General features: G+C 36.1%; 2 protein-coding genes across 3 annotated transcripts; one reads left to right on the top strand and one right to left on the bottom strand.

Moving 5' to 3' along the window:
- The first annotated feature begins 20,146 nt into the window (after positions 1-20,146).
- Positions 20,147-47,024, top strand: UTS2B (urotensin 2B). The gene is made up of 7 exons (XM_008540769.2): positions 20,147-20,267; positions 21,234-21,349; positions 22,028-28,898; positions 32,922-33,020; positions 34,603-34,640; positions 36,389-36,482; positions 42,680-47,024. Exons 3-7 carry the CDS (start codon positions 28,796-28,798, stop codon positions 42,703-42,705), a joined length of 360 nt encoding a protein of 119 aa, XP_008538991.1. The 5' UTR covers positions 20,147-20,267; positions 21,234-21,349; positions 22,028-28,795; the 3' UTR covers positions 42,706-47,024.
- Positions 43,906-91,837, bottom strand: OSTN (osteocrin). Of its 2 annotated transcripts, XM_070582527.1 has the most exons (5): positions 91,680-91,837; positions 79,213-79,311; positions 76,323-76,537; positions 50,277-50,392; positions 43,906-46,603 (listed from the first exon to the last, which is right to left on the bottom strand). In XM_070582527.1, exons 2-4 carry the CDS (start codon positions 79,309-79,311, stop codon positions 50,308-50,310), a joined length of 399 nt encoding a protein of 132 aa, XP_070438628.1. In that variant the 5' UTR covers positions 91,680-91,837; the 3' UTR covers positions 43,906-46,603; positions 50,277-50,307. The 2 variants fall into 2 exon arrangements, with proteins under 2 accessions (XP_070438628.1, XP_008539001.1); XM_008540779.2 differs by lacking the exon at positions 43,906-46,603 and having other exon boundaries at positions 46,704-50,392; positions 91,680-91,833.
- Positions 91,838-128,479: the final 36,642 nt, after the last annotated feature.

The raw sequence follows: 128,479 nt of genomic DNA, 5'->3' as shown, positions 1-128,479 counted from the left end.
GGCCAGAAGGTGGCAAACTATGGCCCACAGGCGAAGTCTAGCCCACTGGATTTGAATGACTGCTTTTTATGTGTTTAAATGATTATATTTTAAGTGGTTATATAAATACAACATACTGTTTTCAATTTTGCCTCTTAGGTCTCACAGTGTAAAATATTTACTATTGGACTTTTTTCGGAAAAAGTTTGCTGATCCCCGTACTAGGCAGAAAGAACACCTAGTAAGTTAAATGTATGAATAGGAAGGAGGTGATATTAGGTACTTTTAAGGGGATTTTTCAGTTCCCTGCCTTCTAGTGACTTTTTTTTTTGACTTCCTGCAGTCGTAGAGAATATTTATAATAACAGTATTCTCTGTTTCCCTCCTCAAGTCCATTGTCTCTGTTTCTCTGTCATGCTCTGCCCTGGAAGGCTGACATGAATACATCACCAGGCTTCCTTGCCCTGTAGCTTCCTGTTGAGTTGGACCAGTACAAAGCATTGGCAGAAAATCAAAAGGAGGGAGAAAGGAAATATCAGGGTATGTATTACACTCTCCTCCCCCTCATATACTAGGCCAAAATTTTGGCCGTACTGTGCCCCTCTGACTACAATGCCTGTCTAGAGGCCTCTGTTCCATGCCTCTAGCTCTCATGGGTCTCCTACCTTTTCCCTCCTTTGCCCCTTCAGGCGTGGGATGGTAATGGCTTGCCATTGTTGCTCGTTCCCTTAACTGTCTCCACACCTCTGTAAATAGACCCTTCATTATATTCTTTTCAGTTAAGCCGTTTTGAGTATCTTCTGTTTCCTGCCTAGACTCTGACCAATATGGAAAGATATGCCAAAGGGTCATTGCTTTGTTTTCCTTAAAAATGTCCACATTTCTAATCTCTCCATAAGATCATAAGACATAGTCATCTATTCACATGATCTTCACTTCCTATTTTCCCAGCCTTTCTTGAACCCATTCCTATCGTACTTTTTAGCCCCCAACTCCAAAAAAGCTGTTTTTATTAGCATTAGCAATGACCTTCATGTTCTCAAATCCAGAGGTCAATTCTCAGCCCTCCTCTTACTGGCTAATTGTTACCATGAAATAGATATGATCCTACCCCCCGTCTTGAAACATACTTTTGGTTTGGTTTTGCTTTTTGTATTTGGGATTATCTCCTGTTTCCCAAGACAATTCTCCACCACTGGCCACATTGTTGAAAAGTGACTTAAGCCAATGAAAGCTCAGTTTTGGGGTTCTATCGGATAGTGGTATCTGCCAATTATTGGAGATAGTTATAGGCTAGCAACTCCACCCAAAATCTCCTTACCAGGTTACAAAGAAAGTAAGTCTGAAACCGAATTCATTCGTATATATATCAATATCCATATATATATGTATACATATATTTATTTATTACCAAGTAGGTACAAAGAAATCATAAAACTTGCTCTGAACACTTGGTAAAGCCCAATTTCTTATCCTTTTGTGGGCTCTGACTACGTGGTCCCTAAAAGACTTGTGCAAACACAGACATTATTTTGGAATCATGCTTGGGAACCGTTGCAAAAAGTAAAGGCCGAAAGTCTCCCTTGGTTCTTATACCCTGTTCAAACAAGAGTGAGGAGTTTCTTTAAAATGTTTCAGCCAATCCATATATTTCAAATACCCACAATTTTAAACACATTTCTAATATTCCTTAAATTATGCTATAAAATTTCTGGTATTAATCTAAAATTTTAAAAAGTAACTTAAGTCCTTATTATAATTTCTTTTAGAGAGTAGTTTTCTGGTAAAATTCTAGGTTACAATACCCTCAACTTGTAATCCTAGTTAGGCAACTGGACACCCTTATAAGGTATACCAAAACTGAACACACACACATATGTGCACTCACATGTACACATACTCACAATCCTATATCATATTCTTTAGGGGTTCCTCCCAATTTCCTAGACCTTTAAATGTTGGAGTGTTTCAGGCAGCACTTCAGTTCTCAAACTTCTCCTTCCTAACTGTTCTTATTCTTTTGGGTAATTCATTCAGTCTTTTTGCTTTAATGACTAACTCTTAAGGTAAATCAAATTGCCCATATGACACCTTTTTGACTGAAAAAATTTACAGCTCATATGGTTCAACCTAATATTCTGATGACTCCAAAATTTATATTTTCAACCCAACTCTCTCCTGAATTCCATACTATTGTATCCAGCTGCCTACTTTTCATAGTCCTTTGAATGTTAATTGGCTGTTATAGACTAAATGTTTGTGTCCCCCCACGATTCATATTTTGAAGTCCTAACCCCCAACTTGATGGTTTTTGAAGCTGGAGCCTTTGGGAGGTGATTAGGTTTTAATGAGGTCCTGAGTGTGGGGCTCCCCATGATGGGATTAGTGTCTCTATGAGAAGAGGGACAAAGACCAGAGCTCCCTCTCTCTCCATATCCGGGCACAGACAGAAGGTGGCCATCTGCCAACCAGGAAGAGACTTCTTACCTGGAACCAAATCTGCTGGCATCTTGATTTTGGACTCCCCAGCCTCCAGAACTGTGAGAAATAAAGCCACCCAAGCCGACTAATACATTGGCAATTAAGCATGAATGACTAAAACTGACCTCTTCAGTACCTCCTGCTCCTTCTGTATACTTCATCTCTTTAGAGAACACCTCCACTCACACAGCTGCTCAGGTCTAAAATGTTAGTCATCTATTGGCTCCTGTTTGTCTTTCACACCCCATGTTAGTAAATTTAGTCAACTAAAGGCTCAAAATATAACTGCAACTTGATTACATCTCATTACCTGACTACTACCTCCATAATCTAAACTCTCATTCTCTCTCTCTTGGATTTCTATCATACTCTTCTTTCAAGGTTTCTTATTGCTGACCTTGTTCCCCCACAGCAACTAGAGAGACTGCATTTTAAAATGTAAGTCAGAGCATGGCATTCCTTTGTACATAAACTTTCAATGACATGTCTTCTTCTGAATGCAATCTGAAGTGCTTACCATAATCTACTAGAGTCACCCCTCACTACTCTGACCTCATATCTTTTCTCTCATCCTCTCACTCACTGCCCTCCACTCACACTGACCTCCTTGGTGTTTCTTGAGTAAGCCATGCATATTGTTGCTTCAGAGCCTTTTCATTTAATTGGTCTCTCTTCCTGCAAAGTCTCCGTCCTCAAATGCCACCTTCTCAGAGAGACTTTCCCTGACCTTGTCTAAAATGGTTATCCAATCCCTGTTGTTCCATATTTTGCCCACTCTTTTTTTCTCCAAGTCACTTATCCCTGCAAATGTTGTATGTTTATAGGTTTACTTATTATGTCTGTCCAATCTACCAAGAGGATTGGAACATTGTCTATGGATTGATACTGTATCCTCAGTACATATAATAGCTGCGTACAAATATATTTTGAGTAAGTTGTTGGATAAAGCATTTGGTGAAGAATTATTAAAGGAGATCATGACTATGCCGACCAAATGATATTTTTTTAAAAAGAAAATTTTTAAGAAAAATGTGTTTTTCAGAAATGAATTTTAAGAAAAGAATCTAGACCTTAATAGACAGCAGACGTGATTTAAAAGAGTTAGAGAAACAACTACACAGCTAGTTTAAAAAGAGAGAAATCTCTCTTTGCAAGAGGAAACTTTAACTTATACCACCATGTCCTGAAGCCTATTTGTTAAGAGCCATTTATATATTATAGATAAATACATTGCTAGTGTGAAAAAGAAGGAAAAGAAAATGGGTAAATTATGAACACCAGTGTCATTTGGCAGATTTTTCCATGGTTTCCACGAGAGTTCAGGCAAGAGACAATGATGAAGAAGTTGAGTCTGTATGGAGCCAGGACAACGGAATCTCATCCAGGCGACTTGGCAGGGACTAGGGAGGGATGTCAACAGTTTTCACATTCAAGGATATTAAGCACACTGGCACAGGTACTGATGAGTGCAAGGAGCATAATGTAAGGAGGACCATGAACTAACACAGAGCTAAAGCAAGATTCAGCAATGTGAGCTGTGGTAAAAGTTCCTCATCTCTGGGCTGCAAACATCTTGTATACTGGTGTTATTATGATAAGTTCCACAAAGTCATATACACAACAATAATTATCTGCTGGCTGCATAATATATAAATATCTCATAAAGCATATTTCTATTTTTTAAATGAACACAAGTACAGTGATTAATAAACATAAATTTATTTACAAGTAGTATTAAGATTAGTGTAACATCTTGTGTTGTGTATTTTTTTCAACTAAAGACTACTAAAAACAATTGCGTATGGAGAGAGGTCTTAATTAAAAGGAGATCTTCAACCTGGAAGAGATTGGAATCCACTCTTAAAGGATGAGCCACACAGTCAGGTTTTCTGCATGAGACACATAATTTAGGAAACTTCTTTTCTACATGTTATTTTTCCTATGAAACCTGTAACTAGAAGGGCAGGGCTATAAATTCAAAGTGGGAGAAGGAAAAAGAATGAATTTTTGCAGCTCAAGCTGTCAGCAATGTGATAATCTTAGAAGAGTCTTGGGTAAACACATCTAGGGAATCCCTGTCCTATAACACATTTGTGAGATTTCTCAATATTTTGCTTGGCTCTCTGTGGAGAATGCTGGAAGTCTGAAAGGCATTCAGTGCTAGAGAGAGCTGTACTGAAAGTATAAAAGTATAAATGAGAAGTATACACATTGAGTACAGTGGCTGCCTCTGAGTGGGAGGGACAGTAAGACAGAATGTGGGAAAATGTGTCATAGATTACATTTGCAGAAATGACCACAACATCGGTTCCTATCACACATGGCCTCCTGCAATATGACATCGTAACCCTTCATCAAAATGGAGGCATTAAGAATGCTAGGCAACTTCTGTTTTTATGCTCTGAAAGAAGTCAGTTGCTTTGAAGGATATCTGACTATCCTAATATTTCTATGTTGTGAGAAGCTCAACTTGCCATGTGGAGAGGCTATGTGGAAGGGAACCAAGACCCCCAGGCAACATCCCCAGTGGAGCTCCCAGTTGACAACTAACACCAAGATGATTGCCAAGCATTTTGGAAATGGATCTTCAAAAGCCAGTTGAGACATTCCAAGTGAATCCATGTGGGAAAGAAATAAGCTGTCCTTGCCCAATTTGTGGAATAGTAAACAAATAAGTGAATGTTATTGTTTAAATCTAATAAGCTATAGAGTGGTATATTATGCAGCAATAGATAACCGAAAGAGTATGTTTTAACTAAATCTGTAAAGTTTCGATTCTTTGAGAAAAGATCACATAGTTGAGACAAATATGGGAAAATACTGACCACGAATCTGAATGTGATGCATTGGTGACTATTACATTTTCTAGTTTTTTTCTTTACATAGGAAATATTACATATTTCATAATTCAAAATTTAAAAACGTAATTAGACTTACTCTTCTGGCTAGGATAGAGTAAATAGTTCCAAAGGTGTCCTCCCTCCATAAACAATGATAAAGCTGGAGAAATAGGTGGCAATTGTTTTCAAGTACAGGGCATTAGGTAGAATGATCCCTGAGAGAAGATGACTGCATGAAGTGAGCCTCTCATGCCATTGCCAATGCTGGAGATTGGTACAATTGTCCAACTTTTATACGGGGAGTGGGGTCCAAGCAGAGTCTCTCTGGGGAGGTAGTGCTGCTGACACAATCGGAACTTGTAGGGTAGGGTACTGAAGAAGAGGGTGCTGCACACAGGAGTTCCCAAGTCCTTGGTCAAAGGCTGAGTTGCGTATACTCAAGATGAAACACTATGAGGCCTAACAGAGAGCAGCATCCACAAAGAAGATAAAGGAATAGTGATTCTAGAGGTCACTGGTTGTTGGGAAAAGTTAGATCAAAGACCTACTTAGAGTGAAGAGATCTCATCAGCACACCTGGCATTCAGATAAGATAGTGAAGAGGCCATAAATTATATGGATAGCCTACTTGCAAAGGCTGTTCTGGAGCTAACCTGTCAAAGCCTAAAACCAAGCTTTGACAGAAGGAAGAAGAGCTTCTAGGAAATAGCTATGTGCCAGCTCAAAACTCAGCAATCATTAAAAAAAAGGGCAATCTAATCCAGACTCTTTACAATGTATCTTTCACAACGTCCACTAAAAGTTACTAGATGTACAAAGTAGTAGGAAAATGTGGTGAATAATCAAGAAAAAAGCAATCGGTTAACACAGATGCCAAGATGACCCAGATGTTGGAAATAGCAGGCAAGGATATAAAGAGGCTATTACTATCAGTTATTATAAATATTTTTAAGGACTTAAAGCAAAATATATGGTTATAAAGAATGAACAGCTGGGGAATCTCATTAGAGAATAGAAACTATACAAAAATCAGTGAACAGATATAGAGTTTTAGCAGATAAAAAGTAAGAAACAAATGGAAATTCTAGAAGCAAAAAGGATAATATCTAAAGTGAAAAAAATCACTGGATGGGCTTGGTAGTAGTATGGAGATGGTAGAATAAAGACTGTGAATTTGAGAACAGATCAATAGAAGTTACTTAATCTGAAAAAACAGAAAATTGTTTTTTTAAAATAAGTCTCAGGTAACAGTGGTATAATATCATACTGTTTATAATTCAGTACTTAAAGATCCAGAGTGGAGAAAGAGAGAATGAGGCAGAAAAAATTATTGAGAGAATAACAGTTGAAAGTTTCCCAGATTTCATTTCAAAACATCAATCTACGGGTCCAAGAAGCTCAGGAAACCCCAAAAAAGAGAGATATAAAGAAAAAGCATCTGGGCCGTTCTAGCCCAAAAACTAACAACCACAGATGAAGAGAAAATCTTCAAAGCAGCCGAAGAAAAATGGCACATTACATACAAGGGAATGATTATGTAAATAATGACTGTCTTCTAATTATAAACAATACGGGCCAGAAAATAATAAAATTACAACTTTAAAGTGATAACAACAACAAATACCTGTCAAGTCAGTGTTCATGTGTAGCAAAATTATCCTTCAAAAATAAAGATAAAATAAAGATATTTTCTGATAAATGAAAACTAGGAAAATTTGTAACCACCGTATCTACACTACAAGAAATATAAAAAGAAGCTCAAGGCTAAAGTAAAGGATAACAAATGGAGTTTCAGATTTGAGGGAAGAAAGAAAATCTAAACATGAGGATAAGTTTTCAACAGGCTAGCTTCTTTTATTTTTTCTCTTTATTTCTCTAAAAGACAATTTATTGTTTAAAGCAAAAAAGAAAAAAATCATTGTAAGGTAGTGTTTATAAAGTATGTAGAAGTAAAATTTAGGACAATAAAAGCACAAAGTAATGGGTGGATAAATGAAATTAAATTCCTATGAGGTTAAAGTGTAAAAGATTCAGATAAGTTAGGAGGAGGGAACACTACTCAATTCATTTAATGTGTCCAGCATACACTGAGTACAAAACCTGATGGAGATATTATATGAAAAGAACAATATAGACCAATATCCCTTGTTAAGATAGACACAAAGTCCTAAACAAAATATTGGTAGATCAAATCTAGAAATATGTAAAAGAAATAATACATAAACAGCAATTGAGGTTACTCAGGAACCCAAAATTAGTTTAACATTCAAGAATCAGTCAATGTGATTCAATATCTTGATCATCTCTATAGATATTATCAAAAACAATTTTGACAAAATGCCACGCCAATTCATAATTTGAAAAAAAAGAAAGCAACTCTCAGCAGACTAGGAATAGAAGGAAGCTTCCTTAGTATCATAAAAGGTATGTGTGAAAAACATATAGCTTGGTGAAACATTGTACTGCTGCTATGATTGGAAGCAGTGAAAGTATATTAACTCTCCCTACCTTTATACAACATTTTACCGTGCAACATTCCACAGTGCAATAGGAAAGAAAGAGAATAAAATACACTCATTGGAAAAGAAGTAAACTTTATTTATATATGATATTGCTTAAATAGAAAACCTAAGAAATCTGCAAAGCAACTATTAGAAATAATAAATTTAGCAAAGGCACAGAGTATGAGGTCAATATATAAAAAACCAATTGTTTTTCTATATACTAGCAACCATTAGACAATACAATTTTTAAAAGTCTAATTACTGTAGCATCAAAACCTAAAATTCTTAGGAATAAGTTAACAAATAAATGCAAGACTTCTAGGCTGAACACTACAAAAAATTGCTCATGGGGGCTGGCCCTGTGGTGTAGTGGTTAAGTTCAGCATGATCTGCTTTGGTGGCCCAGGTTTGCGGGTTCAGATTCCGGGCACGGACCTACACTCATCAGCCATGCTGTGGCAATGACCCGCATACAAAATAGAGGAAGATTGGCCCAGACGTTAGCTCAGTTCTAATCTTCCTCAAGCACAAAAAGAGGAGGATTGGCCACAGACGTTAGCTCAGGGTGAATCTTCCTCAGTAAAAAACAAAAAATTCTCATAGAAATTGAAGATGAACTAAAGTAGGGAATCAATCTGTGTTCATGGATTGGAAAAATTAATTTTTTTTTTTTTATGCTGAGGATGATTCATCGTGAGCTAATATCCTGCCAATTTTCCTCTATTTTTTAGTATGCGGGCCACCAGCACAAGATGGCTGCTAACAAAGCAGTGTAGGTCCGTGCTTGGGAACCAAACCTGGGTGACCAAAACAGAGTGTGCTGAACTTAACCATTAGGCAACCAGAGCTGGCCCAAAGACTAATATTTTTAAGAGGTCAGTTCTCTCAAAACTGACCTATAGATGAAATGCAATTCTATTTAAAATTCCAACAGCCATTTTTTCCTTTGGTAGAAATTGGCAAGCTGATTTTAAGTTTAATACAGAAATGCAAATGATTAGAATGGTCAAAGTAATTTTGAAAAACAGCAAAGTTGATGGTGTGGGGGATCAGAATGGGCCACCTCAAAATGTGTCTGTTTGGCTTGATTATTTTTAGGGATAAAAGACTCTGAAAGAAACTTTGACCTTTCCCCTAACTGCCTAAAAGGATTTAAGACAGAAGGCCTGTCCCAGGACAGGCCATCACCATGGATAACTCTGGGTATGGGCAGAAAGGAGGGAAAACAAACACAAGGTGGTGTTTTCTTTGTAAGCCACATTTTTACAGCAATGGGGACTCCCCACTTTTAACTCTCTTCAGTCAGATTCCCATATTACAATTTAATTTGAATTACTCACTTATTGCAGTGATCTTGCCCTTTCCCCCATCTAACAAAGGTTTCACATTATCTTATACTTATGGTCTAAGAGTATTAGCCTGGGGGCCGGCTCTGTGGCCGAGCGGTTAAGTTCGTGCACTCCGCTGCAGCGGCCCAGGGTTCGGATCCTGGGCATGGACATGGCACTGCTCATCAGGCCATGTTGAGGCGGTGTCCCACATCCCACAACTAGAAGGACCCGCAACTAAGATATACAACTATGTACCAGGGGGGTTTGGGAAATAAAGCAGAAAAAAAAAAAAGATTGGCAACAGTTGTTAGCTCAGGTGCCAATCCTTAAAAAAAAAAAATTATAAAAAATAAAAAAAGTATTAGCCTGTCCGTCAAAGCCATTTGCAGACCTTTTTTTTTTTTCCTTTTTTTTGAGGAAGATTGGCCCTGAGCTAACATCTGTTGCCAATCCTCCTCCTTTGGCTTGAGGAAGACTGTCATCTGTGCCAATCTTCCTCTATGTTTTGTATGCGGGATGCCACCACAGCATGGCTTGAGGAGTGCTGTGTAGGTTGGCACCCGGAATCCAAACTGGCAAACTCCCAGCTGCCAAAGTGGAGCGTTCAAATTTAACCACCACATCACAGGGCTGGCCCCAAATCACCTTTATTTATTTATTTATTTTTTTGATGAGGAAGATTCGTCCTTAGCTAACATCCATGCCAATCTTCTCCTATTTGTATGTGGGTCGCCATCACAATGTGGCCACCAATAAGTAGTGTAGGTCCATCCATGCCCAGGAACTGAACCTGGGCAACCAAAGTGGAGTGTGCCAAAATTAGCCACTAGGCCATGGGGCCAGCCCCCAGTTTAATTCTTAGACCACCCAAAAGGACATAGAGGGAGAGGAATAGTTCTTCCCCCCTTTACACTTACTTACGCTTTACAGGCTTACGCTATGTGTTCTCAAGTTTTACCAAAAAACTAAAATAATCAAGACTATGTAGTATTGGCATAAGGAAATAATTCAGTAGAATGAAATGGAGAATCCACAAAGAAACTTACATATATATATTTAATTGATTTTTTTTTTCTTTGAGGAAGATTAGCCCTGAACTAACATCTGTGCCCACCTTCCTCTATTTTATGTGTGGGATGCCTGCCACAGCATGGCTTGCTAAGCAGTGCATAGATTCACGCCTGGGATCTGAATCTGTGAATCCCGGGCTACTGAAGCAGAGCATGCGAATTCAACCACTACACCACCGGACCAGCCTCACATTTAATTGATTTTTTTCATAAATATGCCAAGGTAATTAAATGGGAAAAGGATAGTCTTTTCAACCATTGAAGGAACTGGAACTCATACATTACTACTGTGAGTGTGAAATGTTACAACACTTTACAAAACTGTTTGATTATTAATGTTAAGTATACAGTTATCCTAGGACCCTTGACTTCCTGTAAAAATGTGGCTTGCAAAGAAAACACCACTTTGTATTTATTTTCCCTTCTTTCTGACTCATTTTCTTTTCCTCTTTACTCCTGTTGCTGTCACACCTCCCAAAAAGGTTAGCATATAGTAAGTTTTGACGTAAGTTCTGTTTCCTAATTGCCCCAGGCAAAGATAATTGATACAAAGAGTGACCCTCAAAAGCCAATCCTTGCGATAAGATTTTGTGGTTAGATCACTCATGTTCTGGAAGCCAAAGCAACTCACTCCAGTGCTATTGTTAAATGAAGTGGCAAAACTTCCTGGCCTGTAATGGAATCACAATTATTAAAGCTTTCACCTTTGGTTGAGTGGAATGAAGTATAGGTGGAAGGAAGGCATTAGGAGGTCAAGTGGCATTACACTTGATCGGTATAGAGGCATTCGTAATTACCAAGTTGCAAGACTTGCAAAAAAAGAAGTAAATGCAGACTTGATGGATCTCTGAAGATGAAGGAAAGGAACAGGTCTCTGATGCCTGGGATGAGGATATTTGGGTTTTGAACCTCCTAAATTCCCTGATCCCTCATGACCAGGAGAACCAGTCCTTGCCACCTTCTGGAGGAAAACAACCTAACCTAAAGTATGCAATAACCTTACTCAAAACAGATGAATTTTAATATGCCCATTGGTGTCGTCAGGATCCATGCCTTCCATTCCTCATTGCCTCCAGGGCTGATATCCAGAATCTGGTTTTGGTAAAACCTGAATAGGAAAGTACGAGCCTAAGAATTTGCTGGTATGGTTACTTGAAGCCTGGCAATAGTGATGGCCTGCAGTAAATGAAGTGGTGATACCAGAACATCCATGCTGTTGTACTGAGGAATTTGTCAGAAGAGGAAATGTTAGACTGGATTTATTGTGCAGCACCTGAGAACTATCACCTAAAGCCCAAAAGATACTACCTTTACTAAGGCAATAATGAATGCATGGGTAAGGAAGGCATTCACATGATTGAAAAGCTCAGTGGTAGCTGCCTCCATTACTTGGAGATGCTACTGTGGAACCAGGCTATCTAATAAATATGAAGAATATGGGATTCTGGAATGTCACAGTCAAATACAAAGTTAATGTGCAGAAATTCTGGAGTGACAATCAGAGTAGTTTGACCATCAGTAAACTATGGTGATGGTAAATGTCATGGTTTTCCTGGGCATAACAAAGATGGACAGTTGTAATATATACATAAATGGAGAGAGAGAGAGGGAGAGGTATATAACATCGAATCCACATTGGAAAATCACAACTCTTTCAGTTTCCACATCTAAGTCTATTCACAGAGCTAGGTCCTTTTCATTGAAGCGAGGCTGGATCCCTGCAAGCATGTGCAATACATTTTCTCCAACCTTCTCCATAGGGACCTGTAGACATTTGCCATTTGACCACATAACTTGCCCTGGGTGATTTTTAAAAGACTGTTAGATATGAGATCTGAATTAGGTAATATCAGGGGACCTGAAATGCTGTCTTAAACCCCTGATGAGAGAGAGACTTTAAAGAAGTATTAAGTGAAGTTGTGATCCAAGTCTGTCTCTCAGTGGGCCCTCTCTGTCTATAGACTAACTTATGGTTATTTCCGTAATCAACAAATGCATAATCAGGATGGATATACTTAGCAGTCAACAGAACCTTTACATTGATTCTCTGACCTTGGAATAAGAGCCAACTGGAGGTGCCAACTGGAAGCTTCTGCAGCTGCACTTCCCTACCCCAAAGATAGTAAAGAAAAAACAGTATCACATTCCAAAGAAACTGGAGATTTGAGTCACCATTAAAGACTTAATAGATGTAGCAAAGTTAGTCACCAGCATTTTCCTGATCAATTCGTCTGTCTGACTTCCATAAAAACATGTTGGATCATGGTGGGTAATGGGAGATGACTGTAACCTTAATCAGATTATAACTCCAATCATTGCTGTTCTGCTAGATGTCAAGAAGTGTGAAGGGTCTGAGATTTTATTCCACTTGCAACCTAATAATTTAGCCTGCCACAGTTTCATGGATGATGGCAGAAAACACAAGATTCCTGGGGTAGAGACAAAAGAAGTTTATTACTCACAGAAACAGCAGTAGACAGCAACAACATTTGCACCAGTTTCCCAAGTCTCAGTTCATGCAGGATGATGCGAAGAGAGCCGAATGACTCTTTCGCACTCAGTTGGGTGTGTCACAGGAGAGGAACCTCAAGTTGGGGATTCTAAATCTTTTATAATGGGCAGTAAGCCTGCTTGACCTTTGCCTTGATGGGTGATATCTGTCTTATACTCAGTTGTAAATAAATCTACCATTTGCTCTGAAGGAAGATGCTTTCTCTATCTTCCAAGGCTGTCATACAAATATCCTTTGGAAGATAGCCTAGGACAAAGGAAGTCAGTGCCTCTGTTCACAAGATGTGCAGGAATGTGGGATAACCATTGAGAGTTGACTTCCAATAGCAGATCTATTACCTTTATTGAAGCGTATTAACTCAGTCTCTGACACTTGGTATGCTATTATGGAATTAGTGATCCCTTTAGCATGGAGGATCAAATACAGTTTTCCTTTACATGACTATGTCAACTGTCCTACTCTGTTTTGTAATATAGTCCTCAGGTGCCTTGACCAGGATGATCCTTCTCACATTCTGCAGAATATCCTGGTGGTCCACTCTACAGATGACATCATTCTCATTGACCTGGTAAGCAAGTGGAGATAAGAATCCTCAACACTCCATAAGATACACATATGTCAGAAAGTGGAAATAAAGATTCAGGGGTAATGTTTTTAGGGTCTGATGATCTGGGGCATACTGAATCATTCTCTTTAAAGCAATGGTTATCAACCAGGGATTTTGCCCCCGAGAGACATTTGACAATGTCTGGAGACATATTTGATTTTCAAAAACTGGAGAGGGGGCTGCATCAAGTGGACAATAAACCAGGGGTAGAGGCCAGGGTAAGAACTAAGGTGGTAGAGTCCAGGGAAGCCACTAAGCATCCAACAGTGCATAGGAAATCCCCCTCGTAATGAAGAATTACCAACTCCAAATCTCACTAATACCAAGACTGAGAAACTCTGCTTTAAAGTAAATAAATATGATGTTGCCTCTTGCAACTTCTACATGACAAAAAGAGATAGAGAGCATATAGGCCCTTTGGAATTCTGGAGGTAACATTTACAGCAACTGGTAACACTACTGTGGCCTTTTAACTGTGTGACTTAGAGGCTGCACGTTTTGAATGTGACCTTGTACAAAAGAGGGTTCCCCAGGTGGTCCACGTTGCAGTGCAAGCTGCCCTACCACTTGGAACGTGTTCATGTGGCTCACCTCCACCCTTATCCCTGGGCCTAACACTTGCCTCGCTTCCAAACCACAGAGGTTTTAGCAATAGCTCTTGCCATTCCCATGATGATAAAGGCTCAACTGTTTCTGCTTGTCCCACCAACACAAAGGAAAGAGCCCCAACATAAGGTACTGACTGACAAGGAGAGACCACTGCAATGGCTTTATTGGTGGAATGAAGTTGAGGAGGGTCTAGCTTTCCTACTGGATTCCTTCGGGGCAGGGAGGGGAATAACACAGCCTGAAAGTGCAGGGAGTTAGCACTCCATGGGGTTGATCAAAGATACAAGAGATGAGAGGGAGGGAACAGAGAATCCCTTGCCCTTCCAATCCACCGTGGACCCATCTGAAGTACAGTGATTCCTTGAAGTCAGTCCAGATTTATTCTGCTGGACTCAGCAATTGAACATGTTTTTATGTGAGACTGTAGCTGGCACAGAAACACCTCACCCTGTATTTGCTTTCCCTCTTTCCATGTCTTTTCTTTTTTGTCTTGTGGTCCTTTGTACTATAGGAGAGGAAAAGTACCGTAATCCTCTTAGGTTTTTTTGGCTGGGCCTGAGAATTATATTGACATAAGATAGATTAATAGGAGAAAAGCAAAAAATGTATTTAATGTAAGTTTTACATGACAGAGAGCCCTCAAAGGGAAATGAAGACCCAAAGAAGCAGTTACATTTGAATGCTTATATATGAACTGAATTGGACGAAGAGTGGCAAATTGTGAAAATGCGACAAAGCAGAGAGGCTTGGGCTAGGGTAATTAATTGGGTAGAGAAGTAACTAGAAAGATAAGGGTGAGTGTAACAATGTTTATTTTTACAGATTTCTCTCAGTGATAGGAATGTTACTTTCCTCCTGGTACAGGAGACGTCTTCCATATGGGGGTTTTATCTTCTGCTTTCAGGAAGAAAAAGAGGAGGTCAGATCTCCCTTTTCGCACCTGCTGTTTTTCAAGTGCCTTTAGCTCAAAATAATCCTTATGTCAAAGTGACATATTTTGAAGTGGTATATTCTGCCACCTTTTCAGTACCCTCCAATAAAGCTTCAGCATGTAATTTTGCCTCAAATTTTCTTTTCTAAAGGACTCAGGCTAAAACACAGTACTAGAATATGGAGGGCATATAGAAACGTGGTCAGTGTGGAGACTGGAGAAATAGGTTGAGGCTAGATCATGGAGAACCTTCAATGTCAAGCTAAGGATTCAAAGCACACTCAAGTTCCAAGAATCTCTGATTTTGTATTCACATAGAGTGGTGGGAACAGGACTCCACATCAATAAAGTGACTCAGTGCCTGTCCAGGCATTCATTAGCTAATTAAGCTGGGTAGTGAAGATTGCTGATTCTTTCACTTCACATAATTCCTATGAATCTCTCTCATTTAATTATGTGGGTTGCACTCCGGTTACTGTCAGTAGCCCATCTCTCATGTGCTGGGGAGGCAGGTCTGCTAGAGGTGAACCAAGGCTTCTTTAGGGAATTAGTTAATGAGAAATCAGCAGCATCAAGCATGAAAATTTCCCCTCCTGACCGGCGGGGACTATTTAGTTCTCAAGCAGCTTACAAACCCCAAAGCAGGTCTTGTGTACTATTACCAACTTCTCCATGGTGCTTTAGGCAATTTCTGAAACTAATATGGAATCAGGTTGCTATTTTATGTTTCTGATTCAAATTTTTTGGGGGTTGAAGCAAAACTAGATATGAACTAACAAAATACATGGCAAATCAATTATTTGCAAATTGTAAAATGTGCTTGGGTTGAATCATCATTATGCCTAATTTACTGATGCCTATGCCTTATTTGCATTATGCCTAATTCACTGATGATGAAATCAGTGAGCAGGTTGAATATATCCCTGAAGTTAACTTGTGCTCTTTACATTTTTAAAACAATGTAGACTTTCTTTATCTTATAGGATACATGAGGGAAAAGATAAATAATGTAAACATATGATGTTTTTAGTGAGTTTCTGTACAATGGAGTTTTGAGGTTAAAAATGAGATGTGAATATTATATTCACATTGTATTAGAAGTGTCTTAATTTGCTTTCTGCAGAAGCACACCCTGAGACAAGTATTCAAGAGCAAGTAGTTTATTTGGGAGGAAATACCAGAAGAAATTGATGGGATGAGGAGAAGTGAGCCCAGGAAAGGAAGAAAATAATAGAGTATGCTTTCAAGCAAGTTACCACTGTGGCCAACTGGAGCATAATCCACTAGGGAACTTGGGGTCAAGGTGAAGAACACACTTCAGAGTTGTCTCAACCAAGGTTAAGAAGCTGGCATATTTATTTTCCAAATTCCTCTCTTTCATTGGATGAAGCCTGTTTCAGGGAGTTCTGCTAGATTTCCTTTTAAGGACATCAGCCAAGTATCTCTTCTGCAGTACATTCTTCCTCAGTGAAGGGTTTGGTGCCAAGTTGGACCTAAACAACTGTGCCGCATTCTATTCTATATCTGGCTACACAGAAAACTGTAACCCCAAATGGCTTGAGTGTCGGTCAAGACTGTGTATATTATACTTTACAGACAACTGCTCTTTGTGCATCAGCCTGAAATACTAGGAAGAACACTGGATAAGGAAGAAGAAGATAAAGAAATCAGGACTCAGCAATTGTTGTGACATTTGTAAGTAGTACATCACAGATTGAATTTAGGCATCCTGAATCTTAGTGATGGGCTTCTTCTATCATGGAACACAGCTTCTTGAATGATTTTGTCTCTCACATCGCTTAGCTCACTGATGGTCACGAGGTTGGAGATAAACAGGTACTTGTGAATTAACAGTGATATATTTTTTAGAAGGAATGTGTTCCTAGGTACTAACTGTCCAGATTCTTGTCTTAAATTCCCCTTTCCTAGAGGGAATATCTGTCCAAAGGATGTAAAGGGTGCCTGATGGAGGTGTCTCATACCAAAGCTATGTATGGAGCTGAATCTCAGCAGCCAACAAATTGATTGTTTCTACATCCTCCCCCTTCCAGGGACCCTTTTCCTCTCAACGCACACCACTTAGCAAAGCTCCCAGGAGTAGCAATAAATCTGAGTTCATCCTGTTATAGTAGTTAATGGACTTACGAACAGTTGAGCTGAAAAGTCATCTCCAGGCAGGAGTTACAAATTACACAAGTCAGGATAAAAGCTTCATAAATATTGACTCCACCTAATGGTTTCTGTCAGAGGAAGAAATCTCATTATGATAATGGCATCTTCTCCCTAAAGCACTGAGGTTCTCTAGATATATTGATATCACCAAGAATTTAGTTAATAAAACTGAATTGTTACTATCTATCTTCATCTATTACTTAATGTATTGATAATGTAGAAGGTTCCTCACAGTGAAATCCTCAAAAATATTGTGGCAAGAGATAAAGGGAAATTTGTGGAAGGCAAGGTAGCATCGTGAATCAACTAGGACTGATCAAAATGGATCCTGCGAAGCCAAGGATGTTTCAACTACTTGATGGTTTTCCATCCAAATCTTCAGGCCGTCAGCTAGAAGGAGACAAATTCTCCTGATGGTTTGACTAAGGCTTATGTAAATTCTTAAATCTAGTTGGCTACACAAAGACTTGCTGGAATCCACCTAAGGAGGAGGCGGCAGCTCAGTCAAGAGGAGGAAAGTGACACCACGTGAGTAAGCATCACGTCCTTCCTATACAGGTTTCCTCTGCTGTCCGATAGGAGAGCTTTCCTATGAAACCTTCAAAATGGCATAAAGCGAGGAAGAATTACCTCAAGGCACTTGTGTTAAAGGATGCACAAAATAAATGGAGACAATGCACAGATGCTCACAGACACAGTTCAAAGCTATGGCGGCTTGATGCTGAGATGCTGAGTGTAGTTCCCAGAGAAGGAACTTGGCAGTGGCGCTCTCCTTGCTGGGGGTGCGTTCTGCCTCTATAACAGCTGGCTGCAAAACAAAGGCAGAACGCTATTTTTGCTTTTTGCCTTTTTTTGTAACAGCGAAAATCCACTTTGGATTTCTTTCAGTTAGGAAAAACAGGTACTAATGTAGGTCTTTCATAAAAACCAAGTGGCTTAAAGCAAACTTTCAAAAAGCAGGAGATACCTATAAACGAAAGAAAAGGAAGTAATAAACTAGAATACACATGAAAAATAGATTTACCGAGGAAAAAGGGTAACCATTCTAAGTTAAACAAAGCAGTGACTTTTTCATAATTCAAGTCAATGAATTTTTTGTGAGGCTACTGTGGATCTGTTATTGTGCTAGGTATTATGTTGGGTGTGAAAATGTATGACAAGAGTCTGAAATTATCTTTTTTTGTAAAAAAAGATAATTATATGCTACAATGAGAGAAAAATAGGTTATAAGAAAGTGTTCAGCAGAATATTGCCACAAAATATTCAAGGGGAAAGAATCTCGGATATAATTAACCTCAACATCTGACACATTAGAGACCGAAGCCCAGAGCTAGGAAGTCCCAATGTTATAAGGCAGAGGCAGAAGGTGTTGGACGGATAACAATGTAAATATTTCTTTTAGTGCATTATATGATGAATAATGTTTTCTTAAAATTAATTTTCTTATTAAATAGGGATAGGTGAAATTAAGATAATCAATGTTGGAACGATTATTCATTTTAACCAACATTTATAATCATAAACTATGTGGCAGATGCTATGCTAAATTTTTTACATCTGTTTTCTAATTTAGTTCCCACCGCAGGTTGGAAGGTATATATGAGAATGAAAAAGGAGGAATTACTGTCCTCGTTCTCAAGCAACTCAGATTTAGGAGACCCAGACACTTACTTAATTAGTAACAAATATAATACAACAAATGCAATAAGACAAGTTATCTTATGCTATAAGTATATGGAAGAAGAAGCAGTTAATTCTGCCCTAAGGAGAAGATCAAGGAATTCTTAATTGGAAAATATAATCTTGGACCTACTATTTTTCTTAATGAGTTTTTCAGGTAGGCCAAATGGAGGATAAGGATCTTCTAGACAATGGGAGCTGTGTGAACAAAAGAACTGTCTCGAAAGTATTCTTCTGTCTTCACTGCACAGTAAGGCAAGGTCTAAACCAGCCCTCAGAGTAAGAGAAAGGAAAAAGCTGAAACCAAGGTCAGAGAAGAATAAATAGAGATTCATTCCTAACAAGAGTAAAGTCAGGAAAATGGCCAAACACAGAAGTATTACTCCATGAGTCAGACAGTTCTAAGGGACAAAACCTTGAGATTAATCTGCAGTCCAAATCCAAAAGTTACACCAAGGAGAAAAGGCACAGACATTATAGGGATGCTCTTCATTTGAAAAGAGCCTCATAGAAAAATGCTTTTTGCTTCTCAGCTCCCCTGGAAGGAGGCTTGGTTCAGACGTCAAGTGAATCTGCAGGATGCTTGCCAGTTTCCTTTTCTGGCTTTCTTGGCTTCAGCACTGTTCTTCCTCACTCTATTGACATTCTTTCTCAAGCACAGACAGCATCGTTACAGTTTATTGCCAGGTCTATATACACATTACGGTGTTCACATATTATGAATTAATTTGTGTGTTAAATCAAAGTCATGTTTGGTTCCCCTTCACCTCTCTTGCTCAATGACAGCTGTTTCCTCCACTTAGGAGAAAAGAAAAAAATATATACCAGCCTTTGCCTTCTCCTCCTCTTTCCCTCTGCACACTGCAGAAATTCCTCTAAATTTGGAAATCTCAGCCCTACTTAGTTTTGGAGACACTCATCCTTCCCCTTTCCTTGAGATAGCCCTATTCTGTGTCTAGAATAGTCAGGAAGCTGCTTCCCTCTAGCAGGTGGAGTTTGAATTGGTCATACTAATGAGAGGCACCCAAGCACAAACAGAACTACAAATGGAGTCTTATTCTACTTATTTACTCATTTGTTTAATCATTAGATATTTTGTGGGGGACCATGATGGACCAGGACCCCTTCTGGTGCTGAGAATATGGTTGTGAACAAGGCAAACATACACCATGGCGTATCGAATCTTATAGTGCAAGGGAGACAGACAACACACAAGAACATATATAAGGAATTGACTTAGAGTTGGGACATGAGTTATCCAGGAAATGCACAGTGCAGTGAGAGGCTATGACAGGAGGACCCACCTAGACTGGAAAAATCAGAGGACATCTGCTGAGGAAGTGAAAATTTTACTGAGGCTTACAATGGAATATGAGTGTGCGTGTGTGTGTGTGTGAGTAGGGAGAGGGGAGCGTGCCTCGCTGCAGATGCAAAGTTCTTGTGGCAGAAAGTAGTTTGACATTTTTGAAGAACTGAAAGAAGATTACTGTGGCTGAACTGTGGTAATGGAAAGATGAGTCTGGACAAGATTGAAGATGTAGATAGATGCAGGTAATGTGGGAACTTTCAATCTTTATACTAAATGTAATGGAAAAGAGTTGAAGGGTTTTAAGTAGGAGTATTACAGACTGGTATTTGCATTTCCCAAAGATTACTCTAAAAGCTTTGTGGAAAAGGGGTTGAAGGGGAGCAACAGTGAGAATGAGGAGACTTGGTAATACGGGTATTTTAGTAGTGCAGGTGTGAGATGACAGCTTGTTAGTCTAGGGAGGTGACAAGAAAGATAGAAGTGAGAAGATCTGAAAAATTCTTGAGAGGTTTAACTTACAGAACCTTGCAATTGGTTGGAAAAGATGGGAAGTAAGGGAGAAGAAGGGGTTTCTTGAATGAATTCCTGGGTAAATGACCAGGTTACTTAGGTGGTAAACATTGAAAGAGAAGTGAAACACTGGAGTGAAAGTGAATGGTTCACTCTTGGACATGGTTGAGAAGCTTGTAAGAAATCCAGGTATGGCACTCAGAAGAGAGGGGAGAAGATAGATATGAGTTTTGGAGTCATTGCCACGTAGATAGGATTAAAGTAATTTCCAGAAGAGATTGAAACATGATAAGAAAAAAGAATCTAGAATCAAACCTTGAGAAAGTTCAGAAGAGGAGGAAATGGTAAAAGAAACCAAAAGAAAAAAGACTAGCAAAGGAGGAGAAAACCAGGGAGTTTTTCAATGAGAATGGTATTGTCAACCAAGGAGATTCTGCAAAGATGTCCAAGAAAATGAGGACCCAAACGTGTTCATTGCATTTAGTGGCAATGAGATTATTGGAAAGCACTGCTTCAGTGGAGTTGGGCAGGGGAAGGTAAAAGCAAGATTGAAATGGGCTGATGTAAATATGTGGGAAAGAACTGGAGGGAGGAAATTATTTCAGAAAGTTTGGCCTTGTTGGGATGGAGAAACTAGAAACAGTTGGTGGAAGATTTTGTGAGTAGCCTAAAAAAGTTTATTTGTTGTTTGTTTTAAGAAGGAAGAGAAAAAGTTTTGTTTAAAGGATAGTGGGACATGGAGACCCTGCTCCTTGATGGAAGGATAAATCATCTTTACAACTACCATCGCCAAGATAGCTGAAGTTCGTAGAAGGTAAGCTTAGCGACGTTTATCATAACCCAGGGCCTCTCTCGGCCAAGGAGTCTACCCTTTAAACTGAGGCCCAAACCCTTTTTTTTGGCAAGTTCCTCCTCTAGTCTCAATTCTAAGAGTCTGGTTTCCTGCTGCTTACAAAATCTTTAGGCTTAGAGAATCTTTTTTAAAACAATTTTTTGCACTTGGGCCTGGCCCCGTGGCCGAGTGGTTAAGTTCGTGCGCTCTGCTGCAGGCAGCCCAGTGTTTCATTGGTTTGAATCCTGGGCATGGACGTGGCACTGCTCATCAAACCACCACGCTGAGGCAGCCTCCCACATGCCGCAACTAGAAGGACCCACAACCAAGAATATACAACTATGTACCGGGGGCCTTTGGGGAGAAAAAGGAAAAAATAAAATCTTTAAAAAAAAACCATTTTTTTTTTTGCACAGACACTGCTAATGTAATTTTGCATCTTCTTATAGATCCTGGATTTTTTATCCAGTTTTTCCCCTCTTCCTGTTACTGTAGACTATATTTCATATGATTTTTTGCTTAGTGGTTTCACCTCAGTTATGATCCTGAATGATGTTACGTTTTTTATCATGTGCTACAAGTGAAGAATCATATATTTGCTCCTTGATTAGAGGTCCCCAGTGTGGACCAGAACCTAAGCCTCTACTCACTTCTTCTCAGGCACCTTCCATGCTGTCAACCATTACCGAAAATGCTACTTGAAAACAGACTAAACTCTCACATGACAGTGTGTCTGTGCCTAGAAATTCCTGCTACCATGGCCCCTTCTGGATGTTAATTCTGGTTGGCATTCAATATTTGGTGTATATGTTATTATTAGTATCACTTGCCCGTGGGATCTGCCAGAGAGGTCTTTGTATCTCATGGCTCTTCTTAATAAAGAAGTGACAAAATATCTCAGTGTCTTTTTCTATATTTAAAATATATATCATCAAATTACAGAGGTTTGGGACATTACTACCACCTTACAGATAAAAAGGCTTATAAAGAAATACTATGAATAATTGTATGCCAAAAGTTAGGCAACCTAGATGAAATGGACAAATTCCTAGAAAGACACAAACTACTAAAATCAGATCAAGAAGAAGTAGAATAGACCTAAAAGAAGTAAGAAGATTCAATTAGCATTTCAAAAATCTTCCCACAAAGAAAAGTCCAGGACCTGACGACTTCGCTGTTGAATTCTACCAAACATTTAAAGAAAAATAAACATCAATCTTTCAGAAACTCTTAAAAAAATGAAAGAGGAGAGAATGCTTACCAATTCATTCTATGAGGCCAGTATTAGCTTGATATAAAAACTGGACAATGATATAACAAGTAAAGAAAACTACAGAACAATATCCCTTACAAATACGATGCAAAAATCCTCAATAAAATACTAGCAAATTGAATCTAGTTACATATACAAAGGATCATACACCATGACCAAATGGGGTTTATCCTAGGAATTCAAGGTTTGTTTAACATAAAAAAACCAATCAGTGTAATACACCATGTTAATAGAATAAAGGTCAAAACCACGTAATCATCTCAATAGAGGACAAAAAGCATTTGACAAAATCCAACACTCATTTTAATAAAAACACTCAACAAACTTGGAATTGAAGGGAATTTCCTCTGCTTGGTAAAGGTCATCTACAAAAAGTCCAGAACTAATATCATACTTAAAGGTGAAAGATTGGAAGCTTTCCCCGCTAAGATGAGGAACAAGACAAGAAGGTTTTTTCTCACCATTTCTATTTAATATTGTACTGGAGGCTATAGCCAGAACAACTAGGCAGGAAAAAGAAATAGAAGGCACCCAGATTGGAAAAGAAAGAGTAAAACTACATCTATAGATGACATGATCTTCTATACAGAAAATCCTAAGGAATCTGTAAACAAAGAAACAAAAAATTTTGTTAAAGTTAACAAGTGAAGTCAGCGAGGTTGCAAGATGCAAGATCAATATATAAAAATCAATTGTATTTTCATACCCTAACGATGAACAATGCAAAAATTAAATTATGAAAATAATTCCATTTATTATAGCATCAGAAAAACAAAATATTTGGGAGTAAACTGAAAAATTAGTGTAAGACTTGTCCCCTGAGAACTATAAAACAGCTTTTAAAGAAATTAAAGACCTAAATAATTAGAAAGATACCCTGTGTTCATGGATGGGAAGATTTAATATTTTTAAGATGGCAATATTTCCCAAATTGATCTACAAATTCAATGCAGTTCCTATCAAAATCCCAGTTGCTCTTTTTAACAGAAACTGACTAGCTGATTCTAAAATTTATATGGAAATGCAAGAGATCCAGAAAAGCCAAAACAATCTTGAAAAAGAAGGACAAAGTTGGAAGTCTCATACCTCCTGATGTCAAAGCTTACTACAAAGCCACAATAATCAAGACAGCTTGGGACTGGCATAAGGTAGACAAATTGATCAATGGAATAGAATTGAGAGTCTGAAACAAAAGCATACATCTGTAGTCAGTTGGTTTAGACAAGATACTGAGACTATTCAATGGGGGAAAGAATAATCTTCTCAACAAATTGTTCTGGGACAACTAGATATCCACATGCGAAAGAATAAATTTGGACCCTTACCTCACATTACATATGAAACAATGCAAAATGTATCCAAGGCTTACATTTTAGAGCTAAAACTATAAAACTCTAAAAGAAAACACAAGCACACATCTTTGTGACTTTGGATTAGGCAATGGTTTCTTAGATACGACACTAAAAACAAAAACACAAAAGAAAAAAATAGATAAATTGGACTTTATCCAAATACAAACTTTTGTGCTTCAAAGGACACTATCAGGAAAGTGAAAAGACAACCCACAGAATGGGAAAATACATTTGCAAATTACGTATCTGATAAGAGACTAGCATCCAGAATATAAAGAATTACAATTTAATAAAAAGACAACCTAATTTGAAAAAATTGTCAAGGTATTTGACTAGACATTTCTACTTTATTTTGGCAAATAAAGGCCGTTCTGAATGCTCTTGAATGAAAAAAAATCCATGTACTGGCTTGTTAGAATGCCAGAGCCTCTATTTTTGCCTTCTTCCTCTGCCTGCTGTTTTCATTCACTCATTTAATTATATGTTAGGAATTCTACCAAGAATTAACAGGGTCAGAGAGAGGTCAAAATGAAATTGTTCTATTTTTCTACTCACTGGGAAAAAAAGCCCAAGTGTTTAATAAAGTCAAAAAGTAATTATTCAAATGTATTTGAGTTGTCATATGGACTCTTGTTATCTGTGCTTTTCCTGTGCTCATTATGAGAAATAGTTATGATGTAAGCGAATCTTATAGCTATGTGTAAATTATCATATAACTTGACAATGTCTTTACTGACAAAATGGAAATGATTTTTATATGCTATAATTGAAATACAGACTAAGTGATCAAAATGATTGCTTTTGAAAATGAGAGGTTAAAAATTGTAAGTGTCCTTTAAAATTGGGGTCTCTTATTGGAATAGTCCATCATTTTCCGTCTCTGTCTTTCCCCAATCATGGGCAAGAGACAACTTGGGTTAATAGTGTGGCTCTGCAGTTGGATAGATGTAGGTTTCACTTTTGACTTCATAACTTTCTTCTTTTGCTATAAAAGGTGAAAAATTAAAACAATTTTATAATTGCTGAGGGACTGCTATGGGAATGAAATAAGATAATATATGTGAAGTGTTTATAACAGGGCCTCACATGGGATAATTGCTCAGTAAATGGCAACAATAACATTGGTATGTATTATTACTGTGTGTACTAAGGGCTCCAGAAACAAATATTGAAAGTTTATCTGTTCAATACAATCTGTTTCAATACAGTTCTAACATTTATCTGTTTAATACAATCAATAGTGAAAATTTGTTTTTGTCTGGGCAATTAATTTCATTATACACTCATGAGAAGAACTTAATAAAATACTTTGATTAAGGAAAGAGAGAGATGAAAGACTTATTGAAAGGTCTTTGTAGGCTTTTCCCTATAGTAGATGGAAAGGGTCACAGATAAGGAAGTTATTTTTTATTGCTTTGCCAACATCAACTAAAATGTAACAGAAGAAAAGTTTCAAGCAACTGCATCAGATTTTCTGAAACAAATGTTTGTGGAATAAATGTCATACATATCATTTTGTTTAGAAATGAATCATCAGTATCCTATCTTATCAGAGAAGGCAGTTAAATTATTTTGCCTCTTCTAAGAACACACCCGTGAGAACTGGACTTGTACTGCTTACCATCAAAATTAAAAAAAAAGGAGAGAGAAAAATTTTATTAAAAAATTTTTTTTTCTTAATTATGGAACCATGAGCTGAACATGTCTTTAATACTGGCTCATATTTAACTTTCCCATTTCATTGGGTAATATATTCTGGTCTTCATTTTGAATTATTAGATTTATTATCAGTATTTTTAATAAGTGATTGATTAGATTTATTATCAGTGTATTTTATATCTTTTTACTTTAATATTTAACTTGTAATTATACTAATTTTCATCATATTTATATATTCTTTGTCCATCAAGTGATACTGATTTCCCATTTCCCATATTGATACAAATGCTTTAGAGTTTAAAAAGCCAATTTAAATAACTTACTAAATAAATTGACAGATGACATCAAAGTGTATTTGAATGACAGAAGGTTTTCAAACACTATGGGATGATAAACTTTTAGGATCAAGTTTCAAAGACATTGTTTATCCTTGAATTTTTAGGCTCAAGAAAAAAACAGACGCTTAAAGAAGTGTGATTATTCCTTCTACTCATTTAACTTTATAACTAGACATAAAATTTAAGAGCGCTATCCCATTTGCCTTTAAATTATCAGAAGTTTCAGTTATTACTTAAACGCATGTCAAATACATTTTCACTTCAAATCACTCTGATATTTGCAAATGGGGGCAGAAGTGGCTGTGACAATAACTGCTGTCAAAGTGTTTACAATTTAATAGTGGAGGTGGACACATAAACACATAACCATAATTAAAAGAGGAATGGATTTTGAGTTATGATAGATATATAAGCCAGGTATTGCGGCAGTCCAAAGGAGGTGAAAAAAGTTATGCTGGTAAGTTTCTTGACATGAGTCTTAGCAATGTCTTTGTGGATCTGGCTCCAAAGGCAAGGGAAACAAAAGCAAAAATATATAAATGGGACTACATCAAACTAAAAAGCTTCTGCCCAGTGAAGGAAACTGTCATCAAAATAAAAAGGCAACTTACTGAATAGGTAAGGATATTTGCAAACCATATATCCAATAAGGAGTTAATATCTAAAATATATAAAGAACTGATACAACTCAAGAAAAAAGAAAACCAAACAACCCTATTGAAAAAATGGGCTGAGGATCTGAATACACCTTTTACCAAAGAGGACATACAGATGGTCAGTATGTACATGAAAAGATGTTCGACATCACTAATTACTAGGGAAACGCAAATCCAAACCACAATGAGATATCATCTTACACCTGTTAGAATGGCTATTATCAAAAAGACAAGAAATAACATGTGTTGGAGAGGATGTAGAGAAAAGAGAACCCTTGTACACTGTTGGTGGGGTTGTAAATTGCCACTATGGAAAACAGTATGGAGATTCCTCAAAAAATTAATAATAGAACTACCATATGACTCAGCTATTCCACTTCTGGGTATTTATCTAAAGAATACAAAAACACTAATTAGAAAAGATATATGCACCCCTATGTTCATTGCAGCATTATTTACAGTAGCCAAGATATGGAAACAACCTGAGTGTACATCAATAGATGAATGGATAAAGAAGATGTCGTGTGTGTATATATGTACAATGGAATACTACTCAACCATAAAAAAGAATGAAATCTTGCCATTTGCGACAACTTTGATGGACCTTGAAGGCATTATGCTAAGTGAAATAAGTCAGATGAAGAAAGACAAATACCATATGATTTCACTCGTATGTGGAATCTAAAAAGACCAAAACAAGCAAACACAATAAAACAAAAACAAACTCATAGATACAGAAAACAGATTAGTGGTTACCAGAGGGGAAGGGGATTGGGGGGAATGGATGGAATGGGTGAAGGGGGTCAACTGTTTGGTGCCAGGTGGTAACTAGACTTGTGGTGGTGATCACTTTGTAATGTATATAGATGTCAAATTATAAAGCTGTACACCTGAAACTTATATATAAAAAAAGTTATGGCTGAAAGCTAAAAAAAAAAAAAAAAATAGAAATCTAAAAGACTAAATAGAGTTGGTGACATTTGATCAGAGGCTTGAGGAATTAATAGGTAAAATGGTGGTGGAATAAAGGAGTCCCAGATGTACAGAAATATGTCAGCAAAGCTCTGGAGTAAAGAAAGTATAGGATATGTTCAGGAAAGTGCACAAGGACATGTAGTGGAAAATGAGCCTTGAAGGAAAAACAAGACTAAATATCAAACTACATAGTTTAGACTTTATTCAGGGAATTTATTAAAACCATGGGTTAGTGAAAAGTTCAGTCATTGTCCTTCTTTAACATCATCATGTACTGCAGTGTATGCACTTGGAACTGAGTCAGTCTTACTGCTAATGCAACTAAAGTCTCTTAGGACAGGAAGTAAATGCCAAGGCCAGAGGTCATCATTGCATCTTTGGAGGCATAAAATTGGAATTGGAGATACACTGAAAGACTTTGACTTAGAAAGAAAACCATCACAATTAAAACAAGTATTAAACAGAGTAATTGACGGGACATTTGCCAACTTTGAATTAATTAGATTTCGCCTTAATTTTTTAAAGTGCTGCTTGCAGCAAAATGAAACCATCCTTCTTCCATGTAGTGAGACGTTAATGTTCCCATTATGATTCATTGCAAATTTGAGCTCTTCCCAACTCAAATCTATTTGGTTGGTTAAAAATGAAGTGATGGTTGCAAATAGCATCACTATCAGGAAGACCTCCATCTGGCTCTAAATTGGTCAAATGAAAGGCATTGTTCCCACTTTCATCTGCCTTCTACACACTCGTCCTCAGTATTAATAGGATTTGAGGTTAATTAATCCCAGAATCAGGAAGTTAAACAATAAATTATGAAAATCTAACCAACAGGTTCTACATTCTGAGTTTGTGCTTTATGCTTGTGCGTGTGTCTGAGTGTGTGGGCATGTATAGGAATGCCAGCTTTTAGTGAAATTGGCAGGTATGAGATAAATCGATTGGGTTCTTCCTGTCATTGACTGAGCAGCAAACCTGTCACTTCTCCAAGTAGTGAATCATATTGACAGGATGCATTACACTTTATACGTTTTTTTTCTTCGTCCAGATCATTTGTAGTTGAAGCACACTTACTGCCTTTTATAAGTGAGCTCTGCAGCCTTCCAGAGCCATTGAAATATTCGTCTTGACCTCAGTAGTCAGTTTTCCTGCTAGTGCGGAAGAAGATTTTTAAGATGCACAAGATACTCTCAACCACTCTTTGCTTTAGACTCTTAACTTTGTTATCTGTAATGATCACTTTAGAATCGGTACATGGACGGCCATATCTTATCCAAGGTATGTACATAGGAATTAAAAATCCTACAGGTGGGTAAATAATTCTTATCTTCCTGTTTGCATCACTTGATTTTTCTGTCATTATCACGATAACGTTTTAAGACATTAATATAATTATATCATCAAACATCCCTTCAAGTAGTTGCTGTTTTAAATTAAATGTAATCTGTAATGCTGTTCTTCTCAAGTAAATTAATCTTAACCAATATTACACTAATTTCAACTACACTTAATTTTTTTCTAATCATGGGGCATCTCTTTCTCATTGCTATCCCATCACCAAAAATAGGCAATGTGTAAATAGTAATACAGTCAATTTCACAATCTGTGCATATTTTAAAAGTATATCTTGTGGAAAGAAAAATGCAATTTTCATCCTGTGAGATTGTTAGTAAATCACTTATGAGAGGAGAGTGGCTCAGAGAAAAACACATCAAGACAGAAACTTGTGTTTGCAGAGATCTGAGGACAATAATGGATGGTGAAATCTACTTCATCCTTTGAGGATGCCACCAGCCGCATTGTGAATTGACTGTATTTATCAGATTTCTAACATATTTATGGTACTTACGTTAAACGATATAATTTAATTTATGATTTCTAAAAACACGTGCCATGATAAAGTTGGAGAAAACAAGCTTCTGCTCTTGTAATATTGTAATTTGTATAGATGTTTCTTTAAAATTTCAATGCACTCAGTGGATAGAGTTCTTAATCAGTGGGGCTAGATTTAGTGCTGATTTATCAGACAAATAATCTCATCGAAACTTTTGAATATTTCTTTAGTTTTTAAGAATAGTAACTTAAAATAGTGCTCTCTACTATCCCTTCCAGTTTGAAATTCTGAGGTTATCTATTTTCTAACTGATCTCCTTGTCAGGAAGAGGGAGATATCCTTTTACTTTTGTTTTACACAGAGGAACCAAGAGAGAATGTCACAAATTTTGTTTACATGACACTGGTTTGTGAAAAAGAATCAAGTTTCTCCCTTTTGGATCTAATTCAATTTTTCTAGACCATGTTGCCTGAAATGTGGTTTTAAAAGTCAATGAAAATTAGAGCAGTTCTTTTGGCAGTGGAAATAAAATTGCACAGACCTTTATTATTTATTCATAGGGATTTTCCCATTGAAAAACATATTGTCCCAGAAACCTAAATATAAGCTGGGGAATCAAAGTTTCTGGATTTTATCCATGGCACTCACATTTTGTTATTGGCCAGTCAAAATCATTGCCCTTGGTAGGCTTCTGTTCTCTTCCTGTGAAATAATGAAATTTTCAATGTTTTTATCACAGTGTAAATATGTAAGAAAAAATGTGGCCATTTATCGAGGACTTTGCAAAATTGGGATGTTACTAGTAACCTTAACTTCTGATTTCATGTGTATATGAAATACAGAAAAATCTAACATTTAGCATTTTGCTAGATTACAATTATATAACACTTCAGAGCCTAGAATACCACACATTGATATGCATATGTCACTGGCAGCATATTAGAAAGGTTTCTCTCTGGGACCCCCCCTTTGATCTCAGTTTCATATGTAAATGGTGAAGATTAAATTATTAGAAAGGTTATTTTCTAATCTAAATTATCCATGATTAGAGTACACATTTTTCAAAGCAACCAAATGTTTGATTTATCTTGACACATTTTTTCAAGTAATCATTTGTCTGCTGACAGACTACGATTTGGGGTCACCATCCTGCTCTCTCTCTGTTAGACAATATCCGAGACAAATGGCACAATCTGCCAGCTTTCATTTGCTTGAGACCATAGAAGAGCATACCTCAATGCACAAGCCTGAAACTGGGCAAATTGGCTGCTACAAAATGTGAAAGAGTGACTGTCATGACCAAGAAGACTATGAAAATTTAAATTTTTAGTTATATTATCATTTTGGGGGTTTCTGACTTTCTTTCCAGCAAAATTTCTGTCTATATGCAGTAAAATCATCACATTTGAATGATAAGCAAGAAGACAACTGTCTTTTAAGATTCAATATCTCAAGTAGTAATCAATCAGTATTTTCTGTGTATTTGCAAAAGTAGTCACTCTCTCATATCTGGGTAACTTTTCCATCCATTGTGCTAAAGGTGCATCTACATTTGGGTATTTTTTTATTCAATCATATCTTTTATCAATATTAACTTTTAGTTCAAAGATAGAACATATTAAAAGTACATGTGATTTTTTTTCTTTTGAAGCTGTATCTGTTTTAAAACTAAAAATGAAAACAAACAAAAAAAGACATTTTCTACAATTTTTCTTAGCCAGTATCTTAACTTTAGAAATAGAAAAGAGTTTTTTAAAAAAATTTCTTGAAAAAACTTTTTCTTCAGAGATTCCTATAAAAGATGGTTATCTTAAAAGGTAGTGACAAGAATTTCTGAGGGCAGTTATGCAGATGTAATCACTGGAGATAAAACTGGTAAAGAAAGGCAAATATATTAATTTTCCTTTTAGAAAAATGCTCCATTTAAATAGGCAGAGAAGTGGACTGTGAATTAAGCAAATAAAAGCTTCAGATCTGCACTTTCCTGGTTATCTTCCTCCCAGTCTTATAAATTCTCAAATTGAAGGCAATGGATCTGTTTCTGTTATTACAGTTCTCTTGTCAAACAAGTGATCATTATCATCTGGCTATAAAATGTACCTTATTTGTTTTTTAATTTAAATATCTTAAAGATTATAATTTAACATTTTAATGAACCACCATAATAAAAATTACGTTATTGCATAATCATGTCTTCTCTTAAACTAAACTGTCTCTGAGGGTCTTCATATAACTCATGTTAAGCAAACGGTCTATTGATATTCTATTAACATTTTAATCACTCACCAAAAATCCCCCAAAATTTCACAGATAATTTCTATGTCTATGAAGTAAAGGAAATTGAAGAATTGAGCAACAATTAAGTGTCTTTCGTCAATGTAGAAAACTCTGATGCTATCGCCTGCCCCAAGGCATCCATTTTCTTCCTCCGCAAGGCTTCTGTTGTTGCTTTAATCAGCCACTTAATTGTTTGAGTTCATCAACTGATATTTTGCAGACACAGGGAAAGACAGATGATTTAAAGGAAGAATCTAGTCAAATTATGAGCCATTTCTCTAACTGAGACCACAATATTCTCACTTCTAAACTTCAACCTTACTAATCTAGCTTCTGCCCACACTGTATCAGTCAGTATGAGGAGACAGAGAGAAAGAAGAGTGATCCTATAGAAATAATATGATAAAGCTTTGATTTTTCAAGCCACCTCACAGAAGTTCATTTTGTTTGTAATACGCTAATTATTATTTCAATTGCATTGTTTGTTAATAAATGTCTTGTTGAATCTTCATGATTTATAACTTGAATAAATTGTATTGCTCTGATTTCTACTCCAGATAAAATATTTAGAAAAATGTGGGTGATATTTCAGTTTTTAGAGTGCTGAGAGAGTTGAGCATCTGATAATGAATGGACTGTGAAGTAAAGAATTAAGATGGAAAGACGTCAATAGGGAAAAAGTAGACATCACACCACCTCTTCCACAAGGCTCCCTTGGATGGTTTACAGGTGATCCCCAGAACACAAAAGGGCTCATATTTAAGTGTTATATTAAATAAAATCTCAAAATTAAATGTTATTTATTTTTTCTTTTAAAAACAACTTTTAATTTATGTTTCTCATGTCAAACACAATAGCAGAAAATTCAAAAACACAGATAAAAAGAAGAAAGTAAAATTTATCTGCAATTCTACTACCCAAAAATAATTGCAGGAAAACGTTAAGGTGTAATCTTCCACGTGTATGCTCTGTCTCTGCTTACCTGTCTCTCACAATCTGTCTTTGACTGTTCTTATATATTCAATGATTTTTAAAACAGCCCATGCTTTTGGATTCACACCTCACTCTACACCCCTTTTGTCAGTGAGTATACGCATTGATAGTTACCTGTAAAACCTATGTAATTAGAAACACTTTCAGGGATACAGGTTGAAAATGGAGGTTTCATCACATTGAGGTTATCTTTGCAGGAAGTGAATTATTTCCAGACAAAGAAGATACAAATCAAGAGGAACTGTTGCTGACTCTACTGAAAAACAATGTTGATTTCCAAAGACCTTCCAACATTGGTGAGTTAAGAATAAAATCGAGCTTTATTTACTCTATCTTCTGACCTGCTCTTTCTAAATGTTAATTTATATTAAATAAAATAATAACTACTCCCTTTTTAAAATATTTTATTTTATTTTATTGAGGTCATATAGTTTATAACATTGTGAAATTTCAGTTGTACCTTATTATTTGTCAGTCAGCATATAAATGTGCCCTTTTACTCCTTATGTCCCTCCATCTCCCCTTCCCCTCTGATAACCACTAATCTGTTTTCTTTGTCCATGTGAATAACTAGTCCTTTTTATGTTGCACTGAAGGTTTAAGTGTTTTTTAGTTTCATATTCATGCTAAAAGCAATGGTATTATTATAAAGTATTAAAATCCTGTTTTGTTCAACTAGAGGGTCCTGATGGGATCAGTAACCATCTAGCTACAAAATAGTTATCTTTACTCATATTTCCTTCTCATCTTTGCAACTCCCCACTAGTACGGTTAATATTTTCTTTTATTAAATGCTTCAAGATTATTACTAAATGCTTCAAATCACAAATTAACCACAGTTTTGTGGCAGTTAAATTAGCACCTTTTGCAATCAAATTCTTTCAATTTGGGAAATGGTTGGAGTAGAGACCATTGGGAAATTTAAGCTACACAAATTGAGATTTTTTCTTTTTGAAGAACAAGGGATCAGACTGCTCTCCTAGAAATGACAAATATTTCAGAAACTTAGCAAGGCTAGCTTAAGAGAAAATGTGACAATGTGGGTATCCTCTCAGAAGACGCCTGGTCTTGGGGCTGGCCTGGTGGTGCAGTGGTTAAGTTCGCACATTCTGCTTCAGCGGCCTGGGCTTTGCCGGTTTGGATCCTGGGTGCGGATCAACACACCGCTTGTCAAGCCATGTTGTGGCAGGCATCCCACATATAAAGCAGAGGAAGATGGGCACGGATGTTAGCTCAGGGCCAGTCTTCCTCAGCAAAAAGAGGACGATTGGTGGCAGATGTTAGCTCAGGGCTAATTTTCCTCAAAAAGAAAACATCTGTTTTTTAAAAAATTGTTTACCCATGGGATAACGTATTAGTTAAAATAATACCTTTAAATATGTTAAAAATACAGTGTATTAAAATTAGAAGTAAGATATTCTCATTGAAGAAAATGAACAAAATTATAAAAAAGAAAAAATCATACTAAAATTGTAAAACTCAGAGGGAGATATTACTAATATTTGGGGGAATTTCCTTTTCGATTGAATTATATAGATAAGATCTGTGTCCTGCTTTTTTTCACTTAATATTGTTTCATGAGACTTTCCTGTCAGTAAAATCGTTTATTCCTAAATGACAATCCTTGTTAGTACTATGATCTACTTTAGAAAAACTTGTGCTTATTGTTAGAAATTAGGTGTTTTGTCATTACATAACTGATTACATTTCAATAGTACAGAAAAAATATTTGGGATTTTTATATTAGGGATGGGTGTGTCATCTCAAATCATGTGAAAAAGACCTTTGTCTTCCACATAAGATCCTGAATATACGTCTTAAAGTGAATTAAACATTACTTGCAATGTACATTTTTCATATGACAAAGGTGTCTTGCAGATATAGAACTGGCTGACAAGTTGGAAGAACTGAACCAGGTAAGAATGTGAAATAAAGTTTCAATTTCTTTTTTTAAGATTTTATTTTTTTCCTTTTTCTCCCCGAAGCCCCCCAGTGCATAGTTGTATATTCTTCGTTGTGGGTTCTTCTAGTTGTGGCATGTGGGATGCTGCCTCAGCATGGTTTGGTGAGCAGTGCCGTGTCCGAGCCTAGGATTCAAACCAATGAAACACTGGGCCGCCTGCAGCAGAGCGCGTGAACTTAACCACTCGGCCACGGGGCCAGCCTCTAAAGTTTCAATTTTGAGGCAATTTTTTGATGCAGTAATTTAAGCAATTCATACTTTTATATTGTGAAACTTTTATTTCCGCTAGAGAAAGAGTTAAGTAATTGACTAGGGAAAGAAAGTCAAATTATACTGAAAAAAATAATTTTAAAAAAAAGCAAAACAGGGGCCGGCCCGGTGGCGCAGCGGTTGGGTTCGCACGTTCCGCTTCTCGGCGGCCCGGGGTTCGCTGGTTGGGGTCCCGGGTGCGGACATGGCACTGCTTGGCAGCCATGCTGTGGTAGGCGTCCCACGTATGGACTAGAGGAAGATGGGCACGGATGTTAGCTCAGAGCCAGGCTTCCTCAGCAAAAAGAGGAGGACTGGTGGTAGTTAGCTGAGGGCTAATCTTCCTCCAAAAAAAAAAAAAAAAAGCAAAACAAGACTGTAGCTGAAGTGATCATGGGATAAAATATCTAGAAATGTGGATTCTGGTTCTGGCTCTCCAATTACCTAACCATGAGACCTTGGACAAATTAAAATTCTTTAGACCTAACTCTTCTCATCTGAAAATGCGAAGCTATAACTAGATTGGTGGTTTTCAAGAGTTATTGTTATTTTTAAAAGTGGAAATACTTTTTCCCAAACAAAATTGGATGTGGCCCCAGGAAATGAAACATACAAAAATGGAGCTGTTTTGCTTGGAGATGGTTTGGGAGGAGCCTGAAGCTGCCTTCTTAACCTGCATTTGGCCTCCTGACAGTGGCCTTTCAGCACACTTTTCCCCCAACTCCGTGATAAGCTATGGAGAAAATTTGCAAGTCGTTAGATGAGATAACTTTTAACTCTTTCAAATACAACTGCATGGAAGCCCTTATTATACAAACTGAGTGTCTGTTTGGGAGAGAAAATTACGCCCCATCATTCTGAGCAGCTAAGGCATGCACATGTGCAGTAGTTCAGGCTAACTCTACTTCAGCAGAGTTAGGTCTTTGGCACTTAGGCAATAATAGCGCTTGCTAAAAATTAACATGAGTTGAATTCTGGGAGGAAACCCTAGGGCCTCAAAATACTTCTCCCTTCCTGCTAGAAAGGGCAAATATTTTAGGAAATCCACACATTCACATAACTCTTTGGAGCTCCTTAAAAAGGACTGCTCATTATAGGTGACATAAAATCAAGTCCAGCTAAACAGGCTGTGTTTACAGGCTCCCCATTAATTAACACCCGGAGGTGACTTCCTTCACCATAAACTGTTTCTTCCTGGTCTACTGTTGAGTCATGTACCTTTCCCAGCCGGTCTTTAGATGCAAGTTTCCTTTTACTTTTCTATTTAATTCTTTTTGCTTATTTTCTTTCATTTCATTTCTTTCTTTTTCCGTTTCTTTTTTCTCCTTCTTTTCTTCCTTTCTTCCATCTTTCCTTCTCTTTTTCCTTTCTGCTCTATCTTTCCTCTTCCTCAATAGAAAACAGCATGGTTGTTGTTAAAGACTAATAATTTTCATATTTGATTTTTAACAGCTGGAAAAGCTAAAGGAACAACTCATGGAGGCAAATGATGCTGAGATATCCTACACTATAGATGGTCTAGCCTCTTCCTATCCTAATAAGCGAGGTAAATTTTCATTTCACACTTTTAAAATTGACTTCTAAAAGATCACTTTTGTGATGATTTCCGAGAGAGAAGAGATCTAGTTGACATTTCTTAATGCTATGGTGGTGATCAAGATCAAGGCTCATATTTTTAAAAAAAGATTCTAATGAACATGTTCCCACATGAATGTATCTGAGCTCTGTCATATTTACAACAGTGGGTAGCAAGGTCAATCACTCCCGGTTTAAGTTTAGCAGGCCCTTATTGTTTAAAATTGTGGCCTCCCTTTGCTATTTTGCTTAAACACTGGAAGTGGGAGGATCCCAAATAGAAATAATCAAGTTTTAAGTCAATTCAGTATGTTAGAGCATTTTCATTAAAGTAAGGAAAGCCCTCCTTGCTAAAACACTTGGTCCAAGGTTTGGTTCATAACCTTTAATTTTAGAAAGATTTGTCATTTGGATCCCTCTAACTTTTTATAACATTTCCTGTGAAATTCTTGTTTCTTGCTAAATTAGTTCTTATATTTGAAAAAAATCGTGTGTATGTGTCCCCATTCTTGTAGTGACATGAGATTCCCTAAGGCATGTTTTATTTATCTTTACTTATCCCCCTCCTCCCAGATTTGTCTTTAACTTCTGCAAAAACCTGTTCTTAAAATGCTACTAAGAGGGAAGAGGATGAACTTTTATTACTGAAACACTTATCACATACCAGATATTTTATATTTTAATACCTCAAAATGTTATGGTTGAGTACATGGACTCTAGAGATAGATTGCCTGGGTTCAAATCTTCACATTGACATTTCCTACCTGTGTGATCTTAGGCAATTATCTAACTTCTTGTGCCTCATTTTCTTTGCCTCTAAATGCAAATAATAGTAATTATCTTTATGAGATTGTAGGTAAGATTTGATGAGAATATATGAAAAGCATTTAGAATAATACCTGGCATATAGTAAGTTCTAGGTAAGCCTTTTTTTTTATCGCTTTGATCATTATTACTATAATTATTATTTTATTCTCATCATAAACATCATAAGATATCTATTACTCTGCCTATTTAAAAGATAGGAAAATTACATCTCAGAGGGGTTAAATTACATGCTGGAAATTACCCAACTGCTAAGAGACTTAGCTAGAGAGCCTGCAGGAGAGAGTGGTAGAAGGTGAATTGGAAGGTGAAAGGGAGGGAACCTTCAGGCTTTTTAAGGACTTTAGCTTTAGGAATTAAGTGGGAAATCATTGGAAAGTTTTGAGCAAATGAGTAATATGAAATAAGTTTTAACAAAACCACTCTTGATGTTTTGTGAAGAATACACTGCAAAAGAGGGGCAAAGATGGAAGCAGAGAGACAGATAATGAGGCTAACTTAATGGTCCAGATGATAAATGGTGGTAGCCTGGATTAAAGTGACAGTAGTGAATTGATAAGAAGGGGTCTGATTCTGGGTATATTTTGAACAAAACGTCAGCAAAATTTGCTGTAGGATTACATGTAGGTTTTACAAAAAAAAAAAGGAAGATGTCAAAAATGACTTCGAGGTGTTTGCTCTGAGTGACTAGGAAAAAATGGCAATTCCTATTTATTGAGCTGGAGATAGGTGGAGGAGGAGAAAGTCTGGTAGTGGAGAAGAGGTGGAATAGAGATTTATTGGACTTTTCCATAGTTAGTATAGCCTAGGCTATGATGTGTTACCAATTTTAATCAAAATCCCAGAGGCCTACTATAATAAAGCCCAAACATAAAGTTCAATGCATGTAGTACTACCCTCTTCTATTTTGTACCTATATCATCTAGAATAGTGCTATATCTTGACTGCCTCCAAGATTGCCAGGATGTAGGAGAGGAATGGAGGACACATCCCAGCTCTCTCCTGCCTCAGCTGAGAACTCAGTTGGATGACATGCATTATTTCTCCTGAAGTTCATTGGCTAGAATGAGCCACTTGGGCTGCCACCAAAATATTGGCAAGACATGCTGGTAAATGTTAGGAAGTACACATAATATTTGGGGAGCACCGCCTCTACCACAGTCAACCCTTTGATGTTTACTTGACTACATAAACTATACTCAACCTATTCACATTAGAGAGACGTATGCCCAAATCCCCTTCACTGACTGCACCCAGAACATAGAGCAGGCTCTCCAGCAGATACTTACTAGTCTTCATTGGGTACAATGTGGTTCCTCTTCATTCACAGATCTATTAGCTAAAAGGACAAATCCAGTAATAGGCAGAGAAACAAACAGGATAACCACAATCAATCCTGTTCACAAAGGAAAAGATCAAGAGACACAACATCAAGAATGCTGACCTTCTGGGGCCAGCCTGATGGCGTAGTGGTTAAGTGCGCACATTCTACTTCTGCGGCCCGGGGTTCGCCGGTTGGGATCCTGGGTGCAGACATGGCACCCCTTGGCAAGCCATGCTGTGGTAGGCATCCCACATATAAAGTAGAGGAAGATGGGCACAGATGTTAGCTCAGGGCCAGTCTTCCTCAAAAAAAAAAAAAAAAAAAACAATGCTGACCTTCAGCAATTCTGAAATCCAACTGTGCAAATATTATAAAGGTCTACCCTGGGGATGGAGGAAGGTTTCTTGATTAGGGCCTGCTGGTATCTATGGGGAGTCTTTTGTCCATTGTATTGTTATCACTGGCTCCACCCTTTCTGAGAATTTTGCTTTCTCACTTTCATCCCTGGACACATCTTATGTGCTGCTTGGGGAATAATCTCTTCTTGAGGATCACACAGTTTTCTCAGGTCTCATCCTACTCTTGCAAAGTTGGAGGCCCAAGGTTTATTTTGTCTTAAACTGTCAAAGATATTTTTTATGCTGGGGTCTATGGTTTCTTTGGTAATGATATTATTTAAAAAATTTAGGAAGCTTCTCAACTGTTTGCTACAAAACAAATATTTTTTCAACAAGCATTTTAAAAACTATTTTGCAATCTCACTGCCAATTTAGTGGCAGTTGCTTTGAAAGTGTCTGGAACATACCTTAAAGGCTACACACTTAATCTGAGTTTTGCTCTGAGTTCTTTATCTCAACTGATATTTACAGAGCCTCTGCCCCTGGGAGACATTTTAAATCCTTTTTTCGTGTTTGGGATCTAGAAGCAGTTCGTTCTTTCAATATTTCAAGACCCTGTATTTCTGAACTCTCTTTACTCCCTTTTATTTGTTTGCAAAGACACAATTTCCTTCTTAACCTCATCAATTTCTTGCAATATTTTGCTGAATATATCCAATAGCAACCTAAAAAGACTGCCAATATTCTGTTTTCCAAGGTTTTCCTCTAGAAGTTCAAGAGAAACACAACCTGAATCTGAACTGTTGCTGATGTCAGTTTTACCGCATGTTTTCCTACTTCATAAAAGGGCTCTTCGCTTTTCCATCCCATGATATCCATTTCCTTGTTGCCATTAACCAGTTGCTGAGACTGTGCAATGATTTATGTTCTTAGAGCAGCATGCTACTTCAAGTTATCAAATTGCATTTGGGGATAAATTAGGCAAACTACATTAACAAAATGACCTTACAATCCCAGTGATGTCACTTGCTTCAAGATTTATTTTGTGTTGACATGAAGCCTTATGTACGTGGGTCACTGTCCTTCACTTTGTGCCTTTACCATGTGTCCCTGTAGCAGGATAGGAGAGAAACGGAGGTAAACCCAATCTTAACCTCCAAAATTAGACACATGATCTCCATCTAACTTAACAGGGCTGAGGAAGCACCTGGGAAATGTAGAGAAGCACAAGGAATAGTTGGATAGTCCCATCCCTACCACAAACATTTTGGACTTGTTATACGATGTATAACAAAATCTTCCCAGTGGTGATTTGAGTGGACCATTGAATATGTGAATTTGGGGTTTAGAGAAGCAGCCCAGATTGGAGACATAAATTTGACAGTTATCAGCATATCATTATTGCTTGGTATTGTGATGAGACCATCTAGGGAATGACTCTGGATATAAAAGAGAAGACATCCAAGGACTGAGGTCCAGGTCACTCCAAGGTTAGAGATTAAGCAGATGAGAGAATCAGTGAAAGAGGCTGAGTAGGGGCAGCTACCAAGGAAGGAAGCAGCAAAGAAAGGAATGCCCTAGAAGTCAAGCAAAAAACTGTTTTCATGAAGAAATAGTTCAACTGGATCTAAAGGTATGATGGGTCCAGTTAGATAAGAACTAAGACTTTCTAGCTAAATAGCAACGGAAAGGTTGTTAGTGGCTCTGACAAGAATTTTTGGTGGACTTTTGGTTAAAGAGAACATAATAAAAGAATGGGAACCACTGAAAATAGACAACTCTTTTGAGGAATTTTGTTCTAAAGGGTAGACAAAATTGGGATATTAGCTAGGGTAGTTTGAAAGGGTCACGGAAGCTTTTTGTTTGTTTGTTTGTTCTTAAGCAAGGAGGTGTTAAAACATATTTCCATGTGATAGGAACAAAGTATTTGTGGTGATAAATGTATGAATTACAGACCCAGGTTAGGTCACAAAAATTTAACCCCCATATCTGAAGTGTGGTTCTGTTGGCAGGACTAGAAACTGTATGCCACAAATAACAATGTTGAAAGGTGAAATAGACCCAGAGATCTAGGCGAAGGCAATAGTAACTCAGACTTACTGTGCAATATTATAATTTGTCTTATCATTTAATACATAGTTGATAGGCACCTAATAAGTTATTCCATTCACTAAAAATACCGGTGTGCAACACCTAGCGTCATGCTAAAAACAGGGATTACAAGAGTGAAGCAGACAGACATCAAGGGACACTGGAATGCTGGCTAGGGTTTTCCTTCACATAAATGACAGGCGAAAGATAAACGTTGGGGAGTTGTCTCTACTGGTGATGCCATTCATGACTGTTCCCTTCAACCAAGCCCAAAAAAGTTTCAAACTCTATTCCATTGCCTGCTTAATTGACCTGCTCCTGTGGCGTATGTCTTGGATATGTGTCGATTTATATTTTCCGCCTAGACTGAGATATTCAAAGATATCTGAAGGGACAGGAAGGGTAGTGACGCTAATTTTCCAAAGCACACTATAAAAAGAAGGTTGGATTAGTGAGCCAAGCTTCTCAGTTTAACGTCTGAAAATAAACTTCTCCTTTCATAGGATTTGAATGTGGTTTTGTTTAAAGGAAGCTGTGGCTCTTGTAGAAATGAAAAGTAGACTCTGAGTGCTAGCATAACACTGCGTGTGTTTGTGGTATGAGAACCTGGGCTGCAGTTGACAGAGTGAGTAGAGTCAGGAAGGGAAACCGGGGCAGGCAGATAGACTTCTATCATTTACTTCACTGAGTGCCTTAACTGTGCTATGAGTTTTCAACTCTTTTCATTGTGCATCTCATCAATCAAGAGTGAATCAAAGACCCATCTCTCTGAGGTCTTAATTTGATAAACCATTTAAATGGAAGGAAATTAGAGAAATTTATGATTAGCTAAATGAAACTACTACAAGTCAGGCAATTGATTGGGAACAAACTACAGAAGATTTAAAGTGACTCATTCATGCGTTTGAAGATTAAAATGCTGTTAGATTTTTGATTTTAGAATTTGATTTTTCTGAAGAATTAGATTTAGGTTTAGAATTAGAATTAGATTTTAGAATTAGATTTAGATTTAGAATTAGAATTAGATTTTAGAATTTGATTTTTCTGAAGCATCGTTTTATGGGCAGGATGGGAAGACTCAGTGTGACAAATTTCTTAAATATCATTTGGTGGTTTGCAAAGTGAACTTTAAACTCTCTTCCTTTTTTCCCCAATAAATAGAAACACAGTTATCACGTGCTTTTACTTATGTGACCTCCTCTTTGCAATTTCAGTTACCCCAACTATAAAATAGAGGGGTGCATCTAATAGGACAACCTGCTATTCACCGAACTGTATGACATGTATTATAATGTAGAACAGTGCTAACAGATCTTTCTGTGATGATGTGACCATTCTCTAATTCGCACTGCCCATTATAGTAGTCACTGGCTACAAATAAGTATCGAGTGCTTGAAATGTGGCTAGTATGATGGAGAAGCTGAATTTTCAAATTTTAATTAAAGATTCTCATAAGCCTAATAACTATCATATAGAACATCCCTTTTACAAAACTCTCTCACACTCAGGCACACATAAACGATTTTTTTCAAATGTAATATTTTATCACATATCCTCCTAATAAAGAATTTGTTTTGTTTACTTTTTTAGCTTGCTTTTGGAAATACTGTGTCTAAAGTTTTTTCTCTGAATGCAAGAAAGAACATTAGAAAAAGATACACATCTACTCAATCTACTGCTTAAAGGTTGTAGTTATTTCAAGCATAAAGAACTGTGGCATTTATCCTGCATATTACACGTTTGAGGTTTATGTTGTAAATAATGACAAATCAGACGCACATTTGAATGGCATGGGACTGTCAAAATGGTTTTGTAGAGCTAAAGTTGAGAGTGCTGAATCTATTGTATACTTTCTATAAATTCATTGTCTGCATAGAGTTTTGTCCAGTGATGACTATGCTGTTGAGTTATCAATTAAAATATTTTAAGAAGCATCTTGGAAAATTAAAATAAATTATATTATCTTAACTTTTGTGGAAAATATGCACCATTGTCCTTTCTCGTTTTTATGATTGTGCTGGCTACTATCTCTTTTCTGTTAATTTGAACAATTGTCACTGAGACTACTACAACCAAATAAGTACATGACTAGGGAGCAGAAATACATCATTTATTGGACTCTAGGAGAAAGTGGTACTAGATGTCTCAAAGATAGATATTAAGAAAAATTTCTTACAGAACAATTTGCCTTTTGGTTTCTTAATTCTCATCTCTGCCTCCTCCACAACATCAGAAACTATTTGAGGCTCTCAGCATATCTATAAGAAACTAGACTCAGTGTGCTAAAAACAATAAACAAAACAAAACAAACTCATTGGCTTTTCCTTTATTCATTCTTTTTTCACATCTATACATCAAGCTGCTCTTGCTCACATCTGAGCAAGATTATTTAATCAGTTCAAAGCTGGGAATTCAACTGCCACTTGTGCCGGCACAGAAACATTGTCAAAGTAACTTTATAATTAAAGGATATTAATGACTAGAATAGCTGGCCAGATGAGCCTACCCACATTCCCTTACTTCATGATATGGGGGAAATGCAGTTTATCTACATAATATTAATTGTGTGGTGCTTAAAGATAAAACTATCTCATAAGACAGATTGAACAACATGGCTTGCACTAAAACAATTTTAAAAAATACATTAAACAGACGAAGTTGAGTTATATGCCCGTAGTGCTACATATGTGCTGGTTAGGAGCCACTCAAATGTACATACGTATTAGTTGCTCAATAATGCCTGAGTATTCCCATGTATTTATACCAGTTGTGAACACAAACACAATATTATCATAAAGAAAGACAAAAACTCCTGCTTTCATCATCTCGTATTTATTAACTTCGGAGCAGTTGGACAATATTCAAGCATTTTGAAGCTTTAGGGGTAACGTCATTCAAAAAAGCTTTTGATACTTCTTCCTTTCAGAAGAATCTATTAAGTTATCTTTTAATAATTTACTTTTAGAAATTTAATTCCCTAAAGCTATCTGTAGATTAAAGGTAGAATTTGCTAGACTTTTCCTAGTGTGAGTAAATTTCAAGACAATGTAGCTAGGAATTAATGTCCCCTCATGAAAAACTGGCTATGCAATTGGTGTCAGGACTTAGAAATCCACATTCACAGTTTGCTCTATGAAGCTTCACATAGGAACAAAGAAGAAAAAAAGATAATGTGTTTCTTAGAAACTAAATGAAAAGTCCCTTTAAGTTGGTGACTTCCCACTGAAATATAGCTGGATTTGGTAATATGCAACACATTGGAGAAATAAATGAGATGATTTGTCATGTTCTTAGAAATTATCTCTTAATTTCCTACTATGTTAAAAGAATGCCTATTTCAAACTATACTGCTGACTTATTTTCTACTCTGTATAAAATATTAGTAAAAATTAAAATGTGAAATAAAATAGTTGTAAGTAGATAAAACATTTTTCTTTTTTCTTCATGGAAGTCTTGTATGTATATATTATATTATGAGACAAATGCATTACATGTTAGAATAGAGTATAAATCAATATACTGTGATTCTTATTTTAATTAAATTGAATTCCATAAGCATAATTTTGAATTAAAAAAATAAGATAGGAAATCAATTTGTTTAATCTCACTTTAAATCTTCACTATGAGAAATTTTTAGGCTAAAGAAGGTTGTAATACCTTTGGTCAAAGCACGAAGCAGCAACACCCGGTTGGATTAGAAGCTTACGAATATCAAAATGGGAGCAAAAGGAAAGAAAGAGCTTCCAAGGAATAGGACACATTTTTATAATTCATCAGAAGGTTGGGGAAAGGTGAGCAATAGAGACCGTAACTTCTTCTTAAATAATTCTTTCAAACAGCAAGTCCTGCAGGGTATTAACTCATGTTCCACTGCTAACTTTCCAATGAAAGTTTATGAAAAGTGGAATTGGTTAGCTTTCTCAAAATTCATTTCTCTTTGCTACAGCCCCTCTATTGCAATGAAAAGAATCATTCATTTACTGTTTTTTCCTCAACTTAAGTTTAAAGATGTTCAGCAGTTGGAAAGTTTTCCCCAAAACTAAAAAGGTGTAAACAAAACCACTCTGTGTTTTAAGTACATGTGTTCATTTTCATATTTCTTTGCATTTATTTTATTCTTTGGATTGTAGTTTAATTCATTTTTAGTTAAGATTAATAACTACCTATTTCTCTCTTCTAATACAAATATACCTTCTCATAACACTCTTCCTTTCTATGCTAAAATGAACCTCTGCTCTACTGGCCAAACTTCCTTCCTCCCACATATCAGGTCTGTTTGATAGTGATTATTAGGGTTTAAAGAAGTGCCTTCCAGAGGTTTAATAAACTTCTGCTAAATCTCTGGTCCAAGGAATAAGTTATCTTTGTGTTTTGAAAGCATATCCAATGCACAATGGGCGTATGTGCCTAAATTACAGTAACGTCATAGTTATTGCTGAGAACTGGGCCTTCCAGAATATCAAATCTCATACTTTGATAGGTAAATTAAAAAGAATTTGAATCATTTTAAAGCAATCATTCTCGAACACATTATACTCTTCAATGCCTTATTAAACACAGTTTAAGAAACAGATTAAATGGTTTCTTAGGTGATTCAGTAACATCAAGAGATTGCTTATTGTGCCAGGCTAAAATTATGCACCCACCCCAGACTGCTCTGGTGGCTTCCTACTGCATGATTCTTTGACTTCCCCCATACTTTCCGTGTGTAGTTGTTCTCTTCATAATCACACACTGCTGCTCTTAATTAATTACCAGTTGTAATTAGAGAAACGGAGAGTTATTAGGGAACATGAGATATCCAGGCTCGACAAATGAGTAATATCCTTAACTTCTTAGTTCTAAATCAATATTCTCTGACATGCAGGTATTTTTTCAGTTCTTTGGGAGGATAAAGTTTTTTGGCTTAATTACTGCTTTTTCTCCTTGCTCAGAGATCTTTTTTCTCTTGTTTCTGGAACTGGGGCTGTGTTTTATTTGGTTGAGCCTGATTGAAATTTGGATATCATAAGAGATGCCTAATTTCATAACCATTACCCAAGAGGCTCACAGACAAAGGACAAGAGAGTAGTAAAAGTATTCAAGAGAAAATACATAGCATTGTCTTTCTTTGTTTCCCAATAACGAACAAACAGATTCTACCTAAATTTACCTAAATTTTAAATCAGCCTTCAGTTATCATTCTCCAACTGTATAAATGTACTTGGTAAATGCATATAGACAGCATTTCACTGTATTGTGTTTTTTAATTGTTTCTTAGAAAAGTAAGATTTGGGGCCAAGTAACCATCCCTGAATAACTACAATATGTATTTTAAAAACATCCATGCATTGAAATGACCTGTGTAATTTAATTGAAGCTGTAACAATACTGTGATGTGATGGACTGAAGTTCAAGCTTTGAAAAGGATTTGCAGAAGGTCAGTTCCTTAAAAGTTTAATTATTACAGAGTGTGAAGAACTTCACTGAAGCATCTTCCATGTTTCTGTGACATTTTACCCAAGGAAGTCGCGTCTGCAAAAATGAAAGTTGAAATCGTTAGAGCTAATGAGAACTCTGCAGATAAGGGGAAATCCATTAACTTCAGTTGAGAAGAGTGAAAACACTAATTACGTGATGTTTCATTATAGCTTTTATTTATGTTCCATATTTTTATTGTAAAGACAATGTGAAATGGTAATTTCAGATCAAAATGCATTAAAAAGAACATTTTCAACCTGTAAGCTAAGTGCTTGTGCTCAAGCCACACTTCCTTTCTTTGGGTACCTGCTATATTCTATTTCTTTTGAGTTTTCAATCTTCATTCAAAGGACATTGCTATGACAAAAAGAAACATAAAGAAAATCTGACTACTACTTTCTGTTTATTGTTATGATAACATGTTGATAACTGTGTATACGTTACTCTTTTTCAAGGGTCCAACCATATGCTGGCATTTAGACATGGTATTTCTGCTATTTGAGAGTCATGTTAATTTATTTGCATAATGGTGTGTCAAAATTGTTCTAAAATTGTCAGTATAATACAGCAATGTGTGCTTCACGTTATTAAAAGTCTTAATGTATGTGGCAGCAAGAGGTGGCACAATTAACGGTCTTATTTCTACTACATTTCATCAAGAATCATGTATCCTTATTTGAATGTCAGGGACCTAGAACTTGCTAATTGCATCGAGAGAAGCTTGAAACCTTAGATAAAATACCTGTCTGAATCTGAGTTGCTCACAGCTGAGGCCTATTAAAAACTCAAAACTTTGGTCCAATATTAATGATTTGAGGAGGACATTGTATAAGTATCAGATTATCCTCTTTTCCAAAACACATATCAGGGAAGAGGTTAGCATTTGTTCTGGAAACTAGGTAACACACAGCAGCTATATCTAGACTTGACCTCAAACCAAGCAAAATTTCCACGATTAGTACCAGTTTCACTTTTAGTGTGAAGACACATAGTGAAACCCAGAAGGTGAAAACCCACAAATAAACCTCCTCCAAAAGAGTATACATCAACTCCCACAGAAGTGAAAGAAAGATTTTCATAAATTCTGAGATATTGTTTGTTTTAGAAATGTATGACCAGTGAAGTTAGCATCCGGCAATGACAAATTAACACCCAGAAGACCTTATGGGTCATGAAGAAAATATTGGCCTAGAAGTCCAGAGACCTGGATCCTGGATCTTTCTCTGAGAATCTGTAAAATTCTGTGCAAATCAACTTCCTCTCACTGCTCCAGTGTCCTCATTTGTTAAAAAGAAAAAAAAAAGAATTAGATTAAATGAGACTTTATGTTCTTGAATCTCTGAACACTTAGCTGCATGACTGTATGAACATTATTTAATGACCCTTAAGTTATCTATTAAATGATGCAATATGACATCTCCTGTTTAATTCACAGGAATAGTATGATAATAAGAAATAATATACCAAAAACTAATTTTGAAAAGTTGAATGGAAATGAGAAATATATTTTTTATGGTTTTTATTTTTCATAAACTATAAAACACGAAACTTCACATGAGGAAGTCAAAAAATATCTGAGATATCTTGGTGACAGTGGCAGGAAGCAATGAATAGAACTAATGGTTGAGCAGGTGAACCCACAATGATTGCCAAAAGGCAAACAGAAAATATATGATGTTAAGTTCTTTTCTAAAACTATTCTTTTGTGATATTACTATCTTGAGATTTTAGTAATAAGGACAGTGATTGTCATGATACTCAACAAAGTCTATTAAGTGAAGGACATAATACACTAATTTAGATTTCACCCAATAGTGATTCAGGAAACATTATTTTAATTCAACTCCCTTTTCATAGTTTAGTAGCTACCTGTAGTTTTTATGGTCTAAAACTTTATATGAAAATTTACTTGAAAAATGACTTTCCTGTATGATTTTTTCATCATAACCTGTTTTGGCTGAATTCAGAAATACTAAAGTGGGTGATAATCAAGGGTGGCACAGGTGATAGGGTACATGTGGAAACCAATTGAAGTTATTTATTGAGTTCAGTGTCATCACGTTTTCAATACATTAAGAAACTGGATGATTGTGACCCTGATTTCAAGGTTACTTGGTTTTTAACAGCAATTAGTTAGTTCCCACTCAAGTATAATGTGGTGATTTTTAACATCCATGAAGAGTGACTGAATCTCTAGATATAAAGAAAGAAATATCTCTAGATACAAAGAATGAAAGGCCAATCTGAGTTTTGAAGATGGTGCTGCTCAAAAGGCAGTGTTCTTGGGCGTATTCAGCAAGTCCTTTTCTATTTGCGAACATTCAGTACTTCATAACTTCAGTGATTAAGGACTCCATGGGGAAAAAAATTTCTTTTAACTAAGTCATTCTGAGAATGAGAAAGTTGAGGTAAAATATTGACTTCTCGTTGTGGTTTAGAACATTTGATGAAGAGAAAAAAATGGTGTGATTTAAATTAAGAGATGTTCTGGGGCCCTGACGTCATTGGTCTGAGGACCATCTTGAGAGAAGCAGAAAGAAGAGTTCTCTCTTCTGTAGCCTGAAATTGTCAAAGCAGTTCCAGGTTCTTATCTGTTGGGAGGGAGAATGCACCCTTTGTAAGCCCTACTGGGAGAAAATATATTGCCTAGACTTTATATTTAACAAACATTTAGTGTTTAAAACATATCATATGTATGATTAAATACACTGTTTAAAATATAAGCTCAGGATTTAAGCTTTCTGGATTTGAATTCTACTTGTATCACTTACTAGCTATGTGGTATTGTGAGTTAATATATCTAAGCTTTCCATTTTTTTGTATTATAATAATATTAACTAGTGATTACTGGGTACTTAACACATCAGGCACTATTCAAAGTGCTTAATGTGTATAAATTCATATAGTCCTCAGGATTTGACCCACAAAGCCTGACTTCCCTAGCTGACGATTTTACCCCTTATACTGTACTACTTCTCAAGATACTGGTGATAAAAATAGTACCTACTTTATGGAACACAATGATGAAATGAAGCAATGCATGTATAATACTAAGAAGAGGACCCAGTACAGAGTAAATTTTTAGAACTGTAATATAAGCTGTTATCACTTGCATGTATGGTTTGTCCAGTGCATTCTGGGACTAGTACAAGCATCTAATTTAATCTTCATAATACCACTACATTATTATCTAAATGTACAAACTGTAAAGAAAGTATCTTGATGGGAACAAGATAATGAATGATAGAACCAGGATTTGGATTAGGTGTCCTGATTCCATGGCTAATATTCTGTCTGCTACACCATTCTCTCTCTTGTGTTCCACGTTATCATAATTCTGGCAATGTAGTTATGGGCAACAAAAAGGTGTGTGTCGCTGGAATATGTTTTCTTCATAATGGAGGGATTGCTACCCATTTGTGTATATTTATGAAGGTGCTTTATTTTGGTATCAGGATTTTACCTCTTGTTTGAATATTAACAGTCGATAATTATATAGGAGTTTGTGAGAATAACTAGATCATTTCTTTAGGGTAAAGCAGATCTAGTGCATTCCTTTCCTTCTTTAACGTCATTTAAGTTATTTAGCATCAATATACTAATTGAGCACAGAAATGTTTGAAAAAGTGAATTTATAACCTAGGAAATCAAAAAGGGGGTTTATAAACCAAGATGGGCCAATTAGCCCATTGTGAAATATGAATCAAAAGCCTGCATGTATTGTTACTTATTCAAGTTGTAGTCACGATTGGAATCCATTAGCCTCTTGAATTTGAAAGCCGGTTTCTACCAATCCGATCCATGGGGACACCAAATCGTCTTTTTGGATGATTTACTACTTTCCTGAAACAAAAACCAAGGAGAACAGTTTTAAGCTAAAGTCCAAGTTATCAGTCATTATCTTTGCTCTTTTATTTCATGCAGATCTGGGAGCTTTCTTCAGGAGTTGGAATAACTATGATCGTTATCATTCATCAGTACCCACTATGTACTAGACGTTATCTCTTATCCTTTCAACATCTATCAAAGTAGGTAGTACCATCTCCTTTTTACATCTGAGGAAACTGAGGTTTAGAGAAATTAAATAACTTACGCAAACTCAAATAGCCCAGATGAAAAGCTAGGTCTTATCAGTTTACCAATCTGCTAAGTATTCAGTTTGGGTAAGTTCCTCTGTCTTCAGATTTTGGTGTATTCTTCTGTTAATTGAGAGGTATTGCACTAGGTTAGTGGTTTTCCCCAAGCTCTGCCTCAGAATGGTCTTCTGGGGAAGGATGGTGGTGGGAGAGGAACAGGAGCTGATGCCAAGACTGAATGTGGAAGTCTGCCTCTCATCGCCTCACTCACATTTTACCTAGAGAAGCTTTATATGTGATGGCCTATGTTTGCTCTATGTTCTCTGAGTCTAATTACCTTACAAGACAACTCAATCAATTTTCTTTCTTTTTTTTTTTTTTGAGGAAGATTAGCCCTGAGCTAACTGCTGCCAATCCTCCTCTTTTTGCTGAGGAAGACTGGCCCTGAGCTAACATCCATGCCCATCTTCCTCTATTTATATGTGGGATGCCTACCACAGCGTGTCATGACAAGAGGTGCCATGTCCACACCCGGGATCCGAACTGGCGGACCCCGGGGTGCGGAGAATCGGAAAGTGTGCATTTAACTGCTGCACCACCGGGCTGGCCCCTAAGACAACTTAATCAATTTTCAACAGCTTAACGAGTTAAAAAAGATTTGTTTCAGAACATTTTCAATAGTTTATTTAGTTCTTTTCTGATTACTTGCATTATCTTGTCAATATATACTATATAATTTAAGCACTATAAATGAATGAAAACTGCAATATCTATGATTGTTTTCCTATTATCATTTCCTATGTACCCATTATGTATAAGGTTCTTTTTGTGGCTGCCTTGGCATGAATAAGTCAGAAGTAGTCTCTGCTTTCAAAAACTTATAATTAAGTACTGTCAGATTGGTAATGATTTAATGTGAATAGTGGAGAAAAAATTCTCTCATTTTTCTTCATGTCAAGTTTTTACCTAAACTATCAGGTTTTATCAATGTTCTTTATATTACTCTTAGATAAATAATTTATTTAAAAAGTTGTGAAAAGTATAGAGAAAAATGGAAACATGAGAGATCTGTATTACTGTATCTTACACATAGAAATTTCTGTAAACATTGTTTAATTCTAATTAAAGCAATTAATCGGAAGGTAATTAATATTTCCTTAATGCTTTCTGTATACCAGGCACTGTGCTTAGAGCTGTGTATATAAGGATGATAAAAATAGGCATTCAACCTGATGTCAAGCTGACCCTCGAATGATATTGTACGAATAGAGCCATGTTATGTTTTTTACCTAATTCAGTCTTCTTTTCTCCTGATTCACATCCCTTTTCCTCTCTAGATTAGCCCTTAGTTTTGTTAATCAATGCAGATAGCATTGTATGCATGATCTTATAAGACTGGCTCCTCAACAACAGTTTGATCGGTGGGGGAAATCTGGGAAAAAATATACAGTGCTTATCCTTAGCTGAGCCATACCTCTGCCTCCGTTCTTCAGATTTCTGAAAAAACCCACCCTCTTATGCGGTGCCTATTCATTGCACTTCTGCATTTCTTGACACTAAATTGAATACATATTTTTCAACTTCATAATCAAGTTGGAAATATGCTATCTGTCAAATTAGCAAAAAATTAATGGTCAATAGTCCTATGAAGCTATGCATATCCGTCGTGCTGTAGGTCTTCTGAGGTAATTATAAATAACGACTGGTGAAAAATGAAGAAAAAATGTCTTCTTTATATTTTTTGTTATTTTTACTCACATAAGAAAATACACAGACTCTTAACTTCAGCAGTTATTTCTTTGTGGTAGTCAGAATAATGCCCCTCTCTCAAGAATGTCCACCTCACAGAATCTGTAAATATGTCGCCTTACCTAACAGTAACAACTTTGCAGATAGGATTAATAAAGACCTTGAGTTGAGAATATTAGCCTGGATTATCTGGGTGGGCCCAAACTAGTTACAGGAGTCCTTAAAAGTAGAAGATAACTGAAGAAGAGTGGGTCAGAGAGCTGCAGTCCCAGAAGGATCTAACCCACCTTTGCTGGCCTGGAAGATGGAGGAAAGAGCCAGCCATGGATCAAGAGATGCTGCGGCCTTTAGAAGCTCTCAAAATAAAACGGGGACCTCAGTCCCACAACAGAAAGGAAATGAATTCTACCAACAACCTGAATGAGCAGGAAATGAATTCTCCCCTAGACCCTTTAAGAAGGAACACAGCCAAGGATGTCCTGACTTCCTCTGTATCCTCCTGGCAAACCAGGCAAAAGAGAAAGCACAGAGCAACGTGCAGGAGGAATTTGAGGGCCCACCCACTGGCTAGCAATCAATCATATGGCTGCACCTAATTGAAAAAGAGACTGAGAAAAGTTGTCTAGAGTGATATCTGGTGACTGGTGCGGATCTACTGGACTTCTGACCTACACAATTGCAAGATAATAAATTTGTGTTATGTCTGGAAGTTTGTGGTAATTTACTGCAAATACATTTGTCTGTAGGATTTAGGAATTAGGGCTGACGTCCAAGTTTAATGTAGTTAATACATAAAAAAATTTAACTGATGGGATTTTTATTCCTTTAACTCTTAAATTCCTTCACTGACTACCAGTATTATAGCTCCAGGGCAGGGGTAAGGTGGAAGCCACCTCAGGATGGAGGAGAGTGCTCACAGGAAGTCCCAGCCAAACAGGAAGAGGAAGTGAGAAATCAGCCCCTTCCAGGTGTTTAAAGGGCTGGTGAGAAGAGGAAGGAAATGGCAGCTGGGAAAATAGTAATGCCACACATGTGTACTGGCTTCCCCACGCTCCTGGGGTGTTGATGATGCCATGAAAAATAATCCTTTTTCTTCTTTAAAGAGAAGTGTGATGGTCTCATACATCATTATAAATTAGAACACTTATTGGTCCACACTACTAATGTATTTTTTTCAAAAATGAAGGTGAAAGAAACGAAAATAGCATTTTTCTTTCTTTACTGCAGTAAACGAGAGGTGGCTGTGGTATGGCAGGCAGCAAAATAAACTCTTTTCTTCCTTCCTTCGTCCCTGGTTCTCTTTCTTTCCTTCTCTTCTTTCCCCCAGAATTGATTCAAAAAGTGTTAGGAACCAGGAAACGGTAGAAGTGGATTCTATTTGACTCTTCCACTTACTGATAGTGAGAGTGTGTGTAAGTCTGCTGTCGTTCTGAGCTTCCCCTTCCTTTTTGATAAAATTCAGATAATACCTGCTTTGCCTATCTTCCGGAGCTGTTTATTCGCTTAACACACTTATTTTTTAAGTAATATGTGATTGTTTGTGCGTAACCATATGTATTTGCTCTCTGTACTGGGGAAACAGAGGTGAAGAAGACAGATATTAACTGCTGGAGCCCACATTTTACTTGGAAGAAGCTAACGAGGTAACACGCCTGAAAACAGTTTATACATTTGAACTGATTTTATTATTCTTTCCTGTCCCAGTCCAGTGGTTGTCAAGCTCTTTGTAGCTTACTATTTCTACAAATAGAAGCTCTCTAAAAGAGAGCATTATCTAAAGAGCCAAGTGAAGAGTTGTCTCAGTAAAGGAGCCCCTCACCTTCCCCGTATATAGTGGCCCCGTAAGAGCTTCCAGAAACACTTAAGGGTCCTTAGAGCAGAGTTTGGTAACCACCCAATAGAGACATAGGTCATGAATATTTTTGTTCTAGCAATAGAGCCATAATTACTTTGATTCATTTTATCAAATTTGGGATCGGTTGCAAATGTTCACAGGTATCTGGAAATCGAATAAGGAAAATAAATAAAACATATATATGAAAGAATCCATTCAGTGTTTAGAATTTTTAGCACTACTGGAAAAATTGAAACAGTTATTTCCGTAAAGCAGATAAACGAAAAGTGGATCGAGGCTTACTAAGTTAGATAATTCCTATCCAGTCTCTGTCCAGTCAAAAGTAAAATGGCAAACTAGTAGTTAACATTTTTGCTGCTATGAAATAGAAATAATAGACTACACTCAATAACACATACACTGACAGGAATACACGGTGTGTAAAATGTACACTTTAAGATACAGAAATATTCTTATGACCAAAAGGGAAAACTGTACTTTCTGACTATCTAGTCCCTCTTGTGACAAAATAATGGTATGACATGGCTTATATTATATATCCATTTGACTCAACTCACCTTTTCCATTCTAAAATATTCTGAAAGTAGTTTAAGGATATAGAATATCTAGCAGACCAATATAAAGAGAATGGGTTGTTTATTTTAAGTATAACTTTAAACTTCACACTAAAATATCCACTTCCGGTGCCAAATAGTATTTTCAACATTTATATTCTTCAATAATTCAATTTCTGAAAATGTTTTACATCCTAAAACAACAGTTAGAAAAACTGCATTTAAGCTTTTTATTGAGAATCACTTCACACACACGCATCTATAAATTTATGTTCAGTTTAAAGAAAAATAAAATGAACATTCCTATCAGTAGCACTAAATTAAGAAATAGAATATTACCAGTACTTTAAATGTCCCCAGTTTTCCCCCTCCAAACTGCATCCCTTTCATGGCTCAGTCCCAGAGGTAATCTGTAGATTGAATTTTGGTTTAATAATTCTCTTGATTTTCCTTATAATCTATATGTATTCTTTTTTTTTCCTTGAGGAAGATTAGCTCAGAGCTAACATCTACTGCCAATCCTTCTCTTTTTTGCTGAGGAAGATTGGCCCTGAGCTAACATCCGTGCCCATCTTCCTCTACTTTATACATGAGATGACTGCCACAGCATGGTTTGACAAGTGGTGTGTAGGTCCATGCCTGGGATCCGAACCGGCAAACCCCAGGCTGCAAAGTGGAGCATGTGAACTTAACCACTATGCCACCGGGCCCTCCCCTATATGTATTCTTTAAAATACTCCTGGGTAGTTTAGATGGTTCTAGAATTTTATTTAAAAGGAATCGCATACAAATTCTTCTTGATTCCTTTCAGCAAGTACTATGTGTTTTGAGACTTGTCCACGGTGACATGCAACTGCAGTTCCTTTAGTTTTGCTGTTGGATATTAATTCACTGTATGAATATACACTAACTTATTTATACATTTTACTGTGGATAGGAATTCAAGGTGTTTCCTTTTTTGTTATTATTGTTATGTACTGTTCAGCTGAAAATTTTCTTATATACGCTTCTAGTGTACAATCAAGGATTTCTCCATGGTATATTTTTAGAAGTAGAATTGCTAGCTCCGCCTATACTTAATTGTATTACACAGTGCTGTTTTCCAAAGCTGTACCAATTTACACATCCAAGAGCAGTGCATGACAATCTCTATTGTTTCAAATCTATGCCAACCCCTGTTATCATGGACTTGTATTATTTTTTTTGTGTGAGGAAGATTGGCCCTAAGCTAGCATCTGTTGCTAATCTTCCTCTTTTTGCTTGAGGAAGATTTTCGCTGAACTAACACCTGTGCCAGTCTTCCTCTATTTTATTTGGGATGCTGCCACAGAGATGCTGCCGCACTGTGGCCTGACGAGCAGTGCTAGGTCTGTGCCTGGGACCTGAACCTGTGAGTTCCAGGCCTCCAAAGTGGAATGCATGAACTTAACCACCATACTACGGGGCCGGCCCCTATCATGGGCTTTTAATTTTACCAGTCTAATGCATTTGTAATTGCTTCTCGTTGTGGTTTTAAATTGCTTATCCTGAATGCTAATGAAGTTGCTCACCTTTTTGTTTGTTTATTGGCCACTTGGATTTCTTCTTTTGGAAGTGCCTGTTGAAGACTGTTACCTGTTTTCCTATTGGTTTCTTTTTCTTTTAAATATTAATTTGTAGGAGGGTTTCATAGACGCTGAATATTAGACTTTGTCAGTTATGTGCATATATTCTTACTTGTGTTTAGTCTTCTTTATTGTCTTTTATGAAAATCTTTAATGCTGTTTTAAAATTTGCCAATATTTTTACATTTTGTTTATTACATCATTGCTCTCTAACATTAGGAAAATATTCTCCTATGTTATCCTAAGATCTTTTTGTATTTTGCCTTTCACATTTACATTTTTAATCCTTTTGAAATTATTTTTTATCTATGGGGTGCAATGGGGGCCATGTTTCTTTTTGTGTGTGTGTATCCATATCTAATTATTTATAAATTTTAGATCCAGCTTGTCAGGTTTCATGGGAAATCTTTTTGCAGTTTTCCCTGGAATTGTATTGAATCTAAGGTATAAACCAATTAAGAGAGAATTGAGATCTTAATGATATTGAATCTTACTTTCCAAGATCATTTATTTGGGTTATCTTTAAATCCTTTTCACACATTTTTGCTATTTTCTCCATGAAGACCTTCCATAGTTTATTGGATTTATTGTTGTTGTGAGTGATATCATTCAAGACTATATGTTATAGGTTTTAATAAGTGTCCCTTACTTGGTTAAAAAAATTTTCCTCCTATTGTTAGTTTACTGGTGATTTTGATCTTGAAAAGACGTTTAATTTTACTGGATGCTTTTTCTGCATCAGTTGAGATGATATGCCTTTATTTCTTCAATCTATTAACTCTATTAATTGACTTTCTAAAGCAAATCAACCTCATACTGTATTTTTGTAATAAACCCAACATGATAATGGTGTATTATCTTTTTGATACACTACTGAAATTGTTTTGCTAATTTTTTGGTAGGAGTTTGTATCTATAGTCATTAATGAAGTTTTTCTGTAATTTTCTTTTCTCGTTTTCTCTATATATGATTTTGGTGCCCAGATAATGCTATTCTCCTGAAATGAGTTGAGGACTGAAATTTCTTTTTTGGTAATCCTTTTGTTATTTATTTAATTACATCATGGTCTGAGAACATGTTCTGTATGATAACCAAGACTACAATTTTTAAGGCTTATTCTGTGGACAGGCATTTTATTAATTTTTAAGAGTTGTTTCATGTGAACTTAAACATTTTTCTCCCCAGTTGTTGGATACAAAACAACTTTTACTGATAGTGCGTATGGTTTTGAGTTCCAAGGAAAGAAACCTAGGAATTAGGGTGTGGAGAGTGTTCCCTAGAGACAATGGTCTGATTTGCTGCTACATCTTACGAGGCAATAAAATACTTGGCCCCTTTCAAGAAGGGCATGCAGCTTACCCAAAACTGAGCAATATGCAAGCCGGGAGGATACAGTGATAGCTAAGAGGATGCTCTTTTAAATAGTTCAGTAATTTAGATTAGCAAAACATGAAATTAAATTACTACACTATAAAGCTTAGATGAGTATAATAGCCAGGCTGCAAGCTGGACCACAATAACTCTACTGTAACACAGTCTCCTTCCACATTGAACAGGGCAGACCTCTCTAACCAACAGTAGATTGTGGAAATGACGTATGACTTCCAAGGCTAAATCATGAAAAATATTGCCACTTCCACCTTGCTTCATTGGATCACTCGTTCTAGGGGCAGTCAGCTGTTGTTTCCTAAGGACACTCTCGTAGCCCTATGGGGAAGTTTATGTGGCCATGAACTAAGGCCTCCTGCCCACAGCCAGTGAGGAAGTGAAACTTTCTGCTGTCAGCCTTGTGAGTGGGCCGTTTTGGAAATGGATATCCCCAGTCCTGATATAGCCTTCAGATGACTGCAACCCCGGGCAACTTCTTCGCTGTACCCTTGGGAGAGACCCTGAGCCAGAAGCACCCAGGCAAGCTTTCCCTGGATTTCTGATGCACAGAAACTGTGTGAGAACGTAAATGTTTATTATTGTCTTAAACTGCTAAATTTTGCATAACTTATTTGCATAACAGTAGATATCTAATCTAGTGAGATTCAAAGTGCTCTGGGATTCCACAAGAGAAGAGATCACAGCCACTGGGGGGAGGGGATTCCAGGAAGAACTTATGGAACAGGTGAAAACAGTGAAACAAATGGTGTCCCTGAATCCTGAAGTCTTGGTTATCACGATTTAAAATGAAAGTATAGAATTAAGAAATGACTTTAGGAAGACAGATACAATGATATGAGTTTGGAAGAACTGATGTGTGAGGATATACTCAAATGAGGGACTCAGCAAGGCCCTGGAAAGAAGGAAAAGGGAAATCATCAAAGTCCGCAAATCATGTTTAAATTGAAAAGAGACAATTAGGCTTTCAAATTCAAATTCCAGAATGTTAGGATGAAGGACCATATTAAGTCTGAGTGATGATGTAGTTTTTAGGAGCCAGCAGATAATGCCCTTTTTTCCAGAGTCCACACTCAGAAACAATAGAGAAATAAGAAGCGAATGATCAATGCATAAAAATCAAAATGTCATTTTGATCAAGCTGGATGTAGAATATGGCTTTAATCTACATTTAAAAGGACTTCCTTACATTTCTTTTTTGGATTAGACAGATTTATAAAGCTAGTCATAGTTATCTAATAAAAGCAGGAAGAAAGAGGATGAGCTGAACATGCTCAACTACTCCTGCCCAACTGACCTCTCAGATAAATGACTACTTCTCTGGATGGAGTGAATAAAGAGGTGAGCCAAAGGGCCAGTCTTTCCCTAACCAGACTTCCTCTATGTGGAAATATGAGGCTGGAAATCTAGGACTTAATAAATGGGGTACTTTCAGAATGATGAAAGAAAGTGCTACTTCATTAGCAGAAAGTTGACTTATGACTTTTGGAATTCTATCTCAAAAGTGGTAATTCCATTTTAAACAGATTCTACTAAATGTATGACGATGGTGCTGACTAGGCATAATGTCAGTTTCTAGAGTATTATCACAAGGAACGGGCCATACGAACAGGCATTTAGAAACAAACCATGAGCACTGGAATCAAATAATGAGATTTAAAGGGTTTACTGTAAAGTAACCCAGGCATGCTTGATTTGGAAACCGCTGCAGAGTTATAGGATAAGGAAGAGGGAATCTTCATTTACTTGGCTGATGAAACTTCTTGAGGGTCTAACAAAACTTCGGAAGCTCCTATCCGGCAAATGGAGTTACACAAAAATGTTTTCTAGAATTTTCTTTTGAGAAGAGTGGGTAATATACATTTCAAAGCATATATATCCCAGGCTTTTCAACAGGGAAGAAGGAAGCATGGAAGTAGGGCACCACTCTGAATCTTTGTGCCATGTTACTCCCTCTGAAATGGAGCCCATTTGGAACTACACCTGTGAGGGTACCAAATAAGAGCTAGAATGAAACAGCAAAAATCATGAGGTACCTCGTTTGGCCTCAGTCTGTGGCATTGCTTCACAATGAATAAGAAAGGAAGATGAAATATTAGGATTTTTACATTTAATCTTTGGGACTGTCATCAAGAAGGGCAATCATATCTGACAAATTGAAGCTGGAATTGCTATTCTCAACTTTAGTCTGAACTTTGTGTCTGGTTTAGGATAGAAATCCATATATCATTGTACAGTTGTTCCAAAACTATTTATTTAACGCATATATTCCAAGTGAACCTCTCTGTTCCTGGCCTTGGACAAATACCCTATTCACACAGAAATTTAATTTCTTTCTCAGAAGCAGCTTATTAAGTGGAAAGTCATGGACTTGGAGTTAAACAGCCTGACGTTCCAGCTAGGTAATCTTAGGGAAATCATTTTATCTCTCTGAAAATGTACCAACAAAATGGTGATAATATCTTCTTAGGGTGTTATAGGGATTAAAAAAAATGGTCCCAAAATGGAATTCTTTCTATCTCAGTTCTGGCTGTGGCCCAAAAAAGCTGGGGGGGGGGGGGAAGAGTAATATTTCCTCTCTCATTCCAAAGTGAGGTGCTAGACTTAAGCAGTATTTACAACGGAGGTTGCTACAAACTGATTTTTCCCACTTTAATCCAGTAAAAGGATTGATGTTGAACAGGTGAAGAAGGAGAATTTCTCTGGAGCAAGTTATTGGAGAATAGTGGCATTTCCCTCCTCTTTCATATAGAGGAAGGGCCTTAAGAAAACCACTCAGAGAGCTTCACGTATGCCCAGTGACGCCGGCTAGACCTGGTAGAACAGTGTCTATGAAATCTAAAGGGCAAGAAGCTGTGAGAATTGGCTCCATGTCGGAACGAAGAGCTGGTTACGTAAGGACCAGCTTCACTTTCAGTGACCAGAGTCGAGGATGTGGGTTTTCTGTGGAACAGATGTAGAGCGAGCACGTGGGTGGAGTTGGCCTGGGTTAATTATAAAGAGCACCTTCCTGGAAGGGCTTTTTGCCAGAGGTCATGGGTAAGGTGACCTCAGCAGGATGCTGGTGGTGGTGTCAAATGAAGAAAGTGAGAGAGTAAGAAGAGGATGAGGAACAAAACTAAAGAGAAGGGCAAGAAGGGAAGAAATCTTTCCTGCTGGAAGAGAAGCATTGCTGGAGGCAAGGATATTTGTATTGATATTTTCAACGGGGGTGATGAGATGACCCCACAAAAACACCCCATGATAAGGAGTCAGTTTTGAGCATTTACTGAGGCCAGAGAACACTAAAGCCAGGTCGTGATACTATCAGTCAAGTAAGACTTTTCTTTACCTCTCTGTACCCCTATCCCAGATACTGGAGGAGGCAGAAGGCAGCCCACCGTGGCAGGGGAAGGTGTGAGAATAAACCCAATGCATCCCCCTTCCCACTGCGGCTTTCCAGCTTGAGTGGTGCCTAAGCTGGGGAAAAGAGAAACATTAATAATATTCCTGTGGGGGGTAAGACATAAGAATGGTTATTTTAATTACTGAAATATGCTTTTTTCCTAATAAAAGTGGCCAGAGGGATTTTTATTATTTCAGTGTGACCAGTAGAGCCCATGTACCCACCTTTGTTTTTATCCAAGAGATAGGAAACAACTCCTACCGAATGAGTTTAAATGCATGTGGGTGGGGGATAAGATTGTTTTTCTGATTGTGTCCTGTGGAGTCATTCTCTTTCAGTTAAGTGGTTATAATGACAATGTTATGGAGTAAAGTGTTTATTGAATCTACAGAATGTGTATAATTCTGAATCTACAGAATGTGTATAATTGTGCTGGGTATCTTCCATCTGCTCTCTAGATCCTCTCACTACCTTTTCTCATCCTACTTTCAGTCCAGGATGCTAACCTGTCTGGATCACAGAAAAGTTCCTGTTCTGTGTGGCTTTGGTTTGAGGCAGGCAATGGGCAGCCTTGTCAGCAGAGACTGGAAGGAGAGGGGAAGTGAGGTTGGGACAATCTTCTCCTGGCTCCCTCCTTGCAAGATCACTTCCCTCTGACCAAATATCACTGCTTCTCTTAAGGCGTCTGACTCTTCAGACCAGGGCCCCCACCTATTGCGCCATATGCCATGATTTGCCTAGACCTGGTCTCTTGTAAATAATCTTCTTGTGAAAACTCTTCTCAAATCTTCCTATTTCAAATGCATTGCCTGTTTCCTGCAGGAACCCTGATTGACCAAATGACATTATTTACTTTGCTGATCTCAAAACATTAATGGGAGAATGAAAGCAATAACAGTTGTAAAAATGTTTATAGCAATTGAATTTAAATAGAGTGTATTATTATTATTATTGCTATTAGGTTTTTTTGGTGAGGAAGATTGGTCCTGAGCTAACATCTGTTGCTAATCTTCCTCCTTTTGCTTGAGGAAGATTGTCCCTGAACTAACATGTGCGCCAATCTTCCTCTATTTTGTAGGTGGGACGCCTCCACAGCATGGCTGATGAGCGGTGTGTAGGTCTGCACCTGGGATCTGAACCCATGAACCCCAGGCCACCTAAGTGGAGTATGTGAACTTAACCACTATGCCAGAGGGCTGGCCCCTTATTGTTATTGTTTTTGCAAGGTATTTTCAGTATTGTGTGAAGGAGTGAGGGAAACTATCCTTTAGAAAAATTTCAGGCAAATCATCAACATCCAATATTAAAAGGATCATTCAGATAGTAGATAATATTTTCCCAGAGATATCATCATAGCTGCTTCCTTTTATTTGCATAAATGGGATGCACATTCATTAACTTCAGGCTTTCAACAAGAGAACTGAATGAAGAAAATATTTTGGACTTCAAAGCACAGTTGAGTTAACTTTGTCCTGAGAATTGAATTAATTTGTACGTCCTTCTGAAAATGAAGCTAGTGTTACATTCAGGTGAAAAAGAATATCTTACATATAATATAACATAGGAAACAATAGATGGTTCTTTGCTACATTTTAATATGATCTGACACACACTGTGCCCTGTTTAACTTTTTATGTTTGTTTGTTTTCATTTTAACTTTTTCTCAGCTGTGTATTCATTTTGCCATTTCTCTCTCTTATGGACCTTTTTAAAAGCAAAGTTTAAAATTTTTCTTTTCTGAATATTTTATAGTAACTGGGGATAAAATAATATATTTAATATGCTTGAAACTCAGAATTTTAAAATCTGGGGTCATGTACCAACATAATTCAGGGATCCATAAACACAGATGGGAAAATGTTACATCTTTAGTTTCAATACCCTTTAACTGAAAAATAGCATTTGCTTCAATCATGAATGCAGGGAAAACATCACAATAGTATTAGTAGTACCTAGACCTTTGTCACAAATAGTAATCACAGATACATTTAGACCACATTTTAGTTGCTGTAGATACATTGAAATTATTTTTATGTTCAGCATTATTGAAATTACTGCTTGTTAGACCTGTCTCTTAGATCTTGTTATTTCATATGTTAATAAAGAAGCATATGTGTTGTCATATTACAAATTAATTTTTAAATATTTTGATAATTCTGTTTCTGTTAACTGGTAACCTTTGAACACTTACGAATTTTATTCACTTAAAAATAATATTCTGAGAAAGGGTCCATAGGTTTCACCAAGGTGCCAAAGTGGCCATGACACAAAAAAAGCTCAGGAATCTCTGGATTAAGTGATGGATGCGATCTTTAGTGCTACAGCATGAAAAATGAATCTCAGGTCTATCACCTCCACTTGGTGAGTAAGAGAAGATAGAGAGTGCATGCCTGAGAAGAGGAAGAAATGATGACATGTGCAGGAAAGCCAAAGGTGTTTATAAGCAACAAAGAATGTGTTCATGTGCCATCATGCATATTAGAGTAACAAGATAACTCCTGGCTTTGTGAAAAATTCAAAAATAAATTAGGAAGGAGTAATGTGATAAAAGAGCAACAAATAACCTTATATGCAGCTCTCCTAAGCGAAATTACTATGACTTTTATGAACCTTCTTTTTACAAAATAGTTGCAAAACTCTAAACTGTACATTCTTGCTACTAAATATGTGAAAATATTCATTTTAGCCTTGTGACTTTAATATAAAGATTTAAGTGATGCTGAAATATCTTCGTAACAGATGATAGAAAATTTTAACTTTTAATCTTGTTTGAGTTATCATAACACTTTTGAAAGAGATCTAAAATTAGTTTTCTATTAAAACTCAAGAACGTGTATAGATATATTTTATGCAATAGCTACTACTCATCTCTCACTGTTTTCCAACTCGCTAATACACAAAGCAAATTTAATGCTTGCTTTAAGACCAAGAACAGAAATTCCTGTATAAAAAAATGAATCTTGACAGAAAATCTCACAGGAAGTGCCCTTGGAATTTGATTTGAAAGAGTAAAACATCAACTATCAAAAATAATAATATAAAAGACATAAATAAATTACGTGTAAATAAGAAAATTATTAATGTATGTACATCATTCTAAATAAGTTAAAAAAAATTAAAATAAATAAATAAATGCATTCTAAATAAAACAGTCCTGACATTGGAGGTCACCTTCGTTGTTAAGCCATGGAATACAAAGGAGCAGAGTCTCTGTATTCTAATTGCGGGCATGAAGCAAGATAAAGAGTCCAGATTTGTATAATCCTAAATTTTTCAAGCTCATGGATAAACTTCTGCGCTCTCCTTAACACTTCCAACCTTCTGAAAGTAGTTGGAGGTGAAGGGAAAGGTTCAGAAAAAGAGAAAAGAAAATAATTATTTTTGACATCCTAAGATCATCAATTACTCTACTGAAATTCCTTCTTGCTTTATACAGCATTGGATGGGAACTTCACAGTCTGGCTCCAGAGATACTGACTAAGCTTATATAGGTTTCGCACTGCACGGTCCAGAGGGCAATGATATGAATGGTCTTTGACTACAGCATCCTTGTGGGGCCCTAACCCTCCCTCTCAATTTCATCTCTTATCCTACTTCTCAGCATCTGATATTGAGCCCACACCAAGCTATTTAGCCCCCCAAGAACATGCCCTGATTGTTCAAGCCTGCAAGTTGTCTCTTACACGATTTCCTCTTAACAAGTTGACTGTTCTTAATCTCTTTACTCTTTCAAAAGTAGTACTAATTATTTGGGTCAAAATTTTGTCATTATTCCTGAGTTTGAGAAATCATCTTTTTTCATCATTTCTGGGAAATTATTGAAAACATACCCGTAATCTCTTCATTCTCTTCTATTTGTTCCAACAAAACTCTCATTAATAATTTGTATGTTACAATTTCTCCTTCTGTTCTCCATCTCTGTGATATATTCTGAATCACTTCCTTAGCTTTATCCTGTGATGAATTTATTTAATCTTTTTCCAGGGCTAATCTGTCATTTATCTCATTTAGTTTTTTAAAAAATTTATTCTGGACTATTTCAGATACATGCCAAAATGGAATGGTATAATGAACTCCCATGTATCCCTCATTCTAGGTCAACAATTACCGATACATGGAAAATCTCATTTCATCTATTCCAGTCCGAATCCTGTATTATTTTGAAGTAAATCTGAGATAAATACTTTCAATTAAATATTTAAATGAAAATGTCTCTCATTTTTAATGTAACCACAGTACTATTTTCATATTTAAAGTACACAATAATTACTTAAAATCATCAAGTAGCCACCATTCACATTCACAATTTTCTCTTACATATGTGATTTTTTTTTTTTCGGTGAGGAAGATTGGCTCTGAACTAACATCTGTTGCCAATCTTCCTCTATTTTGCATGTGGGATGCTGCCACAGCATGGCTTGATGAGCAGTACGTAGGTCTAAGCCTAGGATCTGAACCTGCGAACCTTGGGATGTGGAAGTGGAGCGTGTGAACATAACCACTACACCACTGGGCTGGCACCCACATATGTGAATTTTTAAACAAATAATTGTTTGAATCAGGGTTCCCCAAAATTGTGACTAGTTAATAAGTGTCTTAGCCTACTTTAGTCTTTAGAATCCCCTTTCCCCATCATCTCTTCTTTTTTTCAAGTTCTTGTAATTTATTTATTGAAGAAACTGGATTATTTGTCCTATAGTTTCTATAGTCTGAGTTTTGCTCTTTGCCTCCCTGTGGTATGCATCCCTCTGAAGTCATTCCCTGTCTTCTATATTTCCTAAAAATTGGTACGTGATCTAGAGGCAAGACTAATTTTGGCAATTCTATTTTATAGAGAATGTTGGGTTCCTCCATCAGGAGACATATCATGCCTTGCTGGTTTTTCTTTGTGATGCTAGCAGTAAGTGATGATCATTGTCTAGATCCGTCATTTCATTAGAACCTGCAAAACAGAGATATTCTAATTCTATCATTCCATCTTCATTTATTAGCTGGAGTAATGCTATAAAGAGGAATTTCTACATCTAATTCTATCATTTCCTCATTGCTTTAGCTGTAAAAATTCTATAAAGAGAAGTTTCCACTTCATCCACTATTAGTTACTTAGTGGTGCAATTCACACAAGAAAAGTAGGTTTAATGTTCTCTATTTACAAATTTTCAAAGTGATGAATTTATAACTAGCATTCTCCAAAAAGGATCAATTCTTCTTTAAAATATAATTTTTAATTCAGAGATTTAAACCTTTACTGCATTACAGTTAATATTTTTATTGATGCTCAGATTGCCATACTTGGCCAGAGTGAATCTCTTTTAATGGCTCTTGAGTTTTTTGACCTGAACTTAATTATAGCAGGCTTCCTTGTTATCAGGTATGGCAAGATATTCAAGCTCAATTTGTACATTTTCTGCCCTAACTCTTTTTGGGAGGAGCTCAAATTTCTTGAAGTGAGAAATGATATTGAAAGATGACAATCTGGGCACTAAAGTTGCTCATTGTCCCTAGATCAGTGATTGTTCTGCAGCATTTCCAGTGTAGAGACTGAATCATAAGCTCAAGCCGACAGTAATTCATACATGTGAGTTCAGACTAATATGAATGTCTCAGGGACATCCCATTTTGAAATCATGGGATATTTAAGGACCAGGAGTTTTTATTTTATTTAACATGTTCAACTTACAGCTTGATCTCATTTTTATTCCATGCTGTGAATCTCAGTTCTTAACAGCACCCGGAATGACAGAATTAGAATATCAAATAAAGACTTATTTGCTTTTCCCACAATACACAATCAGGAATCTCAGAATAGCAGTAATAATAGTACTACCAACGATATAATTTCTGAAAATAATTTTGTTTTTCTTTTTTCTATCAGGGCTTTTTATCTTGTATATTTCAATAAGTCTATACAGTCAAATTTTTTTATTTCATCAATTAGAATGAATCTAGTTTGTGTAGTAATGCCATCAACTAATATATATATTTAATTAGTTTCAGTTATTTTTTAATATTTAGGTATAACAATTTATTATTTTTATAATTATGTAAAATACTGAAATGGTTCTGAAATCAAAACAAGGTATATTCAAATAAGTCTAGCTTTTATTTTTGATCCCTTTATTCTTTTTTCATCTTTCTTTTTAGATAAGCATTTAAAAATATTTTATATTTATCCTTTTATTATTTTTTTTTAGGAAGATTAGCTCTGAGCTAACATCTGCCACCAATCTTCCTCTTTTTGCCGAGGAAGACTGGCCCTGAGCTAACATCTGTGCCCATCTTCGTCTATTTTATATGTGGGGCGCCTGACACAGCATGGCTTGACAAGTAGTGCATAAGTCCATACCAGGATCTGAACAGGCAAACCCTGGGCTGCTGAAGTGGAGAGTGCGAACTTAGCTGCTGTACCACTGGGCTGGCCCCTATCCTTTTACTTTTTTAATCTCAGAATTTTTGTATTTGTATTGCCATTTTTAAAGTAGCATGCTGTAGTCAAGTTTATACATCTTGCTCTTACTAATTAACAATGTCATAAAACTCACCCTATGTAGACATAACTCAGAGATATTGTGGTTCATTTCCAGACCACTACAATAAAGTGAATATTGAAATAAGGTGAGTCACACAAATGTTTTGGTTTTAGTGGATATAAAAGTTACGTTTATACCATACTGTAGTCTATTAATTGTGCAATAGCACTATGTCTAAAAACCAAGGTACATTCCTTAATTAAAAAAACTTTATTGCTGAAAAATGCTAACCATCATGTGAGCCTCCAGCCAGTTATAATCTTTTTGCTGGTGGAGGGTCTTGCCTCCATCTTGAGGCTGCTGACGGATCAGAGTGGTGGTTACTGAGGATTAGGGTGGCTGTGGCAATTTCTTAAAATAAGACAACAATGAAGTTTGCTACATGGACTGACTCTTCCTTCCATGAACCATTTCTCTGTAGTGTGCCATGCTGATTGATAGCACCTTACCTACAGAACTTCTTTCAAAATTGGAGTCAATTCTCTCAACCCTGCTGCTGCTTTATCAACTAAGTTTACATACTGTTCTGAGTCTTTTCTTGTTATTTCAACAATCTTCACATTATCTTCACCAGGAATAGATTCTATCTCAAGAAACCACTTTCTTTGCTCGTCCATAAGAAGCAACTCCTCATCCATTAGTTTCATCATAAGATTGTAGCAATTCAGTGACATCTTCAGGCTCCACTTTTAATTCTAGTTCTATTGCTATTTTCACTGCATCTGCAGTTGCATCCTCCACTGGAGTCTTGAACCCCTCAAAGTCATCCATGAGGGTTGGAATCAACTTCGTCCAAACTCCTGTTAATGCTGATGTTTTCACCTCTTCCTATGAATCATGAATGTTCTTAATGGCATCTAGAATGGTGAATCCTTTCCAGAATGTTTTCAATTTGCTTTGCCCAGATCTATCAGAGGAATCACCGTCTATGGCAGCTATAGCTTTATGAAATGTATTTCATAAATAATGAGCCATGAAAGTCAAAATTACTTCTTGATTTGTGGGCTGCAGAATGGATGTTGTGCTAGCAGGCATGAAAACAACATTAATCTTATTGTACTTCTCCATCAGAGCTCTTGGGTGACCAGATGCATTGTCAGTGAGCAGCCATATTTTGAAAGCAATCTCTTTTTCTCAGCAGTAGGTCTCAACACTGGGCTTAAAATATTCAGTAAACCATGTTGTAAACAGATGTGCTGTCGTCCAGACTTTATTCTTCCATTTCTAGAGCATGGGCAGAGTAGATTTAGCATAATTCTTAAGGACCCTAGGATTTTCAGAATGGTAAATGAGCGTTGGTTTCAATTTAAAGTCACCAGCTGCATTTGCCTCTAACGAGAGAGTCTGCCTGTCCTTTGAAACTTTGCAGCCAGGCATTGACTCTTCCTCTCTAGCTCTGAAAGTCCCAGATGGCATCTTCTTGCAATAGAAGGCGATTTCATCTACACTGAAACTCTGTTGTTAGTGTAGCCACCATCATTAATCGCCTTAGCTAGACCTGGATAACTTCCTGCAGCTTCTCCATCAGCACTTGCTGCTTCACCTTGCACTTTCACGTTATGGACACGGCTTCCTCCCTTGAACCTCAGGAACCAACCTCTGCTAGCTTCAAACTTTTCTTCTGCAGCGTCCTCACCTCTCACAGCCTTCACAGAATCGAAGAGAGTTAGGGCCTTGCTCTGGATTAGGTTTTGGCTTAAGGGAATGTTGTGGCTGATTTGATCTTCTATTCAGATCATTCAAATTGTCTCCGTATCAGCAATAAGGCTGTTTTGCTTTCTTATCATTCCTGTGTTCACTGGAGTAGCACTTTTAATTTCCTTCAAGAACTTTTCCTTTGCATTCACAACTTGGCAAACTGGCACAAGAGTCCTAGCTTTCAGCCTATCTTGACTTTCGACATGCCTTCCTCACTAAGCTTAATCATTTCTAGCTTTTGATTTAAAGTGCAAGACATGCAAGTCTTCCTTTCACTTGAACACTTAGAGGCCATTTTGTATTATTAATTGGCCTAATTTCAATATTGTTGTGTCTCAGGGAATAGGAAGGCTCGAGGAGAGGGAACCAGGGAACGGCTGGTTGGTAGAGCAGTCAGAACACAGAACATTTATTGGTTAAGTTCTCCAACCATTTTCTTACCCCATTTTTCCATACCCTTGTTCTTTTTCTTTTCTATTCTTAAAAGTTCTTTCTTTATTAACCTTTGTCTTTGATATAAGTTACAAATATTTCTCCAATTTATTCTTTTTGATTTTACTTTGATTGATGGTTTCTTTTGCTATGGAAACTTTAAAAAAATAGATAATCAAATGTATCTGTTTTTTACTTATTTTTTCTGAATTTTTCTGGATTTTGCATCAGAATTTAGAAGACTTTACCTATTCCTTCTCTGCATAGAACTTCACCAAAGTTTTCCTTGAGTACCTATATGGGTTTATATGTTTTTTCATCCAAATTTATCATCCATTTAGAATTTATTGTACTGTATACTTTGAAAATGGATCAATTTTATCTTTTTGCCATATTCCAAAATCACTTATTCAAAATTTTTCCTTTTACTATCCTTTTACTAATATGAGATGCTGCTTTTTTAACATATTAAAGTTCCATATAATGATTGGCTTTGTTTCTTGAATTTCTGTTCTGTTTTATTTGCTTTTGGTTTATCCATGGCTTGATATTATGCTATTACAAAGAAAGGAAAATAAAATACCTAAAAATATTTGGTAGGGCTCTTCTTCCTTCTTTTTTTCATGGTTTTCCCGGTAGGCTAGTTCCAATTCTTTCAAATGATCCTTATGGTGAACTTCTTTAGCTCTAAAAAAACTGTTGGTATTTTTTGGGAATTGTGTTGTTTGCAATTTAACTTGGGAAGAGCTGACATTTTTCTGCTTTTGACTCTTTTGATGCAAGATTGTAGTATAGTATGTGTCTTCATTTGGTCGAATTTATTTTTTGTATTTTAGCTTTATTTTTGTAGTTTTTCTTACGTATTCTTTGGACAATCTTTGTTAGCTTTATGCCCATGTATTTTCCTATCTTTATGCTATTGTAAATGGGGCCTACCTGGTTTCTGTTTGTATATATCAAAAGAGTTTTATTGTACTTGGTCTTCATTGATTATCTTGGTTTTCTAACTTGTCATTTGTAAGCAAACATAGTTTTACTTCTTCCTTCCCAATTCTTATGCCTGTAAATGTTTTTTGTTGTCTAAACCATTTCCAAATTGCAGTGGAAATAATGGGCATGGCTTTCTTGTTCCTCATTTTAGTAAAGTCTCCTATATACCTCACCATTAAGTAAAATATTGACTTTTGGGCTGAGGTATACATAACACACACACACACACACACACACACACACACACATCATGTTAAAGAAGTATGTCAGTTCTTATTTTGTTGAATTTAAAAAATATGTGAATAAATGTTGAACTTTGTCTATACCCTTTCTTCTTTCTCTGGATATGATCACATACTCTTTCTTCATTGTTCTGTTAATATGATGGATTATATTAAAGAAATTCCTAATATTGAACCATACTTACTTTCCTGGAATAAACCCCACTGGTTAAGGCATGTTATATTTTTAAAGCATTGTTGGATTGCTTGCTAACATCTTATCTATTGTGTTTTGCATTGATATTCATATATAAGATAAGTCTAAAGGTTCCATTTTAAAATGTAATACTTGTGATTTGAGGGTCAATGTTATATTTGTTTCAGGAAATGAACTTGGAAAATTTACTTTCTTATCATGCTCTGAAAAGTTAAAATAACATTGGGTATCTGATAATTTAAGACTTGGTAAAATTCTCCTGTGAAAATATCTAGATCTGGTGCTGTCTCTTGGCAAGGTTTAAAGAAAAAAAAATTCTCCATGGTAATTGGACTGTTTTTGTCTTTTTGGGGGGGTCAATGTTTGTAGATTATATTTTTCTAAAATTTTATCCATTTTTTCTAGGTCTTCAATTTATTTAGGCAGAGTTGAGCAAAGTAGCTTCCTATGCTTTTCTTATATTCTTCTGTTTTGATGGTTATTTCTGTCTTGTCATTGCTAATTTTGTGAAGTTGCTTTCTACTTTTTTCTTAACTAGGTTAGCTAGTGGCTTGCCTTTTGTTGTTTTAAGAAAGACAGTTTTGCATGTATTTATTATATCCTGTGTTTGCTTTAAAAACTTACTGATTTCAGATTTTATCATTAATTTCTACCTTCTGCTTTTTCCCCCCTGCTTTTTCTGCCTAACTTTGCTATTCTTTCTAGATTTTTGTTGTGTAGTGTTTGCTTTATTTTTACTTTTATTACTATAATGCTGATTCTTATCTGGTGTTTGCTTTATCTGCCCATAATATTACATTTTCTATATTATTATTTTCAATAAAATATGTAAACTTATTTTGTATTCCTCTTTGACCCAATAACTAATGTAATGGCATGGTTTATACATTCCAGATTTATACCTTCTTGTTTTCTGGTTTTGTTATTAAGTTCTGGTTTCATTGTATTTTAGTTAGTGAATGCTTTTGCATTAGATCTGTTCTTTAGAATTTCTTGAGGGTTTGTTTGTCATCTCAGATGTCATAAATTTTGTGAATATTCCGTATGCACGTGAGAAGAAGTTATATTTTCTATCTGAAGTTCAGAGTTCAAAGCAGATTTATAAATTCTATAAATTTCAATATATAATCTGTCTTGGATTTTAAAAAATGAATTAACGTCTCCTATTAGTAATACTTCTTTTTTTCTATTTCTCAGCATTCCCTGTGGTTTTTCTTTGATAGATATTGTTGCATCTTTTTTTATTTTTAATTTATGATTTTTCTTGTATAATCCGTCCATTCTTTTGTTGTCAACCTTTATAAATCTCTTTATTTTTAGTTGTGTCTCCTAAACACAGAAAAGCGTTGAATTTTCCTTTATCAGCCAATCTGAAAATACTTGTATTTTAATAGGCAAGTTACATCTGTTTACATTTACTGATATGATCAATATTTTTTGAAATCCATCATATTTTGTTATATTTATATATATGAATCTTTTATACAAAGTTTTTCACTTCATCTTATTTTATTGTGTTTTCTTTTTTATAGGAAAGTTTTAGTTTTTATTCTTTCTTTTTCTTGCACCCGTCTCCACAATGGAGTTCGCGAACTTAACCACTTCTCCACGGGGCTGGCCCCTTAATTTTTATTCTGGTTATTTTTGTGCTAATATTTTTATATGAAAATCCTTGTTCCTCTCTCTTTTCAGTTTTTGTCTTTTATTAATTAGAAAAAGATTCATTACATTTAGTTGGTATTCCTTTTTGCTTCTTCTCCATGTCTCCAGGCAACTAATTGTTGTTATATCCTTTTATTCCCGGTTAATAGCCATGAAGGAATCAAAAAATCATTCTAAATTTATATGCTCTTACTATTGTCCCTCAGTTGTTTGATACTTTGATGTATCTATATTGTCAGACTGTATAACTGTAACACATGGCACTCTTTTCCTTGCAACCATCATTTCACTTTAATTTTAAAGTTATGCTCACACCAATTCTTATGATGATATCTCTCCAGTCATTTTGTTTGCCTGAAGAAACTCATCTAGTAGCTTCCTCAGAAAGCGCTCATGAGAACAATATTCTCTAATTTTTTGCACACTCATAATAGTTTATTTTTAACTCATATATAGAAATCTGTTTAAATGGATACTAAATGCTTGTCAATTTCCCTTTATTCTTTGTAAGCTATGTCAGATATATACATATCTCTAACATGTCTATAGATATATATCTATATATCTGTATATCTAACATATATAGATACATGTTAGAGATATATATCCTAATACAGTCTCTCTTTATGACACTTCCTGCAGAAATTATTGTGATGAAATCTCAATGTAGATTATATATATTGATAAAATTAATGCAATATATATTTGGTATATATTCTATGTATGCTATTATAAGTTTATATATAAATATTTACATATAACATTTATATATTGATTTTCAAATTATTTAATAGACTATGTTGCAAGATCCAGGAATCAAAGAAATAAGACTTCTTATAAGACACTTATTTTCTCCACTTATTTCTTGGATTTCCATGGCCTTCTTTATAAATTGCTCTTTAAACATATTTTTTTCTTGCTTTGTGTTACAACTCATTATAAATATTTCTATGTTTCTTATTAATATTTGATTTCTTTGAGGGGTAGGGACTATATTTTCCTCCTCTTTTCCACCATAGCCCAACACAGTGCCTAGAACATAAATGAAACTAATTTGTATTTGTTTAATTAAAATAGGTCTGAATTTCAACATGTAAGTGTGAGATTATTTTTCAGGTACAGGTAGGATAAATTATAGTCCCAAAGTGATGATTTTATTTCCTAGTGTAGCTTTGAGAATCTTTCAGAACAGAAGTCTAGCAAATTGCATCCTGCATGTTGAGAATCATTGAATATAGCAAAGTCATAGACCCAGGCACAAGCAGGACAAGTCCTAGAACTCCATGTAACCAGGTAAGACTGGAGCAAAGAATGTGGAGACAGGTGCAAGAAATAATGAGGTGCCAGATTATAAAATTCTTCATAGGATTTACATAAGGAGCTTGCTTTTATCTCATAAGCAATGGGGAACATTTCACAAAAAGATTCTTGTGTTAGATGATCCCCCTCATAGCAGAGTAAAGGACATATTGACGATAAAGGGGTGGTGATGGTGGTGGAAGTAGAGATGAAGAAAGAACAGAGAAAGAATAAAGATACATGCACCTCTATGTTCACTGCAGCATTATTCACAATAGCCAAGACTTGGAAGCAACCTAGATGTCCATGAAGGGACGAATGGATAAAGAAGATGTGGTAGACATACACAATGGAATACTACTCAGCCATAAGAAATGATGAAATCCGGCCATTTGTAACAACATGGATGGACTTTGAAGGTATTATGCTGAGTGAAATAAGTCAGAGGGAGAAAGTCAAATACTCTATGATCTCACTCATATGTAGAAGATAAAAACAATGACAAACAAATGCATAGCAACAGAGATTGGATTGGTGGTCACCAGAGGGGAAGGGTGGAGGGGGGAGGGCAAAATAGGTGATTAGGCTCACATGTGTGGTGATGAACTATAGTTAGTTTTTGGGTGGTGAACATGATGTAATCCACACAGAATTTGAAACATATTATGATGTACATCTGAAAGCTATATAATGTCATAATCCAATGCTACTGCAATAAAAAAAATAGAATATATGGTATATATGCACAATGGAATACTACTCAGCCATAAAAAATGATGAAATCTGGCCATTTGTGACAACATGGATAGACCTTGAGGGTATTATGCTAAGCAAAATAAGTCAGAGGGAGAAAGTCAAACACTGTATGATCTCACTCATAAATAGCAGGTAAAAATGATAACAAACAATCAATAGAAACAGAGATTGGATTGGTGGTTACCAGAGGGGAAGGGAGGAGGGAGGAGGGCACAGTTGTAATTAGGCACATGTGTGTGGTAATGGATTGTAATCAGTCTCTGGGTGGCGAACATGATGTAATCTACACAGAAATCAAAATATAATGATGTACATCTGAAATTTACATAATGTTATAAACCAATGTTACCGCAATAAAAAAATTATTCTAACCTAAAAAAAAAGAATAGAGAAAGAAAAAATATGAAAAAGGTAAGGCCAGAATTAGGGAAGCCTTAACAGGAAAGGATATTCTGGAGATATTTAACATATAAAACAAATAGGAGTTAGAGAATTTAGTGAAAAATGGAATGTTTAGAGTGAGCAAAAGGAATTCTGGTGAGTAAAAGGAATCCTAGTAAATTCCCCCAATTCCAGACATTGCTAATTGGGTGGTCTCTTGTGCCATTGCTAACACGAAATGTACAGCATGAGAAGCAGATATTTAGGGGGTAGAAAACGAATTGTTTGGAATGACTGCTTTGAAGTACTGAGTTACTCAGTGATGACAGGGAGACTTAATTACTCTAATTCTGTTATCATAATTAACAGCTTACACAGCACTCATTTGATTTTTATGGCGGTAAGTAATTATCCCCATTTTACAGATAAATAAGTTGAGCATCACACAGGGTAAGATTCTTTTAGAAGTCACATGGTTAGAAATGATCAGAAATTTGACTTAAACACACGTGTTTCAACTCCAAGTCCTGAGAGCTTTCCACTACATTTTGGTATAGGACGCACTCACAAAATTTGGAAAGCTTTGCATCATGGGTAATAATAAAAGTAGTATTCTGGTTACCTCTATTAAATAGAAAACCCAGTTCATCAGAACATTTATCCCATTGCACACTCATTTCCACTTACCTCTCAAATACTGTCATGTCTCCTAATAACTATTTTGTATCTATACACAACAGAATCTTCCTTGGGAAATAGCATGATAAAAATATTAATGCATACTGTAGCAATCATTTTTCTCCGTAAACGGTTATTTCCAAAATCATACTACTAAGCGCATGAGTTACCTAACACAATGTCAAATCTGCTAACCTACAAGGTTTTCATTGGATTTTTAACGTGGAATTCTCTCTGTTTCTGAACTCAGAGTGGAAGAATTAAAAAAATAAAAGCGTTTCTTCTCCAAGAGTTCCTTACCTCTGTTTACCTTTATGCTCTAGAGAGCCAGCTGAGAGTCGGTCCAGGGGGGAGCCAAACCCAGAGAAGCTTCTTTTCTTCTTTGTTTCAATCACGTCATTCTCCAGAGACACAAGTTCATCAAGAAGCAAGAGTTTTGCTGCCAGATCAGTGGCTGATTTCTCTTCCCTGACTGTGGGTGGTGACTGCACATGTATGACTCCAGAATCAAAGGCCTATAGGGCAGGAAGGTGATTCCACTCGTTAAGAAAAAGAAATCTCAAATATGTATAATCGTCTGCATTTGGCTTTTGCTGTCTTTAGCTGATGTGCCTGTCATGAAATTTGATTTCTTGTGGAGTTATGGTCCGGAGAGAAAGACTTTGGGGGCAAAACCCCACAGAGGTGAAGTATATCCAAAAGAAATTAAACACACACACACACACCCCCAAAGAAAAAAAAGGAAAAACTCCAGGCTTGCCTCTAAAATTTAGCATATTAACTGATCATTCTTTCAGATTCTTTCCCAGTATCAGCTGCGTCTTTCCTTATCATTCCCATAGCACTTTATACGACTTTCCTCATTACACTTATTACATTTTCCTTTGATTGATTCCAATATATTTGTGTTGCATATTAGATTGTGAGTAACTGGAAGGCAATGACTATGTCTAATCAGTCTTTCATTTCCTCTGTTCAATGCCTATCCCAGTATTTTGCTCACAGTTAGTACTCAATGAATTTATGATGAATATTTATTGAATGAATTCTGAAAAAACGAAACCTCATGCTGTTTTATTTTCACTATTCATTCATACTTTGTTGATTCAAGCCTCTAAGCATCCACTACGTACCAGGATCTGTATTAGTCCTGAGGGATAGAAAAATGAACAAAATCCAGTCTCTACCCTCAGGCAGCTTACCATCTCCATCCATGTGATTTATTAACAAATATTAATGAGTGTCAATAGTGAGTCAGAGCTAACCCAGTGACTTTACTATCTCTTGTAAGATTTCTTGTTTGTTTATTTGTCTCTTACACATATTGCCACTTTGCGCTTCATCCAAGTCATAAAAGTATGAGTGTCCAGTTTGTGAAGTCTGTCTTTTCCTTTCCAAACCCCACTCACAGCATTTTTTTAAATACTCCTATTAACAATCTCAAGACATTGTATAGTCCAGGGGATGTTATTTTTTCCCCAAGACGCATATAATATTCCCCTATAGCAAGAAACTTTAGCTCCAGGTATCTCTTCTTTTTCCCTTTTTAGACACATTATTCCATGTGCCATACTCTTGGTCTTGGCAAGACTCTTTTAGTTCACTTCCTATCTTTCTTCTTCTATTATTTTTTCTATTCTCTTTCTATTCTCTTCATTTTCTCCAATAAAATGAAAGAGCAGTACTTTCTTTTACTTTTTTTTCATTTTCCTTACATTTATTATTATAGGCTTCCTTAAATTCAGCAGTTTTTTAAAATTTTGTTTTCACAGATTCAGATTGTAATATAATCTTTTTTTAATAAGCTGAGTGTATTTTATTCTCTTTTTATTGCAGTAACATTGGTTTATAACATCATATAAATTTCAGGTATACATCATTGTATTTCAATTTCTGTGTAGATTACATCATGTTCACCACCCAAAGACTAATTGCAAGAATAGCATACCGTAAGAATAGCACTTTCTAAGCCTTTTCATCATTGACTCAAGCAACTCTTGAAACACTTATAGTCTGACACACAGACTCAAAGCTATTGAGCCTCCTCTTCGCTAAACCAATCAAATCTACGCTGAGTCTGGTCAGTTCTCTCTGGAAAACCCCTCTTGCCCTGCTGTTCCGATTTCCATCAGAGATGGCTTTCATCAGGCCCTCTTGACTGCTTAGTGTACACTCTTAATCCCCTTATAACTTGTTTATCCCCTATCTCCCTCTCTTTTCCATTCTATCCCAAATGATGCCATGAAGTTAATTATCCACAACACTACTTTCATCATACAAAAGGAAAATTAAAAATCTCTACAGCTCTTTGTTACTTACAATGCAAAGTCCACAATATGGTTCCAAACTCCTCTTAAAATCTCATGTTCTATCACTTCCCTATATAAGCTTGACAACATAGAAACTGGAGAAGGGAAGGTTGCTATAATCATGAGAAACACTAAGGAGCAGGAGATAAACCTTCGAAGGGCAAAGACAGGAGATATTTTATTATCTCTCAGAGCATCCTCCAAAAAAATGTTTTCATTCTTCCAACTGACACACATACAAAATACAGGGGTTTTCTTTGTTTCTTTTTCTTTCTTTCTTATTTCTTTTTAAACATATTCTTAATCCTCAGAGAAAAAATTATAGAACTTAATTAAAACTTGTCCTTCAGTAAAATCCATTTCAGATTCTCACTTTGTTATTTAAGAAGTACAAAGAATATGTTTCTAATAAGATCAAATAAGCCAAATTAACTTTTCTCTGTGTGGCGATGTCCTCAAATTTCTTTTCCTTTGTAGTTTAGTCACGGCCACAAGAAAACATTTGTTCAATAATAAAAAGTTTGGCCCAAACTACTCAAATTTTGACATGTAAACAACTTCAAATTTCACATAAAAGGACTTCATCTTTATGTAATTGATTTAATTATAAATATGGCTGAAATGATAATGAATTTTCTCTTATGCTTTTTTGTTCAAGGGATACAAACCTTTGTTATTTTTATTTATTTATTTATTTAGCATTTAGATATCTTGCTTTCTCTGAATCCAGGGTGAGGATAAGACATAGAAAAAATTCCTATTTGCTTGATTTTGTGGGTCGAGTCATCTCCCTATTTGTCAGCAGCACTTGCTTCTGACATTAGCAGAAATGGCTTATGTTCATAAAAACACATATGGTCGCTTAAGCTAGTTTCCGTTACCTCTGTTGTGACATCCACTGAGAGCACTTTTCCTGAGCTCCACAGCATCAACATCACAGCCAGGATCAAATGTGCACTTGCCAATCTCCAGTCCAGCATCTAAGGGTCACATACATCACGGTTAACATTTCTTAGTGTGGCACATAAAGATAGAAAACGAAAAATCCGATAGAGCTTGTTATAGACAGGTGATAAACCAAATTATTCAGCTTCTTTGTGCTGGAGTTCACCTCTGCAAAACTTAAATAATACTTAATAGAAACTGTCAATCTCCTAGGATGAATTCTATGGAGACTTCATTTCCATGGAAACCTAGACTGGGGTTGTACAGCTATAATCATTATTTAATTCAAAGTAACCCAAGTCTGAGAAATCTAGTTTGTGTAATTTTATTCTTTGACTGTCTAAGTCAGGGATTATAACCTCACGTACCTAAGGGGAAATGTGTAAAATTGGCCAGGTATGAGAGAATACGGCTGGGTGGGGTCTGTGATCAGCCAGAGAGAATGTGCTGTGTCCTAAAGCATTTAAATTCAAAATCTGAAAAACAGCACAGATCTAATAGGAGAATATCTTTATGTCCCTGTGATATGTCAGGATTTCTTAAGCAAGATTCAAAAGGTGAATCTCTTAGATTAGAAAAAAATATTAAATTCATCATATCACAGTTGAAAAATTCTGTATGGTAGGATATAATAAACAAATTACAAAGTGGAATATATTTTCAACAGATATGAAAAAGAAAGATTAGCATTTGGAACATTTAAATAACTCTGATAAATAAAGTTTTAAAAATAGACACAATTAAGTAAAAATGGGTCAAAGTTTGTAAGGAGACATATATCTGAAAGTTCATAGCCTCATTGTTTATAGTAGTAGAAAACTGAAATCGACTCAAGTAGGAAATGGATTTATCAGTTGAGGTGTAATCATACTAGGGACTTAAAACAAATAAATATACGTGTATTTACTGTTAAAACAAATGACCTAATTGTTATGTGTATTTATATGTATGCATTTCAGAAAAACAGTTTTGGGGGAAAATCAGAATTTCTAGAACAATACATATGGAATGCTACCATGTTACCTAAATTGGAAATATACAAAGCAATTCTATATATTTTGAAATCTACATATAATTAAAGTATAAACCGATGAAACTTGATTCATGATTATGCTTGCCTCTGGGGAAGATGGGAAGGAAATAAGATTATGGAGGAAACATAGATAGTTTTTATCTCTCTCTATTTTTTAAAGCAAATATGTCAAAATATCACATTTGTTAATTCTGTGTGGTAAGCACAAAGATGTGCCATTTATACACTTATGACTTTTTACATGAACAGCTACGGTACATCCAATTAAGGCTTATCTATGATCTGTATCAGGCCTACTGGCTGCCAGATTGGCCTCTGGGAAAGAGGGAGGCGGTGCCCGGCTGGGTGAAGATGAGGGACTGAGCTGTGACAGAATGGGCTTGACTTTGCCGCTTAGTACACGACTTTGGGAAGTCCCCCAGTCCATCCTTTATGAACGAGAAGTCGCACTAAACTTCGATTTCCTTAAAAAAAATGATTTGGAAACCTGCTGGGAGCAGAAAGGCAAGGATGCTAGGATGGAGCTGAAGAACTGAATTTGAGTCTCATTTTTGCTTTAGTGTTAGTGTGACCTTGGGTGTGTATCACTTAACCGACTCGACCTTTATTTTCCGTATCTGTGAAGTGAGGAGTAATTCTCACCTCAGAAGAGCTTTGAGAGGATTGAATTGATTCATGCATAACTTCTTTATCCCATATAGTATTTATCATTTATAAATCAAAGAACATTTATAAGTTACTACTAAGTTTTACTTCAGTAACTACATTCTCTTTGGTGTGACCCAAGATTTTCTTTATGTTTCTTCCTTAAAATACTGTTTTTGTGAACCTCAGTGTAGATCTTGGTAATCAATGTTATCTGCTAGAATACAGACAAATACAAGTATTTTATATAGACAGAGAAGCATCTGTATTTCCTTGTGTGTTAAGGCTTAAAATAGAGATAAAATATTTTAGCATTGTCTATGACATTTATTTATCAAATATAATCTTAATTTTCACATAATGTAGTCTAAACTACTTCTTCATTATGTTACCAATTAGTCTATTTTGGAATCTGGTCACATCTTAGTCACTAGCTGCTTCTCTGTATTCCATCTTTTCTGGAAGAGGGCAGTAAATTGTCTCTGTGTTCTCTTTCTGACAAATTGATATTTAAGCTGAGTTTTTTGGTAAGTGTCAACAACAATAAGTCACGATTATGTCTCTAAATTGAGACGGTAGAAGAATAACGAGAAAGGATGCAACAGTTACCTGGTAAAAATACCAACCAAAACCTGTATCACCTACTCCTTTAGAAAATCCGCCACTGAATCGTATTTTTCCCTTCTGGATTTGCTCTTTGACTTTCGTCAACAAAAAGGAAGATATATGAAAAACAAAACTCTTTTAAAAATGATCTCACAATTCTGGCTTATCTTTCTAAAAATAGCTTTCTCATTCAATCAAAGATAAACTACAATTGTGGTGTTTTTCTTCCTCGTTTTCTATCACGTTAAAAACAGGTCACAAAGTGTGAAATTGCCCAATTTTATAAGCCTTTCCATGTGGATTTCCTTTAACTATTTTTACGCACATTTTACTGACCAGGTTTCTCTCCATCTCCACAATCTTATAAATGGCAAAGAATGATGAGTGTTTATAATATTGATGATTATGTCTGAGGCATATATTTTTGTGCTTGGGTGTATATAGGAAAAATGTCATAATGTATCATCTTACAGATAACCACATCCTGATTATTTGGATAGGGCGATGTAAAAATAAATGCTGAGTTTAAATACACACATTTAATGGTTTAAAGACATGCTTGTAGCCAGTTAACCAAAAGGCCAAGTTCTAAATATGGCATTTGGTACGCTAATGAAAACAAACACCCTGGCACCTGCCACACAAAAGACATTTGATTAACTAGTTGAAACTTGATTGCTACAAAATTAGAAACAGAGGAAATTATAGGGAGGGAAGGAAAAGACCAGGTTCAGCCCCATTTCTCTATTTTGTTGATAGTGGATAAATATAGCCCATAATTTAAAAATCTGCTCCACCCCATATACACTCCAGATCACAGAAAGAACCCTCAAAGGATGTTCATTGTATGAATATGCTAAAGTGGATGTGTTTGCAATGTTTACAGTATACCAATAAATTTTTTTTTTTGAGGAAGATTAGCCCTGAGCTAACATCTACTGCCAATACTCCTCTTTTTGCTGAGGAAGACTGGCCCTGAGCTAACATCCGTGCCCATCCTCCTCTACTTTATATGTGGGATGCCTACCACAGCATGGCTTGCCAAGTGGTGCCATGTCTGCACCCAGGATCTGAACCAGCGAACCCCGGACCACTGAATTGGAACGTGTGAACTTAACCACTGTGCCACCAGGCTGGCCCACCAATAATTTTTATTGAGTAATTTTTGAATAACATTTCTCTGAGTAGTGAGGAGCTTCAAAAGAGACAATGGGCATGGGAACTGCCTTATAAGAAGATGAGGTTTGTACTTTATTCATTTTCAGCCAGTTGGTTACTATGTGGATGAACTTTCACTTTTAAAATAATACTGCTGAATAAAGAAACATCTTACTTTACATGACATCGTAACCTTTGTTTCAAAGACTTTATCACTGTAAGAACTCATTATACCCAGAAGGGATCCTCCAATCTGGCTGGAGTGGCAGTGGAGGGAGCAAGGTGGGGAGGTGTGAAGTTTTTTTTCTTTTTAATTTTTTATGTGGTCTAAGTAGTTTATAACATTGTGAAATTTAAGTCGTATATTAATGTTTGTCAAACGCCATATAAATGTGGCCCTGCACCCCTTGTGCCCACCATCCTCCCGCCACCCCACCCCGGTAACCACAAAATTGTTCTCTTTGTCCGTAAGTTTGTTTATATTCCACATATGAGTGAAATCGTATGGTGTTTGTCTTTCTCTGTCTGGCTTATTTCGCTTAACATGATGCCCTCAAGGTCCATCCACATGGCTGCAAATGGGCGGATTATGTCTTTTTTCACAGCTGAGTAGTATTCTGGAAGGTGTGAAATTTTGTCACTTAAGTTTGGGAAACAGCACATATTCTGTATTCCTTCAAAACACTGATAGAGCACACTGACGTATGAAAGGCCTTGAAAGTCCAGTAGTAAAGCAAGTGGTTTAATTACACTAAAATCAGAATTAAATGAGAAGTCTGTTAAAATGAACAAAGATATTTGCATTACTGAGAATCAGTGGTGCAATGAGTCATTATTATTGTGAAAAAAATCTCTCAAAGGGCTAGGGCAGAAAAAGAAAAGATTCAGAATCACTGATCTAAAAAAGAAAGGGCAAACTGGGATGGGAGGAGGTGTTAGAGTAAGAGAGGATTAAGTTAAAAAAGAGAAGCAATATTAGCCAGTATCTGATCTAATGCACTTTGTAACTAATGAAACTTTTAAACTATCTGCCTTTGAGTGCTGGCTGGTGCTGAAGAAAAACAGGCTACTGAGGTGATTACAGAAATTTCTCTTCAACAATACCTGGCTTATGGATAGCAGATCTACCCATTAGAAATTCACAACAGGACTGAGTTTGGGAGTGAATCTCGGTAACTTCTGATAATTATTTCAATTTACTCTAATTTCTTGATTGGAAATACTCAAAATAGACCATCCACCCCTAAGTTCAACAAAAATTAAAAATAAAGGACTTAATTAAAGATAAAGAACTTAAAAAGTAAACTTTTAAAAAAAATTCCTCTCTTCCCACTTTGATACAGCACAGACATTTAAGTGAAATTCAATAGGACATGTTATAACGGGTCTCTAGTTCCGATACTGTGAAATGACCATGTGTGCCTGTCCGCAACGGTGCCCACAATCCTCTTTCTCTGAAAACAACGTTGTTCTTCTAGGCAAGTGGTGAGTCAGCTTGGCCCCTACGTAAGTCTGTAAAACACCAAGTTCTTCTTCTGTATACCCTTTACCCTGACCCATAAGTTATCATCACCGAGGTCTTTCTGATAATAGAGAAAAGCCCCAGGAATAGTAGATAACAGAGAGACTACAGTGTTTTATTTTAAAAGAAGGCCTAAGAGGGACAATGCTTAACATAACACATGTGTGGCTCAGTGTCATAGAAAGACCAGATCTAGGTGTTATGAGACTCAGGCCCTGCCTTGGCTCCGTTGCTATTTCATGGTATGACATTGGGCAAAACCTTTCCTGTCTAGACCGAGTAAAATGGGTTTGGTGTAACTGACTCTAAATTTGCATCTAGCTTTTTAAAAGTCTGTTGGTGAATCTGGCTCTTTTCTGGTGGAAGCGCAGACCCTGCAGGTAATGATAGCAGCTGGTGCAGGTTTAGCTAGGGAAATCTTCCTGCTGCCCCTCCGGTTAGCCAAGTCTAAGCATTAAGATTGCATCTAGGTTTTGACATAAATATGAGCCTCTTGAATTTTAAGTATTTCTAGCTGAAAATAGAAGTCCTCAAAATCTTTGGTTTTAAGATGTCATTTATGCTGAGAGATCCCATTTTACAATTGTATTTTAAAAAAGAAAAAATGCTACCAATTAAATTATGGCATGCTATCAGGTGTAAGATTCATTCCAATTTAAGAGATGTTAGGTGTGCGTCAGAATGGATGAATTACGGCATATCTATTTACTGTTAATTGTTTACTTAGCTGTTTTTTTTTTTTTTTTTTACTTTTCTTCATCATGCTTAATCATTGTGCTCAATTCTTCCACACTTTTAAAGCAAGAATTGTCAGACCTGAGGTTCCAGATTCCGTAATGTGCAGTTATATCCCCTCTTTTGGGCTCAGAGAAGGCAAGGATGGTACAATATTTAACTTATCACATACATTTTAAAATAATATAATTAATATTAAAAATTTTAAGGATTTGACTGAGTCCCTATTCCTCTGCATTTGGAGTTAATAGTTTGTATGTCTATCCAGGTAAAATAATCATTTGAATATTTTCACAGTAACCATGAATCTTCATGTTGGTGGATAAAAATTAGGGCTTTTTGATAATAGAAATTTCTATATCTGAAACCACCACCAATATCACATATACACCCATATATGTACAGTATTTTTCACATATTATTCCTCCAAAAATCTTCTCTAGATGAACTAACGAATATTTTAGAAATAAAACTCTTTCAGTCAGTAAATAGGTATTCAACATCAGAATGGTATTTTTGTGATGGTGAGGAAAAAACTCAGAATTAGACTTGAAGGACGGGGGCAAATGTTCTTACTGCACTATTTATTGGCCTGAGATCTTAAGTAAGATGTTTAAAGTGTTGAAACTGTCCAATAAAACCAACTTTATGAATTCACAAAGTTTTAATTAACTAATTTTAGTTAATTTAAAGTTATTTAATTAATTTATGAATAGCACAAATCGTTATGGGTTTGGCTTGTTTGCCAAACAAGAGCAATAGAAGTATTTAACTTTATATTTAATTTTATTTATTAAAAAGGTACAAAGACATACATTTATCTGTGGAAAAAAACTGGATTATTTTTACTGTTATTTTATCATAGTTAAAAACTTTTCAATGAGAACTCTAAATTGCATGTAAAATTTTGTAAAGTATAAGATAGCATGGAAAGATTTATGGCGTGGTACAAAAGTGATTATTACTGAACTGAAGGCAGGTCTTTGAAGCAAGTCCTTCCAGGAATGTAAAGCTTATACTCATCAACCACTTAGGGGATTTGGAGTCATTCATAGAGACCATCTGAAAAATTGATAAACAATCAACAGGATACATTACAGTTTGACATTCTACAGATAATCTTGATATTTCAGTGAGTGGCACTTGAATAAGGTGTTAAAGAAGGTTGTTTTCAGTTTCTTTGATGAATGACACAACCAGGTGCTTGAGACTCGGACTTCGGGGTCTCTTATTGGCTCTGCGATTCCACAGCCTTTGGTGAAATTGGCTCCAAGAAGAGAACTCACTGTGGCTATGGCACTTAGAACTTTAGAAGTGGCGAATTGCTTTTGGATTCTCCTAAGCTCAAATAAGAAATTTAAAATCACTGAGGATTTTCACCCAAGAGCCATTGAAATACAAATTGTAGCTTCTATCACTAACAAATATATCATCTATATCATCTCAAAAAGGTACATCTGAGAAATACTCATGGTGCTTAGCCATTTATTTAAAATTCTCTTTGAAATTTGTCATTTTCAGTAAATTGGGTGAGAAGCGTTGTGCTTTATGTTTGAGTATGATTCTGAAAGGAAGGAGCAAATTGAGATTGAGAAATGTAACATTTCACATTTCTTTTAAATTAAAATATTAAGAATGCATTCTTTCCCATTTCTCACTGCTCTTCAATCGGCAGTAGTAAATTTTCCAAACTCACAAAGCCAGCTAGAAGAAGAGCCAGAACAACTTACATTTTCAGACTCTCACTTTTGTGCTCCTTCAAGTATAACCTATTTGTAGAAGTAGAAAACATTTTTCCATTTCCAAAAGAAATGGCTTATAAAGTAAAATGTTTATGGGTGAGGTATTCTTAATGTGGCAGACACCTGCATTTTAAAATGACTTTCCCTGAATGTTACAAACCAGGAAAAATGACAATTTACTAGCATACATGTGTTAACTTATTTTAGTCTATCTGGCACCATTTTTATTCTTTTTCAGACACTATTGCCTTCCAAAATTGTAAAATTTTGTTGTTAACTATCTCTATTTCCTTTTTCTATTTGGAATTTTCAACCAGACTTCTAGTATCTTTCTTGCAAAAATTTAAGAAAGCAGAAACCTACGATGACACTTTAAAGGAAGATCTCATTCTTAAAAAGCCCAGGTATGTATGTTTAACAAAGTAGTTACTCATCACTGTAAACTCCTTGAGAGTAGGAACTACGTCGTGTTTACCATTGTATCTCAGGACACAACATAATGCCTGGCACAGAGTCAACATTGTAGGATGAACGAATGAATGAAGCGGACTTACGTGGTGGGTAAACAGGAATGCAGGGCAGATATTAATATCCCAGTTTTATTGATATGGAAATAAGGCTTAGAGAAGTGAAGAGATTTGCCCAAGCTTTACATCTGCAATAATATGTGATAAAGTTCATGCCAGACTCCTGGGTATGTCCATTAACATTTCACATCCCAGATTCTCATTCTAATGAAAGGGACATGCATCAATATTCCCCAATAATGATCCCAGTAGAGTTTAAGATTTCTCCTTATCAAACATTAATTTGTGCTTAGATCCCTGAATTACTACAGGTTTCTTGATATAAAACTATGTCACTTAGAAATAGAAGAGACTTTGTGTATGACTGTATATAAAGAAATGTGGTATTTAATTCTAATGCTTAATTATGGGAAAAACAAGAATCTTTAAAACCATGGATGAGGAAGCTGGTAGAGTTGCACATGAGCACGCTGTTTGGCCACTTGATACTGAGGCAATTTTTATGCGGTATAAAGAGGCTTTCAAAGGGTAAAGTTGGATCAATGCAGTTAAACATGGCATATGTAAGCCTGAGGATCGTGTGGAATATCACCACCTCCTTCATCCTTTATCCCACTTTGTACTTATATATAATATTTAATAAAATATTTACTTACATTTTAATTACATTAAACTAGCCAATATAATCAATGAAAAAATACTCTCTAAGATGTAAATGAAGGGCTAAAAATATAAATGTTATAATACCCAACAACAGAATGCATTTATCAGGTGTACACTGTATATCAGGCATGAGGGATACGAAGGTGAATAAGACACTCCCTCTGTCCTCCAGCTGCTCTCAGCCTGGGGAGGTGGCAACCTCTCAACCATTTGCCCTGCCCAGGGATTTCCTCCTGCAAGAGCAGTCTTCCTTGAAGGCTTCATTTCCTTGAAGCACAATTGTTGCAAATAACTTTTTTTTTTGACACTTGTATAATACTTTATTATTTTGAAATGCATCTATCTCCTTTCTTCTTCACAACAGTCATGTTAGCTCTATATGGAAAATATTATAATTCTGTTTTTTTAATAGATGAACTGACACAACCTGGGTTACTTTGGAAACCTGGTCTCCCAACTCCTGGTATTGCATGCATACTTTCTAATAGAACAAAGCACCTTAGTAGAAAGAGGTTGGTTGGCCATTAAGTTACACAGACCTGGACATGATTCCTGACTGGTCATGTCACTTAGTCTCTCTGTTTTAATATCTTCATCAGGAAAATGGGGCAAAGACTTGGTTTGTAGGTTTATTATAAGGATTAGAAATAATACAGGTGGGGTGACAGGCACAAAGTAGTTAATAAATAATAGCTGTCATTATCCTGATCCGGCCTTCTAAATATGGTAACTTTTGAAAATGTTTCTTTCCACTTTTTTGTTTTTATGAAAAAAATCTTTTTTTATCTTTGTTCATTTTAAGGAACAAAATTAGTCCTTGGAGTCTAGAATTATGGCAGAGTGATGGAAAATAAAGTATAACAAAGAAAGTAATATTGAGTGTGGGAAGGAAATTTCCCAAAGACAATTAAAAGTAGCAATCACTCTAACATTTGACGTTGCAGTGTATTATGCATTACCATTAATTTCAGCCATAATATTCCCGTGAAAAGATTAGCATACAACTATAGAGAATATCACAATGGGAAGAAAAAAAAGGGAAGAAATCTCAATTATAATTAGAGCATAATTATTCTTAAAGCTCTAATTATATCAACAAAAGAGAATTTTTAATTTACTTTTATATGATATATGTTTTGTGTTATAGTTCATAAGATATCTTTATTGACTTTGTTTTTTAAAAAATCACTCATTATGTAGTTGGAATCATGATTTTCACTGTTTTTGTAATATTGACAGTACAGCATAGTCAGGCTTGTGTCATGGAAGCAGAACCACCATGGGTGTTATGAGAATTAAGGACCTTGTTACAGAAACTAGACCTTACACGACTGCAGAGGAGGTAGAGGAAGAGGGGACATCAGTTTTTAATCTTCTTAGAGTCCTGGCATGGATGGACAAGTCAGAGCTTGCTGAGAAATACAAGCACCAAGGTGGGACCACAGGGAAGCCCATGGAGAGGTACATGGAAAGTCACAATTACGACTTGGTGGGTCTGCAGCCAAATTGCCAGTGGTAACCTGGAGGATATTTTAAAAATGCATTTTTCACATGTTTAGAGCCTTATGTGTCATGGGAATATAGAATTTTAGAAAGGAAGGGGGCATTCATTAGAAATTGTCAAATTTAACACCTTCAATAGATAGAGAGATGAGGCTCAGAGATAGTTAACTGGCCCAAGGGAGAGGAGATGAAGGGGTGCGATAAGGCAGATGAAGAACTGGAGGGAGCAGGGGGAGGCATGGCAGAGGAGTTGTTTCTGGAGGGAGAGGGTGCTTGGTGCTGAGGCCTGAGCTGATGGGGGATTGATAAGGGAGAAGGGGTAAGGCTGGTTAACAGCCAATTCAAGCCAACCAAGTTACCAGGCAATTACTGGCAGGTGATGCTAACCGCTGCCCCAGAGAGGTACCTTGAGAATTGTTTGGAGGAAGGAGGGGGAGGGCTCAGGTAAAAATGCTTCTAATCAGACATCTTCAGGCTCATGGGAGTTGGCCTGTGTAGAGAGGTGCCCAAGGCTAGGAGAGAACTTGTAGCTCACCTTTTGTACCCTCGGGGACTCCAGTGTTACTGAGGAGAGAATGAAGCCCCAGGGAAGCTGAGGGAAAGCTGTTGAAGTCAGGACTGGGATTAGAAGTCTGGTTAACTGACTTCAAAGCTGTGTTCCTCCAACAGCACCACTGAATCTAAGCAAAAGTGATCTGGTCGGTAGGGACCACAGGAGATGAAATATCGGCAAGGAGGTTAAATTAGATGATGTCTGAAGATGAGCCCCAAGATTCTGTGATACCGAGTTTTCATTCCCCAGCATAGGGAAAACTGATTGAGATAGAGCTTCCCCGGGTAGTTCTTATACTCAGAAGTGCTGGCACTTCTAGTTCTTTTGTCTCTTTCAATAATAACAGAATATTATTGAGCTCTACTTTGTGCTTAAGGCTTGCTTGAAGTTGCACAACCACATAGTGACAGAATTGGGACAGTGTTTTGGGACTGCTTACTTTGAGTTCTATTCCTTTGAGACAAGCTTAATTAATCTAATTTTATTAATCAAATGTTCAAATCACTGAAAGCATTTGAACAAGAAGTTGAAATTATAGCCTGAGGTTCCCAAACCTAGTCTACTAAACATGTCCTCTTCTCTACTGTGCATGATTTGTTATATAAGATTCAGTTCAAAACCCTGAGAAATAAGGGAGAGAAAGCAAATGTCAACCCTAAATACCTTAAATGACTTATTGAGTGAAGCAATAGTGCAATTCACTGACAAAGAGAAGACTTGTATTTATATCTATAGGAGGCTTTCCTTAGAAAAGTTCTGTAAGAGCGCTGAAGAGTAAGCACCAGGTAAAGAGAAGACACAAAATGTGCCTGATGTTTTTGGGGAGACCACTACATAAAACCTTATCAACTCTATAGATTAGAGGGTCATTAAAATCATCATAAATCAGTGTTAAAATTATTTAACTTCTAGGGTAACTCAGAAACCAATAATAGTCACATTCCTAAACCTATAGAATCTATAGCTGGAATTTGAAAGAGCAATATTTTTCAAGAACTGAATTTATTGAGTGTACACTATTCCCATAGATCAAAACCTGAAACGAACTCTTGACTTTGTTCTTAAACCAAACTCAAATGTATGTTTCAGATGAACTCTTGATTCAATCACTTATTAGCAAGAGCACTTCAAATACTGAATAGACAGGATCTAAGTCTGCTCTAAACTATGTTATTAATATCATACTTGCATATTTGAGTTTTATAAAAAGAACAACAGAGGATACTTTAGATTTGAAGAATATGGAATATAGAATTTATAGTTTGTTTAATTTAGGGAACTTTTTTAAGCTCCAATTGTGATAAAAATAAAGATAAGAAAAAAACTTTCTTTACTACCTAGGTTTTTAAAAGCAGCCCACCTCTCTACATTTAAAAATTTCCGAAGATTGGACATCTTTAATGAAAGCAAAATTAATAACGTTAACATACGGATAAAATCATTATCTTGAGTTCCCTTTCTCTTTGTTTTGAAATGGAAAATAAAAAATAATGTAATAAATATGAAATATCTGAGCAAACAATTAGCTCCACCCTAAGTTTGCATTACAAAAATATCTGCTCAGATTTTCTACTCATTTTAGAGAGGAAAATGTTACCAAAAATCATTTCTAACAAAATCAAGATATAATAAAAACATTTGAAAAGTATGTGAAAATAAAAAAATAGTTAAGAGGAAAAACAACTAAATCTTTATCAGCTTTTCTATTTAACTTACCTTGTGAAAATCAGGAGATTCTGACTTTCGAGTCCTGTCTGTGCAGTTTCTCTTAAACTCAGCCCTGATGGAGAGTTTTCTCTCTGAGTTTTTATAGTCTCAGTTATACACCCCTTACTCCAATCCCTGCCTTTGCTTTCTCTTACATCATTTCTACAGATTTTCCACTGAACATTTTCCCAAGCCTCTCTTCAATTTCTCTCTCTCTTTCTCTCTCTCTCTCATTCACTTTTCTCTTTCTCTCTCTCTCTCTCCAGTTCTTCCTCTTCATATTTATTCTATCTATTGTTTTTATCATGGCATTTAAATAGCAGTGGGAGCTTTGGCTCTGGAATATTTCAGTATACATTTTGTATTGTGTTTCGCCTTAGACTCATCGCCTCTTCCTGAGGCTTTAGTCCAGCTCCGATAGTTAGAAATCATATTTGGGAAATGAAATGCACTAAGATTTGTTAAAAAGAAAGTCACTAGGGTCCTTGAAAGTAAGATTTAGGGAGATTATAATCCGAAACCCAAACTGATTTATTGCTATATATTTCGGACCTGTAATTAAATGATCATGTACGGAAACACTGAGTAGTTTCAGCCTCAGTCAGGTGCACAGCGCTGTGTCAGTGAAACTGACAGCTCCTTCGTATTAGCATTGCTATACTGGGAAGGCTGTCACTAACCTATAAATACTGAACTGTGACATGCAGGCTATAAATGCAGACACTGTAATCACTCTTATCTTGCTCTTGTTTCTTAGTATTTTAATTTCTTTTTAACCAAAATATTCCTGCCTCGGTCTGAAAGTTTTCTTCATTCCCATTTCCTACTGATCACATTTGCAACCTTACACACACGAAATGTAAAAAAATAAGTCATTAAGTCTTAAAGGTAATACGTTATGTTGTTAGATCATTATTAGGGCATTTGATTCACTGGTAGATCCCCATTTGACAGATAATGAAACTGAGGCTAGATAAGTTAAGTGACTTTATGAGATCACACAGCTAGGAAGTCGTAGCAGAGGTCGATTTCAAATACAGATCTTCCTAATTCCGTATCTAGTTCTTTTCCCATGACTTATTTCTGTCTCACTAGTTAAAAAGCTAGAAAAGAGAATCCAAAGCAGGTTATGTTTTTGCATAAATAGAAATAAATTTGTTCTTTCTGGTTTTCTTAGAAAACCATTTAAAATACTACTCACTAGTGTAGGAACAATTATATGGTTAATTTGAATCTAGAAGGGGAACTGACCAGAGCACGCTGAATTGGTGGGACAGTAAAATGCTTCATTTTTATGAAGGGTTTCCAGGGATAACATATGTCTCAACAAGTTTGAAATTCGAGTAGTTGGCAGTGGTGGTTCACAAGTCAGGATAAAAATACAGCCTAATTGTGGACCCTTGTTTAGACATTGCTGCCATAAACCGATTATGTTAGCTTGAATCCACATGATGGAAAACTCTCAATATAGATTTAATGGATGCATCATAATGCCACCAGAAGCCAATATTCTTGACTTACCTTCTACCCTTATTTCAAATGCCTCCCTCAACATGCTGACAAGTGATATCTGTGGCTGATTTATTCCAGATCTGTCCCTGCTTAGACAGTCCAAAGATTCCACCCTATTTGTGGATTTTGTTGACCTAATTCAAAAGTTTGACTTAACTGTTCTGCAGTGGTAGAAATAGCAACAGTTTATTCCAGGAACAGAACCATGGTACATTTAAGCCATTTACACAGGCTTCTGCACTGTATATACCCCTATGCAAATTACTTCTGCATTTATGCAAGATGGAGAAATTCTGTTATCTTAAAAGAGAGAGTAGAAATGGGAGCATATGAAGAAATAGAATGAGAATAAACATCCATTGATGAGTAGGAGAGACTAATATGAGAAAGGGAGAATATATTAATGAAAATGTTTTCAGCTAGTATATTATTATTTAATTCCCATAACAACCAGGCCAAGGAATATTACTATTCATGTATAACAGATGAGAAAACTAAAGCTCAACTATGTGAAATGCATAGCCCAAGTGCTCACAGCTTAAAAGTGATGGCACCAGAAGTTGAACCTTACTGTCTGTATCAGTCAAGATTCTCGAATGAAGGAGATGGCACATTCAAATTCAGTGATTTGAGGAGAATTTAATGTGAGCAGAGTGTAGAGGAACCAGAAGGGATAGTGCAGTACCCTGAAGAAATAATAGCCAGGTATCCCTAATCTTGAAGGGTTAAAGGTGATTACAGGAACTCAGAGACAGAGGGATCTGTGTAGAGAAAGTTGCCTGGCAGAGTGAGACCTTTGATCAAGGGACACAGCCAGTCAAGAACAATTTACAGGGGAGGTAGCTTAGGAAATAAACACCGAGATTTCTCTCTACTGCCTTGATGCAATCTCCTGTCCTGTTTTGGTCAAACCAACTGGAAAAAGGATTGAGAAAGGGGCGACAAAAGACCTACCACATTGTTTAACCTCAAAACTGTACTAAGAGACATAAAAATGGGATCCTTTGTAAAGACCAACATGGCTGCAAATGCCACCATTGTCCACATTATAGTCTCATACTTCTTAACATTTTTTTTCAAGTCAGGTTTATTGAGTATAATTTACATATACAAAATTTACCCTTTTCAAGTGTAAAGTTTGATGAGTTTTGACAAATGTAGACAGTACGTAGCCTCCACTACAATCAAGATATAGACCATGTCTATAACCCCCCTGCAACACACACACGCCAAATTTTCCCCATGCTCCATTACAGTCAGACCGCTACCCCAACCCCAGATCTTGGTAAATACCAATCTGATTCCTGTCCCTATAATTTCAGCTTTTCCAGAAGGCTGTAGGAAATTATACAGTATGCAGTCTTTGGTGTCTAGTTTTCTTTCACTTAGAATAATGCTTCTGAAATTTATCCACATTGCTAAATGCATCAGCACGTTGTTTCCTTGTTTTTTTTTTTTTTTTTTTTTTTGCTGAGGAAGATTCACCCTGAGCTAACATCTATACCAGTCTTCCTCTATTTTGTATGCAGGTCACTGCTACAGCACGGCTGCTGACAAGTGGTATAGGTCCATGCCCAGGAACCAAACCTGGGCAGCTGGGGCCCAGTGCACTGAACCTAACCACTAGGTGACAGGGCCAGCTCCAGCACTTTGTTTCTTTTTAATGAGAGTGTTATATTGGATGGATGTACCACAGATTTGCTTATTCACCAGGTGGTGAAAATTTGAGTTGTTTCCAGTTTTTGGTGATTATGAATAAAGTTGCCATAAACATTAATGTAGAGATCATTGAATGGATATATGTTTTCATTTCACCTGGGCAAATACATAGACATGGGATTCCTAGATAATGTAGTAAGTGTGTACGTTTAACTTCATAGGAAAGCTACTTTCCAAAGTAGCTCGGCCATTTTGCATTCCCACCGGGAATGTATGAGTTCCAGTTGCTCTGCATTCTTGCTAGTATTTGACATTCAGTGCCATTTTCAAAAACTTAGCCATTCTAGTAAATGTATATACTGGCATCTCACTGTGTTTTAATTTGTATTGGCATCTCACTGTGTTTTAATTTATATTTCCCTCATGACAAATGATGTTGATAACCTCTTCATGTATTCATTTCCCATTCATATATCTTTTTTGGTGAAATGTGTTCAAATCTTTTGCTTAATATTCAGTTGTGAGAATTCTTTATATATTATGGATACAAGATTTTTATAAGATTGTGTTTTGCAAATTTTTTCCCACTTTGTGGCTTATCTTTTCACTCTCTTACCAGTTTCTCTGCTTTCAAAGAGCAGGCATTTTTAATTTTAATAAAGTCCAGTTAGCCTTTTTAGAAAAATGGATGATGCTTTTTGTGCCCTAAGAAATCATTCCCTTACTCAAGATTGCAAAAATTTTCTCCTATGTTTCTTTCTAGAAGTTTTTCAAAATTCTTTTGGCTATTCTAGGTCCTTTACACTTCCACACAAATTTTAGGATCAGCTTATCAGTGCATATGAAAGAACTTTATTGGAATTTTATTGAGATTTCATTGAATCTGAAGATTAATTTGGGAAAAATTGATATTTTAACAGTATTGAGGCTTCTGATCTGTGAACATAGTATATTTCTCTTTTAGTTAGATTTTTGATTTCTCATAACAATGATTTTTTATTTTCAAAAGCATATAAATCTTGCAGATATTTTGTTAAATGTATCCCCAATTATTTTTGATGCTACTAAAAATGGTAGTTTTTCAAATTTCAATTTCCAAGTGGACATTCCTAGTATATAAAAATACAATTGATTATTGTGTATTGATCTTGTATTCTATGATCCTGGTAAACTCATTTATCAGTGCTACTAGGTTTTTGTAGATTATACAGGATTTTCTGTGTATGTAAAATTCTCTTGTTTGGGAATAAAAACTGTTGTAGCTTCTGTTTCAATCTTTGTGTCTCCTATTTCTTTGCAATTGCCTACCAGCCAGCTCCTCCAGTGAAATATGGACTAAAAATGGAGAGTGACCATCCTTGTCTTGTTCCTGATCTCGAGGTGGGGAGGGAATTCATTTTTTCACCATTAAGTACGATAATGCAGGGTTTTTATAGATGCCTTTCATCAGGTTGAGGAAGTTCCCTCCTATTATTCCCTTCTATTATAAGTTGCCTCCTATTAATTTTCTGAAAGTTTTTCTTTTGTCATAAATAGACATTGAATTTGCCAACTTTTAAAAATATTTTCCTGCATTTAGTGAGGTGATTTTGTTTTTAGTCTCTAGATATGGTGAATTACAACCTTGCGTTCCTCAGATAGACTTCAGTTGATCATGACATGTTATCCTTTTCTATATTTCTGGATTTGAAGTGCTAATACTTTTTAAGGATCTTTATTCGTGAGGGATATTGGCCATTTATTTCTTTAAAATATATTTTTCAGGTTTTGGTATCAGGGTTATGCTGTTCTCATAAAAAGATTGGGAGGAATTAATACCCTTGTCTTTGTCCATTTGAGCTGCTATAACAAAAATACCATAGACTGAGTGGCTTAAATAATAAATACTTCTTTCTTATGTTCTAGAGGGTGGGAAGTCCAAGATCAAGGTGTCTGCAGGTTTAGTGTCTGATGGGGGCCTACTTCCTGCTTCAGAGATGGTGGTCTTCTCAATATCTCCTCATGTGACACGAAAAGTGAGAGAGCTCTCTGGGGTCTCTTATAAGGGCACTAATCTCATTCATGAGGGCTCTACCTTCCTCAGCTAATCACGTCCCAAAGACCCCATCTCTAAATACCATCACACTAGGGGTTAGGATTTCAACATCATGGTTTGTGAGGGACACAACATTCAGTCCATAACAACCCTCATCTATTTTCTGGAAGAGCATGTGTGAAATTATCAATTTATTTAAAAATTAAAAAAAATTTATGCTTACTTACATTTACCATTGCTGATGCTGCTCTTTGTGTGTGTGTTTAGATTCACATTTCCAAGTAGTACTAGTTTTCTTTTGCATGAAAAACTTCCTTTAACGTTTATTATAGCGTTTCGTCCAAGCAAGTGTTTAATTCATCTTTATTTTTGTGTTATTATTGTGTATGATAGAATTCTGAGGTAATAGCTTCTCTTCTTTTAGTATTTTAAAATTAATGCTCTCATTTCTTTTGGATTGCACAGTGTTTCATAGGAAGTCAGTTAGCAACTGTTTGTCTATGATGTGCTGGGTTGTATTTTTCTTTATATTTATCCTAAAGGTCTCTGAGTTTCTTGATTGTTTTCTTTCATTAATTTTGGAAAAAAAATTGGTCATTATCTCTTCAAATATTTTTTGTCCCATCCTCTCTCTTTTCTCCTTCTGTTGCTCCAATTACATGTATGTTAGATCATTTGATATTGTCCCACACTTCTTGGAAGTCTGAGTTTTTTTTTTACACTTTTTCCTCTCTGTATTTCACTTGGAATTCTTTTTATTGACTGAGCTTCAAATTCACTTACTGTTTCCTGTTCTGAATCTAGTCTCTGATATTTTGTGTGTTTTAAAATTTTTTTTAGCATATTGCTTATGTCTGGGGCTTCCAGGAATTCTAAACTCTCATGCAGCCTACACATGTACTTTAAAAATTTGTTAAAATTTTGACTGTTTTTTCTTTCTCAATCACTTTTATACTAGTCTCTTCTTCCTTAAATGTTCTACCAAAGGTGAAATAATTTGTGTGGCCTCTCTCCCCTCAGGGGAACTGTAACCATTTGAAATTTACTGCCCCTCGTTGCCTATTGACCTCAACTCCCTGATGGGCTCAAAAAGAGTTATAGTTTTGCATGACTTTGTGAAAGTAACATTGCCTTGCAGCTTCCTATATGTTTGGTGGAAAGAAGTCTCTTTCCTTTTATTTTTCTGCTTGTTTTGCAGTAGAAAAATATTTCAATAATCCCTTTCCATTTCTTTTTTCTGACAATATTGTTTTTATTATCATCCCAATGTTATAGACATGAAAACAGATTTGAAAGCATTCATATTACAGAAATAAGATGCAAAGCATGTCTCTTAGCTAAGTCCTACCTCTTTCATTGTGTTTTTCATCTGTGTAAATCATCCCTTTAATGATGGAATTCAGAGGTGTGAGAACTGCATTCATGAGCCTTCTCATATTTTCCCTTGTATTTATCCTGAAATGAACTCCAGAAGGCTACATTTTCATTTTGTCCTGATCTCTCAGGTCAGAAGACTGATGTCTACCTCTGGACTCTACAGAGCTCCTCCTCTTCCTCGGGTGTTGCGTTGATTTTTGATGTATTCCATGTCTAGGGCCCATTGTGCCTAGGTAGTTGCTATGGTGGGGGCTTTACAACAGAATAGAGGTTTACAGATCATCTTTGAGCCAAAGCACATTAGCTTTCACCTTTATTTTAGAGGGCTAGAGCCTCAGTTAATCTTGTTGGCCTTATTTCAAGAACTGTTTTTACAGCCACACCAATTGCTGACCCTGAAGGAATGTCCTTGCCATTTGATACCTCCGTCCTTTATGCCTTTTCCCAATTAACATTACCCCTACTGGTTACATTAACTGCAGAATTCTACCTGCTAAATTCTAACAGTTCAAATCGCTGACTTTATTGGTTTAAGGACACGGAAATGTTGGGGACACCAGAATACACCCGACAAGACCAAGTACATTTATATCCCCAATTTTATCACACATATATATGCACACACACACACACACACACAACGCGTAAACATAGAATGATTTAATGACCTATCAACATATAGCACTTCAAAATTTGTGAATCTCTTTATCATTTACGTTACTGCTATAGTAACTATTCTATTGTTGATATAACAATGTTCTCAGATAATAGGGCAACTATTATTAACACCATTATACAAATGAAAAAATTGTAGTTTAAAGAATTATATTTGCCTATTCCATTGACGTGCACAGAATTTTGCTGCGTCTGTGGAATTGCTGGCCCTGCTCTTAGGGAACCTATACTCAAATAGGGGAGGCAAAACTGAAATGCAAATCACTCCAGGATGGTCTCTATGTTATCCTGTGAGGAATTCAACCTTCCTTTTTTAGCTCTTATTTGCATGATTTTTATGGGGCTTCTTTCCTTAACAGATCACCTGATACTCTGGAAAGTTTTGCAACAATCATCTTATCAAGCGTGGTTTCTTTCATGTTGAGTCAGGAACTATTTGTTTCAAGTTAAAGTTACATGAAATTATAGGGGTGGACACTGAATCATCAGAATAACCATTTATTTATTACCTCCTATGAAACAGGTACTATATTATGTTTTTTACAGCAAAATTTATTGAAAACTTGCCATATGAAAATTGTTATTAAATCCTCACTTCTATACAGTGAAAGAGAAATTATTATCCTCATTTTACAGAATAAGAAATCAAAACTTAGCTAAAGTCAATAAACTAGTTAATAGTAAAGCCAAGATTTCAATCAAATTTAATTTTCCCGACCTTAAAGCTTATGTTTTTAACAACTACACTATACTGTCCCTCCAACTAATCCTAGGAACCGTCTCACAAGGTAGGTATTACCCAAAATTAAATTATGGGGATAGTAGGTTTGGAATATGTTCAAAGTCATGCAGAACTGGGATTTGTGTGCATGAAAGACTACTCCAAAATCTCTTCTCTACACCCCACTCAACACTGCTTTCCGCTGCACTACACTAATGACACTGAGAAGTCAAGTTGACAGCTTTGAGTATCCCTACCACTCCTGGAATGCATCTATTTAGGCCATCAACTTCCATCATTGTCGAGAAGAAGTGTTTCTGTGAATTATGGGTCTCTTAAACTCATCTCTCTGAATTCACACTGGGAAGGATCCCCAGGCATATCAAAATAAATAAATGTTGTTCAATATGCCGTGATAACTAAGGTAAGCAAACTGGAACCTCTCAAGTAGGAAATGCCCCTAATGAGATTATTAAATTCTCTAGCATCTAGTAAAGCAAGGCTTTACCCTAAGCAAACATACCTGGTACAAATCAACACTATGATATGGATGCTAAAAATGTGAATAAAACTTTTAAACATAGACATGATATCCAAAGGATGGAGGTAAGAGTCCTACTCTACTCTATGCTGGTAAGATTATACCATACAAGAAAGACACAGACAAACTAGAGTGTACCAAAATGGCGGCCCAGCATAGGTTGGAATCTGAAAAGCAATTAATCTAAGGACCATTTAGAAGTACAGATATGTTTAATTTGAAGAAAAATAAGTGTATAAAGAGTCCTAATAATTATCTTGGGTTATAAATTATAGAAAGACAAATTTGAATTCAATAGGAACAAAAAGATTGTTTATCAATAACGTTTTTATTTAATACTTTTTGACAATAGAATTATTTCTCTCAAAGAAAAGTTAGTCCGCACATCAAAAGACACTTATGAAAAAGTGGCAATCTCAGGGGTGCTGAAGAAAGGATTGTCACATCAAGAGGGAGGTGAGATTAGGGGACTAGTAACATTCTTCTAAGCTTTGTGACCTATAAACAAAAGTGAAAAGTAGATATATACTTATATTCAAATAGATAAAGAGTTGCTTATTTAGACAATCCTCCATTTATTGATTGAGTTATTACCATATGAGAGTTTTACCATATAAAACACATACCCTTGTGTGATTGTCAGACATATTGAGCAAATCAAAATACATTTTCTTTTGATAGAGCTCATCTTTGCCACATAGTCAGTTTACATCCTATTCCCTAAACAAACACATTGTTCAACAAAACATACATATAATATGTGATATGATTGTTGCTCTTCCTTGTTTCAAAATTAGTTCTTTATTACACTGTATTTGCTCACTAACCTATAAAAATTTTTATTCCAAATGGTGGTGGGCAGATGTAGGTATGAGTGTAAGTCCTGGTCAAGCATATTCCTGTCAGATTTCACTCATCTCACCGATTATTACCTCCATGTATTAAATATTAGTGATTTTCTCAAACTTGCGCAAAACTTGAAAAGACACTTTCCTTTTTTTTCAAGTTTCAGGTTAGGAGGCATATTGAAGGATTCATACCTCTGTGTTTTGGGATTGGAAATAAAATATATATATTATTTATAATACGTATAATAATTATAGATTTAGCATTTATATATATATATGAGATTTGTTGAGTAGTCACTACAACACACACTGCTCTAAGGTGTTTTACATGTTCCAGTTTATTTAATCATCACAATAATCCTATGAGGTGGGCTCTTTTTTTTATTATATTCATTTTGAAAATAAGCAAATTGAAGTGTACAGAAGTTAGTCAACAGATTCTGTTTGGTTCCAAGACCGGATGCCTGGTCGTTACTCCTTATTAAAAGAGAAAGTGCATGGTGCCAAGGCAGTGACAAGTGGCAATTTTAACTACAACAGCAATAGGTTTTAGTCATAAAAAATAGTCAATAATTAGAAAAGTAAAGTTTTCCTTTTTATTTTTTAAAATAATTGTCAATGTTTATGTCACTATACTATATTTATTTTTGCATTTACATACACTTAATTAATATAATTCCCTTGAGAATATTTTCGTATTCAAAGCTTTCTCTCTCTTGCTCTTTCTCTTAAACACACAACAGTAGCATTTTTAATGTTTTAATGACTTTGTGCACTTGAGATGAATAGATATTTAGCAGAGGCAAGCAAATTTCCTTTTTCTTCATGCCGAATCTTCACACCCCACGGCCTTCTGCAAACCTGGACTTTTGGCCACCAGCCGTGATTTAACTGAGGAGCCTCCTACCGTTTTTTCCTTTGCAGATTAGAAGTAAGAGACTCGTTGGAATAATGAACCCTAGCGCCATTTGGTCCTCCATGGACTGGTGTACTTGGGATCCGGAAGTGAGCCCAGGTCTCCCCTGTCCTGTGCAGGTCCTGGACAAGTCTTACATTTTCTGGGCTTTTGGCTCCTCACCTGTGAAATAAGGAGCTTATTCAAGTGATCCCTAAGTCGCTTTCAAGTTTTCAAGTTTCTTTGACTTACTAAATCAGGCAACGGCTTATTGGGGAACATGCCTACATAGACTACACTAGTGTGTGTTTCATTGGCACAGATATTTCTGAGAGTTTTCCTGAGAAAGTCAAGGCACAGGGTGAAGAGTTTGCAAGGGATAGCCCATGTCTTCAGGTAACTTAAGGTCTTCAGAGGAGAGGGTTAACTTTAAAAATAATCACATTTCAATGTGATTGGTGCTATACAAATGGAATGAAAAAAAGTTTTATGGAAGCATATTTTAAACATGATTTGAGAGATTTACCTTCTGTCATATTATTTTAGTTGCCAGGGTGCCTGAAGAGTGGCTGACAGATCTCACCCTAACATTAAGTAAGTGCACACATGTTTTTTGAATAAGGATGTATCTTACCATCCACAGGCCAAGACTGGAAGAGGCTTTTAAGGTCCACACTACTAAATCATAAATAGACAAAAGTAAATTGTTTTTTTACATCAAGATTCACATACTCTTTCAGCTTCCATGAATATAAAAATAATTGAAGCTATAAATCAAAGTCAAGGCTTAAAATTATCTTACCTACAATTATTGCCATAAACTATTTCCTTGAATAGAAATCACACATGCTTAGCCCTGTTTCTCTATATTTCTTAGAATATAAAAGGATACCATTTCTTACTCTTCATATGGAGCTCTTGTTTCACATTTATACTGATCTTGCTCATTACCTGAAATAAACTCTCGCTCATTTGTCTGCCAAGTTACTAGAATTCACTGACATGCCAAAGTAAGGCAAAACTATATACCTCTCATTAAAATGTATACTTTAGTCTTAAATATAATTATAAATGTGGATCTGGTAATATGAAGTTGAATGTAAAGTTAGAGTTAACGTTGTGCGAAGTTGACAAATGAGAGTCATGTGGGTGTAAGCAGAGCCATCCTCTTCCCACACTGTCCCACAATATTTTCCAGTTTTATCCAGTCCATTCTGAGCAGCATCATCAAGTGCTATCATCTTGTTTTCATTTTTCACTTGTGTTAAAGTGTAGTATAAAATAACAACAAAAATAATTACCTTATTGGAAGAAATATTCATTTATTGACATAAAACAAGCAGATTGAAGTAAAAATCACTGACAATGACAAACATTGAAGTTCCAATAGCATCGTATTAAAAATACTTAATTAAAATTTATAAAGGATGAAGTCAGCTAGTTATTCATTTATCAAAAGTTTTAAAACACTTTTCAAAGAATCTGAGTCATAAAGCAACATAACTCTCAAGAAAATGTTTCTCAATTATTTTGTTCGTGGATCCTTTGTCATAATGTTATTAAGTAATCACGGTTTATTGAACGTATTTCGCTGAGGAAAAAGCATCTATCTATTTAATTATTTGGTTATGATTATCTGATCTAAACGCTTTCATGAGCCTTTGTTCCTGTAAACAGAAGGGTGATATTTAGGTTAAGGTGAAGGAAATTGAACACAGAATGGCTCATTTACTTCAATATTCCCAAAACATGAAGTCTATTAACAATAATGATAACCATTAGTATTTATTCAGTGTTTACTTGGAGCTAGTGCTCTGCTAATAGTGTTCCATTCATTATCTTGTTTACTCTTCACAGTAATTCTAAGAGGTGGGTATTGCTATTAGGCATAAGTTTAAAAAGAAGTAACTGTGGCATGAAGTGTTCAAATGACTTATCAGAGGTCACCCAGCTGGTAAGTGGTTGAGATGGAATGCAAGCTGATGTGTTCAGAGGCCATGCATATTTCTGCTTACATATAATATGCCTTCTAAATATAAGCAATTTCTATTCACCCTTTTCTAACGAAAACAAGTTACCTAGAATTACACAGCTATCTTTTCATTCTTTGTTTTCTTTTTTCCCCAGAAACCTTCTGCTAGGGTGAAGAAAGTATTTGGGAAAATTCAGAGAAACATGTGGAAGAGGATATGCTGAGCATATATGTAAATAAAAAATCTCTTTTTAGAAGCAGGGCTGGCCAGATTAAGGAAGGAAAAAATCAAGGGTAGAGCTATAGAATTTGGTCCAGTATCTGTTACCTTAGTCCAAATAATTCAAGGTCCCAGGGGGAAAACTCTCTACAGAATTGGGGATTTAGAATGAAAAGGTTATTGATATATCGAACTACTCTGAAATAGGAATCTGCTGGAAATGTTTTTCTATATCTAATGGCTTAAAATTAAAGCTTTATCCATTTATAAACATGAGCAAAAATTGATTTACTTAACTCTGTATTTTTCAGTTGATTTAAAAATAGTATTGATTCTGGGTACATAGTACAAAATTTTGTGCTTAAATTTAATCATTAAAAGGGAGTTTAAAGATAAAAAGCAGTGTGATTCTTTTATCACCTCTCTGATTTAGACCATCTTCAAAAATTAGCTTTCACTTTCTCAAAAGCTTGGGTTTCTATATCAACACACCTTTATTGGGGCAGAGAGAAAATTTTGATTCTCCCAAAGTTTCTCTTTAGATAGGTTTGTATCTACTACAAGGAGAGATTTACTTCTAGGGTTGCTGTGGAAGACAGACCAGGTAGACTTAAGCTGGTACATGGAAACTGAGATTAAGAAGGTGTGTCTCCATTTCTAGTCTACACTGTCCAGATCTTCTGTATAAAGGGATGAGTACTCTTCTGCTCTTCTCAGGCTCTATGAGATGCTCTTGACCTTCAAAACCCTTCCCTGACTTGGGATTGGTTGCTGGAGCCATCCTTACTCCATTTCAGGAACATTTGCAGATCACGTCCTCTTTGTCCACTCCATGACTTTTTAATCTTTAGTTTTTCTGGTTTCTCAAATCACCAGTTGGTTTTTTTGCTGACTCTCACTGGTCACCTCACTATTTGGTTTGACTATTTGATTTTTTAATTGCCAGTGGATTTTAATCTTTGGTGCGTGACTTCTGGCATCTGTCCTCTATTTTCAAGCTATCAAGGTAAAAGTTTCCCACTTTTGAGCTTTTTCAGTCCTGACTGGAATTGCCTTTAACTCATACTCCACTTGACAAGGGGATAGAAATTGTTATTTTTATTTACTAAGATGAAGTTATATATGTGGAGAAAGTGGGGGTATGGTGGTTGGAAAGAGAGTTATCCAGAGAGTTGGTGTTAAAAAATTTATTCACTAAATATTAAATTAGAATCATGGAATTTAGTCAATTAAAATTATGGAATTTCATTTAATTCCATAATTAATTTACTTTCAAAGACACTATTCTCATTTCCTAGATACAACTAAAAGAGAAACTAAGCATGGTTGTTTTGCATTCCAAACTTGGCTGAATTTCAGGAAGAAATGCAAAACATGAGCTAAACTTATATTTTTACGGGTTCCAGTGCTGTCCAGCAATATACTTTTTAGGTAAATTATGAAATAGTATTTTATTTTATTGTTTAAATTCTGATGATTAATATGTTTTGGTCACATGGTAATACCGCAAGTTAACCTAGAATTTAGATTCCATTTTTGGAACACATGTTTTTTGGATACACATTAACCGGAATACAGCATCTCAATATTTTCCAAATAGACTAGGTTCTCGAGGTGATATTTCTAAATAGTACATGATAACCCTGTGTTTAATATCTCTTATTCCTCAACTATCAATTATTACTCAGTTCCCAAAGACCACAAAAATGAAGTCCTTCCCTCATCTTTCCAGTTGAATTAGTTCTTTCTTTCGCTGACATTCTATAATGTGAGTACTTTTATTTCCTCTCACTATTAACTTAAAACTTCCACTGCATCTCTGATTCTTCCACTGCATTTTATGATCCTTCATGGTAACAGCAGCATCCAACCATCTTTGTTTCCATCACAGCAATCTAGCTTGATAATTGACTTGTGTTAGATAACATAAGTTTTCCCTTGAGTTGATGATTTGTTTTAGCTTTATCAGGATTATATGGCCTCTTATGAGGTTCCATCTCAGGAGACCTTTTTGGTTATTTGCTAAAATATTCTTATTTTTACTGTGTTATTAAAAGTACCAGCTCCTATTTGAAAGCTGATTGCTAGTTTATTGTCTTAAGAACCTTATTATTACACTTGATAAAAATCCATATTAACTGAGTGGTTTTAACTCCCTTTTCCAGCTGTTCACTTGTCATATTTCAACTAACTCTGACCAGATTACTATACTAGATGTGTCCTCATCAACACACACACACATACGTATATCTTTGGGCAAATTTTATGTAGACAGTGGATACCAATACTTGTTCTGTAATGCTGTAGGGATGACTAAATTTAATAATGAGTATAAAGCAAATGTAAATGTGAATATTTAGTCAATAAATGGTGACTATCATCACAGTTTCACAGTCAACTGAATTTTATAAAATAGAAATGTTTTGAGGTACCACCTCTATCTATCATTACCAAAATTTTTCAGTTGGGGACATGAGACAGACTGAAGTTAAATCCAAATCATATATCCAATAAAGTATAGAGATTGTCTTGAACCTTGAGCAAATTGTTCTCTCACTCTCAGATGATTTGCACATTGGAAAGTACTACTGTACAGAGAAATCAACGGTTGATCTTTCTCAGAAGCATTTGAAAGTTGAATAGGACTGGGCGGTGATGTAAAGGAAGACACTCTGATGGTAGAGGTTCTGGCCACAGAGGCAGTTCTCAAGAGTCCCTGCAAATACAACAGAGAATAGGTCTCCTATATTGTGTATCTATGAATATCTTCTGTCTCGCCCCAGAGATGGGCAATGCAGACAGATACAACTCTTTGAACAAAACTATTGTAGTAAAAAATTTGACAGATTTTAAAGTGGTAAATAGGCCCCTGTGTCTGAAGCATAATAAAATGCATGTATGGTACTGGGGTGAGGTATTATGGGAGATAAGATCCAGAAGGCAGATTGGCTCATTTAACAAATTACTACTGTTTTTCTCAACTATGTTCCAGAGCTGGGCTAAACAGTGAGGCATTAAGAAGCAAGATATGCCACTCTTGCACTTGATAAACTCATTCTGAGAGAGGAGGTTGAAAAATAAGCATGTTATTACAACAAATGCAATGGCTGCTGTACGTTCAGTGGGAGCACGAAGGGAGAAGCCTACTGCCTCTGCTAGGGGAATGGAGAATGGTTCCATAAAGTAGGAAATATCTGAGTTAAGATTTGAAGAATATGTAAAAATACTAAGTGATGAGGAAATGCTATGTGCAAAGGCTTTCATGGATTAAAGTGCATGTTCTAGGAGAAGTGAGTATTAATATTTGAGCCAGAATATATCATAATTGGGGACACAATCTTAATCTTGGAAATGGAAAAAATATCTTAATAAAAAACAAGATGGTTGCCTTATATTTAAGATAAATTTAATGCAGCTCTCCTACCAAGTACAGATTTCACACATACTCACCTCATGCCTATTATCAGAGCTTTTTATTATAGACCTGGGTTTTCCAACCAACACATGAACCAGTTAATGATCACAACTTGCTTATTTCCACTGAGCTATTAAGTACACTCCACTCTGAAGTAAGGAGAGTAGAAAAGTAGGGGCTATATATAGTCAGAAAGTCTAAAAACCTCAGTAACTAGAACAGACATTTGCTTACTGGCATAGGTACACTGAAGGATGCCCTCTGCTCACATTACCAACATGTCAGGATTTTTAACAGATGTTATTAAGACACCACAGCAATGCAGAGATGTATGTAAACCGAGAGCATAATCACTATGAGGACTGAAGGCTGATGATTTGACTGTGTTGAAGTTACTCTGGTGTCCCTCTAATTTGTCACATGACTTAACGTTTAACTCTGTTATATGGTTAAAATCTGGGTTCTCGACGATTTCTTTTTCTTTTCATGAAGTGAATGACGATTTGTAAACTGACTCTTCATGTTCCTAAACCACTGGGCATTTTAAAAATTAGTTTCCATGAAATAGAAGTGGTTTCAAAGGAAGTCTTGGCTCAAGTTGCTTCTGTTTGGGGATTTTGACTGCCAGGATATCCATTCAAAGAAAGATGGTGATTTCTAAATTATTCTATTTTTACTTTGATATCCTCCCTGCAGACTGAAGTTAAATCTAAAACTCTACGGTTTTCTCCATGCAGCTTCCCAGGGTCCCCCTCTTGTTTGTCCTCAGGATATGTTACCATTAGCAACTGCAATTACTGGCCCTCCTTGTTCCACCAGCTACCAAATCTTAGCGTAAAAGTGGAAAAACCTTGCAAATATAATTGTTTAAGAAAACATTTCCACATATATTACTGGGGGGTGATCTTTAGTATTCTTTTTTAACATATTGATAGAAGAAAAGCAGTTGAGAATCACAAAAATTATCTTCATTATTTAACACAAATTAAGTCAAAATGATTAACTTTAATAATACGGACACAACATTGGATTTTCATGTTGCTCTTTTGACTTGACTTAAAAATTCACTTCATTTCCACACAAACTGAAACAACAAACATTAACTGAATGTTTATTTCTACCAGGCACTGTGTTAAGTGCTTAGAAAATGATAAGAAAAATCAGAACAAGATTCTGCTCTTGAGAAATTCAGCAGCTAGACGGAAAGAGAGAGACACTTAAAAAGATGATTTTTTCAGTAAGGATACCAGAAGAATTCAAGTGACGCAATGTTAAATATTTTTCGGGTGGAAAACAAATTTTATTTTTATGTATTAGGAGCTCAGAGACTTCAGCATAAAGTGTCGCTAGAGGATTTAGATATGTTTGGACATGTCTGGAGGTTCCACAGTAGGGACTCATCTCGAATTTCTCTGCATGAGAAACCAAAGCCTTACAGGGAAGAACTCTGAGTAGCAAAGCAAGTTAAGAGGCATAAAAAATTGGTTTGTGTCCCATTGGAAAAGGGGACTTTTCTTTGGCCTTTCTCTTGTGGACATGTTTTTGAGTCCTAAAGAGAGGAAAAAAGCAAAAAGCAAGATGTAAGTCTCTAACATTCGGTTAAAGACATATGTGGTGCACAGCATAAGTGCAAGTCATGGTGGTGGTTGACATCGTAGTCCAAGTGGGCAACACCCTCCAGCGAATGGGCCAGCTTAAAAGTAGGGGAAGATGTCACACTTTGGCATATGTTGACAACTCTGACAACACCATAGGCATCATGTCATCTTCTGCATGGGCACCCGCAATTGTGGCTTGGGCACTGGGAGCTCTGGCTGCTTTGGCAGTGTCTCTGCAGCTTATGGGGATTTTAGCATTCTCAGCAGCTGTCTTCTTTCCATTTATCCAAGCAGTAGAGTAGGATAATGGCAGCTACATATGATCACTGAGATGAGAGCAAATGTATGATAATTTGGGGAACACAAAGCACTAGGTTGTTAGAGTTTGGAAGTACTCAAAACACTGGATAAAAGCAGAACAGAGAGCGTTATTTTGTACTTTATTTTAACACCACCTAGACCCCATTTTTAATTTCTTCTGTTGGGTGATTTTTCTTTAGAGAAAAGTAAACTATAACTAAAATTATATTTATCCTAAACAGCATGCTTACAACTCACTCTTCTATATCTTCTAAATACTATCATATTATGGACTTTGATCACTAAGAAGCAGCTAGTATCTTAAAAATTTAGCCCTCTGCCAGAAGAATTCATTCTCTGACTCTAATCTAGTCTTATGACTTAAACGTTAATTGAGTCAGTTCTTAAAAGAGCCACATGAGACATTCACGTATGCTCTGTAAATTTGTTTTTCCACATGTGCCAGTTATCAACTTCCTGTTTCTCAGAGTCAGGTCCATCTTTCTTTGCCCTGCTTTATGATACTGGAACTGAATCTTGTGGATCTTCCCAGCTGGTAGAATGTAAGGCTTCATCAATAAAGGGCAAAGGAGCAAAACTGCAAGGTGATGGAGGCAAGAAGACTCTTCCTTGCTGGGTCCTGATCAGTCCTCTATTATTTTATGCGGCAAGGAAGTTTCAGTTGCATCTTCAGACTATACTTCCCTAGAATAAACCACTTCCAAGCAGCCCAGTGCTTAAACAAGCCAGCTCTGCCATGGTAAACTGCTTCCACACACCAGCTCTAGGCTGAACCCTACAGCTAGTTCCTTGACCACTGGCAGGCTTATGTATTCCTGTGGTCACCATGCCCAAGCCAATGACGTCTGAATTTCAGTTTTGGAGGTAGGATCCTTCTCCTAATTCTTAGTTCCGTTATTGTGCACTCTCTCAGGCTAGAAGTAATAGAGGCTTTTTTTTGTACCTGTTAACTCTTGGATCTCATAAGAGTTCTCTTTTGCATTTTTTAGTAATTGATTTTCTTCTAATGGCTAAAATTTCTTTAATTGTTTTCCTGTTCAAATTACTGATGTGGATTTTTTCTTCTGATTGGAGCCTGATTGATACATCCCATTTTCTATTATGCCATTCAAAGTAACATATAAATATCCAAATGACAAATTTAGCATCAATTTTTAAAAATAAATGTTACTTTTCACTCTATTATATAATGAAAATCCATTGTGTTTTACTTTCTATTTTGGTGTCCAGGAGACTCAGAGTACACAAATATATATTACTGGGAAATAATGGAATGTTTATTCTAGGATTAGCAAACTTTTTCTATAAAGAGCCAGCTAGTAGACAGTTTAGGCTTTGGGTCATATGATCTCTGTTGTAGGTATTCAGCACTACTGTTCTAGAGCTAAAGCCGCCAAAATAACACGAAAATGAAGGGCAGTGGCTGTGTTCCAGTAAAACTTTACTTACAAAAACAGGCATCTGGCCAGATGTGGCCTTCAGACTACGGTTTGCCAACTTGTGCTTTAGATAATAATCTCATTATAAGGATACATGGTAAAAATATGACACACTAAAAATATGATTTGTGAAATGTATTATTCTTGTTTTAAAGCTATAGAATTATAGAAAAAATGTAAAGAGTTGAATGGGTTTTCAAGTTAGTCTAAAATGATGGAACTTGGCAGAACCTCAGCTATGGCATCAGACTTTGAATACGAACTATGCCATTATCAGCACATGGGGCCATGGGGAGTCCAGTTTACTTTTCTAAACTTTCTTTTCCTCTTGTTCAACATGGAGATATTAACAATTTACCTTAAAAGCATATCACAATGGTTAATATTCACAAAAATTTAATGAACGCCTAGGCTGTGGAGTATACTATTTTAGGCAGAGGCAACAAAAAAAAAAAAAAGAAAAAGGAAAGTTAGATCTGAAGCCTGCTCTTAAGGAAAATAATATTGGTTTTGGGAATTGAATAGGTACATACGAATAGTTTGTATACAGGCCCAACTGAATCACGTAGGTGTATTATGGAGTCTACTATTTTAGCACTGGTTAAATATTATATCCTTTAAATATTTGCTCAATATTAATTTAGAGGATATGCTGACCACTGTGTCAGGGGAGAGATCTGAGCCAAAGTAGAGAGGACAGCTGGTGCTATATCCAGTCTAACTACCCAAAATAGACTATTTTTAAAAAGAAGAGACTGAGATACCTTATTTGTCAAGGTCAAGTGCTGTCCATTATCAGTTGTCATAGAGGCTTGATAGTAAGTTAACTTCAATTAGAGAAAGTGCTATGTTTTGTCATACTCCAATTTCTGATTATATTTATATATTATATTATATCATGTTATATTATATACATACATATATATTTGTGTGTATATGTATATGCATATATAATTATACAATCTCATATGCAATTTGTAATATATAACACATATATGGAAAAGAATGTAGAGAAAACATATTTGCAGAGTTCAACTAAATATCACAAAAAGAACATCTACGTAATCATCACTCAGTTCAAGAAATGGTATATTGCCAATACCCATTCACCCTCCCACTGACTGTTTCTTCCCTCTGAACAAACATAACAACAATACCAATTTCTAATATTACCCTTTAGTTTGGCTTTTATTATCCTTTAGTTTTTGATTTTCATATAAATATAAAGATACAGTATATATTATCCTTGACTGAGTTCTTTTTATCAATATTAGGTTAGTGATATTTACATATGCTGTTACCTTTAGCTGTAGCTTATTTTTATTACCATATAATATTCTAAGTTATAAATATGTTGCCAGTTAAATATTCATTCTTCTGCTGTTGGTTTTTTTCCTAGTTCTTGGCCATTATGAATACAGCTGCAATGAACAATTTCGTATGTGTATTTTGGTGCTTATATCTATATCTCTATCATCTATCTATCTATCTATCTATCTATCTATCAAGTAATGAGAGTGGAATTTCTCTGCCATAAGATAAGATACGTTTCATCAATTTTAGTAGAAAATGCCAAGAGCACATACTCTAAATTCTATCGTTTAGTCATTTTCTATGGATATTCCATGTGTTCTTGAAAGAGTGTGTATTCTGCGGGTGTCCAGTGCACTGTTCCACATATTTCAGTTGTGTCAAGTTTGCTAATCTTGTTGTTCAAATTTCCGCTATACTTACTGATTTTATTTTTTCTGGTTGTTCTATCAGCTGGTGAATAACTTGCATTAATATGTCCCCCTATTAGGTATTTGTCTATTTCTCTTCCTACATCTGTCATTTTTTGCCTCACGTATTTTGAGACAATGACGTTAAGTTTGTACACATGTATATTTTGTGTCTTTATTCTATATAATCTGGGTGGATAACTTTTTACCATTTGATGTGCCTGCCTTTATTTCTAATTATGATTCTTTTTTTTTTTTTTGAGGAAGATTAGCCCTGAGCTAAACTACTGCCAATCCTCCTCTTTTTGTGAGGAAGACTGGCCCTGAGCTAACATCCGTGCCCATCTTCTTCTACTTTATACATGGGACGCCTACCACAGCATGGCTTTTGTCAAGTGGCCCCATGTCTACACCCGAGATCTGAACCGGTGAACCCCAGGCCGCTGAGAAGCGGAACGTGCGAACTTAACTGCTGCGCCACCGGGCCGGCCCCTAATTATGATTCTTTTTGTACTAACGTTTACCTGTTACTGATAGAACTTAAAAGCTTTCTTTTGGTTAGAATTTGTATTCTATATATTTTTCCAAATTTTTAACCTCAATCTTGTGGTACTCATATCTTAGAAATATTTTTGTAGGCAGTATATTATTACTTTTTGAGTCTTATCTCTATTCTTTAATTAGAGCACTTAGTCCAGTTATAAGTAATATAAATAATGTAACTATTGATATACTTGTATTAAAGTCTAGCATCTTCCTATTTGCTTTCTATTTATCCCTCCTTTCTCTTTTCTTGTTCTCACTTTTTGCTTCTTTCAGGTAGATTACATATTTATTTGGTTCCATTTTTTCCTCTGTTAGGTGAAAGTTTTTTATTATTCTTTTTGTGAAGTCTTTAGGAGTATAACATTCTTGTCTTAGTCTAATATTAATTAGTACTTTAACCTTAAAAAAGTTCAAGGGGGGCACAGCCGTTAAGTGCGCATGTGGGTTCGCCAGTTTGGATCCCAGGTGCGGACATGGCACCCCTTGACAAACCATATTGTGGTAGGCTTCCCACGTATAAAGTAGAAGAAGACGGGCATGGATGTTAGCTCAGGGTCAGTCTTCCTCAGCAAAACGAGGAGGATTGGCAGCACTTAGCTCAGGGCTAATCTTCCTCAAAAAAAAAAAGTTCAAGGAACTTAAAACATTTTAACTCCTTTTACCACTACATTTCAGTTATATGCAATTGTTATATATTTTAATTCCCTCTCAATCTCACTCTCTCTATATATGTATATCCTAAGACATTATTATTATTTGATATAGTAATTATCATTATTATATTTGATATAGTCAATGTTTATTTAGATTCACCCTGATATTGACCAGTTTTATTGCTCTTTATTTCTTCCTGCACCTCTGGTCTTACACCTGAGATTATTTTCCTTCTCCTTGAAAAATATGCCTTGTAATTAATTTTGTCTATGTGGAAAAATCCTCTTAATTTTTATTTTTATGAAGGTAACATTATTTCCCATTAACTCTTGATGATGTTTATCATTTTGTTTTTCTGGGTAAAACATTTTAAATTTGCATGTATTTTATTTTAGCACTATAAAGATAGCATTCCACTGTTTATTTTATTTCATTACTTCCCTTGAGGATTCAGCTCTCAGCCCAATTGTTGCTCCTTTAAAAATATTTTATTGTGTTCTCAGCTTCTTTTACATACTATTATTGTCTCAAATTTTCAGGAACATCAGTAAAATGTAGTTAGGTGAGAATTTGCTTGGATCTTGTATGCTTATATTTTATGTCTGTTATCATTGGATAATTCTCATCCGTTATCTCTCCACATATTGCTGCAGCCTCTTTCTCCTCTTTCTTTCTGAGACTCCAATTATACATATGTTAGACTCTTTTACTATATCATTTACATGTCTTACCCAACTGTTTTCCTTTTTTCATTCATTTTTCTCCACAATTCATTAGGATGTTTTCTTCTGACCCATCTTCAGGGTCACTGATTCTCTCTTCAACTACATCTAAAGTTTAGATCCTATCATCAATTTTCGATTTCAGTTTTTAAATCTTTCAGCTGTGGAATTTCTACTTTATAAATTTTCAGTCTTCTGTTTTATTTATTTGAGTATATTCAACATAATTACTGTAAAGCTTCGTCTGGCAACTCCAATATCTGGAGCTTCATTGGATAGGCTTCTGTTATATTTTGTTTCTGCTGGATTTACTTCATGTATTCTTGTTGCCGTGTGTCCCTGATTATTTCTGATTATGTATAGTTGAAAATATTTTCAATGATTTGAAGTTGGACTATGGTCCCTGAAAGTGCCAGTCTAGATTCAGTGCATGTTTTCTCCTAGGATATATGTCTTTCAAATTTCAACCAAAAATATGCAGAAGTTTATCAGAGACCTACCATCTTAGTAGGTCCTCAATGCCAATTTTTATCCACCCAGCCCTTTATTGAAAATGTGACTCATGTTGTCTTCCTCTTAGTAGCCTTTGACAGAATCAATAGATTTCTCCAGGGGCAAAGTGTCCAAAATGATAGACTCATCTTCCAGAGCCTCATCCCCTTCCTTCTTACACAGTCACATTGAACAGGCAATTCTTCACTGCCTTAGTGGCTCTTTAAGGACTCTTCAATGGAATATCTATCTATTATCCATCTATCTATCTACTGATTTCTATCTATTCCAGTTTCTCTAGTTATTCTTGTAGAAGGGTTAGTCTCAATTAACTAACTTTCCTTAATCAGAATTGGGCTCTTGCTTGCCAAAATGCTGTTCTTTATTATTTTGCTTTGAAATGTCAATGTAAAGAATGTCTTGGGGTTGGCCCAGTGGCGCAGTGGTTAAGTGTGCACGTTCTGCTTTGGCGGCCTGGGGTTTTCTGGTTCAGATCCTGGGTGCGGACATGGCACCGCTTGACAAGTCATGCTGTGGCAGGCATCCCACATATAAAGTGGAGGAAGATGGGCACGGATGTTAGTTCAGGGCCAGTCTTCCTCAGGAAAAGGAGGATGACTGGCAGCAGATGTTAACTCAGGGCTAATCTTCCTCAAAAAAAAAGAAAAGAATGTCCTATTATGGGGGGCCAGCCCTGTGGTGTGGTGGTGAAGTTCAGTGTGCTCCACTTCAGTGACCCAGGTTCACAGGTTTGGATTCTGGCTGCGGACCTGTGTCACTCATTGGTCATGTTGTGATGATGACCCACATATGAAGTGGAGGTGGATTGGCACAGGTGTTAGCTTGGGGCTGATCTTCCTCAAGCAAAAAAAGAGGAAGATTGGCAACAGATGTTAGCTCAGGGCTAATCTTCCTCAGCAAAGAGAAAAAAAAGAATGTCCTATTATGCTATCATACAACTTTTCTGAGAAATTACTTTTGCTTCTTTTTTTATTTTAACAATTATTGTATAATTGTAATTACATCTTAAACTGTTAAATTTGAAAATAAATAAACTCAAATTAATTTTAGTTTTATTTAAACTTGATTTTTATTATTTATTGGGACATGTTTCCCCTTTTAAAAAGGTTTATCTTAAGTGTCTTTGGATCATGAGAACCTTGTATAATTTGAAGCCAATGGTATATTTTTAGACATGAAATTTGCACAGGACTTGCTTAAATATTACTTTAAATATCTGCTTAAACATCACTAAATATTACTAAATTACTAAAATATTATTTAAGTATTACTAAAATATCTTCCTAATAACCACCAGTGTTAAGCAGTGTTAGGCAGAATAATGACCACCCAAAGGTGCCCCTGCCCTAATCCTCTGAAACCTGCAAATATGTTATTTTACACACAAGAGAGACTTGCAAATGTGATTAAGGGTACAGACCTTGAGAAGAGATTAGTGCGGACTGTCTGGGAGGGTCCAAATTAATTATAGGAGTCCTTAAAAGTGGAGAATCGTTTCCAGCTGTAGTTAACCAGAGAGATGCAATATGAGAAGGATTCAATTTGCTGTTGTTGCCTTTAAAGGTAGAAGAAGGGAGCCCTGAGCCAAGGAAGGCAGATGGCCTCTAGAAATTGGAAAAGACAAGAAAATGGATTTTCCTCTACCGCCTCTAGAAAGCAGTGCAGTTCTGCCAAACCCCTTGATTTTAGCCCAATGTGACCTATGTCTGACTTCTGCCCTACAGAACTAAAAGATGATAGATTTGTGTTGTTTTAAGCCACTAAATTTGTGGTAATTTGTTATGCCAACAATGGAAACTAATACAGCCCCCAAATGAGTTCACCATTTCTCCTTTTCTTCATGCAATTATTTCTTCATACTCCACTCGTGTGATCTTTTAAAACAGAAGTCAGATAGCTACTAAAACTTTACAGTTGACAAAGTATAATAGATACTTTTATGTTTATTCCCATTCTATGGGGAAATGAGTCCAAAGAGGTTAAGAGAATTGTCTAAGATAACACAGCTGGCAATTTGCAGCACTGAGATTCAAAGCCATGCAGACTGATTCCAAAAAGCCCTGCTCCTCATAACTAGGCCGTACTTCCTTTCTTCATTTTGATTCTCACCAAGATCCTTGACCTTACATCTCACATGGAACTGAAATTGAACTCCTAATCATAGGTACATTATCTGATATCTGCCTACTTCATACTTCTCCCTTTGATGCCTTTGTTTCAACTAAAATGGCCCAACCAAACTATGTTCCACCTTAGAGTTTTTGCATTCACAGTTCCAGATTCCTGGGATGGCTTTTCTCATATCTTTGCAGCCAAATCCTTCCTATCCTTTAGCTTTCTGGCTCAAATAGCCTATCCTCAAGGAGGTTTTTCATGGCCAGTCAATCTAATAGTCACTTGGCCATACTTTTTTATTATCCAGTTTTATTTTCTTCTTGGAATTTTTCTATATTAACACTGCCTTTTTAATTTATTTTTCAGTTTATATATTTCCCCACTCCTCACTAGAAAGAAATCTCCACAAAACCTGTGTTCATGTATCACTTCCTTGTTTCTGTATTTCCCCAAACTAGAATAGTGCCTGGCACACAGAGCCACTTAAATATATTTTTTTGAATGAACGAATGATCTCATGCACATGCATAAGTATTTCAGTATACTCTCTATAGCAGTTGAGAAAGAGGTGATGCTCTGGGAATTATGCAAACCCGCAGCCATTTTCCATCTGCACTAATGTCAATCAAGAGTTGTGGAAATTTCATATTATTATAAAGCTTTGCAAACATATCTATAGTATTTAGAAATTTCTACCGTCCCTATTTAAGGTGGCTGGATTGGAAGTCAGGTATATCTTCTTGCTTAAGGAAAGTAATGAATAGGACTAAATTATCCAAGATAAACAAGGGATAAATCTAGGGGGTTGGCTCAGTGGAGTAATGGTTAAGTTTGTGTATTCTGCTTCAATGGCCTGGGGTTTGAGGGTTCAGATCCCAGACATGGATCTACACACCACTCATCAAGCCATGCTGTGGTGGCGTCCCACTTACGAAACAGGGAAAGATTGGCACAGATGCTAGTTCAGGGACAACAATCTTCCTCAAGCAAAAAGAGGGAGATTGGCAACAGATGTTAGATCAGGGCCAATCTTCCTCACCAAAAAAAAAAAAAAAGTAAAAAAAAGGGATAAAGCTACCTGGAGGCAGGAGAGAGAGAGAGGATTAAAGAGAAAGAGAGAGAATAAAAAAAGATAGAGAGAGAATAATGATTTAACAACAGTTGCCATGCCAAAGGGAGAGGAATCTCTTTTTTTTAAATTGAGTTGATGATAGTTTACAATCTTGTGAAATTTCACTTGTACATTATTGTTTGTCAGTCGTGTTGTAGGTGCACCCCTTCACCCTTTGTGCCCACCCTCCACACTCCCTTTCCCCTGGTAGCCACTAATCTGTTCTCTTTGACCACATGTTTAAATTCCTTATATGAGTGGAGTCATACAGAGATTGTTTCTCTGTCTGGCTTATTTCACTTAACATAATTCCCTTAAGGTCCGTCCATGTTGTTGTGAATGGGATGATTTTATTCTTTTTTATGGCTGAGTAGTACTCCATTGTGCATATACACTGTATCTTCTTTATCCAATCATCGGTTGATGGGCACTTAGGTTGCTTCCACGTCTTGGCTATTGTAAATAATACTGCAACGAACATAGGGGTGCAAGGGACTTTTGGAATTGCTGACTTCAAGTTCTTTGGATAGATACCCAGTAGTGGGTTGGCTGGGTCGTATGGTATTTCTATTTTTAATTTTTTTGAGAAATCTCCATACTGTTTCCCATAGTGGCTGCACCAGCTTGCACTCCCACCAGCAGGGTATGAGGGTTCCTTTTTCTCCACAACCAGGAGAGGAATCTCTTAAAGTTTTGTTGAGTTATGTGCAGTTTCATTCTTCTTCTTTGTTCCCCCAAAACTCTTCAGCCAAAACCTACTTATTTCAAAATATTGTGCTATGTTTTGTTTTTGGTGTGTCTGGTTTTAATTTTTTCCTTTTTCCTTTTTTATTGTTATTGTTACAACATTTGAGACTGGACTATATAAGAGTAAGGTGCTACATAGGAGTAAGACTGCCCATAAAGGCTCCATTGAATATGTGTTTACTTCTGCACAATTTATCTCTATGTTATTAAAAAAAACAAAATCAAGATTCTTTAGAGAGTATAATTCAGTACTGAAAAACGTTGAGAGAACATAAATGTAAATGTCTCAAATACAGTTTATTCTCATTGTGCTTTGATTAATCGAATGTCCTAGCTATCGTATCAATCACCTACATAATATACAGAAAGCTCTCTTCATTTCCAAGAAAAGTTCCAGAGATCAGCATAAATTAGAAATTCCAGAACCATATTCCGAATCCATGGCAGATTGGTAAGAGACCTCAGGAGCAAGCCACAAAGTCTAACTATAGCTCTGATTTAGAGATCTGATGCAGTGGATGTAAAAATTGGTACAAAGCATCTTGAATAACTAAATTTATATTATTTATACACAACACAAATTTATATTATATAACATAAAGAGACTAAGTCATTATTTTAGCTTTTTTGTTTTTTTTAGGAAGATTAGCCCTGAGCTAACACACTGCTCTTAAAAATCACTACTATAAATTGGTTTAATTCTCATGAAGAAAAAGAAGAAAGAAAAGGTTAAAAAAAGAAAACCCCTTAAGATTCTATCAAATTAGGATGGCACCATTATTGAATTTGCTTCTCAAAGTTTTGGCAACTTTGAAGTATTCTCCTGGATCCACTTAGACAATCATTTCAGATGAGCTTCCTGCATTCAATCAACAAACATTTATGGACACTTACTATGTACTAGATATCGGGCCATGTTGGTTATTAGTTCAAATACAAGCTCTGTTCTCATGAAATACTTAGCAGGCAACAAGTACAAAATAAAATAATAGAGGCAGAAAATTATAGAACATTTTTATGATACAGGAAATAAAAGATGCTAAAGGAGCAGAAGTAGAAGGATCTAACATATTCTAAGGACTCAAGAAATACCTCTCTAAGGAAAAGAGTAGGCTAAATTAGCCATAATGGTGGAGAAGGGTGATGTGTATTCCCAGCAGGAATCTGACAGAAAATCAGAGGGGTGAGAGTAGGGTACATTTGAGCGGTTTGCTATAGTCAGGCATTGCCAGAGGGCAGTGTGAGGGGCGATGAGTGGCTTCAGGATGTTAAAGAGATGAACAGAGGAAAGATCATTAGAGCCTTAATGGTGAGAGCAAGGAATTAATGTTTTATCATAAGGGCAATAAGAGTCTACTGAAAGTTTTTTTTTTTTTTAAAGATTGGCACCTGACCTAACAACTGTTGCCAATCTTATTTTCTTTTTTTTCTGCTTTGCTTTATCTTCCCAACCCCCTCCGTACATAGTTGTATATCTTAGTTGCAGGTCCTTCTAGTTGTGGGATGTGGGACGCCGCCTCAACGTGGCCTGACGAGCGGTGCCATGTCTGCGTCCAGGATCCGAACCCTGGGCTGCAGCAGTGGAGCGCGCAAACTTAACCACTCGGCCATGGAGCCGGCCCCTACTGAAAGTTTTAAGCAGAGGAGACAGGTGGTCCAATAAGTGACTTATAAAGACTTCACAGCTTGGTGGAAAATAAATTAGAAGAGAGATATACTGGATGTAGTGAAATCCTTTATAAAAGTTGTGTCTTGGGGAGAAATGTTAGTGATGACTAGGGTACTGGAAGTGGGGACATGAAGCAGTGGATTGACTTGAGAGCTATTTAAGTAATAAAATGAAAGGAGGGGCCAGCCCGGTTGCGTAGCAGTTAAGTTCACACATTCTGCTTCGGCGGCCCAGGGTGTGCCAGTTTGGATTCTGGGTATGGACCTGTGCACTGCTTGTCAAGCCATGCTGTGGCAGGCATCCTACATATAAAGTAGAGGAAGATGGACATGGATGTTAGCTCAGTGCCAGCATGGATGTTAGCTCAGCAAAAAGAGGAGGATTGGCAGTAGATGTTAGCTCAGGGCTAATCTTCCACAAAAAAAACAAAAAAGATAGGATGAGGAGATTTATCAGTACAGTGGATACTGTGCCACTCTAATATACTATTTAGGGAGTGCTGCTGCTAAAAAGCCCCAGCTTCAGCTGGGAACAGCTCCCTTTGCCAAGGGTACACCCCTTCCTAGGGTGGCCCACATCCAACGACTAATCCGTGTGGGGATATAAATGTTCATTTGAGAATAGCCGTAGGAGGCTGAGGCTTCTATTAAGACTGTATCTCGACTCTTTTCCCTCTATCCAGTCCTGTTTCCTTCTCTTCCCTTCCATAGCTGTTGATCCCAAGAGCACTTTCTACTGAACGTCTGAACACTAATTTCTGCCTCAGAGTTGGCTTCCCAGGGAACTCACTTTATGGCAGTTGGGTATGGGGTGGGTGTTATAATGAAGAGTGATCATTTAATAGATGCCCAGATTTTTGTCTTGAAAACTGGGTAATAGATAGAGAGGTTATTTAAGAAGATAGAAAATCCCAGAGGAAAGGCATATTTTAAGAAGTTTTAAATGCCCATGTGACATCTAAGGGGAGCTGTTCAGGCATCGCTTAACCCTTCAGGTTTGCATCCCAGGAGATAAGCCATGAAAGTTGAGTCAAGCAGGTAGGTAAGGGAATTAGACAACTGAATAGAACAGTTGACCTCATGACTGGGTAGGGGGGAAAGCAAATTGACTAGAATGTGAAACAAATTATAAGCTCTAAACTCCAGTGCAAGGAACCACAATTTGACACATTTCATGCGAATTCTTTTAAAAATGAGGAGTTAAGAAAAGATAGACTGGGATGCTACCTCTTTTTGACGTGAGACCTAAAGCTCAATTCTTTGGTGAGGCTATCTTCTACCCTCCGCTCTCTGCCTGTCCTGAGATCAGCTGAAAATGTGTCTGCAGAGGTCAAATTTAACCAGCTAGGAGGGACCAAGAAAGTATTTCAATTCATTTGACAGAAATCTTCTATGAAAAGAATACATCCCAAAATAAATGTCTCTGGATGAGAAAAGCATTGCAGTACAGTGGAAGTTTGATCCTGTCTTTTGAGGTCAAGAGCATATTTTGGATCTGGCATGATCCTTAATTCAAAACATCTGCCCTTATTAATAATGTGGTAAAAAGGGTCATGTAAGATTTGGCACCAAAGGATTGGCTACCCTAACAGGCAACACAGAAGACACTCTTTAGGTGCTTTTTTCCATCTGCTTTGCAGAGAAATAAATCCATCTTTGCTGCACTGGGAATTGCCTGGTCCGAAAATTGCTGCTAAATAGAAACTCTGTGTGTCACTCATGACTGATTTTTTATTGACCAGAAACTAGATCAGAGACCCAGTTTTCAAACCCAGGGGAACCAAAATAAGACCTGTGGCTGAGAACTCTTTATCTGAGTGCATAGAATGTAATTTTCCTGGTTTATTTGAAAAGATATTAGATCCACAGAAGATAGAGATTGTGATTATAGGTCGAATGGAAGCTCAGACTTAACACTTGCTATTTATTAATACAAAAAATAATTATCTGTCTATCATGGGAAAACATCAACATGGTCCACGTTCCAACCGTTTTGGGTAGAGTCTCTGTGTTGGACATGTCTTGTTTGAGCTTCCAGAACCTCTGCTCCCCTTTCTCAGTCTGTTCTTTGTTCAGGGAGGCTGGCCTCATAAGCTGCATCAGCTCGCTCCTTGTCCTCTAGCATTCAATTGGTTTTGACCAATGCGAGACACTTCCAGATTGGGTGAGTGGGAGGGAAGTAAAATCAGGGTTTTATGCCCCTGCTCAGTCTTCCTCAGGTATTTTGATGGGCTGGCTCTCTAGACAGAAGCTTGCAGCTCCATCCTATCAGGTGGCCTTCTGTCTATCTACACAAACCTGCTCCCTCACTTCACTCCTATAGGACTCAGGTAATGATAGTACTCTACCATCACTAGTGCTGTTACTGAGCTATTTCTTCTAGTTTCCTTCCATCAGACCTACAGCTTTTTCTCAAACCCCTGCTTGAAACCCTCCTCCGATTACTCAATTTGAGGGTGCCATCTTTTCCCCGCTGAGACTGTAAACTGAACTCCAGGTAAAGGGGGATATGTTACTCTTCATTGTTCTTCAAACCTCCTCAAGATATTGGCATCTGAAGTAGGATTTAATCATCCTTAAATGAAATTTAAAAAATCTTTTGCAACTCTTTAGCTAGGCTTCTAAATATATACATTCATTATAGATTGAGGATTTATTTTTATTTTTTATTTATGGATTTTTTTTTGAGGAAGATTAGCTCTGAGCTAACATCCACCATCAATCCTCCTCTTTTGCTAAGGAAGACTGGCCCTGAGCTAACATCTGTACCCATCTTCCTCTATTTTATATGTAGGACATCTGCCACAGCATGGCTTGATGAGCGGTGCATAGGTCCACACCTGGAAACCGAACTGGCAAATCCTGGGCTGCCAAAGTGAAGCACACAAACTTAACCACTACACCACCAGGCCGGCCCTGAGGCCTTAGTTTTTAGTGCCTACTACACTCACAGAACTGGACACAGAGATGAATCAAATGTTACACCAGCTCTCGAGATGCTGACTGTCGGCAGAGTAGGAAACATATAGCATATTAAACCGTGTGGATGGCAGACTTTGGAAATTTATAATGTGTTCCATATTTTGGACTTCTAATTTTATATTTGATTTTGTTTTCATTGCTTCTCTTGATCTCCTTTACTTTCTACTCTACATTTGCTTTGTTTTAGATACTTTGCTTTTATTTTCTTCTGGTAATTTGGGTAGCTATATTCTGCTTGCAATTATTCTTTACTTAAAACTGTTTCCTAATTTATAAGCTCTGAGCATTATGTGTTGTCTTCTTACTTTAAAGGATGAGGAATTTGTACACACATGTCTTCCTACCTCCTCCACTTGCTCCCATCATCTCAGTTTTTATTCAGTGCTGTTTTTACAGTGTCAAGATTTACCACTCTACATCCTCTTCAACAGCCATAATTCTCAAAGCTGTTTAATTTTATTTATATTTAAAAGATTTCAGTGCTCACAGACTTTTATCGTGTAGCATATCTTCTTCCATCTAGTGTTATTTTGAGTCATTGTTTATTTTGGTGGATTGTGATGTTAATAAATTTTATGTGCTCTTTTTATATTCTAGAGATATTTATTAGTCCTATTAGAAGTTGTAAATATCTGCTCCAGGTCTTTTAACCTTCTGTTAACGTGTCATGAACACAAATTCTGAATTTTAATATAGTCAAGTTTATGAAGTGCTTATCTTATGATTCATCTTTTAAAAAATTTAAGGGGCCGGCCCCATCGCCGAGTGGTTAAGTTCGTGCGCTCTGCTGCAGGCGGCCCAGTGTTTCCTTGGTTCGAATCCTGGGTGCGGACATGGCACTGCTCATCAAACCATGCTGAGGCGGCATCCCACATGCCACAACTAGAAGGAACCACAATGAAGAATATACAACTATGCACCGGGGGGCTTTGGGGAGAAAAAGAAAAACAAATAAAATCTTTAAAAAAAAAATTTAAGAAGAAATTTTATTAGCTTGATAGTTTTATCTTTCATATTTAATTTTTAAAAAGTCACTTGGAGTTCTTAATGTCTTCTTTACCAGACAGTGAACCAGCATCTACAACACCATCGACTAAGGGGTGCACAGTTTCCTTCCTGATATGTTAATAATAACTAATCTTTGTTGAGCACTTACCCTATCCCCACTAGGGTTCTAAGTGCTTTGCTCAATTAATTCTTACAACAATCATATAATGAAGACACTATTTTTTTTTGTTTATTATATATATTTTTAAGTTTCAGCTTTATGAGGTGTAGTTAATATATAAAATTGTCAGATATTTAAAGTGTACTTCGGGGTAATTTGAGATATGTACACATTGTGAAAGCATTCCCCTCATCTAGCTATCTAGTGCATCCGTCACCTCACATGTTCACCTCAAGGGCATTATGCTAAGTGAGATAGGCCAGACAGACCAAGACAAATACTGCGTGGTATCACTTACACATGGATTCTAAAATAAAAAGGTCAAACTCACAGAAACAGAGAATAGAAAAGAGGTTGCCTGGGGCTGAGGGGTGGGGGGAATAGGGAGAGGTCGGTAGACGATACAAATTTTCAGCTGTGAGATGAATAAGGTCGAGGATCTAATGTATAACGTGGTGACTACAGTCGATACTGCTGTATTGTATAGTTGGAATTTGCTAAGAGGGTAGAACTTACATGTTCCCACCAAAAAGAAAAAAACAGAAAAAAAAAAAGAAAAAAAAGGAAGGCACTATTTTTAATTCCTATTTTACAGAAAAGGAAATCGAGGCACAGACAGGTGAACAACTAGGCCAAGGTCACGTAACTACTAAGTACTGTATCAGGATGATGTTTTGGATACAACAGTCTTGCTGCAGTATTCATGCTTTTAAGCACTACTGTCTACTCATTTTTATTCTCTATGTGCATGGGTATTTTTCAAAAATCTCTGCTTTGTGGCTTTGTTTTTTGCTCTAGTAATTTGTTCCTGAACTAATCCCACAATATTTTTTATTACTGTGTTTTATAATATATCATAATATCTGGTAAGATGAGTCTTTGTTCCGCTCTTTCCCATTTGAAATAACCATCTGTGGATGTTTATTCTTCAAAGTAAGTTTTGAAATAATTTTCCTTAGTTTCTCAAAAAAAATCCTGTTGGTTTTTTTATTCAAATTTGTGTTGAATATATAGATTAATCTGGAGAAACATTCACATCTTTAAAATGCTAAAAATTCCATCCATAAACATGAAATTAATCTCTTTGTTTAGCTCGTGTTTTATGTCCTTTAATATAATTAATATAATTAAACGTTTTTCTTCATAGACTGTGCAGGGTAAATTCTTTGTTAGGTGAATTCCTATCTTTTTTTCCCTGCTATTGTGAATGATATCTAATATATACTCCAGTTGCATATTACTAATATAAATGTTTTTAATTTAAATAAATGCTTTTCTATTTTTTAAGTTCATCTTGTATTTAGAATTCCAGGTGAACTCTCTAATTCTAAAAGTTTTTCATTCTGTTGAGTTTTCAGTGTAGTTAATTCCATCATCTGTAGATAATAACAGCTTTATCTCTTCCCTTCTTTTCTTTACATCATCTATTGATTTTTTTTTCAATCATAGGCCTGTGATCTTGTTTCTGATCTTAGAGATAATATGCCCAACTAAAGATTTTTCAGGAATCATGAGACTTCCTATATGTTTGTGATCAAATTAAGAAAGTTTCATTCTATTCCTTTTTCATTAGGGAATTTTCCTATTTTTTTTTCTTTTTTACTCAAGTATAATTGACATACAATGTCCTATTAGTTTCAGATGTACAACACAGTGCTTTGATATTTTATAAACGTAAATATACTTGTTAATATTTATCAAATGCCGTTTTTGTTTCTATTGAATAACCATTTGATTTTCTCCTATACTTCACTAATGTGACAGATCATCTGAATTTCTGAGTTAAATCTACTTGAACAAAATATATTATTTTAAGACACTTTTTTGTTTGATATTCAGACATTTTATTTAGTATTTTGCAATTATTCCATATATATAATAGATTTATGATTTCTGTTCTATCTTTATTCCACTTTGGGGCTTAGCTCCATATGGCCTTATAAAATGACGTGCACAGCTTTCCCTCTTTCTATTTTTTTTTTCACAGCAATGTGCTTAACGTAAAATTTACAAGAAATTATCGTACAATTGTTTTGGTTTGAGGATTTTTTTCTGAGATGGAGAGGAGCTGTTCTTTAATTCCCTTTTCAGTTTTTAAGAATGATTATTGGATTTTGAAGTTTCATATTTTTGGGTGTCAACTTTTCCATTTCATACTTTTCTATCTTGTCCATCTAGGTTTTTTTTTTTTTCTTTTTTGGAGGAAGATTAACCCTGAGCTAACATCCACTGCCAATCCTCCTTTGTTTGCTGAGGAAGATTGGCCCTTAGCTAACATCCGTGCCCATCTTCCTCTACTTGATATATGGGATGCCTGCCACAGCATGGCTTGACAAGCGGTGCATAAATCCACACCTGGGATCTGAACCGGTGAACCCCAGATCGTCAAAGTGGAACATGCGAACTTAATTGCTGTGTCACCAGGCTGGCTCCTCCATCTAGGTTTTCAAATTTTGCAAATTTCCATTGAAGCCTATTTATCTTATTCTTGGTGATATTCTTTTACTATCACATAAAATAATAAAATGATAAAGAACGTTTTACTTTTATTTTTTTCATTATCCAATTGTTTTCAAATTTATATTTTTTATTATTTTTGAGTTAATTATATTTATTTATTGATAAAAATCTTTTACAATTTTTAAACCTTTGTAACATTTATATCTGCATTTATTATTCTTTTTTCATTCTCTATTTTACTTTATTATTTGAGATTTGTAAATTTTCTCACTCCCTTCTCTGGCCCTTCTGTGGCCGGTGGTCCGGGGTTACTTCTTATTTTGCCATGTTATTCTTCACTTGAGCAGCATCTCTCCTAACATATATATTTCCCATTCCATTTATTATTGAATTCCTTTATTTATTTCTTATAATATATTCCAAATATGAAAAAATCAGTGCTAATATGTCTTCATAAATGATTGAAGGGAAAATAAATAATCATAATAAATCCTTTTATCTGGACTGAATGGATTCAGAATTTGTGTTAATTACGTCAGCTCTATGTTTAAATGTACTTCTGGAAATATCTCCCACCTGCCCACTCCCATTCAAAAAAGGAACGTGGAAATTGATCGATAGTGTTAAGATGATCTGGTAGCATGTTTCACTTTAACTTATTCTTAAAACCTTAAGTTCCTTAATTGTGTTTATGTCATTAGCTGACAATTATTTAGCACCTATGCTGCTTGTCCCCTTATGGGGCATCACACATCAGCTCACTTAATTTTAAGGACCTCATAGGGTGTATACTATAATTAATCCCATTTTACAGGTGTGGAACTTGAGGCCTAAAAAGATGAAGCCGCTCTCTTAATGTCACACAATTAGATGGGTGGAGAATCTGGGTGGGAATATTTCCTAATCAACATGGATTCTTGTAAGTTATTGGCATTATGGTTATAATTTATGAAACTTTCATTAATAAAATTATATTTTTATTTTTGATATTTCAGAGTTACAGCTGAGGATTTTTTTTTTCAAATTACAATAATCAATTTGTAGAACAATAAACTAAATGAGCCTTAGAGACCATCAGGTCCAGTTCTTTGATTTGCACATGAGGAAGACAGGCCAGAGAGCCCTGTCTTGGTTCTGAGCGACCTATCCGTCTCATCCCATTTGTGGCTCTTTG

The sequence above is a fragment of the Equus przewalskii genome, chromosome 18 (genome assembly GCF_037783145.1).
Source record: "Equus przewalskii isolate Varuska chromosome 18, EquPr2, whole genome shotgun sequence".
Classification (NCBI taxonomy): domain Eukaryota; kingdom Metazoa; phylum Chordata; class Mammalia; order Perissodactyla; family Equidae; genus Equus; species Equus przewalskii.
This window is presented reverse-complemented; position numbering and strand designations above follow the sequence as displayed.

Coding starts and splice junctions, on each gene's coding strand:
- OSTN (XM_070582527.1), bottom strand. CDS start 79,311: ATGCTGGACTGGAGATTGGCAAGTGCACATTTGATCCTGGCTGTGATG. Junction 76,538..79,212: donor CAGTGGATGTCACAACAGAG/GTAACGGAAACT, acceptor CCTGCCCTATAG/GCCTTTGATTCTGGAGTCAT. Junction 50,393..76,322: donor GAGCATAAAGGTAAACAGAG/GTAAGGAACTCT, acceptor TTTTTGTTTCAG/GAAAGTAGTAAATCATCCAA.
- UTS2B (XM_008540769.2), top strand. CDS start 28,796: ATGCACAAGATACTCTCAACCACTCTTTGCTTTAGACTCTTAACTTTG. Junction 28,899..32,921: donor ACGGCCATATCTTATCCAAG/GTATGTACATAG, acceptor TTATCTTTGCAG/GAAGTGAATTATTTCCAGAC. Junction 34,641..36,388: donor AGTTGGAAGAACTGAACCAG/GTAAGAATGTGA, acceptor GATTTTTAACAG/CTGGAAAAGCTAAAGGAACA.